The sequence below is a fragment of the Mustela erminea genome, chromosome 9 (genome assembly GCF_009829155.1).
Source record: "Mustela erminea isolate mMusErm1 chromosome 9, mMusErm1.Pri, whole genome shotgun sequence".
NCBI lineage: Eukaryota > Metazoa > Chordata > Mammalia > Carnivora > Mustelidae > Mustela > Mustela erminea.
In genome coordinates, this window is record NC_045622.1 from 381,929 (window position 1) to 503,824 (window position 121,896).

Sequence of the window (121,896 nt, forward strand, 5' to 3'; positions counted from 1 at the left end):
AACTAAATTTTAAACACAGTCCAAAGCTTTATCTTTTTATAACCCCCCTACGTTTTATATTTTCGATGACCTACTTTATGTCTTTTTATCTCATGTTTCCCTTAAATAATTATTGTACTTTTAATTAATTTTACTACTTTTGTCTTTTAACCTTCATGCTGACTTTATAAGTGATTTATCTACTACCATTGTTATATTTTTACCTTTTCCAGTGAGGTTTTTACTTTTCTGTGTTTCCTTATTAATTAGTGCCATTTCTTTTCAGCTTAAAGAAATATCTCTAACATTTCTTATAGGGCTGGTTTAGTGGTGATGAACCCCTTTTACTCTAAATCTGTCCTTCAAGTCTGAGTGATAACTTCGCTCTGTAGAGAATACTCAGTTGAAAGGTGTTGTTTTGTTTGTTTGTTTGTTTGTTTGTTTAGCACCTTCAGTTTATGTCATGCCACTCTCTTCTGGCCTGTCACGTTTCTGCTGGAAGATCTCCTGAGAGTTTGTGGGGTTTCCCTTATATATAACAAATTGTTTTTCCTTGCTGTTTTTAGGATTCTCTCTTTATATTGAACTTATACCATTTTAATTATAATATGTCTTATATGGATTTCTTTGTGTTCATCTTATTTGGAACTCTCTGGGCTTCCTGGGTCTGGTGTCTGATTCCTTCCCCAGGTTGAGGAAGGTTCCAGCCATTATTTCTCAGATATTTTTTCTGGCTCTTTCTATATGTTGTCATCTTCCAGGCTCTCTATAATATGAATGTTGTTCTGCCTGCTCTTGTCCAAAGGTCCCTTACAGTGTCTTCACTGTTATTATTTTTTTTTAATGATTTTATTTATTCATTGGTGAGAGATACAGAGACAGACAGAAGGAGCACAAGCAGGGGGAGAGGCCGAGTGAGAGGGAGAAGCAGACTCCCTGCAGTGCTGGGAGCCCCACATGGGGCTTGATCCCAGGACCTGGAAATCATGACCTGAGCTGAAGGCAGACGCTTAACCATCTGAGCCACCCAGGCACCCCTGTCTTCACCGTTCTTAATCCCTGTTTACTTTTACCGCTCAGTCTGTGTGGATTCCACTGCTCTGTCTTCTGGCTCATTGATTTGTTCAGCTTCATTCAGTCTGCTGTTGAGCCCTTCTGGCATAGTTTTCAGTTCAGTTACAACTTCTGTTTGCTACATGATGTTTATCCATTCTTCTCCCAAGTGTGGTGAACATCTTTATAACCATTACTTTGAACTCTTTATCAGGTAGATTTCTTACTACCATTTCATTTAACTTTTTCTAAGCTATGATCTTGTTCTTTCTTTTGGAACACATTCATCTTTCTCCTCATTTTTCCTAATGCTTTATGTTTGTTTCTATATATTTATATAAGGCAGCAACCTCTCCCAGTGGTGAAGGGGTGGCCTCGTGTAAGAGATGTCCTGTGAGGCCAAGAAGCACAGTCTCCCTGGTCACCAGTGCAAGACACTCAGGAACTATCTTCTGTGTGGCCTGTGTGCACTTACTGTGGTGAGACCATTGCTGTGCACACTCGTGGGCGGGGCTGAAGCTCAGTCTGGCTGCAGGAAGCATCTGAGACTGTTGCCAAGTTTCAGCAGGCTGGGACAGCCTCTGACCCCAGCTGGACACATTCCTGACCATGCACACACTGTGGGCATGACTCTTGGGGACACACCCACTGTGGCTAGCAGCAGGGTAGGGGGAGAATTCCAAAAGGCTGCTCCCTGGTGCTGGAGTTAGTAAGGTCAACTGAGATAGCAAAAATGGCCTTCTGCCATTGTCTCTGTCCCTGGGGAGGGTCCCTACTATTTCCCAACCCTCTGGCAGACATGTAAAGGTTCATAAATGGGTCACTCTTACCTGTTGTCTGTGCGCAGTTCAGATTGGTGTTTGAGTCCTTGCAAAAGCCTTTTAGAGTGAGTTTTCTCTTCCCTACAGTTTTATAGTTTTCTTGAACATAATCCCATTTTCAAAGACCGGTGTTTTGGGGCTCATCTCTACTGTGCAGGATCTAAGGTTTGAGGCACCTGGTACGAAGCTGGAAGCTTGTACTCCTCAGGAAAACATGCCATACCTTTTATATCCCTTCTGATTATGACTCACAGCAACTGGGGTGTCGTTTTCCCCCTAGCAAATTTGTGTTTCTGCCTCTTTCCCTTACTGATGTTGTCCTTTTATCTTTTGTTGTGGAGGCTCCATTCATTGCATTTTCAGATCCCTTTCAGAGGGAGTTATTCCCTATGTAGTTGTAAATTTGTGTCCATGGGAGAAGGTAGTTCAGGATCTTGCTGGGGTTTTATCTTGAACCCAACTCAACCTTCAGATAGTTTTGAAATACTAAAGTAAGCATATACACTTAAAAGTTGATGATGACCAAAAAAAATTTCTGTGTAACTAACCAGCAGAATGAGAGAGAAAAGGACAGAACGCAGAAAATTCCCCAAGTAAAGAGAAGAAAGACTACCAGGTAATAAGTGAGGGGCAAGGACTTGGGAAGACTCACTAAAATCTATGATAAAAAAAGATTCCTTACGGGGCGCCTGGGTGGTTCAGTGGATTAAGCCGCTGCCTTCAGCTCAGGTCATGATCTCAGGGTCCTGGGATCGAGTCCCGCATCGGGCTCTCTGCTCAGCAGGAAGCCTGCTTCTCTCTCTCTCTCTCTCTTTCTGCCTACTTGTGATCTCTCTCTAATAAATAAATAAAACCTTAAAAAAAAAAAGATTCCTTAAATACCCTAAAGGCAGAAGGAAATTACCTAAAGAATCATGGAATGAATACCTGTTGATCATGAAATAATGAGGTATCTGCATTATCTACTTGTGAAAATGATGGAGTTTGAAGTTTACCATGAAGCAGGAAATATGTACCCTTAGAATAAATAAGAAGGAATTATACTTTAAGCAATAAGTCATACTTATCACATTTATCACTTGAATATATATCGTAAGCTAAAAAATATACAATGATTCAAATTAGGTCAGTTGTCAGTATGTGTAAATTCCCTGGGTGTATTATGTATAATATATTAATAGAAAATGAAAGGAATTTAGGATATTTACAAGTAATCTTTGACCATTTAACAGTGTTCTAGGGGATAGCCATTTCCTCAACAAACTCAAACTCATATTTGCTGGGAGACAAAGATTTCATATACTAAAGAATAAAAAATAAAATGCATGATTCTTTCCCTGAAATTGCTACTAGTAAAGTAATAAAGGATGGCAACGCTGTGTATTAAATACTGTGACAGTCTCCTCTGTATTTCTGTGGGAGCACACTCACACGCTGCCGGACGAGAGAGCAACTCCGGGAAGAATAAAGTCTTATTGGATGACCAGGAGTTATCCAGGGTCCTGAGGGGTAAGCATGTTTAACACAAAGGGGACAATATGTGAAAAAGTTTAATGTTGTGAAATACAAGACCAAAATTTTATGTCATTTACACAGGAAAATGTGAAAAACTATCAGGAGATGAAATTATAGAGTTGGTCAGAAACATTTCATAACATAACTCCTTTGCCAAGCTAAAGAAATTAAACCCTATCCTTAGTACTTGGGAGATGCTGTTGAAGGAGGAAAATCAGAGAGTGTCATAATCAGATTTATATTTTAGCTCATCACAGCAAAGGGTTGGAGGGTGAAATGAAAGCAACTGGTGGCAGAGAGAACAAGTTAGAAAGTTGTTTTACTGACCTGGGGAGAACATGAGTGCAGAAGCAGGGTTGTGACTGAGTGGGTAGGGTCTGTAGGAGTCCAAGGTCAGGTATGGGCGGTACATGGAAAGCATTGTCAGAAAGGGAATACTTACAGGTTATATTTTTATATTTTCATATAAGTCTTTCTAAATTACAGTGCACATTTCTGTGATCTTTTATACAGATTATAATAAATATTGTTTGAGTTTTCCTTTATACCCTAGGATGATTATTACAAACATGAAATATTCTTCGTTTTCTTGCTGTTTTTCCCTTGAGCTGTTAAGCTTTATTTAGTTGATAATGGCCTGACAGTAAGTTTGGTGCATTTATCTGTTAAAGATTTTCTCTTACACTATTAGCTGAAATTTCTCTTTTTTAAAGTCTTTAAGATAATTGTAGATTGACAAGCAGTTGTAAAAAATTAATAGAGATCCCATAGTACCCTTTACTCAGTTTCCCCCAGTGAAAGAATCTTGAAAAATTATAGTTCAGTTTCACAACCCGAACCATGCCATCTTCACAGTCAAGATACAGAACACTTGCGTCATCGCCAAGATTCCTGCGCTCCCTTTCATAGTGACACCCACTTCCCTCCCACTCCTACCCCTGGAAATCACTAATCTGTCCTGATTTCTATAGTTTTTTCATTTCGAGGGTGTTATATAAATGCTGTCATACTGTATGTAACCTTTTGGAATTTACTTTTTTCCCTCGGCACAATACTCTGGAATTCATCCAGGTTGTCGAGTGCGTCAGTAGTTCATCTTGTTTTATTGCTGTGTGTTTTCCGTGATACAGATGCATCAAAGTGTGCTTAGCCATTCCTTCATTGAAGGGCATCTGGCTGATTTCCAGTTTGGGTTACTATGAATAAAGCTGCTATAAACATTCATGCATAGGTTTTTGTGTGATTATAAGTTTTTATTTCTTTGGATAAATGACTGGAAGTACAGCTGCTGGATCATATGGTGGTTGCATGTTACTGTGTTAAGAAATTGCCAGACTGGGTTTCACAGTGACTGTGCCCACTAACGCTGTCAGATTGATCCCAGTTTTCCACATCCTCACCAGCATTGATGGTGTTAGTGTTTTTTTTATTTTAGCCACTTTTATGGGTGTGTAGTAATATCTCACTGTATCTTTAATTTTCATTTCCCTTATGGCTAGTGATGTACCATATTTTTTCATGCACATATTTGCTATCTGCTTATCCTCTTTAATGACATTTCTGTTAGTGTCTTTTGTATGTTTTCTAACCGGATTACTTGCTTTTTCACTGTTGAGTGTGAGAGGACTATATACATTCTAGATACTTTGACAGACATCTTCTCTGGAGCTTCTCTTCTCATCTTCTTTACTGGGTCTTTCCTGGAACAACACTGACTATTTTTATAAAGTTTGTTTTATCCATTTTTCTTTTTATACATTGTGCTTTGATGTCAAGTCTAAGAACTCTGTGCTTAACCCTAGATCTAGAACATTTTCTCCTGTTTTTTTCTAAAAGTTTATATTTTTATATTTCACGGTTAAGTCCATGATTCATTGTGAATTAATTTCTGTATAAGTTGCAAGACTTAGGACCCCATCTTCAAAATTCAGTTGAGCATATTCATGTGGGTCTATTTCTGGGTTTTCTTTTCTGTTTATCTATATATTGTTGTGTCCACCAATACTTTAATTTTGATTGTGATTGTGTAGCCATATAATATGTAGTTACAGAATTGTGATTGTACTGCCATATCATGTCTAGTTATGGAATTGTGATTGTGCCGTCGTATCATGTGTAGTTATGGAATTGTGATTGTGCTGCCGTATCGTGTGTAGTTATGGAACTGTATCGTGTGTAGTTACAGAATTGTAATTGTGCCACCATATCGTGTGTAGGTATGGAATTGTGATTGTGTCGCCATCTCAATTGTAGTCATGGAATTATGATTGTAAGGTCAGTCTCCAAATCATATAGACTGATTCCTCCCACTTGATTCTTCTTTAGAATTCTTATAGGTATTCTAATTCCTTTGCCTTTATATGTAATATTTAGCATCCCTTATCTGTATCTGTAAAAGATTTTTATAAATTGCCTTCTACCTTTATATCTACGTGGTGTGTGGAGACCTGACATGTTGTTTGTTGAGTATCCTAATAAATTTACTGAGTTTTTTATTTCAGTTATTGCGTTTTTCAGTTCTAAAATTTTCAGTTGATTCTTCTTTATATTGATTCTTGATATCTTCTACTTTTTGAGACTTTGTATTTTTCCATTTGTGCACATGTTCATAATTTCTCATTGAGCACCATTAGCATGGCTGCTTTACAGTCTTTGTCAGATCATTCTAACATCTCTGTCATCTTGGTGTTGGCATCTATTTTTTCACTCTGTTTGAGATCTTCCTGGTTCTTGGAATAAGTGGTTTTCTGTTGAAAGCAGGGGGTTGTCCTATTGAGGAGTGTGGGGGCGGACACTGTGTCTGTGCTGACAGACGGAGGCGGACACCCGGCTGCGGCAGGGTTCCCCTGACTGCAGCAGTAGTGGGCGCTGCACTGGCCTCTGCTGTGGTTCCCATGGACTCCCCAGTGCGAGTGGCCTTAGGACTGTTCTTGGGGAGCGCTGGGTGCCTCATGGCATCAGGACCCTGCAGGGGACTGGGAGCGAGGGGTGCGAGTCCACCACTCCAGCCAGAGTTCTAGGGGTGCAGGTCGCAGCGGGCAAGTCCCAGCCCTGCACTCACCTGCCGTCTGCAGGCCTGGCTTCTCCTTGTCCCGTCCATGGGCACAAAGAGCAGGCTTCAGCTGCGGCTGGTTTTGGGGGCTGCGCCTGTTGACATGTACCCGCTGCCTGCTTCTTCCACTGATGGGCTATATGAAGTCCTTGGTCAGGCCTCACAGTCCCAAGTTGGTCTGCTTCCTACTTTCCCCCGTTTACAGTCCTTTTCTTTTTTCTTAAATCATGTCTAGGATTTGCATTTGCACTTAGCAGGAAAACTAGCACAAAGTAGTTCTGCTACTCTCTAAGAGACTCTCTAATGATTAAAAGTTATAGCTCAGTCATTAAGCATCTGCTTTCGACTAGAATCATGATCCCAGGGTCTTCGTCTTACCTGAAGCAGAATTTGTTTCTTTTCGATGTCAGTATTTCTCTTTGAGAACTGGCTCCTTAGCCGGATGCCTGGGGAGCTTAGCAGGTTGAGCAGGGACTCTTGGTTTCTGCTCAGGTCCTGACCTGCACTTAGCAAGGAGTCTGCTCCTCCCTCTCCTTCTGCTCCTTGGCCCCTCCCCTGCTCACTGGTACACTCTCTCAAATAAATAAAATCTAAAAAATAAATAAATAAATAAGAAAAGAAGAACCAACTCCTATGCTTTTCCTCTTTTATATTTCTAATACACTGTGACGTAGTAAATAGAGGATCTTCTTAGAACTGAATCTGAAATAAGAATATATGTGAGAACTAATATGTGGAACGTAAGAGATAGTGCGGAGGACCACAGGGGAAGGGAGGGGAAACTGCGTGGGAAGAAATCAGAGAGGGAGACAAACCGTGAGAGACCCTGGACTCCAGGAAACAGACTGGTTGCTGGAGCGGGGGAGAGTCAAGGGCTGGGGTAACCGGGTGACGGGCATGAAGGAGGGCATGTGATGTGGTGAGGCCTGGGTGTTACACACAACTGAGGAATCACAGAACATTGCATCAGAAACTAATGGTGTACTGTATGTTGGCTAGTTGAATTTAAATTTAAAAAGAAGGGGCTCCTGGGAGGCTCAGTGGGTTAAGCGTCTGCTCAGGTCATGGTCACAGCATCCTGGGATTGAGCTCTGCATCCCGCTCTCTGCTCAGCAGGGAGCCTGCTTCCCCCTCTCTCTCTGCCTGCCTCTCTGCCTACTTGTGATCTCTCTCTCTCTCTGTCAAATAAATAAATCTTTAAAAAAAGAAAAAATAAATGTGAATAAGAACCTAAGAGACTCTCTAATGATTAAAAGTTATAGCTCAGTCATTAAGCATCTGCTTTCGACTAGAATCATGATCCCAGGGTCCCGGGGTCGAGCTCTGCATCAGGCTCCTGTTCAGTGGGGAGCCTGCTTCTTCTCTCCCACTCCCTCTGCTTGTGCCTCTCTTGCTGTGTGTCTTTCTGTCAAATAAATAAATAAACATTTTTAAAAAGTTATTAACTTTAGTTAATTGGTATTGGCATGTTATTTTGGCTGACACATAAATCTGTAAAAGAAATGAGGTACTATTGTAGTTTCCTTTGTAGTATGTGCATTACTAGTTCTGTGTGGCAAATTGGAATATAGATGTTTATTGTTTGGGTGTTTTTTCCTCCCGTACTGTATTAAAGGTTGTTTTAAAATTCTCACTTTCTAGTCCAGGAAAAGATAATCAGTTGGAAATACGATTTGCAATATAGGTTTTTGGAATTTCAAATAATTTTAAGTGTTAGCAAGTATAGGATTAACAATCTGTGATACATGTTTCTTTGTCAAGCAGTGAAAAGTGAAAATATATTCTTGGGGTTAATTTTATTTCTTGTAGGCTGTTGGCATTATTATTTATTTAAAATGTTATGCTTTATTCCTGAAAACTACTTTTTCTCTAGTTGTATGTTTTTAATTGGAGTGATAGTCTATTTTTAAAGGTCTTTAATTTCTAATTATCGCAAAATAGTTTTTAAACTTAAATACGATCATATCTTAAAAAAAGATCATATTTCTAGGAATTTGTAAACTACCTAAATCTGAAATATAGTTCCATCTAAGAAAAAAAATTACGTTACAAAAGGCCAGCTTTCCAGTTCTGCCTATGTCTCCTGTGGCCTCAGGAACTCTTAATAGTATACGTCAGTTCTGTTGTTAAAGTTGTTGCCATTGACAGCTATTTCTTCACTTTTCAGCAGTATTTCCAGCAGATGAAAATGATATCCCATAACTGTGAATTCCTGGGAAACCAAAACAAACAATTTGACATGGGCTGTCATTGATGCAGGGGCTCGCTTTGAGCCCAGAGGGCGTACAAGAGGCACAGTTGCATGTGTTAAACACACCCTTCAAAATTTGCTAAGGAACATTATGCATAGTACCCAAGTTTGGAAGACTGTCGAAATGTCCATCAACAGGTGAATATACAAAGAAAATGTGATAGGTTTACACACCAGGTAATGTGACTTCAGCCTTGAGAAAAGAGGGCTATCACCGTGAATGAACTTGAAGGACATTATGCTAAGTGAAATGAGCCAAAGACAGACAAATATCACAGGATCTCACTCACATGTGGAATCCAAAAAAACGTTGAACTCATAGTAGCAGAGTGGAATGGTGGTTACCGGAGGCCGGGAGGAGGGGCTGGGGGAAAGAAGACGTAATGATCACAGGGTACAGACTTTTAGCTATAAGATGAGTAAGTTCTGAAAATCTACAGCGTGATATACCAGCACGATGTACAGTACAGCGTGATGGCTGTAGTTAATAACGTATTCTATGCCCCAAATTTGCAAGTTTTCTCACCACCAAAAAACAAACAAACAAACAAAAAAACAACAACAACAACAACTATGGGAAGAGAAAGATGTTTGTACAACTTCGTTGTGGCAATCATTTCACAATGTATCCACATATAGACATGTTGGACAACTTAAATATGTTGTTTTTATTTTTCAAAAATAAATGAGTTGCAAAGACAGACCATTTTTCTTCTGCGAGAAAGGTTAATTCCAGGGTTAATGGGAAGCAGCAGCATACTCTTCCAGCTCTGAATCCTGAAAGACAAGAAAGCTGTCTGTCTTGTTATTGTCCCCAGGTATTTTGATTCCTGTAGCACTTCCTGTAGTGCCGGGCATATAACAGCATAAAGGGAACTCAGGAACTAGGGAAAAACTCTATTCATCATCTCTACAATTGCTTAATAAAACTTTTTTATTAGGTCCGTCATTGAGTTCCAGAGCAAAAACATCTGCTTCTTGGTCATGTTCCATCCCTGGTTTAATTTTATTCAGTCTAGCACATGCTTTCTTTCCTATGGTCCTAGGAAGTACCGTGTGAAATTATTATTAAGCTCTATATACATTGGAGTTCAGAGAACAATATGAGATAATAGTGATGATAACTTATTATCAAAACCACTCTCTGGTTATAGCAAGGAAAACATCACATGTTAGCTTTAGAGATTCATTATTCCTCATTACCAAACTTTGCTGAACTGGTATTATTTTCATTTTCTCAAAATACTAGTTTCTCTCCTCCTCCCATCACCTACCCCAAACTCAGGACCTCGACATGCTGTTTCTTCTACCTAGAGCATTTTTCCCTACCTACTTCTTTTCATGACTGGCCTTATTCTGAATTTTTAAACTTTTAAAATTGTTTTCAGAAATATTCCGTTTCTCCTTATTTAAAGTGAGTTCCCTTGGCTCTCTGTCTTAGACTAGTGTTTTTCACTTCACAGCACTTTATGACAATCAGTAATTCGTTGTTACTTGGTTTTGTTAGCTTGCTTCATTAGATTATGAATAACTGTACAGACCTTTGCTGTTATATCCCCAGCAGGTAATAGTAAGTCAAAATAATAGATAAGCACTGTTAAAGTGCTCTGATTATATTTGAAGTGGACATATGGTCAAGTGTCCATTCAGCAGTTATTAAACATCTTTGAGGTGCAAGGCTTGGTGTTAGGCACAGAAATTCTAGAATTTAAAATTTTAGTCCCTGTACTCAATAGACTTATAGTCAGATGGAGGAGACAGTTAAAATGAATGACTTCTTTTATGCAGCAATTCTGTGTATTTCCAGATATGTTTGTTTCAAACACTGTGTTTTGTACTGACACAGACATTATCCTTATGATACTTTGAGTCTAATAAGCAATACAGAAAAGTAAACAGATAGTTACAATTGTGCGAGATAAATACTGTGATAAAGGTAAGATTAGGGTCCCATAGGAAGGCAGAGTTGTGTTCTGTATGGATGTTGGGGATAGAGATGCCTTAAAGAGAAGAGACAGGTTATGCAGTCTGTAGTAAAGCCATTAAAACCCAGGAGGAGTCAGAGTCAGTTCTTCTATTTAGTGATTATGTGACCCTGAAAAACCAGCCTTTCTAACTGCTTTTTCTTTCATTCAACTCACCCAACTGTTGTGGCCAAAGCAAGGTAGTAGGCATAAACTCTTTGTAGAGTTCCCGGCCGCAACTGAGCTCTTGTGAGAGATGAGTCCTGTTCTCACTGCGGCCGCACGGCTCACCCTCTGCTGTGAGGATTGGCGCTTGGCCAGCTGCCTTCTTTCTCCCCAACTTTCCATCTAGATCGGTGCCGAGAGTCCTGATTGCATCCCCTGTCCAGAAGATGGAAGTCAGCTATATAAACAGTGACCCATAAATATAGTGTCTTTGGAAAGAGAGCAGACATGGGAAGTGTTCACCCCCTAAAAAAGAAAAGTAGGGCCAAGCAGTTCAAGACATGTGTTTGTATCAGAAATTTACTAGAACTCAAATTGAGGTAAATATGGATGTAAGTAATTTTTAGGTGTATAACGGATTCTTCACTTACAGCTTCTATTTTTGTCTGTAATGAAGAATGTGAGTGGGGCACCTGCGTGGCTCAGTTGGTTGAGTGTCTGCCTGGGGGTCAGGTCATGATCTTGGGGTCCTGAGATCAAGCCCTGTGTCGTGCTCCCTGCTCAACGGAAGTCTGCTTCTCCCTCTCCCTCCGCTGCTCACCCGGCTCATTCATTCTCTCTCTCCCTCTCTCTCTCTTTGTGTCAAACAAATAAAATCTTAAAAAAAAAAAAAAAAAGAATGTGAGTGAAGTAGACGGTGGTATTGTGGAAGGTGTGGTAAGACGGGGAGGGATTGGATAGGTACGAAGGATGAAGCATGAAGGGTCATTACTGCTCCTCATTGTCACTTCTAACCATGGCTCGCTCTTCTTTAAAATCCATCACCTCTTTTGTTTTTTAACATTCTTTTTACTGAAGTGTAGTCGACACACACAATGTTACATGAGTTTTAGGCATGCAACATAATGATTGCCCATCTCCATACCTTGTGTTCACCACAACTCTGGCCGCCATCTGTCCCCATATGACCCTGTCACACTGTCACTGACTCTTCCTATACTGTGCCTTCCCTCCCCTGCCTTACTCATTCCATAACTAGAATGCTGTGCCTCCCCTGCCCTCCGCCCATTTTGCCCATCTGCCCACTCCCTGCCCTTTGGTATCTACCAGTTTTTTCTCTTTATTTAATATGCATATGTTTCTGCTTTGTTTGTTTCTTTTGTCTTTTAGATTCCACATATGGGTGAATTCATGTGGTATTTGTCTTTCTCAGTTGGACTTACTTCACTTATCATAACACCTAGTTCCACATGTTGTCGCCTATGGCAAGCTCATTCCTTTTTATGGTTAATATCCCATGGTGTATGTGCATGCGTGAGTGCATGTGTGTCGATAGACAGACAGACAGAACAAACACATCTTTATCCATTCCTTTATCGATGCAACTGAGGTTGCTTCCATACCGTGGCTATTATAAATAATGCTACAGTAAACATAGGGGTGCATATATCTTTTTGAATTAGTGTTTTATTTTCTTTTTTTAAGGATTTTGTTTATTTATTAGAGAGAGACAGCGGACAGGGACAGAGGGAAATGGAGAAACAGGGACCGGATGTGGGACTCAATCCTAGGACCGTGAGATCATGCCCTGAGCTGAATGCAGATGCTTAATCAATTGAGCCACTCAGGCACCCCACGTATTTTATGTTCTTTAGGTATATATCCAGTAGTGGAATTACTGGATCATAGGATATTTCTATTTTTAACTTTTTGAGGAAACTCCATACCATTTTCCACAGTGGCTGCACCAGCTTGCATTCCCAACAGTGCGTGAGGGTTCCCTTTTCTCCACTTCCTCGCCAATACTTATTTCTTACGGTTTGGATTTTGGCCATTCTGGCAGGTGTGAGGTGATAACTCATTGTGGTTTCGGTTTTCATTTCCCTGATGATGAGTGATGTGGAGCATCTTTTCTGTCCCTGTTGGCCATCTGTGTGTCCTCTATGCAGGTCCTCCAACCATGTTTAATGGGATTGTTTATATTTTTGGTGTTGAGTGGTATAAGTTCTTTATTTATTTTGGATATTTACCCCTTATCAGATATATCATTTTGCAAATATCTTCTCCCATTCAGTAGATTGCCTTTTCATTCTGTCAGTGGTTTCCTTCACTGTGCCAGGGATTTTTACAAAAGGTGGAGTCCCAATAGTTTATTTTTGCTTTTCTTTTTCTTGCCTAAGGAGACATATCTTGAAAAATGTTGCTATGGCTGACATCCTGGAGATTACTCCTTCTGTTTTCTTTTAGGAGTTTGATGGTTTCAAGTCTGACATTTAGGTCTTTAAGCCATTTTGAGTTTATTTTTGTGTGTGATGTAAGAAAGTGGTCCAGTTTCATTCTTTTGCATGTAGCTGTTCAGTTTTCTGCCAGCTCTTTTGTTCTCGGAGAAGTTTCCTGAAGGTTCCCTCCCCTCCAGCAAACTTCTGGGGTTAGTCCACAGGTCTCCTTCCTGTCTGCCCTAGGCCCCTTCCAAACTGCTGCTTGGGCATGCATCTCAGTGGGGTTCTCTGTTCCACTCCCTCCTTCCAGTGGAGACTCCGGTCCCTATTGCCTTCGGGCTCTCCCAGAGCTAAACACACTGGTTTTAAAGTACCGGGAGTTAAGCCCCACTGATTGTAAAATCTCAAGAAGTTAAGCCCCACTGGTTTTCAAGGCCAAATGTTACAGGGATTTGTCTTCCCAGGACAATCCCCACCCTTGTCTGGGTACCTGGTGGGGGGTCTTTTTTCCTCCCTTCTTTGTGGTGCTTGCGGTGTCCCTTCCATTTGTGGTTAATCTCCCTGGGAGTCTGGCTATTGAGCACATCTCCACCCCTGCTGCCCTCTCTGATGGGGCCTCCTCTCTACCATCAACTGTGGAGAGTCTGTTCTGCCCGTCTTGGGGTGGGTTTCTTGGTGGGCTGACTGACTGAGGTGGTTTGTTACCAAGGTGTATCTGTGGGATGAGGTGAGCCTAGGAGATCCTCCCCCTCCGCCCTCTTCCCGGACTCCCACCTCGACTTCTATTCTGAGGCTTGTCCTGGGTGGCCGCAGGACGGCTCAGACTGTCTCTTCTGCTGCATCTGACCACACTCCCCTCCCCCGGCTGCTGCAGCCACACTGGACAAGGCCTGCTTCTGAGCCCTGGAAAAGGACTAGTCTGAATGGAAATGTGTCTTCCTCAACTGGAGATGGTGAGGTCCGTCTGTCATCCCCCAGAACTCCAGGTCTCAAGTCCTTGGAGCCACACCCACAGCTCAGCACTGATCATATGCTCTTGACACTGGTGGGGAGAGGAGATGGCTCTCCACACGGGATCAAGCCTTCGCCTGTGGAAAAATTGGTTCCCACGGCACAAAGGGGAGGCAGTGAGCCCCTCACTCCCCAATCCTTGTTCTCTCTTGGAGACCCCCCTGTATCTTTTGATGGGAGCATTTAGACCATTTACATTTAATTATTGAAAGATATGTACTGATTGCCATTTTGTTCATTGTTTTCTGGTTTTTATAGTTCTCTGTTAGTTTCTTCTTTTGCTTTCTTTCCATGTGATTGATGACTTTCTTTAGTGTTATGCTTGGCTTGCTTTCTCTTTTTTTTTTTTTTTTTTTTTTTTTTTTTTTGGTCTATTACAGGTTTTTGGCTTGTGGTTGCTGTGGGGTTCATATATAACATCCTAAGTATATAGAAGTCTGTATTAAGTTGCTGTCACTTAAGTTCAAACACATTGTAAAAGAACTTTATTTTTACTGCCTTCTCCATGTTTTATGTAAATGTTGTCATATTTTACATCCTTTTTATTTTGAGTTCCCTTAATTTTTTTTTTTAATTTTTTATTTTTTATAAACATGTATTTTTATCCCCGGGGGAGTTCCCTTAATTTTTAAGACATAATAATTTTACCTCTTTTGTCTTTTAACTGTCATACTAGCTTTGTGAGCGATTGCTCTATTACCTTTACTGTATGTTTCCTTTTACTCATTTTTTCTTTTTATAATTTTCTTCTAGTTATGGCCTTCCCCTACCCCCACTCCTGAAAGAAATCCCTTTCACATTTCTTGTAAGGCTGGTTTAGTGGTGATGAACTCCTTTAATTTTTTGGGTGGGGGGCGTCTGGGAAACTCTCTCTCTCATTCAATTCTGAATGATAACCTTGCCAAGTAGAGTATTCTTAGTTCTAAGGTTGTTCCATTTAGCATTTTAAATATATCATGACACCCTCCTCTGGCCTACAAAGTTTCTGTTGAAAAAATCAGATGACAGATTTCAGCTTATCGGGTTTCCCTTGTACCTAACTAGTTTCTTTTATGGTGCTTTTAAAATTTTCTCTTGCTCTTTAATCTTTGACATTTTAATTATTATACATCATGGTGTAGACCTCTGTGGGTTCATCCTGTCTGGAACTCTCTGTACTTCCAGAACCTGGATCTCTGTTTCCTTCCCCAGGTTAGGAAAGTTTTCTGCTATTATTTCTTCAAATAAGCTTTCTACCCCTTTTTCTCTCTCTCTCTCTTCTCCTTATGAGATCCCTATGATACAAATACTTGTTTGCTTGATGTCGTCCAAGAGCTCCTTTAACCTTTTTTTTTTTCTTTTCATTTTGCTGTTCAGCTTGAGTGTTTTGTGTCCATTACCTTGTCTCCCAGATTGCTGATCCATTCTCCTGCATCCTCTAATCTACTGTTGATTCCTTCTAGTGTATTTTTTCATTTCAGTTATTGTATGCTTTCATTCTTGATTGGGTCTCTTTTATATTTTCTGTCTTTTTTAAAAAGTTTTCACGGAGTTCATCCTCTCTCTTCTCCAGTGTGTGAGCATCTTGAAGACCATTACTTTGAATTCTTTATCAGGTTATCTCCATTTCATTTAGTTCTTTTTCTGAGGATTTTGTCTTTTTATTTGAAGCATATTTCTTTGTCTTCATTTTGCTTGACTTTCTGTGTTTGTTTCTATGAATTAGATGGAACATCTAATTTTCCTAAATGTAAAGGAATCATCTTGTGTATCATTCATTGTCCCTTGTGTAGACTGTGCATGCCTGGTGACTTGGCTGGCTGACTAGAGCTATTATGGCTGACATAGGCTGGGGACCCCGGGGCAACCTATGCTGTGGCAACCCTGGTGGAATAGCCAGAGCTAAAATGGGTGTGGGCCAGAGTGGGCAGAGGGTACGCTGGTCCCCAGGATCTTTTAAAACATATGCTATCTAACTATACTGTTCATTACTATCTCTCATTATTACAGTGATCTATAGATCCTCTGTGTCATTGCTTGAAAGTTTTAGCACCTGGCTCTTCTTACCTCCTTACCATCATTCCAGTGATCATTCTTGGTAATTTCAGTATCTTCATAGATCATCCATCCATCACAGTGACCCATCATTTTCTTGAACTTATCCCATTCAGTGACATCTCACCTCATCTACTACCAATTATTCCTCCCCCTCCAAAATTTCAACTTCAGGAATCTCGGTCTGTGATCTGTACCTCCTATCTGTGTCACTTCTGTTAGTAACCGGAGTTTATCAATTCTAAGACCCCATCCCAGTCCATTTCTCTTATCATCTTAACTTTGTTGTCCTTCTCTCTCATATTCTCACTTCTGTTCAAACTGAGCGTCTTCCTCTGTGGTTTGCTGTTGTCATTGCCCTGCATATTTCTTCAGATCCCCTGTAGTTGGTTTCCACCCCTCAGCAACCACTGTTCTAATTTCTATCATCAGAATTCGTTTTGCCAGTTCCTGCACTTTTGTTAATGGTCTCTTTCACTAATATTGAAATTTATTCATGTCATTACATACATCAGTAGTTCATATATTTTTTTATTACTGAGGGGTATTGCGTTGTAAGGATATACCATAATTTGTTTATCCATTCTCCTATTGGTGGACTGTAAGTTGTTCTAATTGGGGGCTATTAATAAAGCTGCTGACTGAAAGATAATTCAAGGTGAAATTGTAAAGACATGAAAGAATCAGTAAGAGATCTTTTTATGGACATATGTTTCATTTCCCCTGAGTAAAGGTAGAATTGCTAGATCCTAGGGCACACGTATGTGTCCCATATATGAACCTGTCAAAAAGCTTTCCGAAAGGACTGACCATTTTACCTACCAGCAGTATACATGTGCATGAGCTCCTGTCGCTTCGTAGCTTTCCCACTGAATCTTTTTAATTTTAGCCGTATAGTAAGTATGTAGTGGCTTTAATTTGCACTTCCCTTATTAGTGCTTTTTATGTGATTTTTGTGACATCTCTATTCAAATGTTTTGTCCATTTTTAATTGGACTGTTTGTCTCATTGCATTGTAAGATTTTTTATGTACTCTGGATAGAGTTCCTTTGTCAGAGACACATATTGCAAGTATCTTCTTCCAATCTGTGGTCTGCCTTTTTATTTTCTTAATGAAATCTTTCAAAAAGCAGTTTTAAGTTTTGATGAAGTATAGTTTGTCAATTTTTTGTTCTGTAGCTAGTGCTTTTTCTGTACTCCCTAAGACATTTTGCCTATCCCAAGATTATGAAGTGTTTTCTTGTTATTCTTCTAGAAAGTTCATACTTTTAGCTTTTGTTTATTGTCTATCTCAGTTATTTCATGTGGTGTTATGTAAGGTTGAGTTTCACTTTTTTAAGTTGAGTTAGTTGTTCCAGCCACATTTGTTTAAAAAAAAAAATCCATTCTACCTTTAGAGGTTTTGTCACCTTTTTTTAAAAATGAGTGTACGTGAGGGTGTATTTCTGTGTTCCATATTATATTCCATTGGTCTGTTTATCTTACACCAATACTGCACTGCCTTGATTACTGTGGCGTTATGTCAGAAATTGTCAACAGTATTGTTGACATTTGGGATAAGATTGTGCTTTGTTAAGGGGGACTTCCTCCTTGTTAAAAGATGGTTAGCAGCATCCTGGCTTCTACCTACTAGATATCACTAGTGCACCCTAGTGGCAGCAATTAAAACATTTCCAGACATTGCCCAATGTTTACTGAGAAGGAAAGGGACAAAATTGCCCCCAGTTGAGAACCACTGTTATATAGTGAAATAATGTAGTGCACACTCTCCTGTTTTGTTTTAATTCAAGATTGTTTTGCCTATTGTAAGTATTTTTGCTTTTCCATACACATAAACCTTCCCAGTTTTGAGTGGGATTGTGATGAACATACAGATCAATTTAGGGAGAATTGGTATAACAGTATTGAGTATTGTAATATATGAAATTCATGAACATAGTGTATTTCTCCCTCTTTCCTCTGTGTATGTGTGTGCAGTTTCTTACAGCTGGTTTTTTTTTCGGTATTATTGGAAAGTTCTTACACGTCTTTTGTTATGTAACTTAGGCATTTCATATGCAGAAATGCAATAGATTTTTCTATGTTGACCTTGTATTCTGAGAACTTGTTAAATCCACTCATTAATTCTAAATTCCTTAGCATATTCCGTTTGTATAATCATGTCATCTGCAAATAAAAGGAATCTAACATCTGCTTTTCCAGTCGATGCCTTTTATGTTTATGTTGGCCTTACGGAACTTTCTAGGACTCTGATGTAATGAGCAGTCAAAGCAATCCGAGTGAGATGTTTTGCCATCTGTCCCTTTGGAGCGAAGTATTAACTATTGTACTGTTAACCACCCTGCTCGCTATGGATTTCGGTAGATGCCCTTTATCAGACAGAGTTTCGTTTCATTCCTAGTTTGCTAGGAATGTTCTTATCGTGAACATGCATCGAATATTATCATATACCTTCCTCCTTTATTTGGTCAGTGTGGTTAATTTCACTGATAAATTTTGCTGTGTCAAGTCACCCTTGCCTTCCAGGGGTAGCTCTCATTTGGTAATGATATGGGAGTTTTTTAATAAACTGATGGATTTTATTTGCTAGTATTTTGTGAATGATTTTTGTGTGTAGTTTGAGAGATGTTGACCTATAAATTCTTTATAATATTTTTGTCAGGTTTGGAAATCAAGGTTATTCAGGCCTTATGAAATATGTTGGGGAAGTGTTTCCTCCACTTTGTATTTGGAAAAAGGTTGTATGATTGTTATTGCTCCTTTAAATGTTTGACAGAGATGGTAATAAAATATCTGAACCTGGAGTTTTCTTTGTAGGAAGCTTACTAATTGTAAATTAATTTTATTAATAAGTACAGAGTTTTTCACATTTTATTTTTGTCAGTTTGGGTAAATTGATTTTTTCAAGAAATTGGTCCATTTTATCTAAGTTGTTAAATTTATTAGCATAAAGTTGTTCATATTATTCTTTTAATGTCTATGATACATATTTGTAGTGATATATCCGGTCTTTTATTCATGATAGTGATAGTTTTTGTTTGCTATTTTTTCTTCATTTTTTTTTCATTCATCATTCTTGGTAGGAGTTTATCAATTTTACTAAAATTTTCATACACAACTTTAGTCTGTGTAGTCTCTATTTTTTAGTTAACTGTTTCATTAGTTTCTTTATAAGTTCTTTTCACTTCAGGATAAATTTGTACATCTTCTAGCTTCTTAAGGTGGAAACTGAAATCATTGATTTTAAACTTCTCCTTTTCCACTGTAGGCACTTAAGGTCATACGTTTCCCTCTGAATAACTGCACTTAATAAATTTGGTATGCAGCATTTTCATTTTTGTGTAGTTTAAAAAGCTTTGCTACTTCCCTTTTGATTTCATTTTTGAACTGTAACTTATTTAGAAACTTTTTTTTTTATTTAAAAGATTTTATTTGTTTGACAGAGAGAGATCACAAGTAGGCAGAGAGGCAGGCAGAGAGAGAGAGGAGGAAGCAGGCTCCCCGCTGAGCAGAGAGCCCGACGCGGGACTCGATCCCAGGACCCTGAGATCATGACCCGAGCCAAAGGCAGCGGCTTAACCCACTGAGCCACCCAGGCGCCCATTTAGAAACTTTTTTTAAAATTTCCAGTTATTGAGGTTTTCTAGATATTATAATTGATTTCTGATGCAAATCTGTTTTGATCAGAGAACATTCTTTTGTAAGATTTAAGTCTTAGGAAATTCATTGACATTTGTTTTATGGCCCAATATAAGATTTCTTATGTTGTACTTAAGAATATGTATTACAATTGTTGGGTGTAAATAGTTGTTCTGTAAATATCAGTAATGTCAAGGTAGTTGATAGTTTTGTTCAAATCTTCTGTATTATGATCCTTTTTATCTGATTGGTGTGTCAGTTACTGAGAGATGTTACGATATGTAACTATAATTGTAGATTCATCAGTTTCTCCCTTGAGTTCTGTGTTTGCTTCATGTATTATGAAAGTCTCTTTCTAGGTGTATACATACTTACGATTTTTATGTCTTCCTGATAAATTGACTTTTCTATCATTATCAAATGTTGTTTTCATCTCTGCTAACAGCCTTTTTCTTAAAGTCTGCTTTGATGTTAATATAGTCCAATGTCTTCTACTGTTCGATCTTTTTGCTTTCAGAAACTACCTGTATTTGTGGAGGTCTTCCTGGGTCTTACTTTATATTCGGTCCAGCAAGAGCTGAATCAGAAACTGAAGAACTGTAAAGGATCAGAGATACTGACCTACATTCAAGCTAATGATACCAAGATTTCCTCTGTGGGTGTCAGGCTGATAGAAAGCAAATCTCCCCATTCAGAGACAAAGACTATATATTGTCATGGAAAAAGCAGCAGCCAAAGCTCTCTTGCATGGTTTCCTAAACTCCAGTCCCCAAAGGGCAGTGCCATGTGGGTCAGACGGTTCCTACAGAGTAGGAACTAGTGCATTACAATATAGGAACCATAAAATATGGAAACTCTGATCTTATATATCCAGAGAGAAAGAAACCTTATCTTTGCTCTGGAATACAAGCACTCTCTGGAGCTAGGAAGGAGAGATCTTTTATGTCTTTACTCCCCAGTTTTCAGGAAGGGAGAGCTCTCTAAGCTTTACTATCCTGGAATGTCTCTTTATACAAACACTTTTTTTTTTAATTTAATTTTATTTTTTCAGTGTTCCAGGATTCATTGTTTATGTACCACACCCAGTGCTCCATGCAATACGTGCCTTCCTTAGCACCCACCGCCAGGCTCACCCAACCTTCCCCCTCCCTCCCCTCCAAAACCCTCAGTGTGTATACAAACACTTTGAACTTGGCTCTGAATGCCTTCATTTGGAGGATCTGGACTGTGTACAAACATGAAATATAGGGGTAGTATTGATTAGGGAAAGAGGATTACCTTGAAACTTATATCTATCTATCTATATACATATATATAGATATATATATTTAAAAAAATAGAAAAGAAAAAGAAAAACAGTTATATGTATGCAAAAAGGTTATTATGGAATATGTTGTATTAAACCTCTAGTTGTAATGGTAAATAGGTTAAAAAAATTAAAAGGACAAGAATAGTGAGGACAAACTAAAATAAAAGTTGTATCTATGAAATACACAGGTTTTAGGGCAATACTGGGAGCTTAATATATTGTTTTCCCTGATATTGGGGTTTTACAGCTTTATGGGGACCCTGTGGTGGTTTCCGCTCCTTCTTTTGGCTGGCTTTGCGGGGAGGGCTGCCTCGTTTTTCAGTCAGTCTTGCTTGGGTTGAGTCCTCCTGCCCCCCTATCAAGGGGCTGGGCTCTGGAATCCGGTTTTTCAGGCTTTTGTTCTCTGGAGGTTTTTGTTCTTCGGTAGCTTTTCGTGGCTTTTCCGACGACGTTGAGTGGAAAGTGAAGTGCACTCAGACCTCCATCTCCGAGAGAAGCCTCAGTCTCCTCCCCTCTGGGTGGTCCAGAACACACAGACTCCCCACTCTGTAAACTCTGCTGAGCCATGCAACCTCCCACAGGCAGTGCACATCCCCAGCCACTATCTCAGGGCTCACCCAAAGTGCCTGCTTGTCTCTGTACCTGCTTGTCTCTGCTATTAAAACTGTGAGCGAGGGGCACCTGGGTGGCTCAGTGGGTTAAGCCGCTGCCTTCGGCTCAGGTCATGATCTCAGGGTCCTGGGATCGAGTCCCGCATCGGGCTCTCTGCTCAGCGGGGAGCCTGCTTCCTCCTCTCTCTGACTGCCTCTCTGTCTACTTGTGGTCTCTATCTGTCAAATTAATTAATTAATTAAAAAAAAGATCGAACAGTAGAAGACATTGGACTATATTAACATCAAAGCAGACTTTAAGAAAAAGGCTGTTAGCAGAGATGAAAACAACATTTGATAATGATAGAATGATAATTAATTAATTAATTACATACATACATACATACATACATCAATCTTTTAAAAAAAAAAAAAAAACTGTGAGCGATATTGGTCCAGGGAACCCGCTTCTGGGACTGCTATGTGGGGTCCACCTCAGGGTTTCACAGGTTGCTGCCCAGAGATCTTGCTGAGTTCCTGCAGCGCCTACAAAGAGCGCACTCAGGCACCGTAGGGAGCCCGGGGAGCACAGAGTACAAAAGGCTGTGGTTCTAGAGAGTGCCCACCAGACTCCCTCATGGTGGTGGTGGGGGGGTGCAACCCAGCCAAGCCCCAGCCTGTGGGGCAAGCTGCGCAACCCTGGGGGCTCCCAGGCCAGGAGCTGGAGGCTCTGCCACCGCACTCTCTCTGGCACAGGTGGTCCCCAGCGGTGGCCATCCTAGAACTGTGGGCTTAGGCCCGTGCCTATGACTGCCGGATTCCACCAGCTGCCCTTTAAGATCTTGTGCTCTTTTTGAGTGCTTTTAACCGGACTCCAGGTTACTGTGGGTCCCAAACCACAGGGCACTTTCGTACTGGGGTGTTAACCTTCCAATGAGTCCCTCCCCGTTCTATTTATCCTCTTTATCAGCCGGAACTCACTCTGCTTTACCTCTCCACTGAGGTCTTCTGTCCCTGTAGAGATCCAGAAGTGTATAATCCTTTATCTCAGGATGATTTCATGGGTGTTCAGAGTGTTCTGGTAGATGACCAGCTCGCTTTAGGGGACCTGTTGAAATAGCCTCCATTACTTCTCTGCCATCCTGCCCCTCCTCCCTGAAGATACTATTTTTATCTTTTATTCCCAGGAGTTTGACTAAAATCTGCTTAGGCCTAATTTGTTGGTTATTATCTAGTAGTTCACTGAGAATCTCTCATCTGTGATTTAACATTTTTTCACCAGATTTGGGATATTTTAGGCCAGAGTCTTCAAATGTTTTCTACCCCACTCGCTCTCTTTTTCCTTAATTTCTGGGACTCCAGTTACACATATTATTAGGTGTACACCTTACACATAATAATGACCACTTATCATTTAGTGACCCACAGGTCACTAAACCTGCTACATGTTCTTTTCTTCATCTTTCTTGTTCTGTTCTCAGTTTAAATAATTTTTGTGAATCTGTCCTCAAGTTTACAGATTTTCTTCTGATATCCCCAATCTGCTGTTCACCTACTAGGCACATTTTCATTTCAGATTTTATCATTTCAATTGCAAAATTTTCATTTGGTTCTTTTTTTTTTTTTTAAGTAATTTTCATTTCTCATCTATGTTTTTTGTCTTTTCAGTACTCAAACTGTAACAAGTCCTCACAATTTACTGTTTTACATTTTCTAATATAAGACCATTGTGAATATCAACTACATTTTATCTCTCATATTCTAGTAATAATGGATAGTGTGTAACAAATTTTTTATTGTTATTCCTTCCTCACTGGAATCTTCTCAGGATCTCGTATCTTTACAATACCTGTGGGATGGTTATTCATTCATTTTGCCAGTTTTGAGATAAACAATGAATAATTTTTGCTTCTTTTTTTGTGTGTCTGATACTCCGCATAAATATTTAATGTCTTAATTTGATGACTCAGGTAAGAGATCTAACGGAACTACTTCAGCTACTGAGATAGAGGAGAGTTTACATAACCATTATTTAACAAATTCCCTTAAGCATTTAGACAGCCCTGGATTTCTCAAGACAACTCACAGGTATATAATTTTTTCTAGACTTAGCTTCATATCAGCTCTCAAAGAAAGCATTTTCCCCGAGGTTGGGGGAGAATCTAAAAGGATCGCTGAGACATCACTGAAATAAATCAGTAATACATACCAGCTAAGATTTCCTTCTTATCTAACTAGATAAATGTAAATTGTTCTTATTACCAGTGAAATGGTACTTTAGAAGACAAATACAAAAATAAAAAGAAACCTGAAACAGACTTCTCTGTTTAAAAAAAAAAAAAAAGATGTGATAAGTGTAAGGAGTTTTGTACAGTTCCTTGCTGCACTCTCAGTGGTGAGACATAAAGATGACAGCTGTCTGCGTCGGTGACGGTAGTTCACTGACACTCTGAAACTGAATTCATGACCTCGTGCTCTCTACTGAGAATACTCTACTATAAAAGTACTAACTTCCTATACGCCCTCTAAATTTTCTTAGTCAGAAAAGCGTATATAGTGAGTGGATTAATAAATCCTTTATAATTAGTATAAATAAATTAAATAATCTTTATTAATAAAGATTTGTCCCCATCCTCACTAAATAAATGTTAACTGGGGAAAATAATAGGTTGAAAGTTATTATTCTGGTCATTTATTGCTGTATAACAACGCGCCCTGCAGTGGAGTGGCTTCCGGCAACATTTCATTACCGTCATGTGTGCAGTGGCTCACTCAGAGGTCTGCTGCTGCCGCCCCAAGATCCCTGCGTAAGCAATATTATCCAAAGGCCTGCTGAGCTGCACACCGGAGATGGCTTCTGGTCATTTGCTCCTGGGCTTGGGTGCCAAGGACAGCTGGAGGATAGGCAGGCCTCTCTTTCCATGCTCCCTCTCCCTTTCGCTAGCGGGGCCTTACCAGCGTGGTGATGTCAAGGTCGCCACATTTCTTACAGGGTCTGGCTTTTTCTAGAGCAAGTATGCCACAGACCAAGTTGGAAGCTGCAAAGTTTCGAAGCTAGCATCACTTCTCTAAAGGTCTGTTGGTGAGCAGAGAGTCATAGGACCAGGCTGATTGGAGCAGACAGGACTGCACGATCTTGGTTCTTTGAAGACTGTCTTGGGGGATGAGCTACCAGCGGAGTGCACTCGCATTGGAGCGCCCTTGACACTGCCGTCTTAGCCTCAAGGGAGAGCATGTGAATTTAGAACACCCCAAGTTCATTCTGTTGGCTTCTGCCAGCGCAGCTTAGCCCCCTCTGCATAAAGGAAACTAGAATACTAGCTAATGCCTCCATTTAGTTGCCTCTGTTTTATCTCCTTTCAAAGACTGCATCAAAACAAATGAATGGTGTGCCATATATTTTATTTTTCTTTTCTCAACTCCCAATTCTCTCTTTATAGTTATTTCCAATTTAGATGTCATAAGATTCGTGTGCAACTTGAACGTCTGCCTTTCTCCTCCCTCAAAGGTTACCTTCATCTAATCTAGTGGCAGTCAAGGGCCGGAGTAGCTTTTTGTCTTACCTCCCACCCTAATTGTTCATATGGTATCATTTCCCCACATCAGCTGACCCTAGCTGTCCCCGGTGTTGTTGAGGCTTGCTAGTTATTGCCCAGAATTTTTGGATTGGTTCCCTTGATAGTCTGCCTGTGTGGCAGCAGAAGTATCAGGGCCTAGCAGGTCCACTGGTTCCAGGATCACCTCCCATAAGGCTGTAGGGGGATATCACACTTTACTGAAAGGGTTGAATGGATGAAGCTTTAGTTTTCGGAGTGGAATAATTCCTTCTTGGGTGGACATGTCTCATGTGTTATATAACATTCAGCATCCCTGGTCCTGGGGAACTGAAATCTGGTAGCCCATCCTAGTTATTGTGATAGCCACAACTCTTCCAGACGCTCCCACGCACTCCTGGTGAAGGGCAAATGTTCCAGATTTAAAACTACTAGATTAGAGTCATTAAAGAAAACTCTATTTAAAAACAGAAAGATTTCATAAAATTGACAACTATATGTTTTCCTATAATCAAAGGGAAAACTATTTACGAAGTTTCATGAATCCCTTTAAAGGCCTTCTTAGTTTTTAACATGGTTTCCTTGTCTCTCCCTATCTCTAAAATCCTTTCCTTCTTCACAAAACCACACTGCTTACCAGCAGAGATTCTAGTCTGTTAATACAGCCACTAACCTCATGTGTCTGCTGAGCACTTAAAATGTGACTAATCCAAACTGAGATGTGAAAATACACTTAGTACAAAAAAGATAAAATACTCTAATAATTTTTATATTGATACATTTTGAAATATTTTTGATACAAGGTAAGTAGAATGTTGAAATTAATTTCTACCAGTTTTTTTAATGTGACTACCAGGAAATTTTAAATTACCTATGTAGCTTACAGGTTTGTGGTTTTTTTTTAAGGTTTTATTTATTTATTTGACAAAGAGAGCACAAGCAAGGGGAGCAGCAGAGGAAGAGGGAGAAGAAGGCTCCCCACTGAGCAGGGACCTGGGGTCATGACATGAGGCAAAGGCAGATGCTTAACTTACTAAGCCACCCAGGCGCCCTTGGCTTATGTGCTGTTTCCAGTGGGCAGTGCTGATAAATTATGTCTCACTGTGGGGCCCAGGGGTTCAGTCTGGTTGGATAAAGGAACTTAAAGCTGCACTTGCACTGTACATTATATAAGGTTGAGGAAGCACAGTCAGTCTGAAAGACCTGGGGGATTCTTATTTTTTACTCTGATAAAACACGCAAAACACAACATTTACCATTTTTAAGTAAGCCACGTAAGTGGTAGTGAGTACCACTGAGTACATTCACATTGCTGTACAGCTGTCACCATCAACTTCCCAAATGAATATACCCGTTAGACACTTAACTCCCCACACCCTTTCACCCAGCCCCTGGCAGCCATCTTACTGCTTTCTGTCTTTGATTTTGACTAGTCTAAGTAATATGATGGTGGAGTAAGAGAATATTTGTCCTTCTGTGATTGGCTTATTTTACTTAGTGGAATGTATTCAGGGTTCATCCATTCCATGTTCCATGGCAGGTTTCATCCATGCCATGTTGTGGCATATGTCAGGGTTTCCTTCCTCTCTCAGTCTGTTGTATGTGTACACCATGTTTTGTTTATGCATCTGTCAAGGGACATTTCAGTTGTTTCCACCTTCTGGCTATTGTGAACACTGCTGTTATGAACATAAGTATACAAACATTTGTTTGAGCCTCTGCTCTCACTTCCTTGGGGTATGTTTCGAGGAGTGGAATTGCCAGATCATACTGTAATTCTCAGTAATTTTTTGAGGACTCACCATACCCTTTTTACAACTGCCTGTTTTGCATTCCCACCAGCTTACAAGGATTCCACTTTATTCACATCCTCATAAGTACTTAAAACATTCTGGGTTTTGTTTTGTTCTGTTTTTAACAGTGGCCATCCTAATGGGCATAAGGTGGTATCTCATTGCAGTTTTGATTTGCATTTTCCTAATGATTAGTGAAGTTGAGCATCTTTTCATGTTCTTGTTGATATTTGTATATCTTCTTTGGAGAAATATGTTCCAGTCCTTTGCCTGTTAAAGCAGATTATTTTTGTTGTCCAAATGTGGGACTTTTTAAATATATTCCTGAATCAGTTGTTTAACAGATATATGATTTGTAAATATGTTTTTCCATTCTCTCAGTTGCCTTTTCACTTTTGATAGTATTCTTTGATGCATAAAACCTTTTAATTTTAGGACGCCTGAGTGGCTCAGTGGGTTAAGCCGCTGCCTTCGGCTCAGGTCATGATCTCAGGGTCCTGGGATCGAGTCCCGCATCGGGCTCTCTGGTCAGCAGGGAGCCTGCTTCCCTCTCTCTCTCTCTCTGCCTGCCTCTCTGTCTACTTGTGATCTCTGTATGTCAAATAAACAAATAAAATCTTTAAAAAAAAAACTTTTAATTTTAATTTTTTTAATTTAATTTTCATTTAATTTCCAAATCCAATGAAGCTTTCTCCCTATGTTTTTCTCTAAGAGTTCATAGTTTTAGCTCTTAGGTTTAGGTCTTTTATCTATTTTGAGTTCATTTTTGCATATGCTGTAAGATAAGGGTCCATTTTCATTCTTTGGCATATGGATATCCAGTTTTCCCACCATCATTTGTTGAAAAAGACCACTTCTTCTTCATTGAATGGTTTTGGCACCCTTGTGAAAAATTATTTTACCACACAAGGGTTTATTTCTAGGCTCTCTAATCTCTTCCACTGATATATCTGTCTTTATGCTGTGGCTGTACTACCTTGATTACCATAAATTTGTTGTAAGTTTTTAAATCAGAATGTTGTGGCTATTTGCGGGTCCCTTGAGATTTCATATAAATTTTAAGGTGAATTTTTTAATTAAGTCTACTAATCCATGAACATAGGATATCTTTCCATTTATGTGTATTTTTTAAAAAATTTCAGCAATGTTTTGTATTTTTGGTGTCCAAGTCTTTTACTTTCTTGGCTAAGTTTATTCCCAAGCATTTTATTCTTTTTTGATGCTACTATAAATGGAATTGCTTTCTTAATTTCCTATCTAGATTATTAATTGTTAGTATATAGAAATGCAACTGATTCTTGTGTGTTGATTTTATATCCTGCAACTTTGCTGAATTTATTTACTAGTCATAACAGTGTTTTTGTGGAATCTTTAAAGTTTTCTGCATATAATATGCCACTTGCGAACAGAGATAATTTTGCCTTTTTTCTCTCCATTTTGGATGCCTTTTATTTACTCCTCTTGCTCTGACTAGGACTTCCAGTATTATGTTGAATCAAGTGCTGAAGGCAGGCTTCCTTGTCTTGACTTGAGGAGGCTCTTGAAGGAGATTATGTGGGAGTGCCTACCTGTGGCACTCCTCCACTATCTCCTACCTGCCACAGGGGTAGGACTGTTTGAAGATTTGCAGCTTTACTTCCCAGAATTGTAGTTCCCTAAATCTCAGTTACTTGGACAATAATAATGCTCAGGCCAGTGAAGGTCTTTGGAAGGATGGTTACTAGTAACCCATGACACTAAAAATCTTGGAGAGTTCTTACCTACCACTCAATCCCATATATTCCAAAGAGCAGAACCACTTGGCAGTTTCTTAACCAGTGAGTCACCAGCCTCCTTCTTCATTTTTCTCATTGTCCAGTAAATAATTACTGAAACACACATACACACGTTTTCCACCAACAAAATTAATTTTTTGAAACAGTTGAATCTAGGGAACATGAACTCAAGTGCCCAGGCAATCAGAAATAAATGAAATAGGAAAGTTAAGAAAAATAGGGACTGATAAAGGCTATGGGCAGGTATTTGTTGTCATGTCTGGATAGGAGTTCAGGGTTGACAAATCTTGCAGATTTTCAAGAGAAGGTGGAGTCAAGATTTTTATGTAAGTTGTATGGATTTCTAGCATAGTTCAGACTTAATATGACAGTCAATTTTAAACTTTTGGTCTAAAAGAAGAAGAAAGATCTATGGTATTATCTTAAATGCCCTATGATTTGCAAGGCTGCTTCTTTCACCAATGAATTTATTTTTCTCATTCCAGAAAGTAGTTTTTAGTAAATCTTTTTAGTAAAGAGTTCTTCCACAACAGGCTTTCAGAGGTGAGAACATGGATGCAGGCCTGCCAGAAATTAGAAATAAGAGCCTTCCCTTAGCTGCAAAAGGTCTGGATAAGGTTCTGGAATTGCTACATATAAAGATACTAAGATTGTTAGTGAAGAGCCCTTTTTTTTTTTTTTTTTTAATTTAAAATGTGTTGTTTCTAAGTAAGTAGACTTTTGAAATATGAAAACAGAACAAATCATAGTTTGAAACTATTTTCTGTGTTCAGATTTTTAAGACTTATTCCCTCATTCAGTTATCTACTTTGTGTTTCACATATAGAGCTTTTGAAGAAAAACGAAAAGAACAAGAAGAAAAAGAACAACAAATCAGAGAACAAATACTTCAACAAAGAAAAGAGAAGTTTGAAGAAGTCACTGAAAAATTCCAGCGTGCTCATATTCCTCTTTCACAACGGAGGAGAGCAGGTATCTGAACTTCTAGAACAATATGAGGATAAAAATGAAAATGAAGGGCTCCTGGGTGGCTCAGTTGGTTAAGCATATGCTTTCAGCTCGGGTCATGATATCAGGGTCCTGGGCTCAAGCCACACATTGGGCTCCCTGCTCGGTGGGGAATCTGCTTCTCCTTCTCCCTCTGTCTGCCTGTTTGTACTCTCTCTGTCAAATTAAAAAAAAAAAAATCTTAAAAAAATGAAAATGTAATCATATTTAACTTGAGTAGACAATAAAATGGTAAATTAAGAAAAAGAAGTATAAATTCAAACTAAAAAGCATACCTCTTGAGCAATAAGACTTTAACCAAATGAAAAATTATAATTTGATTTAGGTTTAATTTGGAGAATATATCGTTGGCTCTATTAGTACATTTTGAAAGTTCACAAGTGTGATTCTACTTCATACCAGCTTACAGTGTTTTGTCTTTTTTAAAACTGATATAGTAAACAGAAAATTTAACGTTTAGGTTTGGCAAATTAGCGCCACATTCATTCTGGCATTTTATTCACATTTTGGTTCAAATTCTTACCTAAGAGACTGACAAAATAAAAATAAATTGTATAGAGTATTATAATCTAACAATCTAAGACCAGGAATCAATTAAGAATTTAAATACGATTGGGACGCCTGGGTGGCTCAGTTGGTTAAGCGGCTGCCTTCGGCTCAGGTCATGATCCCAGCGTCCTGGGATCGAGTCCCACATCAGGCTCCTTGCTTGGCAGGGAGCCTGCTTCTCCCTCTGCCTCTGCCTGCCACTCTGTCTGCCTGTGCTTGCTCTCGCTTCTCTCTCTATGACAAATAAATAAAATAAAAAATCTTTAAAAAAAAAAAAAAGAATTTAAATACGATTATAGTTGATTCTTTGGTACCATATCTGCATTTTTTATACCTTAAATAGTAACACGGAATTAAGTATAAAATGTCAAAGCTTCAAAAAGAAAAGGACAGGGGCACCTGAGTGGCTCAGTTGGTTAGTATCTGATTCTTGATTTCAGCTCAGGTCATGATCTAACAGTCATGAGATTGAGACCCATGTCAGGCTCTGCACACTAAGATTCTCTTCTCTCCGTCTGCCCCTTTCCTAACCCCTCCTTACACACATGTGCTCTCTCTAAGAGAAAGGAAAGAAGGAAGGAAGGAAGGAAAGAGGGACAAGCAGAACCTTTATGTTAAGCAAACGTATGTTGTACTATACTATACTTAGCCCTGGGCTGAGATAGAAAGATAACCATTCTCTACCATTAAAGATCTCACAGCCTATTTTGGAGATGAAAGTAATGTAAACAATATCAATAAATGTATTGAGAATCTCTGTGGTAACAGAATGTGTAAATTTCTGTGTGAACACAGAAGGAAGAACGCTAAACCTATACAGGGACATCAAGGACACCATCCCTGGAAAAATGACTTAATTTGCATCTTGAAGAATGAGCATTTTGCCAAGCAAAGAGAAAAAAAAAATTAAAATCCCCAACAGTGGGCGCCTGGGTGGCTCAGTGGGTTAAAACCTCTGCCTCCGTTTCAGGTCATGATCTCAGAGTCCTGGGATCCAGCTGGGCATGGGGCTCTCTGCTCAGCCAGGAGCCTGCTTCCTCCTCTCTCTCTCTGCCTGCCTCTCTGCCTACTTGTGATCTCTGTCAAATAAATAAATAAAATCTTTAAAAAAAAAAAAAATCCCCAACAGAAGGAAAAACTTGTACAAATAAATTATGTATTTTAATGCATCCTGAAGCACAGGATGGGAGAAGGTGAAGAAGAATGAATGTGAGACTAGAAACTAAGCTCGAACCAATGCTCAAAGCGCTTGGCATATCATGCTAGAAATTTCACTCGTATCCAAAATATAATCCACCTAAAGTTTTTTTTAAAAGCAACCATTACTGGGGCACCTGGGTGGCTCAGTGGGTTCAAGCCTCTACCTTCTGCTCAGGTCAGGATCTCAGGGTCCTGTGATCAGGCCCCACATTGGGCTCTCTGCTCAGCGGGGAGCCTGCTTCCTCCTCTCTCTCTGCCTGCCTGTCTGCCTACTTGTGACCTCTGTCTATCAAATAAATAAATAAAATCTTAAAAAAAAAAAAGGGACCTATTACTGTGTCAGTTAGAGTCCCTACTGTAATTAAAAAGCAATCTGATAACATTAAGTGAGGACGATATGAGACAGCTATAATACCCCTAAAAATAACAATGGCTTAAATATGATATGGGTTTATTTTTCTCTTGTATAATGTGAAGTCCTGAGGTAGGCAGTCACGGCTGGTTTGAGGATATGCGGTGTCACTGGGAGCGCAGATGCCTTCTATCTCTTGGCTCAACTATCCTTAGTTTGTGATTTTCATCTTCACCCTCCTGGTCACATATTTGCTGCTGAAGCTCCAGCATCATACCAATGTTGTAGGCAGGAAGAAGGGAGAATTGTAAAGAACCAAAGGTTGTACCTCTGAGCTCCTTTTAAATTATTTTCCTAACACTGTCTATCTGTCTACTTATGTATAATCAGCAACGCCATGTGCAGGGAAGACTGACAAAACAACAGTGTTGAGTAATTCTGCATCGCTGCCCTGACTGTGAGTGTGCAGTCTGTTGCCAAGGAAGAAAGGGAAGATGGATAGTGGTAGGTGGGAAACTTGAGGGTCTCTACTACAATTAGATCTGTTTATGAGAAAGATAGTTACTGTGGCAACATAGAGGTAAATTGAAGTGAAAACATACTGAAGTAGATAGACTAGCACGAGACTGTTCCAGTACTTATGGCAGGAGGGGGCAAACTGTCCTGCATGTGGAGAAAAGTGGTAGTATATTCAAGAGATAGAATCAGTAGATTTCAGTTACTAGTTGATGGAGAGTGGGGAAAGTCTAGAGGGAGAGCATTGCCCCTAGGACTTAGCAGAGAGTCTCACATATTTTTATACTTTTTTAAGGAATTAATTATTTTGATACATGATGATATTCATCAAGATTATGGATAAAGAAGGAAAATCAGATTAGAGGTGTGAACGATCATTAAGTTTTAAATGCATTGATTTTGAGCCTTCTGTGGCTCATCTAAATGGGGAAATCAAATCAACAGCTAGAAGTATGGGTCTGCGGGGGGACCTAGGGGACTCAGTCGGTGGGGCATCTGCCTTCAGCCCAGGTCATGATTCCAGGGTCCTTGGATCAAATCCCTCATTGGGCTCCTTGCTCAGCAGGGAACCTGCTTCTCCCCATCCCTCTGCCTGCTGCTCCTCCTGCTTGTGCTCGCTCACATTCTCTTTTCTCTCTGTGTCAGGTAAATAAAGTCTTATTTAAAAAAAAAAAAGAGGGCGCCTGGGTGGCTCAGTGGGTTAAGCCGCTGCCTTCAGCTCAGGTCATGATCTCAGGGTCCTGGGATTGGGTCCCGCATCGGGCTCTCTGCTCAGCAGGGAGCCTGCTTCCCTCTCTCTCTCTCTCTCTCTCTGCCTGCCTCTCCATCTACTGTCAAATAAATAAATAAAATCTTTAAAAAAAAAAAAAGAAGAAAAGAAAAGAAATACGGGTCTGAAATTTAAGAAAAAGATGAATAGAGATGTATATTTAAGAGTCACTAGGGCGGCGCCTGGGTGGCCCAGTTGATTAAGCCTTCGGCTCAGGTCATGATCTTGGAGTCCAGGGATCAAGTCCTGTATCAGGCTCTCTGACGGGGAATTTGCTTCTCCCTCTGACCCTCCCCTTTCTAATGTTCTCTCGCTCTCTCTCATTCTCTCTCTCTTTCAAATAAATAAATAAAATCTTTAAAAAAAAAAGAGTCATTAATGAGTGATATATACTTGATAAATGAAGCCATGGGCGAGAGACGCTAAACCACAGGGTATAGACCACAGATTGAGGGTAGAATCTTTTTTTTCCCCCTAAAATAGAGTCTTAACGTACACTACTATTTACTGGAGATAGACAAGAGAAACTAAAAGAGGTTTTGAGAAGTCCTTCTCAAGAATGCACAATGGCAAAATCAAATAAAGAAAATAACGTATAAGAAGGCACGGGAGAAGGTAGTTTGAAGAAAGAGGATGTGGTCAGTTACTGTAAATGCCTGAGAAAATTACTTACCACTTATGGGAATTACTTGCCCCAAAGAGGGCGCCAACTACCAAAAGGTCTGGGTACAAAGAGTCAGGAGTTTTAGCAAAAACAAATGACACACTCACACAGTGGAATAATATACAGTTATTAGAAGAAGTGATGGAGAAACTTTGTGGACTGATGTGGAAAGTTTTCCAGCAGAAGGAGGTTTACTGTGAAGTTACTGAGGCTTGAGTTTCATGAGCCCTCACTGTCACAGCCCCTACACCTCATTTTATATGAGTACTTTTGCATTATTTTTTTCCTTTTTTTTTTTAAGATTTTATTTATTTATTTGACAGAGATCACAAGTAGGCAGAGAGGCAGGCAGAGAAAGAGAAGGAGGACGCAGGCTCCCCAAGGAGCAGAGAGCCTGATGAGGGGCTCGATCCCAGGACCCTGAGATCATGACCTGAGCCGAAGGCAGAGGCTTTAAACCCACTGAGACACCCAGGCACCCCTGCATTATTTTTTCTTAACGAAGTCCCCCAAGTTACATAAGCCGTATGCTCATATAAAACTTGTGTCTATCCCTGATTTTCAGGACATATTGTTAGTCATTAAAAAAGGTCCAGATCACAAGATACAGTATTCTGCCTTCCGGTGAGAAAGGGGGAAATTAGAATATATATTTATATTTGCATAAAGAAACAGTTATAGTGTATGCAAATGATCAAGAACAAGACTTCCAAATGTGTATTACGTATATTTTTTAGCTTCTAATATGGATATATTATGCAAAATACCAAATTAAGATTTTAAGAAAATTCAGTGCAGTGAATGAGGAGCAGAAACAGCTATGAAAGACAACTATTACGTAATTGTCTTATTCGTTTAGTTTACTCCCAAATCCGAAGGTTAACCAAGACAGTTTGGAGGTGTCAGTGGAGAGCTCGAGAGTCAGCTACCCCACCTCCATGCCTTGAGTTTTCTGCGGTACCTGACTGCAGGGAAACCGATCCTCCGCTTAAGCAGATGGCAGGAGAAGCGGCGCCCCTGGCAGACGGCTGTGCTCCCTCTGAGCAGCAGGGTGGGAAGAGCACTGGGCGACATAGGACAAGAAGGGCGCTCTGAGTGCAGTGCACCGCCAAAGGCTTTGGGGAAGCGGGCACTCATGGGAAGCAGGGCTGGTTGGAGGATGTGCTGCATGTATGTAGACAAACGTCCCAGAATCTGTGACCCTCAACTGGGGCCCAGTCTCCTCCGTTGCAAAATGGACATTGAAATAGCATCAGCTTCATGGGCCGTAATGAGGATTAAATTAGTTAATACAGCACGCTTGAAATAATGTCTGTAACAGTAAGCGCTCTGTGAACAGTAGTTGGTGTTTTTGACACTTCCCATTTTCTTCTTAAAAATATTAATAAACTGGGACGCCTGAGTGGCTCAGTTGGTTAAGCAGCTGCCTTCGGCTCGGGTCATGATCCCAGCGTCCTGGGATCGAGTCCCACATCGGGCTCCTTGCTCAGCAGGGAGCCTGCTTCTCCCTCTGCCTCTGCCTGCCATTCTGTCTGCCTGTGCTCGCTCTCTCCCCCCCTCTCTCTCTGATAAATAAATAAAATCTTAAAAAAATATATTAATAAACTTTGGGGCACGTGGGTGGCTCAGTTTGTTGAGTGGCCGGTTCTTGATTTCGGCTCAGGTCATGGCCTCTGGCTCCGACGTCTGCAGGAAGTCTGCTTGAGAGTCTCTCCCTCTCCCTCCCTCCTCCCTCTGCTGGTGCACTCTTGTTCTCTCCCCCCGCCCCAATAAATAAATCTTTAAAGAATAAAAAAGAATATTCGTAAATTTTGTCAGACTCAATCTAGGTCAAATATAGTGGGATTTACGTGCCAGAATGAAAGAGCCTGGACATTTCTCAAAGTCTTTTCCAGTTAAATATTCTCAAAACTGGCGATGTAGCAGTTTCTATGTGGGGAATTAGATACCTAAATTTAAAATATTTACAGTATTTTAAAAGATACTTTCTTTTTACAAAAGCTTTAAAGTACAATTTTATTATTGACCAACCTTATATAAGAAAGAGATCATTGAAAATGAAGTGATTCTGTACTATTTGATTTTTCTCTATTATTCTTTTAGTTTTTCAAAAACGAGTTCCTCTGTTGGAAGAAGCCCTCAAGCAAATTCAAGAATCCAATTTAAAATCAGAAGTAAACCTCCTCCCTTCCTACAGACCAACAATAAATTGGAGGTAAGTAATTTATTATTACAATGTATAATTATTAATATGTAACAATTATACAGCTTACTGCTGAGTTTGTAGGCCTTTTCATCAGTTACTTCTCACCTTTGTTGTAGAGTTTACTATTTTATTTTCATAGATTAATTTGAGGGAGAGGAGAATATAAATTGCCCAAGAATAGGGCAAAATTCTAACTCATCTTTGGTATTATAGTGCTGCCTATATTGAATATTTTTTTATGGAAGCCATCACTAAAACCATTTTAAAATACTGGTGTTCATTATTTATCTTTACTGAGAGGAAAAAATGTGTTGAGCTGTAGTAATATAAGTTTAGATAAAAGGAGTAGTTTATGGTAGAAATGGGTTATTCCTCATGGAAAAATATTTCTTGGATGTCTAGAAAAAGCTAATATCTCCTGGTTCCTCTCCGGAGTAGCTTAAATGAATCATCAAGGAGCAGTAGGATGGATCAAACCAGAGTACCCTGGGCCATTTTATATTTTCCATTTATTTATTATAAATGTTTATTGAAGCTACAACATGCATAGCACTAGATCAGGCATTGTAAAGGGGATGTGGGGAGTATAACCCTGTAAAATGCAATTCCTAGTATACAATCTAGGAAAGAAGCGAAAGTGCTTCAGAAAGTATAGAAGAGTACTGGGGCGCCTGGGTGGCTCAGTGGGTTAAGCCTCTGCCTTCAGTTCAGGTCATGATCTCGGGGTCCTGGGCTCGAGTCTAGATCAGCTTTTCTTTTTTAATATGTCATTCCAGTCTACTGCGAACAAATGTGAATAATGGATTGAAAGGACAAAATAGGAGGCTATTTCAATATATGTCGTTGAAATTACGTGAGCTCAGAGCACTAGAGAAAGAGGTGGGAGAGGTGGGCTTCTGGTCACAGAACACCGCATGGTGGATGGGACACAGAGATGAGGGTGTGTACTGTGATGACAGATCTAGGACAGAGCACCGAGAACAGCCACATTTAAGGAAGCAGAAGACAGAGGCCTCCAGATAGGAGCAGAAGGGTTGATGCAGGACTAGGAGAGGGTTGTATCACGGAAACCGAGGAAGGGTAGGGTTTCTTGGGGAAAAAAAGCAGTTTATAGAGATCAGATCAGATGGTCAGTAACACAGTTGTTATCCTGCCCCGGAACAGGTGGCACATTTAAGAGGGGTGATGGCAGAGGGGTTAATGAAGGAACTGGAAAGCCAGAACAGATTGGAGGAGCCCCCCAAGAACTGGCCACCACAGAATCAGTATTTTTTTTTAAGATTTTATTTATTTATTTGACAGAGAGAGATCACAAGTAGGCAGAGAGGCAGGCAGAGAGAGAGAGGAGGAAGCAGGCTCCCTGCTGAGCAGAGAGCCCAATGCGGGACGCGATCCCAGAACCCCGAGATCATGACCTGAGCCTAAGGCAGCGGCTTAACCCACTGAGCCACCCAGGCACCCCAGAATCAGTATTACCCCACAGACCTGACCTGGAGACCTGTGTACCCAGAGAAGAGGGCTGCCAGACAGACCCTCGTGTCCTCGGTGGAGGAGCCCAGCACAGTGGAAGCTAGAAGACCAATGATCAAAAATGTCTTTCTCCCGTCACCCTGGCTCTTTCTAGTACCTTCCATTGGCCAAACCGAGCCATAAACCAAAAGACAAAGGATCATTTCATCTCTGCCAAGCAGAGACAAGTGGAGAAGCATGGAAAGTGAATCTGGAAAAGAGAGGGTATCCAGTGCAGAGGCAGTGTGTCCCTCTGTTGCAGGAAGCAGTCAGCCTGGGACTGCTGTCAGAGTAGTGCCAGAAGGGGATGAGGACAGAAAAGAGAGTGCCATGGGTGGAAAAGAAACGGAGAGTGAGCAAGTAAAGATAAAAGTTTGTCTATGAAAGGAAAAGAGTGATAGAACAATAGCCTGAAAGGATGACATCAAACTGGTGAGTCCCAGAGCTGAGGCCAGAAAGATAGAGGAGGAAAGCATGTTGAGTGTCTTACATTCCTCTTTTGAGCGTCACCGTGATCGGCACGGTTGACCCTGTGAGTGAGGTGCGCTTCTCCTCTCAGGACAGGTCTGCAGCTACGGTATGATACACATGTAATACGTGTACGGGGTCTGTTACAGAAATATCAGCAAAGTGATCAAGTATGAAGTGTAAAGTTGGGAAGAAGCTTGAAGGACGAGTACCAGGTGTCTAATGAGGGGGCGTAGGTTGGGTTGAGCACCTGCAGGCCCGCAGTGTGGTAGAAGACACGGACCCCGAAGGACGTAGAGCTTGTCCGGAGTGGCAGGATTCTAGGGTATGTTGCTAGTAGGAGGAGATAATCTAGAAATGAAGATTGAGATACAATGTGAAATGTTTTTATGGCTAGCTGGGAAGTTTGAAGTTTGTTCTGTAACTGGTAGAGAAGCAGTGAAGGTTTTTAATCAAGGACTGATTTTTTAAAGACTTATTTATTTGAGAGAGAGAGAGAGAGAGAGCAGGAGAGGAGTGTAGGGGAGGAGCAGAGGGAGAAGGAGAAGCAGATTCTCCACTGAGCAGGGAGTCTGACTCAGGCTCCGTCCCAGGATCCTGGGATCATGATCCGAGCCAAAGGCAGACGCTTCACTGACTGAGCCCCCCAGGATCCCCAATCAGGGACTGATAAAATCCTCTTTGTCATTGTAGAAAGATATTGGTGTGAATGTTGGAAAATGAAAGGATGGAAAGAAACTGAAGGGGACAAGAGAAGATAATGGGATAATCCAAAGGATAGATCATTACTGCTTAAACTGGATTAGTACTATTTTATATAGCAGGAAAATGATAGGTCTGTAAAGGAATAAATATATTATGAGTGGGTAGAAGGAAAGGATGAGAGAAGGAATGATACACCTTTTCACAGCACAGAGAAGTGGTGTAAGAAAGAGGATTTAAGAATGTTGACCAGTGGGGCGCCTGGGTGACTCAGTGGGTTAAGCCTCTGCCTTCGGCTCGGGTCATGGTCTCAGGGTCCTGGGATCGAGCCCCACATCAGGCTCTCTGTTCAGCAGGGAGCCTGCTTCCTCCTCTCTCTGCCTGCCTCTCTGCCTACTTGTGATCTTCGTCTGTCAAATAAATAAATAAAATCTTAAAAAAAAAAAAAAGAAAGAAATAGATTATGGAAGTTAAATGATGGGTTTGGTGTATGATAGGATAAAGAAAATGAAAAAAAAGCAAAAATGATCCAAAGAAGCTGAAATTTTAAGTCTTGATGATTGAGAGAATTTGTTGACTTTAAGAATAAAAAGAAATGAAATGGTACAAGTTGGCAAGATATTGCTAAAATTTCCTTGCAGGTGCATGAATTGAGGGGATACATATCCAGGTACAAATGTATAAAAACAATTGGACCTAAAATGAAGTGAGAGACCCAGACTATGTAAATACAGTTGAAAGTCATGAATTGTTTGTGTTGTTGCTTCATTTTTATACATAGTTATGTCCCCCCAGCCCAACTGTGATATTCTAGGGAACAGTGGCTAAATGGTACACAAGCAGGAACTCCCTGCGGCAGACCACAGAGCAGTCAGTCCTTGCTGTGCCCCTCTCCCCACACGGGACAGCTCAACTACGAGCAACAAGATCCCGGGCGTGGGTGTGTAGCCACCTTCACTAGAAACCCCATGTTCCAAACAGGAACCAGTATTCCTGGTGATGGCTCCATGTGGATAATGTCTAGGTCCACGGGAGAGACATGTCCAATTGTAAGAATTCCCACACTTGGAGAGAAGCAAAGCTGTAGCTTCACATCAGCTCTCTGTGGTTGATGCAGTCCTCTGGGTTACACAGAGTGTAGGTGGATAAGCAAAGAGGAGGGTCCCATAACCCTCACAAATTTCAGCATAATAATTAGAAGTGATTCTTCAGATCGAGTGCACCTTGTAAAAACTCACCAAAATGCATAGTAGTTTTGTTAAGTTAGATGAAAGTTCAGAACTTTACTGGATTTCAATACATTAGCGCTTTTTAAAAATTTTTTATTTGTTTATTTGCGAGAGAGAGAATAAGCAGTGGGACGGGCAGAGGGAGAGGGAGAGAGAAGCAGACTCCCACCTGAGCAGAAAGACCAATGCAGGGCTCGATCCCAGGACTCCAGGATCACAACATGAGCCGAAGACAGGTGCTTCACCAACTGAGCCACCCAGGCACCCCAGCACATTTGCTTTGACACCAAAACTTCACAGAATAAAACTGCAGTTCAGTCAGTATCTTCTTAACAGAATTACCTGGAGTAAGGAGATAAAATAATTATGTAACTTTTGACCTTTTGGAAGTTTTTTTTGTTTTTGTTTTTTTTTACAAGCATATTTAATAGATCATTTATACAGCAAGCGTCCAGTTCGATGTTTGGCTGCTCTCTGGATTTCGGGAGCAAAGCACCAAGTCTTCATGAGATGGTGCCCATGTGGATGAGCTTCCCTTAAGGGCGTGGGGACCAACAGATTGAGTTCCTAATCTTGATGATGCTTGAGATTTGTCCTGCTATGTTAGGTCAAGCAAATCACATTAATTTTCTTTGGAACTTAGTCCCCCAGCACTTAGTATGATTGCACAATATTCACCAGGTGTTTAACGAGGTGCTCTGTTTGGGAAAAAACACCACTTATTCAAAAACACTACTGATGTGCAACACCGGATTATACTGTGTAGCTGTCAAGTCCCTTCGGGTTTTTTTTTTTTTTTTCAATTGTGGGCCATTTTCTGATTCTCATTTTTGGGGTTCTAAAATCTTAGCAAGCATCACCAATACTAAATACCAAGAGTCCATTTAAACTTTTTTTTAAGTTGCAGCGATTATCTGTTATGACAAAATAAAAGTAACAGTCAGGGATGGAGCTCTGAGCGCCCAAAAGGAATCCGCGCCCATCGCCAGTCTGCTTTGTCTCTCGGAGGACCTGCAGCATTTTTCCCCGCCCTCAGTAACCAAGATAAATAAGTTAGAATGTGGCCGTTTTGTCACGCTTATGAGACTACAGTTCTCAATTTGGGGTTAAAGGTTTTGGCTGCTATAAAAATGTCGTTTTAAAATACATTTTGAATTGTAAGAACAAAAGAAATTTTTTGTATTTTTTTTTATTTAATTGGAATAATTTTCAGGTTTCTACATATAGGGTAGTTATAAATTTAAAGCATTAGGCATTTATTGGTGAATAATGTATATATCCCCATTCAAAGAAATACTATAAAAAAGACATTCCAGGGATGCCTGGGTGGCTTAGTTCATTAAGCAGCTGCCTTCTGCTCAGGTCATGATCCCAGGGATCAACCCGTGGGATCGAGTCCCACATCCGGCTCCTGACTTAGCAGGAAGCCTGCTTCTCCCTCCCACTCTGCCTGCTGCTCTCCCTGCCGGTACTCTACCTCTCTGTTAAATGAATAAATAAAATCTTTTTAAAAAAAGAAAGAAAGAAATTCCAGCATATAAAGGACGTGCAAAGAAAGGAGCTCAAGAAAGAACCTGAGCAGGAACAACCAGAAAAGTGGGAAAATAACCAGGAAAGCATGGGGACATGCAAACCAAGGGGATTAAAGCCAGAAAGACAGCAGCGATGCAGAAGTGTCTGTTTTTAGTTAATCTCCAGCAAAAGCAGTACCTCGGGGCAGGGGAAGAAGCCGGGCAGCAGTGGCTGAGGAAGCTGGGGGTGAAGGCCGCTTAGGTCTAGAGTACTCCGTGGGGAAGGCAAGATGACAGACATTGAAAGGGGGAGTTCAGAGTATTAAAAATTCCAAATCATTTCATATAAAAGCATTGTGCATTGTTGTGTACGGGTTTTCCTTGCTCACAGGCTTCTTTTTCTGCGTATCAGTTGTCAGCCTTCGTGTTGTCAGGTATTTTCTTTTCTTTTCTTTTTTCTAAGATTTTATTTATTTATTTGACAGACAGAGATCACAAGTAGGCAGAGAGAGAGGAGGAAGCAGATTCCCCACTGAGCAGGGAGCCCGTTGCGGGGCTCGATCCCAGAACCCTGAGATCATAACCTGAGCCATAGGCAGAGGCTCAACCCACTGAGCCACCCAGGTGCCCCCAGATATTTTCAATTAAAAAAAAAGCTCTATAGTGCTAGGAATGAAGGTATAGACATTTTTCGCTCGACACTGTACATTTCCTTAAAGTCTTAGAAGAGATGAAGTGTCAGAACATCTCTGATTTCCCTGTAGCACCCAAACATACAGTTAGCATTATCCAAATCTATGCTGGGGCCACTGAGTAACATAACATCGTTTTGTTTCCCGAGAGATGACCTCCATTCTAAATTAGAGTACATAGTTTTCACTTACTATTATATGCGCTATTTTGACTATGACAGTCTACACCTATCTGTATGTATACAAACGCACATGAATGTTATCTATTTGGAAAACAATAAATGTATAGAATTTACAGAGAGAACACTATGACTAACTTATTAAAACATTGAATTTCTCTCCACAGATAACTAAGAGTGTTCAGTAACATGTACGAAAATGCTTGTAAATTATAAAATGCTATACAAATATGAAATATTAGAATATTAAGGATCAGGTGTTAGGTTAATAGAAATACATTTTTTATTTATTGAAAATACGATTAAGGTACAATATTGATAAGCTGTTGTCACATTAAAAATCCACTATATGTGGAATATCAACCTAAAATGTGTTAAGGAACAAAGTAATGGCAGGAAACAGGGAGCATCCAAAGCAGTTGATGCTATCAGTACTCATAAACAACTGTTCCAATATGGAAAATACTACTGGCAGATAAACATAATTTAAGATATCAGTAATATGATCATCTAAAGGCAAAAAATTGTATGAAAAACTAGAAGGCATTTAATGCTAAAGCCTCAAGAGCAATCAGAGAATAGATCCATACAAAGACGGAACCTGCCTCAGGAAATAATGAGATATAAGAATGTTAATAAAGAACTAACGTTAAAATCGCAAGTCATCAGCTTCCATCACAACCAAATCCTTATCACGTTTGTGTAATGTACTTCACCCTTCTGACAGATGCAAGGGAGAAGAAGCTGTATTTTCCCCCATATTAAGTTTTTATACTTTGAAATGATGCTGTCAGATATCTATCTCCAATACCCATGTATGTGCGGCGACACAGCTGATCTGAGCCACAGGCAACCCTGAGACATCTGGCCAGAGCTGAGCAGTGACCTATTTGACCTCTGTTTTTCCTTTGTACCAGTAATTTAAACCAGATTTTCTAGCCCACATTCACTACCTATAGGACTACCAGACTTCTAAAAGGTGAAAATACTCTTGAGAGGAGTCTTTTAAAGGGAGCGTGGGTAAGCTGCACACACGGTTCAGCACGTGTGAGAGGACACTGACATGTGAGCGGACACTGGTTGATCAGAAGAACACATGCATGGACCCTCAGGACAAAAATATACTAGAAATCAAAAGCCTAGAGGCAGCCTATAAAGCGTCAACAACAAAAAGAACATCTTAATCAGGCTTTCTCTCTACCTGCCTGTCCAAATGCTTTCCGACCTGTGCAGATCCATTCCTGCCTGTCCGGCCGCCTCCGCACCTTATCCCTACTTAACTGACCAGCTCTCCCCTCCACGGGCCCTGTTGCTATCTCACCATTCCCAGATTCTTCCTAGCTGTCCGACTGTCTCTGCCCCTCACCAGCCCCAAACCTTGCCTGTCTGTCCATCTGTCCCCTCTGCTCTCCCAAAGACCTCTTTGCCGGCCTCGGTGCTGTCCTACCCAGTCAAATATGTTCCTCACCCTCCAGCGCCAGGGACCCCCAGCTTCCCCAGCAGTTTCCCACGTCTACCAGCCCCGGTTCTTTCCGGCCCACCTGACCGTCTACCCCGCCCACCCCGAAGCTCCACAATCACCCCTCATCCTGACTCACAGAGCAAGTTATTTTACCCAACTTTCAGACCCAAACATTTCCCTCCACAGTGTTCTCCTCCAACCGCTCTAATGCCTGCCCTGATTCGTCGTTCCCTTCCAGCTCGACTGGTTGTTTCCCCAACCCCTTGGGAAGCTCTCCCCGTTCTGAAGCCTTCCTGTTTATCCGCTCATCCCCCTCCTCAACCAGTCCCCACCCCTTCTGATCTCGGCCCGTTGCCTGAACATCCCGCCACCTTGGATCCCCTTTGGTCCGTCCAGCGGTCTGTTCCGCGAACCCCCCCAGTGTCAGATCTGCCAAAGGCCTTTGTAGACCATCGTCTCGCCTCGGTTCACGGCCACCCACCTCCCTGCCGCTCCCCAGGCTCTTCCTTGTCTTCATCACTGTCTGCTTCCGCACCTTCTGCGTCCCCTGTGCGGTCCTCTTCCTCCATCCTCTCCTCTTCCTCTCCGGCCTCTCCCGCCTCTCCCGCCTCACCTCCTCCATCTGGCCGCCTGTTTTCTTCTCCTCTGCGTCCAGCTCCCTCTCTGGCCCACCCCGTGGCTTCCTCCTTCCCCCCCACGCTCTACTCTCCCTCTCTTCCCACTTCCCCATCTTTTGTTCCCGGCCATCCCCTCAACCTTCCTCACTGGGGGAAGAAAGTAGAGAAGAGAAGAGAAGCAAGTGGCGTAGAGAAGAAAGAAATAGAGAAGAAAAAGTTGGGAAACGTCAACTTTAAAGGTAAATAAATCGGGTTAATGAGATAGTTTGTAGATCTAGCAATATTTTGTTTGGGAAAGGTGACTGAAGGGACGGACTCTGTGAGAATAGGAAAACCTGAAAGGCCGAGAGAGAAACATACTCTCAGCGTTCAGGAACTTGTGTTAAATACCTTCGTGCTCTCCATGACCTCCCTGCGGTCACATAAAAAGATAGGCTGGAATCCAGTAACCATTGACCTTGACTATTCCAGTTTGTCCAAATAAAGATATATATGTGTATTGGAGATAGGTATATGTTACATGTGGCTCTGTATCCTCCAAGCATTTTATCCTCACTAAAACGGGAGTCCCTGAAGTGAGCTGGGGCTGAGTGCTCCTGGGAATCCCGCTGCCGGAGCAGTGCGGCAGGAGCCGGCTGTCAGGCACCCTTCCTTCCCACCCCCCAAAACTGTGCTGCTCTGCTCTTTGCCTCTCACTCTGTACCTGTGCTGAAGTAGAACTTGCTAGACCTTTCCAGAAGACGCAGAGTTCTAATAGAAGGTGGCGTTGCCCACTGATGTCCAGTGGGTGGCCCTTCAGCACACTACAGGCAGAGCCTGCGCTCAAGATACACCTTGTGTGGCCTGAAAACCAGCTTGTCTCTGTGACACAGCTGAAAACAACTGTGATTATCCTCCTCCGGCAAGGAAGGTCCAGGCTTCCGAACCTAGTAAAGTAGGATGGAAATTCCTGTCTGCCCCAGACAGACAGTTTTCATATTTTCTATCTGCTTGACTCTTCAACCAACTTTATTTAGGTTACGGGAATACCTACCAGCGATAACGTCAGCTCAGAACTAAGGGTAGCGCAGCACATTTTTATCCAGATAGGAATGCTCTTGCAGAACGAAGGAATGACTCTCCGTATCTACAGGAGTTCCTTCTACATCTGGCCCAAACAGTAAGAGAAACAGGACTTCGTAATCGAAGCCATGAATAACTGGGTGTTCTTACATGAAGGTGGGGTGCTTTATTGGCAGTATAACCCCACAACCATTTTTACTCTACTAGTGACTGCCTTAAATTCCCTTTCCAATATCCTTAGATGTGATTATCTGAACACAGACCCCCCCACACACCCATACAACATAAATGTGTCATTTGTATAGATAGGGAGAGGTTAACTTTATTTAAATGTACTAAATATTTTTTATGTATGGTTCACAGAGCTATAAATAATGCCTTGCCTTCATCATTGTCAAAAAATGATCACAAGCATCAGAAACATCTCTTATCCAAAATCAATTGTGGTAAAGAATTGAAGGAAAACAACAGGGCAAACTTGGCTACTAACAAAGATGCGTTCCAGCTTAAACTGGAAGAAACTCAGAAACTCCTAGAAGATCAGCATCTAAGCAGTTTGCAAGTATGAAACTATAAATATGTTAATATTATTTTAGTATCTAGTAATAAATCTGTCCCATCTCTGCAGTGATTTACACTAAAGAAAAGTATGCCATTAACCAAGGATAGGATGTGAATGAATCAGCACAAATTCATCATAGATACTACAGAAATAATTGTTTAGATTTCCCTACCTTTTCGATCCTTTCTCACTCTGCTTTCTCTATTCTTTTTCCATCTCTTATACTTGGAAATATATGCTCTATGAATGTTTTCTGAAGAAACATGAAAGCTATTTAAAACTACAATGTAATATAAGTATCATTGTTAGAGACTGTATGATAAAAAGCATCCTGAAAATTGTAATACTTGTGGACATTAGGTTCTTAATGAAAATATATCACAATTAGCTAGAAATGGCAGTTCTGTTCTATCTCTGTTCATACCTTCACTTGGGTTTTTTTTCCACAAAGTCTGGATTTCACCTGATTTTCCTGAAATGTTCATGTACTTTATTTTTCATGAGTAATTACACACATTTATGAGATTCTTAGTAGGCTGATATCAAGATTAAACTCATAACCTTGGACTGATTGATCCAGTAACTAAATAATAATGAAAAGGCTTTAAAAAAAAGGAAAGCAGGAGGCTGCTTCTGGCTACGATGAAATGCCTTCCTGTCATAAACAACAATAATTCTGAATAAAACATACGAAACGGCTGTTTTTAGACATTAAGCAGTAGACAATATAGGACAGGATCTTGAAAAAAGGAAAACCAATGAGATAAGCCCTATAATCTCATAGGCTTTCTACCCGGACATATCCTTTGGCCAAGCCTCAGAAAAAAATCCACACCCCCTGCAGAGGCACATAAACATTAAATTAAGCCACGCAGCACAGGGAGTGTGATCGGTCAATGGTCTGGTGCAGGGACAGACACAGCCACACTTGGGGTGAGCAGAGCGTGCTGTGTGGGCTTGTCAAGTCCCTGTGTCACACACCCGAAACTCAGGGAACATTGTGTTTCAGCTGATCTCAAGTCTAAAACATTGAAAAATTTGAAAATTTATCTAGAAGGGAAAAGAAAGATCCATAGCACATGAGTAAACAAAGATAAGGCAGACCACATTATGGTTGGGCTAGAATACAGTGAAGTATTTTTGAAGTTCTGAGATCCGAAAACTCCCGGACTAAATTTCTATATCCAGCTGGCAATATCCTTCTGGAACGAAGGCAAAATGGGCATCTTCCGACAAACAGAGCTGACCAGCCCGCACTCCCCAGTACTCTCCCAGCATCCGCACTACAGGAAATGTCCCTGGAGGTTTTTCAGGCAGAAGGAAAATGGTATCAGATGAAAACTCAGATCTGTCATGATAGCAGGTTAGTGGTGGTTAGTGGTGGGTAGGTATGGACTTCCGGCAGATGGTTCTGGATTGTTTGATAAGGTGGGTATGGGTGACTGATCTGTCAAAATCCATCAAACTATACATTTAAAATGGGTGCATTTGGTAGATAAGTCTACCTCAAGGGCGTTGATTTTAAAACTGAAACAAGGCAAACTAAAAGTGTAAACCAGTACAGTTCACATATCAGTAACTTACAAGCAAACATTGAAGCTGATAACGTTTCATTTCTTAGTGATGAGACAAAATGTGGGGGGAAAAGTATAGTGAAATCAGAAGTTGCTAAACTTCTTCTCAGGCGCTTTGGGGTATGAGGCCATCACAGACCTGTAACAACAAAAATCTTACAGCCATGAATATCACACATACATCTAGAAAGACCCTCAGACCCAGAGTTCTACATCTCATTAGATGTCATCTCAAAGGAAGCTCTCGAGGGTTTGCTTGTGACTGTCTGTTAAAGCAGCTCAGCCTCAGAAACAGGTGTGCACCTAGTGTGCTCTATTTTGTTCCGATGAGGCTGAGTGCCCTTCACTTTCAAAAGACACCAAAGCACCGAGGATGTGATAAGTAGGTAGTAGATGCTGGTAATGTCAAACTCTCATTTCAAAACTTATTTCGTGTTAATATGTCAGTAAGCATTAACTATAGAGACTAAAATGTTTTATTCTGGAATTGATTTACTGGGCTTCTTCATTTATTTAATGGGCTAGAAAAATAAGATATTTTTGTTCAATATCAGAATATTTAAATATTCTAAAATTTGTAAAAAAAAAAAAAAAAAAGGACAGTCATTTCCTTTCTTTTGAGTCCATTTAACTCTTTGACAAGATTTACAATCGGAAATCCTCTTGAATATATTTATTTATATGTGATACTAATCAATGCATTCTAGGTATATGTGAGAAATTAGAAATATCTTTAAACACATACCATACTTTGAAGTGATGATGAAATTTTATTAAAGATTGATAAGTTCCATGAAACTTCATTGAAATAGTGATGAGAATGTCTATGAAATTCATAGAAATTATTACTAAGTTTCAAAAAAGGACTCTTTAAAGTCAATAATCATCAATTCTACATCCTAATTAGAATTGCCTGGAGTACTTAAAAATACAAATACATGGATCCCATTCAGGGGATAATAAATCATTAGGACCCAGCGTAGTTATTTCTACAAAGCTCTTCCCGTGATTGTAACCTGCAGTCAGAGTCTAGAACCCCACAGTGTAGGCCACGAGAGTCCCTGCTCTCAGAAGATGTGTCCCTACCAGCGGGAACCTCACACTGGGGTCACAGAGTTTTCAGAAGCCTCATACAAGTCCAGTGAAGCTTTCAGGGAAAAAAAATACCTAAATAGTAAGTAACTATTTTTCACATGGTGTTATAAAACCTTCAAGAAATTCAGTACTCCCAATGGACTAGCAATAGTAAAATTATTTTCTAAGCCATAAACATGGTTAGAATAAAGAGGTAGTTGCTTTAGGCACAGAAACTAGAGCAAACACAATTTATCCTAAGTCTTCATTGGCTCCCTCTTTTTCCCTCTGAGGACTATGCCAGGAATACAGATCATTTAGACACTTATGCTGTTGATAATCATAGTACTTTATTGTTTTATGCCAAGGGCAGTAGGGCTCAGTAAAGTGGTGTATCAACTCATTAATTTTGGTTGTTTAAAAAGTTCTAAGCTAGAGAACAATGTTCTTTTTTTTTTTTCTTCTTTCAGATATTTTGTGATGAAGTTAATCAACTAACAAATTCTGAAACCCTCTCAAGTATAGACAGCCTTGAGGCTGGGGAACATGAAGAAATATACTTAACACTTGAGGAGCTCTGCACATCCAGCCAGAAGAGCTCCATTTCTCCCAAATCAGTCAATCTGCAGGCAGCTAATCTGAGCGGCGGTGGTGAAGACGAACTGTCATTCTCTAAGACTCAGCGTATAAACAACTGGCTCGTAAACGTAAATGACCCAAAGACTGAGACTGTCCCATCTGTCTCAGATACTTTAAGCAAAGCGAATGTGCTGCCTTCTTGTGAATGTCTGAACGGCGAGGACCAAAGTGCGCCTGCGGAGAGGGTGACAGAGCGTGCTGACCATTCAGTAGCCTCGGTGTACAGCCGCCCCGCATCCCGAAGGGATGGAAAATGCACAAAGGTCTCCGAAACGAGCGCTGGGAGAGCGGCCGACTCCTGCTCCGGCACATTCAAAAGGGAGAGACCCTTCGTTACTGAGAGCCCAACGTTTAAATTCAGCAGAGTGGGGACCGCTGCGGACCGTCTCACACGGGAGCCGGCGACGTTTGCAGACCGCGGTGGCGCTTGTGCATTAGCAGCAGAGAGCGCGGCCGCTTCGTGTGTGCCGGTGGCGACCCGCACAGCTCTGCCCTGCGGCGGGCTTGCGGCGAGGCCCTCGCCGGAGAGCAGCCGGCGAAGACCGCTGGGCCCGGCGCAGTGTTCGGACAAGTTGGGAGGCTTGCCGGAGGTCAGAGAGGACACGTTACAGGACGTTCCCCGTGATAAGGCGGACCCGCCCTTGTTTTCAGCCGGCGTCCCGGTTGCCTGGGTCCCTCCCCGCTCTGCCTCGGACAGTGGGACACACGCAAGAGCCCAAACATCAGCCTGGGGGTGTTCGGTCGGGCCGCACAGGACGGGGAAGCACAGCGCGCACGAGAGGGGCGGCGGGGTCTTCCTCAAGAGCATCTTGAAAAAAGAATCTAAGTGCGAGCGCGGCCGTTTTAAGGCGCTGGTGGTCAGCCACAGCGGCAGGTGCGGCGGTCCGAGGGCGGCTCTCCGAGACAGCGCTGAATTAGCGCAAGAGAAAGCTACGGAAACCGCAAAGACGGTTAAAAAACTGAGGTGGTTTGACGAACCTAGAGACCCCGCCGGCCAGGCGCTGAAGAGCAGGACGGAGCCGTGTCCACAGCGGGGTCCGTCTTTCCGCCCTCAGCCGCGCAGGGGAGCTGCGGGCCGGGGGGCAGCGCGGCCACAGGAGGACGGCGTCTCGGAGACGGCCGCTGCCCCCGGAGCACCTGCAGCAGCCCCAGTGCCTCTCACCTGTTTCGTGCCTTCTGGCTGCGACGCGGCCGAACAAGCCTGGCCGACCTCAGGGACGGGGGAACGGCCACTCCCGCGGCCCCGGGGGGGCTCCAAAGCTGAGACGGCGAGGCCGCGCGGTGCCGGGGCCCGCAGGAGAACGAGATCGGCCCCCGCGCAGGGCGCGCTGTCGTGGGCGCTTGGAAGGGACGCCGCGCCCCGGCCGCGCTCGGCGGGCAGAGCCCACGGCCCCTGGGCAGCTCAGGGTGCACCGCCTGTGCCTCCGCCCCCGCCCCGCAGCACGAGCTGCAGAAGCCCATGGGCGTTTGGCTGCCCCGCAACGCCGCATGGAGACCCGCAGCCGGTGACGGCGCCAGGCTGCCTCCGCGCCAGCCCCGTGCTTCCCCCGGAGCGCGGCGGGCTCAGCGCGTGGGGTCGGGAAGGTGGCGGGCCGCTGGCACACATGCCTTCGGGGCCCGGGCCTGCGATGCCTTCACCGCGTGGTTCGCGGCGCCGGACGCGCGCCGAAGCAGCCGGCTCGGGCGGCTCCGGGGCCCGTCCTGCCCGCGGAGACGCCCGCCGCCCGCCGCCCCTCAGGGCCGTCCGGGAGGAGTCCGTTTCCCGACGGAAGGCGCCGAGTGACGCGCGCGGCCGCAGGGAAGCGGATGCTGGTAAGCGCGCGTGTCCATACCGAGCGCGCAGCAGCGGCGCGGTGCTCCCGGCGGACCCCACACGGAACGGGGACCCGGCCGCGCAGAAACAGGCCTCCGCACCGTCTGTCCTTGTCTCTGCCGGGGTCTTTCCTTTTCCAGGAAACACGGGGTCAGCTGCCTCGTTACACGCCAGTGAGCCGCGCGCCGGCCCTCCGGCTCCTGCCCCAAGCCCCGGCCGCGCTTCGCCCAGCCCTTGTGCGCGGGTCTGCCTGCTCGCAGGTGAGGAGCTCCCGGTCCACGCCTGTACCATTAGTCGCTGCCTGACTCCTGCCCAAGCCCTTGTCCTCTGGGGAGTGAACTAGATGCCCCTGAGTTTTCCTGCCAGGAGGAATCACCTGCCTCTTGAAAAACAGATAGGACTTGGGGACAAAACAGAAAAGCAATTCTTTTCCCAAAGCTATGAGTAAATAGGTGATGTGGAGAGGGAGTTAGTTTAAAATTTAATATTCAGAGTCTTCTTTAATTAGACAGGTTTTAAGGACGGGGGCTTTCCTTGTCATTCGTCGCTGTCTGCCCAGGTCCTGGCAGTTGGTAGTCACCCACACTTTTCTTAAATTGAGAGCACGGAAGTCATATTAGCAGATGGGAAACTAAATGCAAAGACTAAAAATTTACAGTACTAGTCTGCAAAAATATTTTTTTTCATTTTTTTAAAATATTTTATTTATTTGACAAAGAAAGACACAGCGAGAAAGGGAACACAAGCGGGGGAGTGGGAGAGGGAGAAGCAGGCTTCCCACCGAGCAGGGAGCCTGATGCAGGACTCTACCCCAGGACCCTGGGATCATGACCTGAGCCCAAGGCAGACACTAAGCGACTGAGCCACCCAGGCACCCCCCCTTTTTTTTCCCGTTTTTCATCACAAGTGCCCTCCTCCCCATCACCTGTTTCACCCATCCCCCACCCACCTCCCCTCTGAGGACCCTCAGTTGTATTCTTTATAGTTAAGAATCTGTTTCTTGGCAAAAACCAAGATTTTTTAAAAATTATTTTTCTCACTAAGGATTTCATCATCTTTTAATCTAGGATTTTACAATGTAACTTTAGTTTTCACACTACATCCCCCCCCAAAAAAAAGAAATAAAGAAAGAAACCATATAGATTGAGAAAAACCCTTGTGTACCTGTATGTATGTCTGTATATACCCCACGTCCCACCAGTTTGTTCTCCGGAGGAGAAGAGTCTGTTTTTTGGTTTGTCACCTTTTTTTGTTTGCTATGATTCTTAAATTCTACATACGAGTGAGATCATATGGTATTTGTCTTCCTCTGACTGACTTATTTTGTTTAGCATTAAACTCTCCAGATCCACCCCGTGGTTGCAAATGGCAAGATTTCATTCTTTATATGGCAGAGTAATATTCGTGTGTGTGTGTGTGTGTGTGTGTGTGTGTGTGTGTATGTGTGTGACATCCTCTTTATCCCTTCATCTATTAGTGGACACTTGGACTGCTTCCATAATTTATTGGATCACATGGTAACTCTGTTTTTAATTTTTGAGGCATCTCCACACCGTTTTACACCGGGGCTGTAGCAGTTTGCACTCCACCCAGCGGTGCACCTGGGCGCCTTTTTCTCCACATCCTCGCTGGCACTTGTCCCTTGTGTTTAGTTTAGTCATTCCATCAGGCGTGAGGTGGGATCTCCTTGTGGTTTTGATTGGCATCTCCCTGACGATGAATGACGATGATCGTCTTTTCATGTGTCTGTTGCCATCTGGATGTCTTCTCTGGAGAAATGTCTCTTCATGTCTCCTGCCCATTTTTTTTTTAATATTTTATTTATTTATTTGACAGAGCTCACAAGTAGGCAGAGAGGCAGCAGAGAGAGGGAGGAGGAAGCAGGCTCCCTGCTGAGCAGAGAGCCCCATGTGGGGCTCGATCCCAGGACCCTCGGATCATGACCTGAGCGGAAGGCAGAGGCTTAACCCACTGAGCCAGCCAGGCGCCCCCTCCTGCCCATTTTTAATTGGGTTATTTGTTTTTTGGGTGTTGAGTTGTATCAGTTCTTTATATACTTCGGATACTAACCCTTTCTTGGAAATGTCATTTGCTCGTATCTTCTATGAGACAATAACTGTTGTTGTTGTCTTTTAGTTTTATTGATTGTTTTCCTTTGCTCCATAGAACCTTTCTATTTTACTGTTGTCGCAATAGTTTATTTTTGCTCTTGTTTCCGCCACCTCAGGAGACATATCTAGAAAAATGTTGCTGCAGCCAGTATCAGAGAAAGTAGTGCCTGTGCTCTCTTCTAGGATTTTTGTGGTTTCAGGTTTCTTATTTAGGTCCTTAGTCCATATCAAGTTTATTTTTGTGTGTAGTGTGAGAAGCTGGTCCAGTTTCATTGTTTTGCATGTGGCTGTCCAGTGTTCCCAGCACCATTTGTTGATGAGACTTTTTTTCTATTGCATATTCTTGTCTATTTTGTTCAATATTCATTGACCGTATAGTTGTGGGTTTACTTCTGGGTTTTCTGTTCTGTTCCAGTGAGCTGGTTTTGTGCCCATACCTCACTGTTTTGATTACTGTGGCTTCCTAGTATATCTTGAAATCTGGGACTGTGATACCTTGAGCTTTACTTTTCTTTTTCAAGATTGCTTTGGCTATTGGGGGTCTTTTGTGGTTCCCTGCACATTTTGGGATTGTTCTAGCTCTGTGAAAAATGCTGTTCTTATTTTGATAGCAATTGCATTAAATCTGTAGATTGCTTTAGGGAGTATGGACATTGTAGTAACATTTGTTCTTCCAGCCCATGAACACAGAATACCTTTCCATTCATTTCTGTCATCTTCAGTTTCTTCTATCAGTGTTTTATAGTTTTCAGAGTACAGGGCTTTCACCTCCTTTGTTAAGTTTATTCCTAGATATTTTATTCTCTTCCGTGCAGTTGTAAGTGTGTTTTCTTCATCTTTCTTTGTGCTACTTCATTATCAGTATGTAGAAATGTAACGGATTTTATATCCTGCAACCTTGGTGAATTCATTTATCAGTTCTAGCAGTTTCTGGGAGGGGGGGGTCTTTAGAGTTTTCTCTATGTAGTATTATGTCACTTGCAAATACTGGAAATTTTACTCCTTTCTTACTGATTTGGATGCCTTTTATTTCTTTTTGTTGTCTAATTGCTGCAGCAAGGACTTCCAGTACTGTGTTGAATGAAAGTGGTGAAAGCAGACACCCTTGTCTTATTTCTGACCCTAGGGGAAAACCTCTATTTTTCCCCACTGAGTATGATGTTAGCTGTGGGTTTTTCATATCAGGCCTTTATTATGTTGAGGTTCAGTCCCTCTAAACCTACTTTGTTGAGGGTTTTTATCTTGCATGGATCTTGTACTTTGTCTGTTGTACTTTTTCTGCATCTATTGAAACAGTTATATGGGTCTTACCCTTTATTAATGTGGTATACACAGTGATTGATTTGTAAATATTGAACCACCTTGCAGCCTAGGAATAAATCCCACTGCATCTCAGTGAATGATTTTTTTAATGTATTATTGGATTCAGTTTGCTTACGTTTTGGAAAGAAAAAAGATAACTGTCTTGACAATGTTTATTTAAAAAAAAGAGAGAGAGAGAGAGAAAATCCATGCAAAACTAAACCCCCAAAAAAGAGTTAGCCGTAGCTTTTAAAAATTTAATATAATTTTAGGCAATAATGAAAGATCTTTGGAAGTACTGCTATAGTCTACATTATTTCTTATATTGTCTGTGTATTTCGGTGGTTATTTAACAAACTGGAGTGACACAGAGCTCTGGAAACTGGGGTCACGTCCAATAAAGGAGCACAGACCTGAGAGATGTGATAGCTGTGTACAAATATTTGAAGGTTTACTGTATGAAAGAAAGAGAAAACAGAAGTACATGAAGGGTAAAACTCACAAGCATATTTTCAGCCCAGTGTACGAGAGGGTTTGCGCTAAGACCACCAACCATGTGAGAGGCTGGGCCTCCCCATGGCTGAGTTGTTTGAGCAGCAGCTGAATGTCTGTGGGTGAGGAAGATGCATCTCCAGGGAAAGGGGGACTTGTCGACTTCCAGGGTCTCTTCCAAAGCTATCATTCTTGGAACATATCCAGAATTTGTCCTGATGTTTATAATTAAGAATACATTTTAAATATGTAATAATTAATGATTAATAGCTTTATTTTGAGTTTCGGTAGAAAAACTATTATGTGTAGAATTTTTACATGAGAAATTTAGCCAAAGATGCCAGTGTAAACTATATATTTATATTTTGCAAATATACCAAAGTTCTCAGCTACTATATTAACTATTAGATAGTATTTAACTGCATGTATATGAATGGAACAATACACAGTTTTAAGCATATACTGTATGTGTTCCCAGAATAAGTAATTTACAATCCACAGAGCTGAAATCTACACAAAGAGCAATAAAGCTCAAAAACAAATAATTATGCTACAAATCAAGAAAGTACAAAAGTGTTGGCAGCTCTTGACTCCAAAAGATTTACAAACAGGCTGAGGGAAGGGAAAAATTCTTGACACAGCAGTCATGTGGCCAAGAAAATGTTCACTTAAAGTATTTTTAAAGCTCTTCAGAAATGGAAAGATAGGGACTTTCCAAGATCTTCTTATGCATAGAAAACAGTGTAGAGACTCTTTGATGCCCAAACGATCTCGCTAGAAACTGTAATATTTAGCATACGTAGCCTAGCATAGTTAGCATCTACCTTACCTACGTGGGTGGGAATAAAATAATGCAGAGCTTCTTAAGCTGTAGGTTGTGTCTCATTTAGTGGATTATGAAATCGACTTCATGAGTGATGATCAGAATTCTTTAAATAAAATACAATTTTAGCATCAGAATGTTCTAAGATAGAAACTAGCAGAGGGCATCATATATTGTAAAGGTGTGCATGTTCCACAGAACTGGCATCCTTCCTGGATCATGGTGCAAAATGGATTTCTTTCTGTGAGACACAGTCAGATCCGAAGGAAAGTTACTGGCAGAGAGGGAAAGAGCTAGAATTTCAGAGTTCAAGATCAGCCACTTGGAGGTAAATTCCAGCTTTTCCCTTTATCGACTCTGTGACTTCAGGAAAGTTACTCTTCCTTCCTCATGCCTAATTTCTTTACCTGTAAAAATAGTGATGATAATAGTGCCTACAACTTTTAAAACAATGCCTGGGCAGTTACAGATGTTGAACTGACCTTAGCTGGAATTACGCCATTATTTCTTACTCTCAAAGGTCAGGTGTTCAGTTACTAGGCAACTTCCAAGAAAGTTGCAGCTGTGTTTTTATATGTATGTGCAGCGGTGGTTTTATATGGATTCTTACAGTGTATGTATATGTATGTGTAAGTATACAGACACATACATATACATACAGATATGCATACTTCCGGTGTCTGCATTTAACTGTATATATGTGTACAGTCAGACATAGAACGTACACCGCTATTAGTAAAACTTTTGAGCACACACATACATACCATTCACATGTACGGATACATAACCTCAGTCAGAAATATTTAAAGAATGAGATAAAAATGAAATATAAACTTTTAAAATAATTAAAATTTTATATTTTTTAAGTAATACATTTTTAAATAATTTTTAAAGTAATTTTATGTATTCTCTAAAATACTTTTTCTCTAATGTATTATTAATAATGCTCTGACTGTTTAGTTTCCAATGTGTTACCAATTATGATGACTTCATTTCATATACCATTATTAGCTAATATCTCAAACTACAACATGCATTTAGGTTAAGTTTATTTTTATAATTTAATAATTTTTCAATTTGTGACTCTAACTTTGTTAGAAATATACTGTCGTTGTCATTATGTGGCAAAGAGTTTATAAAGAGAATAAGAGAGAAGTCAGCTCTTTGTCTTATTCACTGTGTTGTGTTATTTTATCTTTGATCTCTGGTTTTGCAAGAATAAGTTTTTTTGCAGAAAAATACTTGTTTTTATTGTGAGATCATTGACATGACATTGTGTGTAAGTTTAAGGTGCACTATGGATTGATTTGATACGTTTATGTATCACGATATGATTACTGCCGTAGCTAGCTAACACCTCGGTCAGTCACATAATTGTCGTTTCCCCGTTGTGGTGAGGACATGTAAGGGCTGGTCTCTCAGCGACTCCGAAGTGTGTGCTGCGGTGCTGCGGACTGTAAGCGCGGTGCTGCGGACTGTAAGCGCGGTGCATGGGTCGGGGCTCCGGAGCTCGTTCATCTTCTAACTGCAAGTTTGTGCTTGGACCAGCGTCTCGATTCCCACACTCCCTAGCCTCTCTAACCACTCTTCAACAGTTTCTGCTGGTTCAGCTTTTTACATTTCTTGGTTTAAAGTAGGCACCGTGCACAACATGGGGCTTGCACTCGGAACCCTGAGATTCAGAGTTGCGTCTTCTACCACTGAGCCAGTCAGGTGCCCGAAGTTCAGCTTGCTGAGTAGTGATACTGGACAGTGTTTGCCTTTCTGTGCCTTATTTCACTTAACGTAATGCCCTCAAGGTCCCATCCATGTTGTCACAAATGCAGGACCTCCTTCCTTCTCACGGCTGAATAACATTCTCTTTGTATAAACCATGTCTTCTTTAGTCATTCATCCACTGATGGACATTTAGGATGTTCCATATCTTAGCTATTATTAATAACAGAGCAGGAAAATACTTACATACCCCCACAAACCCCCATGTTTGACAGATGATTGAATAATCAATTTAACTTCCCAAAGAAATAGCATTGCTATTAAAACAAGTTAAATCATAAAATATTAACAGTCGAAGAAACTTCTACATCATCTAGTCTAGGGATCTGCAAACTACAGTCTCTGGGCCAAATCCACCTATTTTTATAAATCACCTATTTTTATGCTGAGTGAAATAAGTCAAGCAGAGAGAGTCAATTATCATATGGTTTCACTTATTTGTGGAGCATAACAAATAACATGGAGGACATGGGGAGTTAGAGAGGAGAAGGGAGTTGGAAATTGGAAGGGGAGGTGAACCATGAGAGACTGTGGACTCTGAAAAACAATCTGAGGGGTTTGAAGGGGTTGGGGGTGGGAGGTCGGGGTACCAGGTGGTGGGTATTATGGAGGGCAAGGATTGCATGGAGCACTGAATGTGGTGAAAAAATAATGAATACTGTTATGCTGAAAATAAATAAAAAATAAAATGAAATAAAATGCAAGGAAAAAAATAACCTATTTTTATAAATCAAGTTTTATTCGCACAAAGCCACAATCATTTGTATACATATTGTCAGTTTTCACTCTTTAAGTTTTTGTTCAAATTCCAGTTAGTTAACATACAGTGTAATATTGGTTTCAGGTGTGAAATACATTAATTCAACAGTTGCGTCCAACCCCCAGTGCTCATCACCACTACCTGTGTTGTCCTCCTCCAGCCCCATCCCCCATCTAGCCATCTCCCGGCCTCCTCCCCTCTGGTCACCTGCAGTGTGTTCTCTGTAGTTGAGAGTCTGGTTCTTGATTTGCTTCTCTCTCTCTTAGAATAGGTTTTTGATTAGTCACACAAAAAGCATAGAAAAAATAATAAATATCCGTATGTGCACTACTCACCTTAAATAATAAAATGTTGCACAAACAGTGGAGGCGCCACAAAAGTCTTCTTCAGGCTCTTCCATTTAATGAAGACTCATCCAGACCACGTCCACCCAGCGGGCACGCGTCCACTCACAGTGCAGCAGGCAGGCGAGCGCGGGCGACCGGTAGCAGCACCCTTCTCTCCCGGAGAGCCCCTGCTCTTCTCCGAGAGAGCGTTGCTCACTGGATGCAGCCTACCGCCGTCGACCTTGCGGCCGTGCAAGGCGCCAGGGTCAGGCCCATAGTAGCACAGGGAGGTCGAGATTGAACAGAAAGTGGGACTGTAGTCTGTTCTTCCCCACAGCACGTGTTTGGCCATCCTGGCCCTGCGGCAGCACACGTGGGAGGCCACCGGTGGAGAGTGGGACCCTTCAGAAGCAGAGATTCTGTGTGACTCATTACTGTAACTGTGCCGTGCATGGCACGTATAACGGGAACTCTGGGAGCGTTTTATGACCAAACGAGTGAACGAATGGAGGTTGATTTGTAAGTTCGTGCCTGTAACGTACGTGGTTAATTTTGAGTTTTTGTGGTATTGTTTAAGGCTCTCCTGTTGTAAGAAGAAAGCAAATTGTTGAAGATAAGCAGAGAAGCCTTTTAGAACAGAAAAGAGAAAACCCTGCATCTGCAGGAAAGAAGTGTGGCGAGTGCACAAGTGTAAGTATGGTGTTAGCAATGCTGTCCGTTCAGTAGTGGAAAATCGCCTGGAAACAGAATGTTCTCGAAGGACTGTGATTTTGCTGTGAAGTGTGGACCGCAACTTAAATGTAACTACGGCCAGGGTCAGTAAGAAGCAGCCCAGGGATCTCTACCCTAGGGACTTAGCATACTGCACTTGTTTGCCCTCCTCTCTCTGTGTGATCAGTTACTAACGAAGTCGTTCAACCAACCGTAACAAACCAGCATTATTCTTTTATTTATTATTGATACATGTTATTCGCAACCAAGTTTTTAAGTGTACATGAAAGAAGAAAAACAAAAAAGCAAATGAGAGCCCCGGACAGAGGAGGTTAAGTGTGAATCACGAAGACTAGTTCGTGTGTTAAATGAGCTCCGTGGACCAGAGCTTCCTGCCCAATGCAGCTGAGGTCAGCAAGGCAGGGAGTTCGCTTCTCAGGGGCCCCTGATCGCAATGCTGTTTCAGGTGCTGTTAGGAAGACACACTCCCCCTGAGGCCCTGCTGTGGGCGCCGCGGAGACACCTCTTCACGGTCAGCAGCGGACGAAGCAGGAGCTTCATGTGGCTGTTTGAGACCGAGGCTCAGTCAAAGTCAGACGCTTAGTAGAAGTCATTTTAAAATTAGTGGATGTCATCCTTTGAGAGCTAAGTAAATGTGACCTAAATATGACATTTTCTGGACATGTAACCTCACCCGAGGATTGAATTTAAAATATTAAAACAGGGGCGCCTGGGTGACTCAGTCGGTTGAGTGTCTGCCTTCGGCTGGGGTCGTGATCCTGGGGTCGAGACTGCAGCTCCCTCTCATGTTCCCCGTTTCTGCTCTCTGTCTTGCTCTGTTAAATAAATAAAATCTTTTTTTTTTTAAAGGTAGATGAGAAAGGGAAATACTGATCTTACTTTTTTTAGATTTTATTTATTTATTTGACAGAGAGAGAGAGAGAGGGAACACAGCAGGGGGAGCAACAGGCAGAGGGAGAGGGAGAAGGCTCCCCGCTTAGCAGGGAGCTCAATGCGGGGTTCGATCCCAGGACCCTGGAATCATGACCTGAGCTGAAGGCAGATGCTTAACCTACTGAGCCATCCAGGTGCCCCCAAATAAATAAACTCTTTAAATAAATAAGCTATTAAAACATCTAGATGGATAAGTAAATAGCATTTCACTAGAATTTCTACTCTAAATATTACTTCTGATGTTTGATAGCACTGGAATAGAGTGCCTTAGGAAGAATTTATATCTGACTTATAAGTTCAGGATTCGATTATTTGTATATTGTAGGAACTATTGTTTTATATATAAATAAGATGTTTACTGTGGAGGAAAATCAACCGTGACATGTTCTTTTTTTTATTAATTATTTTTATTAACATATAATGTATTATTTGCTCAGGGGTACAGATCTGTGATTCCTCAGGCTTACACACTTCACAGCACTCACCGTAGCACATGCCCCCCACAACGTCCATCACCCACCACCCTCTCCCTACCTCCCCCCAGCAACCCTCCACTGGTTTCCTGAGATTAAGAGTCTCGCATGGTTTGTCTCCCTCCCAATCCCTCTTGTTTCATTTTTGCCTTCCTTACCCCCCAAATCCCCCACTTTGCCTCTCAAATTCCTCATATCAGATCATATGATAATTGTCTCTCTCTGATTGACTTATTTCGCTCAGCATAATACCCTCTAGTTCCATCCATATCATTGCAAATGGCAAGATTTCATTTCCTGGGATGGCTGCATAGTATTGCATTGTATGTATACATACCACATCTTCTTTATCCATTCATCCATCGATGGACATCTAGGTCCTTTCCAAAGTCTGGCTGTTGTGGACATTGTTGCTATAAACATTCAGGTGCATGTGCCCCTTCACATCATTAGATCTGTACCTTTAGGTTAAATGCCCAGTAGTGCTATTGCTGGGTCGTAGGGCAGCTCTTATTTTCAACTTCTTGAGGAACCTCCATGCTGTTTTCCAGAGTGGCTGCACCAGCTTGCATTCCCACCAACTGTGGAGGAGGTTCCCCTTTCTCCGCATCCTCGCCAGCATCTGTCATTTCCTGACTTGTTAATTTTAGCCATTCTGACTGATGTGAGGTGGGATCTCATTGTGGTTTTGATTTGTATTTCCCTGATGCCGAGTGATGTGGAGCACATTTTCACGTGTCTGTTGGCCAGCTGGATGTCCTCTTTGCAGAAATGTCTGTTCATGAACATGACGTATTCTTAACAGCAAGACAAATAGCATTTAGTTCTGTACAATGTAGTAAAGTAGTTGCATGTGACCATGCTATTCTTTTTTTTTCAGTGTTCCAAGATTCATTGTTTATGCACCACACCAAGTGCTCCATGCAATCCGTGCCCTCCTTAATACCCACCACCAGGTTTTCCCAACCCCCCACTCCTCTCCTAAGACCCCCAGTGTCCACAGTCTCTCATGGTTCGTCTCCCCCTCCGATTTCCCCCAAGTCCCTTCTCCTCTCCATCTCCCAACGTCCTCCATGTTATTCCTTAAGCTCCACAAATAAGTGAAATCATATGATAATTAACTCTCTCTGCTTGACTTATTTCACTCAGCATAATCTCCTCCAGTCCCGTCCATGTTGATACAAAAGTTGGGTATTCGTCCTTTCTGATGGAGGCATGATACTCCATTGTATACATGGACCATATCTTCTTTTTTTTTTTTAAGATTTTATTTATTTATTTGACAGAGAGATCACAAGTAGACAGAGGCAGGCAGAGAGAGAGGCGGAAGCAGGCTCCCCGCTGAGCAGAGAGCCCGGGGAGAGAGCGGGGGCTCGATCCCAGGACCCTGGGATCATGACCTGAGCCGAAGGCAGAGGCTTTAACCCGCTGAGCCACCCAGGCGTCCCGGACCATATCTTCTTTATCCGTTCGTCCATTGATGGGTATCTTGGTTCTTTCCATAGTTTGGTGACTTATGGCCATTGCTGCTATGAACATTGGGGTACAGATGGCACTTCTTTTCACTACATCTGTATCTTTAGGGCAAATACCCAGTAGTGCAACTGCAGGGAGGCTCTATTTTTAATTTCTTAAGGAAATACCATGCTATTCTTTTTTTTAAAGATTTTATTTATTTATTTGACAGACAGAGATCACAAGTAGGCATAGCAGCAGGCAGGGGTGGAGGGAGTGGTGAGAAGCAGGCTCCCTGCTAAGCAGAGAGCCCAATGTGGGGCTCGATCCCAGGACCCCAAGATCGTGACCTGAGCCAACGGCAGAGGCTTAACCCACTGAGCCACCCAGGTGCCCCAGTACCGTGCTATTCTTAATGCTTAATGCTTAATGCACTCACTCACAGACCCACCTCCTGGTGGTCAGTGCCATACTGCCTGAGAAGGCCTTCCTTCAGCCACCGTGTTGTTCACATCAAACGTCTCAGAACCTGTCAAGTGAACAAGGGCTATTTGTGTAAATGGATTTTAAATGCTAAAGCAATATATAGTTGTCATAGCAACAACAAAAAACAGACTAAATTTGAAGTGCTCCAATGAATGCGCTCCCTAAATTCATCTTTACCTTTCTGGGTCTTACTCTGTCCGTGTGTGCCCCTTTGCATGCTGGCGGCCTGCTTTTGAGCCCCTGTGTGTTCTTTCCAGAAGCCCCACGTCCACCTTCCTCTCACACACCTGCCTACATCTTCCACAGCCTCCTTAGCTTCAGAGTAGATCAGTGTCCCTGAAATCAAAATCGAGATTTGAAGTTTAATTTGTTTCAGCTCTCTTGTTCTGTTTTGATATTGGTGTTTTGTTTTTTAACTGAAGAGCTGCTGCAGGAGTGCAGTTACCGTAGCGACGGCCACGTCGCCTTGTAGCAGGAAATCAAAAAAATCAAACTTCCACGGGGAGGGAATCTGAGAGCGATCTGTGAAAGTGGGAGAAGCAAGTCCCACTTTGTGCCAGGACTGTGTCCACGCGGGGGACCTCCAGCCTCCAGGGGAGGCCAGGTGTGCCCGAGTGTGCGAGGACAGGGCTCTCACAGACAGCTGCACCAGTGACTCGGACCGGCTGGCCGAGGACAGGCCAGGGACGGGGTAGCCAGGCCACCAGCCGAGCACAGGTGTGCAGCAGCCCAGCTGGCCACGTCCAGCATTGAGGAGTGTGCCTGCGGCTTGGCCTGCGAGGTTCCCCACTCGCAGCTCTGTGCAAGTCCTTGACACTAGTCCCAGTCAGAGCCTCTGCCCTTACAACGAAACACCAATTCAGTCATAAAGCTTGCGTTAACTGTTGCGGTTCCTTTAAGTAGCACCGTACTTCCCCTCTTCCAAAGACCCAAGATAACAGGGCAACCTGAAACTTTTCCAAAATTGACAGGAAACATTTTCTTAAACATTCAGGTATCCTAGAAAGGCCTTATCCCAGTAATTTTTGATTTCTGCTCCATGAAAAAGGAAATACACAGGTTACATGAGCAGGGATAACTGAAACTATATAGAGCACACATGTTTCTTTTAATAAATGTATATCATGAGTATTTAAATATGGAAACCTATTCTGATGTAATATTACATTTTGTAGAATTTGGAGCAAAGTGCCCAGCCAAGTTCAAGTGAGCCAAAACATACTACAAGGTGTACTTCTGATGTTGAAGAAGGTATGTATGTTTCAGTTTAAAAGTGTTCTCTGAGCTTTATTTATTGTTGAAGAAGGTATGTTTCAGTTTAAAGGTGTTCTCTGAGCTTTATTTATTGTTGAAGAAGGTATGTTTCAGTTTAAAGGTGTTCTCTGAGCTTTGTTCCTAATGATTTCATTTTTTGTTATGTGTGTTTTCCCAAATACACACACACCATGTGACAGGTAAGCCACCATGTGGGTTTCGAGCCCCTTATCCTGCACATGTGGACTGTTGCCAGATGTGTGCGTTCTAAGTGATAATGTATTGAACATCTTTCTACATGAAGCTTTTCCCTGACTTTTCAGTCATTTCCATAAGACAGAGATCCCAGGGATCACAATTACAGTATTTGACATGTCATTGGCACCTGATAACTATTTGTTGAATGAATCTCTGTATTAAATGAATATTGGATCAGAGGAAGTAAGCATTGTTACAGCTCCTTATGCAGATTCAAAAGTATTTTCTGAGAAATAACATTTAAAACTTTTCTGGGATATATGCCAACTTGACATAGAATTATTTCTATGATTTGCTTACAAAGAAATTTTGCATGTATCTTTACTTTTGGTGAATTGCTCCTTCATATGGTTTTCTCTATAGATTTTGGAGTTTTGTTATTTCCTTACTGATTTTTGCAAATTCTTTAAATATTAAGGGTTCTATTATTCATATTAGTTGCAAATGTTTTTATTACTTTATTGTTTGCATTTTATTCTATTTATGTGTTTATATTTAGAAGACTTCCTTTTTATTGTCTCATTCAACAAATGATTGAGAGCTAATTTCCTGCCGACAGCTACATATTGGATATAGAATAATACACAAAACACACAGAAGTCTTGCCTTTCAGAAGCTTCAACTCTATTAGGGAAGACCACCCTTTAAACACGTTCTCTAGTCTTTACTTAGTGATTTCCCCATTACTTTTAAGATCAAAGAACCTTCCCAATACAGAAGTTCAGAAGTGTTTAAAGTTCAGAAGTGTTTCTTTCTCCTCTAGACTGCTCTAATCGTTTCATTCCTTAAGGTCTTTACTTTCCCTTGAATTTGTTTAAATGGATGATGTACAGCAAATTATAAGCAGCAAACTAATTTACTGAGTCATCTTTCCCTTTCCTCAAGACTTGGATTCTTCTCGGGTCATAGGCCAGATTCTCCTGTATTCGTGGGTCTGTTCCTAGGCAGTCCATTCTGTTCAAGCCATCCTCTCATTTTCTAACTTTTCTTCGCTTTCCTTTTATTTTACCCTTTTATTCATAACTTATCTTACTTGTTATTCTAAAGACAATCTACTTCAACTTCTCTTTGAATTACCAGTGGATAACAAAAACACAACACAAACATAATCTAAAGGTGATGTGTTTTTCCTTTAGCTCAGATGACATGCGAGGGGGGTTCACGGCCTCCCTGTGATCATCTTGAATTTCTGTTTTTTTAATCAGGGATGAGAAAATGCTAGCTGCAGATAATCCCAATAAATAAAATGCAAAGTAACAGAAGATTTACTGGGTTTCTATTTGTGAAGTGAATACACACAGACACATGTCAGTTAAGTAAGGATGTGGGAAGATCGCAAAGGCAAAAAGGGATCAAAGAATACTTAATGTAAAGTTTCTGTAGTTTCAGATAGTACTTCTCAGTTTTTGATGGCTGAAAACCTAGTGAAAGCTTCAGTGCCTGAGGATGAAATTCTCGCTGTCATGAACAGCAGGCAGCTACAGAAACCACATCTGGCTGTAAATAAGACCCAGCCACTCAACGTCTGTGCACTCCCGGCCGCAGAACAGAAGCTCCTCCAGTCCCTTAGTCACCTCAATGAGAGGTTCCACTGTGAGTACGGAAGACCACCTTTCCTAAGAAATGTTATATTTTGTACTTAGACCATTTTAATTTAATTTAAAAATTGGAAATAAAAATACACAATGTATCCAGATTATTAGGTACTTAAATCAAATACATAACAGTTAAAAAATATTTTTGAGCAGGGGTGCCTGGGTGGCTCAGTCACTTAAGTCGTGATTTCAGCTCAGACTGTGATCTCAGGGTCCTGAAGTTGAGTGCGCCATCAGGCTCCGCGCTCAGCATGGAGTCGGCTTGAGATCCTGTCTCTCCCCCTCTCCCCACCCTCTCCCTCTCTCTAAAATTTATCTGTACATATATGTGTGTGTGTGTGTGTGTGTGTGTGTGTGTGTGTGTGTGTGTGTGTATTTGGGTATACCCTACTATTTAAGTGTACCATACTCAGGTCATTTATGATGATGTTAATTTCTTTGACAGGCTTGTCTGTCTTCTAGGAATGTATGAATTCTCTTCTATTTCAGCATCGTGACAGGCTAGGTATCTTTACTGACATCCTTCAAAAACAACCATAAATTCCAGATTAAGTATTTTTAAAAATCTTACGTATAACAATAAACTGCTAAGAATATAAGGAATTCCTTTGGGAGGAGAGAGATAATCTTAAGCAGACTGTACACTTAGCATGGAGCCAGCTGTGGGGCTCGATCTCATGACCCTGAGATCATGGCTTGAGTGGAAATCAAGAGTCAGACACTTAACTGACTGAGCCCCCCAGGCGCCTGAATATAAGGAATACTTAAGACTAGGAACTGAATATAGATAAAGCCCAGAAAGCTGAGAATGCTCTATCTAGCTGGTGCCTTGAGATTTCTTTAACCCACACAGTGAAATTGAGCTTTGCTCTTCACGGCTTCACAGAAGAAGGAACAGGTGACAAAACCCAGGGCCTACTCAAGCCGGTGGTCTCACAGGAGATCCACCCCCCGCCCCCACATGAGCCGGGCCTCCCGAAGACCTGGAGCCTGCGGACAGACACGCGCACCAGGACAGGGAGGGCTGGAAGAGGCTCGCACGTCTTGAGTTTCAGGATTGAGCAGACGAGGGAGGAAGACGCACAGGGTTTTCTCACCTCCCTCTGTGTGTCTGTGCAGGATGTAGCACTTTCTCTGTGAGAGTTTGTTAATACCACATTCTTACCAAAGGAAATTCTAAAGACTGCGTTTCAGAAAACCAAGAGTAATCTTAGATGGACAGTTCAAGGGGGGAAATTTGAACCAACATTATATAAAACAAAAATTAATAAAGTAGTGTGTGTTTCAAAGACAATAATGTTAGCCTTAAAATACCTGTTAGAAGTAGTGTGTAAGCTGGGAGAACATAAACGGTGTTAAAGTGTAGTAGGCTGCTGCTGCTTAAGGAATTCGGTACCGTTTAACTTTTTTTATTCAGGTGTAACCAACATACAGCGTTGCATTTGTCGCAGGCGTACAACACAGTGATGCCACACTGTGTGCATAGCTCAGTGCTCATCACTAGAAGTACGTTCCCGTTCCCCTCTCCCTCCGCCCTCCGCCCCTCCCATGACCGTCAGGTGTCTTCCACAGTTCAGTCTTTTTCTTGCTTTGCCTTTTTTTTTTCTTTGCTCATTTGCTTTGTTTCTTAAATTCTACATATGAGTGAAATTGTACACCATTTGTCCTTCTCTCGCTGACTTATTTCACATAGCGTTATACTCTCTGGGTCAGATTAACTTCAGATATTGGTAAAGGAAGTCTGCTTTTGGTAGTTACAAGGGTCACAATGAAAGGACCAGAATAAAGTATACAATTTCCAAACTGGTAAAGAAGAAAAGTGGCATACAAATACACACACACACACACATCTCAAATTGATTCAAAATAAGACAAAAATGGAGAGAAAAATGAACATAGAAGACACAGAAACGGGTACAAATGCGGTGCTATAAAATGCCGAGTACACATGTACTTACAAGGAATGTGTGGATTGTATGTTAAAAGATCTTTTTAAAATCTATGCTTTTATGACACAACCATATTTTGTTTATAAACTATGTATTTAAAACATACAGGTATAGAAGAGCCAAAAATAAAAAGTTGAAAAATATGTACCAAGCAAATTCTAACCAAAAGAACACTTATTTTAATGTATTATTATCAGACGAAATTGACTATGACACAGAAAACATTAGTAGACATAAAAAAGATCATGATGATTGAAGCTTTAATTTAGGAGAAATATATAAAACATTTTCATTTATATGCATTTAGGAACATGCCTCAAAATATATAAAATGTGTTTTGGCCATGGTGGGAGATTCCTTTTTCTGCACTGCTAGTAACTGATGGAACAAACAGACAAAGTAAATCAGTAGATGTGTAGGAATCAACCAGGGTTCCGAACATGATTAAAGGGACACATTCTTTGCAAGTATACATGGATGATCTATTAAAATGAGCCACATATTATATCATAAAACAAGCCTGAAGCATTACAAAGGATTGGAGTTACGCACAGACTCTGGCCACAATGCAATTTAGCTAAAAATGAATAACAAAAAGATAACCATTAAGAAGCAAATTTCTAGGGGTGCCTGGGTGGCTCAGTTGGTTTGGGGCTCAACTCTTGATTTTGTCTTAGGTCATGATCTCAGGATCATAGAATTGAGCCCCACGTCCAGCTCTCTGTTCAGCATAGAATCTGTGTGTCCCTCTCCTCCTCCAACCCGCTTGTGCTCTCTCTCTCAAAATCTTTTTTTTAAAAAAAAGGAACATATTTCTTTTTTTTCTTTTTAAAGATTTTATTTATTTATCTGACAGAGATCACAAGTAGGCTGAGAGGCAGGCAGAGGGGGAGGGGGAAGCAGGCTCCCCGCCAAGCAGAGAGCCCGACTCGGGGCTTGATCCCAGGACCCTGAGATCATGACCCAAGCTGAAGGCAGAGGCTTTAACCCACTGAGCCACCCAGGTGCCATATTTCTAAATAAACTGTGGTTCAGAGAAAATATCATAATGAAAATTACAAAACATTCACTTATTTTAGAAAGAGGACACAACCGTTAGCTCACCTGTGGCAGAATATGGAAGAAAGAAATGCCACGTTCCATGCAAGCTGATATTGGGAATTCTGCTTAAATTTTTAACGAAGTGTTGAAGTATAAATGTGAACTGCTCTGAGAATGGGAGCCACAGACAAGATGAATTCATACCTACTCACAGATTCTTCTTGACCCTCCATGTTTTTCATGAGAGAACTAGAGCGCAGAGGAGGAGACCAGAGAAATGGCTCAGCAGTGCAGGAACAGAGAACAGCCACGGCCATGGGAAGGCCCTGAAGCCGGCTGCAGAACCTTCTACAGAACGGAGGCTGTGGGGTCCTGGGACAGAGGCAGCGAGACTGCTGGGGGGAGGGGAAGGGGGAGGAAAAAAGCTTCTACTCTGTGGGCAGGAGGCAGAACAGGCTGGGCCCAGAGCCTCAGAAATCTCCCACTGTCTGTTGAAGGACGGGGCACAAAAGTCTCTTGCATAAAACTTGTCAGAGATACAGACAGATGTGACAACGATGAGAACAGATAGCTTTCCTGGCAGCTCTAAGAAGGGAATTTCCTTTTGGTTTAAAGAAAAAGAAGAAGAAAGACAAATGGAAAAGAAAAGAAAACCCAGTATTTGTATAAAGATTGTTATAGAATGGTCAAAATATTAGGAATTCCTTTTTTTTTTTAAGATCTTATTTATTTATTTGACAGAGATCACAAGTAGGCAGAGAAGCAGGCAGAGAGAGGAGGAAGCAGGCTCCCCGCTGAGCAGAGCCCCCGATGCAGGGACTCGATCCCAGGACCCTGAGATCGTGACCTGAGCCGAAGGCAGAGGCTTTAACCCACTGAGCCACCCAGGCGTCCCTAGGAATTCCTTTTTATCAACTTAAGTTTTATGTCCTTGTTTTTAACCAAACTACTTCTGTTTCCTACCTAATATAGTGTAAACACCATTTCTGGACACAATAGAAAAGATTCTTAACTCAGTTTTAGTATTTTGTTATACCAGAATTTAATTTCTGATTCTTTAGTGGTTCTTCTTGGTCAATATACATAACTAAATTACTTTTGTGTCATGGCATAATTCTTTCAGATGTACAAGAAGCCATTTGCAAGAATCCATCCATCAGAAATACCTTACAAATAATACCACTTCTGGTAAGCATTTGAAGAAGCTTTTTTTTCCCTCATTTTAGGAAATGTCATGATTTCTTGTGTAAGCAGCGTGTATTGAAATTAATTTTTCTCGAGATTGGCTTTTAGCAAGTTTTCCGCCTCAGTTAACTTTCAATTATGACATGTTTTGTTAGAATCAGAAAATATCTTCTCATTTACAAAGATCAAAATACAAAGTTTTTTTTTACATCTGGAATATTCCATCATTCATGGGAACAGCAACAGGGATCAGTGTACTACTCTCCAGATAATTTTGGTTGTGTAGCCTCGCTGGAAAATTACTAAGAATTCTACCTTGGTAAGGTTTCCACCCTTGCTTCCGTCCCTTTCATGTCTTCAAAGTTCAAAACTAGACATTGCTATTTGGAAGTTTATTTTTTGCCTTAACAACATTTATATGTGTAAATATACACATATAAATGGCAATTTATTGCATCAAGGAATTTTCAGGCTAACAGGGAGAAAGAACCCGTGGAGAGTGTACACTGGTCACTATAATGTGACTTGAGACTATGTGTGGGTGGCACGGCCTCAGGAAATCACAGAAGGAAAAGATCGTAGTGGCCAGAGGTGGCCAGAGTTGACCAGAGACAGGTCTCTGGAAAGGGCATCTGAGACTCCGATGCTTTCTGTAATGTCAGGATCCTCAAGGTAGGTGTTCAGCAAGGAGACGTTAGTTAGGGGATTAACTGGGTGCTTGCTCAGTTCTGAAATCTGGAGGGAAAAGTGAGATTACGCAAGTCTGCTTCCTTCCCTGTTATTTTCTGTCACATAAACAAAGGGATACATTTCTTACCACGTTTTAGATTTTTGCTTATGTCCTAGATACGGCTGTAAGTAATAAGAAAGAGGCTGCCCCTGCCTTCTGACGCTTTTTCTTTCCCTGTGGGCAAATTGTTCTCAGAAGCGGCCTTTCTGCTGCCCTGAGTGGTACACACAGCGCCTGTGCATCTGTCACTTCGACCCCTGACAGTTGTGGACACGGTTGCTCTTCACATGCCAGCTGGCGTTTTGCTCAATTTCTCACCTCTGTCGATTCAGCCACTTCAGTAATTCTTGCAGCGACAATTTTTGTGTGTCTGAATGTGTGACAGTTTTGTTGTTCATAGCATAAGTGGTGGTCACCTCACCTGAGCCAGAGTACGCCCGCGGTGAGGGAGATCACTTCTCTCCACGGCCGCTCAACCTGCAGACAGTGTGTGACCCCAGACAGCTGGCGGCCGGCTGTAGACACTGCCGAGTGAGGAGAGGGAGGTCTCGGAGTCCCCAGAGCATCCGCGGGTGCGCCGGTGCTCCGCGGTGTTGCACAGAAGCCTCCGCTCGTGCCTGGAGGGCTCCTAGTGTAGACAAGCGACCGCTGACAGGCTGGACTCGTTTCTCTCCGATCTCTCACACCCGCTAGGACGGTTGGTAACCCTGAGCTTCTTTCAGTCCCTTCATCTCCAGACGTGTCCCTCTTCTTACTTCGTCATCCCTGACCTAGGTCGGAGACCTTCCATTTTTTCAGGAGAAATGGTCTATAATCACAGACGTTAACTGCTTGTTTGAACAGCTGCCGTGAAAAGCATCCACCCCTCCCCCATCAGAATTACTTCACTTGCGTGTTCTGCAGGGGGATCGCAACATTTATTTGCCCTTTTTCTACTATTTTTAATTTTTACTTTTCAATTGGATTCACCGATTGTTGACATTTTGTCATACTTGCGTATCCGACAGATGGAAGGACGGGTGGATGGATGGATGGAAGGGTAGAAGAAATGGAAGAGGACAGGACGGGAGAGAGACTCACACACACACACACACACACACACACACACCCCTCCGTGAGCTGTCCGGAAGTCAGGTACAGACATGACGCTATTTCCCCACCAACCCTTAAGCATCCGTGTTCTCCTAAGAACAGACGCTCCGGCATGACCACAGCAGCACCTCCCACGGGGCGGAACACTGACACACACTCAGACTCAGATTCTCCAGCCAGAAGAGAAAGTGTCTTCTGTGGCTGCTTTACTCCTCCGGTGCTGGACGCAGCCCGGGTTAGAGGCCGCGGTGGATGTCTGCTGTGCTCCCTCTCCGCCTTCCCTGCGCACGGACGCCTCTCCAGAGGCTGAGCCCGGGGCCTCGCTGGCTGTCCCATGACGCGGAGGCTCCCGATGGTTTTCTCAGTACATACGGCTTCACGTTTATGGTGGACGCAGAGTTTCAAAGTTTGTGTTCTCAGAGCTATTTTTATCACCTGCTTGATTCTACCTCTATCTTGGCTTCAGGTGTTCTATTTAGCTGCTTTTAATTTATTTTGAGTCCAGAAGACAGATGTTCAAGCGTTTGGAGTTATGTGTGAAGCATGCATAGTATGTGCTTCGTGCCTCCCCCAGGAATAAAGTGAACGGGCTTAGCTAGTCTTTGGTCTTTTGTTTTCATCACGATAAGTGTAGTCTTTAGTCCCAATCCCCTGGCCTCTGGAAAGCTTTCAAAATGTGTTCCTGTCTCTCCGTCACAATTTCAAATAAGTAAAATTATTTAATATGTATGTTCTAGAAAGGCACTATGTAATCACGTTCCAATACTTTGTGTGCATGACGCAAGAGACCACCAAAGCTACTCATTTTTACCAGGACACTAGTGCCATAGCCCAGTTCTCCCCATATAATGGCAGAAATATCAGTTCAGGAATATTTGTTGGTTTGGAGATGTTGCAGGTAAGGTTTTTATTAATGTTTCTTATTTTATTTTACATTTCCACTCCAATGTTTTCATACCCCTATGAACTTAAAAGAATTTCTTTTCAAATGATAATGTATGTCATATGTGTCCAGCTTTATAATTTACAAGCATTATATAGTTAACTCAGGAACTGAATTACTCAACAGAGCAACACTAATTATGTGAGAAATCTACCAGATGCCCCAATATAGAAAACTCAAATGTTGTTGGTTAAAGATTTGAGAATTTATGTTTAATTCTCAAAGATCATACATCTCTCTGGAAAGTGCACAACCTGGGCAAAGTTTACAACTTAATGTACATTAATGCACATTAATTAATACTCTTTGGTGGCAAGAGGACCTTATTGTTGCCAGATGGTTTCACACACACGCTCTTGTGTAATCTTCTAAGTGAGGGACATCAAGTAATTCTCTCGAGTCTGAGAAATGTTCAGGGGCAGAGCCAGGATGGGCCCTTTCCCCTGTTCCCCCCCAAATCTCTTCTCCCTTTTGTAATTCTTACTCCAGGTGATGCCACCATCGTCCTCCAGATTTCCCAGTGTGTGTCTCATCCAGGCTTTGCATGGTCCCCCATCCCAGACAGTAGACCGCCCTAAGGGCACTAAGTGAGCCTCGGCTGCACCCAGGACTCTTCCCTCCTGCGGCGCGTGTCTTAGTCCCTCTTCGGGGTTCCCGGCGTTAGCCCCGCAGCATCCTGGGGTGTTCTCTGAGCTGCCGCTGCCTCTCCTAGAGCAGAAGACTGCCCCTTCTGACCGCTTACACGGCAGATGATGACAAGGGCAGCTCCTAAGCACACTTCCACTGACAGAAAGAGTGGAGATTATGAGTTCTTGCAGTGAGGATGCTGCCTTCCACCGCTGGGACTCATGGGAGCCTTACAGGGACTGAAGTACCCTTCCGTGTCAGGCCGCAGTCTGTGAGCTGTGAAGAGAGGCCCGCGGAAAAGCCCGTAAGTGCTGGCATGCAGTGACCCCGTGCTCTTGTGTTGCAGAACAGCCGGCCGAGAGGCAGCCTGTCCCCGGGGGTCGGATCCAGGCTGCAGAGGAAGTACTGACGGACCGCAGCGGCGAGCATGACTGTTCTCGCGGCCATTGACAATGGCCTGTAAATAGAGCATAGATTTTCGCATTTGTTAAGGATTTAAATACTACAACCATAAGATAAAGGTAAATCATCACATGAGTAATGGAGATAAATTGACTAGTTTACATTTATGCTACAAGGTTATTATGTATTTTATTGATAATACGTTTTTAGTGAAGGGAAATGCTTCATTGTTTTTAGTGAGCCTGCTACTGAAAACACATTCATTATATTTGAAAATAAAACAGGGTATTTTGTTATTCAAATTATGTATTAGCTATAGTTGTGAAGCTTTGTTTTTCTGAAATTCCTAATAAATTCTATTAAATTTTGGTACAGTGGTGTAAAAAGTTCATGATTAATAATACCCCATATAAACAGTAAAGCCATCTAAGACTTGGAAGGATCTCTGTACTTGGGGGTATTACCAAAGGGTGTTACTTACGAAAACCAAAAGAAACTCCTTGTATAATCATGAAACTCCTTCTATGATTTTAGAAGTTTTTTTGTGGAATTATGATAATCTCATATATCTTTTTACTTCCCCTCACCCATTTCTACTTCAGGCTCTCATCTAGACAGTCCGCGAAAGCTGACAGATGGCATTTCTAAGTGTGGTAGACTGGCAGAGTAAAATCTGTCGTATCAATCCCATCTTAGGGGCGCCCAGGGGGCTCAGTCGGCTGAATGGCTGACTCTTGGTCTCAGCTCAAGTCTTGATCTCAGGGTCATGAGTTCATGCCCCGCATTGGGCTCCTGTTTTAAAAGTTTTCAGCTCTCCCTTTGGCTGCTAGAGGGACCGTGCGTATAAGGCTCTCTGTATCCTGAGTCCTCCCTGTTTGCACTAATGCCCAGACCCCTTGCAGGCCCCCAGCCTGCTGTCCCATGCCTCTCTGCCCAACTGCACACTGTCCCCGTAGCTCGGAATGCCTTCGTCAGCCTCCACTGCCTGAACCACGTTTACTCGTTCTTTTAAATTCTACTCAGGTCAAACGTCCTCTAATGTTTCCTAATAATTCTCTGCCACCTTTGTATAAATTATGTCCTTTGCATTCTGAACCACAATTATTTCTGTGTATGTATCCCTCTTCTAGATAAAGTGCTCCTAGCAGCTAACGGTTGTCACTGGTGTCTGTCCCATGAGGAAGTAAAGTGGGGGACACAGCGGCAGACCAAAATAACGAAGGAAAGGAAAATATTCAACTGTGCGATTTATCAAGACCCAACTATGTGCTAGGTGCTGCTCCGTGTATTAGGGAGACAGTAAAAACAAAAGTAATTATTTTCTTCTATCATGGACTTACATTTTAGTCGGGAATACAGATTTCCAACATAAGCAGCCGCCACCGGAAGGTTAGAAGGCACGGTGAACGGAAAGCTGAGCGTGGGCGGGGCGGAGTACCAGGGTAGACGTGAGCCCGCTGGGGTGGACAGAGACGGTGTCTGACGACTGAAGGGAGGGGAGCCAGCCCTGGCAGCCGCAGGGGAACAGAGCGGCCAGAGGGCAGGAAAGTAGGCTGTTCTCTTAGTGAGGACTGGGGAGCTGGCGGGGGTGTTGGGAGGAAAAGAAAGCGAACAGAGGATTGGAACAGGGCTTCCTGTCACCCGTGGCTGGTGGCAAAATGCATTTCCTACTCTGAGAGGTCCAGGGTGGGACCGAGACCATACCAGGGCTGCTGCTCCCTGGACCCATGTGGAACCACAAAGGTCTGGAACATAACCTTGGCCGCATATTGAAATCACATGAGGAACTTTAAAAAAATCTTGACGTCTGGGTTACCCCGGGGGGCGATTTGAGCATTGAGATTTTTTAAAGCTCCCCAGACAAATTATAATGAGAAGCCAAGGGTAAGAAACATGGTCTAGAAGCAATAATGCAAACAAGTAATGGGGTCGGGGATCGAATCCAGTCTGGGCGCCCTCTCCGGCCGGCAGACTTGGGGACGACCCAAGGGCAGCGACCATGCTGCGGACAGTGTCTTTCTGGACCCGCCTCGCCCCCCATCCACTGCAGAGGTGGCCATACATGTGACTGACCGGTACTGGTGGCCAGGAGAGCAGGAAGAGCTCCGTGGGGCTCCGCCAGGAGCGATTCTGGCTTCCCTCCTCACCAGCAACAGATGCAGGCTCTTCCCATTCCCTGCTTCCTGGTTTTGGAGTTCAGGACTGATCCCGCGGGGGTGTTGCTGCACTCTCAGAGTCTGCCCTGAGTACCGAAAAGCCCACAGAGGAGGGGACAGACTGACACAGGGCACCCAGCTTCTTCGCTCCACAGCATCTTCTAGCCACAGCCCACTGACCTCAGCAGCTCCCCCCACTGCCCGGCCACCGCAGGCATCGGCTGATACCCATGGGAACTTCGTTACCCAAGCCCCCTCCTCCTCACTGATGCAGGCTCTGCAGTCTGCACCTCTGTTGTCCCCTCGCAGACCCTCCTTCTCCAGCTCCTCCCATAGGGATAAGATGTCATTCTTGTATCCCCTAGTCCCACGATTCTTAACAGCGGCTGTGTTGTCCTGACTGATACAGTCTGATGGAGGAGACACACGTGGGAGATGAATGCGATTCTGAATTTCGGAAAAAAAGCTTCTGAGTTAGCAAAATGGATATCGCTCTAGAGAATGAAAAGGAGAGAAGAGCCTCCCAGGTCTAGATGAGACAGAACCAGGAGACAGGGAGGAAGCAGGGTGCGAAACACCGTCCTGGTAAGTGCCCCAATTATCTAGAAAGGAATTTCAAATAAGGAACTTGAAATACAGATGCTAAAAAATTAGGACTTATAACTACGCTCTCACATCTGAATTTTTAATGGAATTACAAAATGGGCATTTCCAAAATGGGAATTTTACCTTTTTGAGTAGAATGGTACTGAGGAAAGTGACACGAGGATTGAGGCCGGTGGTTCGGGGAGAACTCAGGCAGGCCTCACCAAATTGGGTCATTTTCTGACATGCCAGCCCAGTGTGTAGCTGCAAGGTTTGGGCAGCTGTGTGTCCGCTGCTGCTTCACATTTCCAGGAGGAGAGCGGGGACAGGACTAGCAGCCACAGGGACTAAGTGACTTCTCTGCTCTCTCTCTAGGACTGGACGCACCTGTTTGCCAGCACCGTTCCCAGGAAAGCAAGCGAGCCACCGGACTGCTCCTGAAGTGGTGTCCCAACCTGGGTTTGGAGAGCAGTGAGGTCCGGGCAGGGCTCCGGGGAGAGCCAGCTCTGCGCTCAGGTGCAGGAGACCTGGCGCTGCTCCCTGGGGTAGAGCACACCCTCGTCCCTCCCGGAGCCCCAGTGCCGGGAGCAGCTGCAGTGATAGAAGTAGACGTGAACTAGAATTGTCTGTTGATGAAACCTCTTGCAGTAACTTGTGAGGGCATTTTATAAAAAAATGGTATTTGGGGTTTTTTTAATTATCCATTTTGGTATAATATATAGTCCCAAAGTTACCACAGCCCCCCAAAGGGCCCTTGGTGGCAGCATCAGAGCCAAGGTTAGCTCTCTGTGTGGCAGAGGGAGGCCCTCCTGTGACCCTGGGATCACACTGTCTTCCAAATCGAACGGTTGGCACTTTGGGACTACAAAAAAAAATTTTTTTTTTACATTAGAAGGTAATGAATCAAAGTTAGAAATTGCAAGATTTAAGGGAGACAATTCTTGTGGCCTTTTAATGACCCTGCTCACTTCTGGTTTGCAGAGCCTGGCCTGGGAGGTGAGGGACCACACCCTGCCACATAGGGCACGTGCTGTTACTTCAGCCCAACCGACAGCCCAAGAGCCACGTGTTCGTCACGGTTGACAGAGGAGCGCAGAGGCTCAGAGATGAGCCCGCCCCCCGCCAGCCCGCCCCCCAGGGTCATGTAGCCGGTCAGTTGCGGCATCGTGGTGCACACCCAGGTCCGTCTGGCTGCAGCCCCCGTGTTCTTTCTGCCATGCTTTCTGGGGGAAGTGGGAACTACGGGACCAGTTAGGGAGAAGGGAAAAGGAAATGAAAAAAGGACGACAACAGGAAACATTTTGTACTTTCCTATTTGGGGAGGAGAAGCATAGGACTTAGGAAAAGTTAAAGCTAAGAGAAAAGTTAAAAATTCAGGTTTTAAAAAACAGAAAGCTGCACACCTCTACTAGTAAATATTCGGGGCATTAATTTACGCATCAAGGTAAAGTTTTGTGAATTGGGATATTATTTATAAAATGACATTCCAGTGGGCGAAGCAGGCCCAAGGGCTATGCCATGATTTCTGTGGAGCCTTCCAAGCACCTTGGATTACAACTCAGCTTTTTTTTTTTTTTAAAGCAAGGATTTGTACTTAGGTGTTACCATCGCTATACTCGGCATCAGACCACGTGCCAAGCCCACACCACAGCTGATAGTCCCTCTTACCTTTTATCTGTGTCCCCGAGAATGTCTCTATAAGCAAAGCTTTATTTAAAATAGTTGAACTCTGGTCGAGTCTGAGCAAACACACCTCTCTGGTGAGCTTAAAAAGCAGGACAAGTCTATTTTTCTAGTACTTGTACATTAGGACACCATCGTTTCGTAAACCTGTGGGGTGACCCAAATCCCGGCTCAGCACTGGCCATAACACCTCCAGAGAGGGGCACTGGGACCTTAGCGGAGCCGGGAGGGGCCACTGACAATGACAAAGGTACGCAGAAATTGTTGGGAATTAAAGCGGAAGAGAATATCTATAGAAGCGAAAACTAGTGACAATGTGATTCACATATAGACAAGGAAGAAAAATGCCTTGTCCACGCTGACTTATACATATTAGGAAAAAGGGACCTCTTTCCAATTGAGATGGTAAGTTTTCTCAAATTTGCAGGGAGATGAATTTCCTCTCAGTGGTGCACGCGGTGTAGGCCTGGTCGAGGCCGGGAGCCTTGCGTGTCCACTGCCCCAGCAGCCTGCGCCCCGCGTCTCCTGCCGGTTCTGCCCTTTCCAGAAAGGGGCACTGCTAGGACTAAGCCACCAGCATGAACATGAGCATGGGGACGGGTCCAAACACACAGACCTTGTGCACACAGGGGCCTCCTCACTCTGCGCCCTGAGAGGACCGGGCACTCAGCCCTAGTTCCCTAATGAAGAGAACCCGGGTTGTGGGGGAAGTGACTGATTCCAGGACTGTGCAGAGAGAATACAACATGGGCTTGGAGTAAGGATGCACTAAATGAAATCAATAGAAGCAGGACATTTCAAATGTCCCATCTGTCTGCAGGGATAATCCAGATCCCAGCAGAAACAAAATCAGGTGTGATATCAGATTACAGGCCAAAGAATAAACCAGAAAGAAGTCCATACTGGTACAAATAAATGATCCCATAAGTAGAAGGGGAGGAAGGAATGACTTCTTTACACAAGGGACCCAGTACATATGGAAGGGATGAGGACACGGAAGAATCACTGTTGGCCACACAGTTGTTGCAAACAAGACCCGCAAGCGGATGTCAAAATTATCTTGGAGGACAAACAGGACATCTACATCACCTCAAAGTATGTCCCCCAAAATATTTAATGACAAGGAGAAAAAGTCCTTTTACGCTAAGGGGACCTGGCAGATCTCACCCGTAAGTAAACAGTCTAGGTCATGATTACCATAAGAAAACATTTTGAAATCCTACTGTGACCCCTGATATCATGCGGTGAAGTGGGTATGACTTCACTTCAGTAGGGGGAAAAGCATCACACAAACTCAAGGGATATTCCACAGAATGCCCCACCGGTACCTTCTAGAAGCGTCAAGGCCATGAAAGAAAAGGAATAAGACCAGAACTGTTGCGGATGAGGAGAGACGAGAGGACGTCCAGTACAATGTGACAGAGTAATGACAGAACTGCTGCTTTCTTTACTTAGTTAATAGTCTTCCAAAAATGTTTGTGTCCGAGTTTTGGTTGTATGAGATGTTAACAGCATGGAAAGCTGGGACAGAAATACAGCCTCTGCAGATGATGATGAGGCTTCCGCAGTTCGCAGATCACTTCGGAAGAAACAGTGACCGGGCGCCTGTGTGGCTCAGTCCATAGAGTGTCCAACTCTAGATTTTGGCTCAGGTCATGATCTCAGGATCATGGGCTGGAGCCCCAAGCCAGGCTTTGCACTAGGTGTGGAGTCTGCTTATGATTCTTTCTTTCTCCTTCTCCCCTGTCTCTCTCTTAAAAAAAAAAAAAAAAGTTTTTAAAAACTTTCGAAATATTTAAAATCTTTTGTTGTACTGGATGTCCCAGTTTTGGGTTTAGAACAAATACCTCTATAATTCTATAAAACCTTAAAACATATACTTCATAATTTCTTAATGTATTAAGCACTTATGTACATATATGCCAGTTTAAAATGCATTATATAGAATTAACCATTGAGGTCATCTATTTGAAAGCCAAATTCCAAGTCAAGGTGAGGGATATTGCAGAAAAGCGACAGGTGGGGCACCTGGGTGGGTCAGTGGGTTAAACCTCTGCCTTCTGCTCAGGTCATGATCTCGGGGTCCTGAGATCAAGCTCCACATCGGGCTCTCTACTCTGCAGGGAGCCTGCTTCCTCCTCTCTCTCTGCCTGCCTCTCTGCCTACTTGTGACCTCTCTCTGTGTCAAATAAAATTTTAAAAAAAGAAAAAAAGAAAAACGACAGGTGCTTCCAGATGAGGCCCGATGGGCCAGTGCATCTTCTGGGGCAGCAGAGGTGAGTGCCGGGGACGGGAGGCCCTGGGAAGGGAACCTCAGGGCTCCTGGAGGCCCCTGGGCTGTAGCCTTCTGCACAGGGGGCTTCTCTTCCCCTCCACAGGGTTCCTGTGGTCACTAGCGCTCATTGGCTTCTGGCATATGTCTCATCAAAAAGTAAACACAACCCGTTTCGCAGGAGAAAATCCATTGTGCACTGATCGACTGAAAGGAAAGCCTACATGCCAGGAAAAATGACTATGTCTTGCAATGAAGACGCCTCCCCTGGAATGAGAGCTAGTGGTTTCTGGAAGCTTCTGTCAAAGGTTGTGCAGTGCTGCACATGAGCAGGATCTCCTCTCCTCCCGGCAACCCAGTGAGCCCGGAACCAAGTTGTGGGCACACTCTGCACGGAAGAGCTGAGTCATGTGCCCAAGGTCAAGGAGACAGGAAAGGACATCTCTGGGAGTGAACCAAGGTCTGTTTGACCTTAGTGCTCACTTACCCCTTGTCATGGGCAGCTGGCCTCGTGGCAGAGCAGAAGTCTCTAGATGGTTTTGGGGCTTATCTACAAGATCATAAACTTTTACAAGAAAGTGCATATGCCATTTGTATGGAGAACTGTTTAATTAACCACATGAGTGGGTAGGGCAGGTTGAAACTTGAGTTAGCTTCATAGACCCCAGGTGGAATGTTCTAGACAACCTGTGTCCTTCGTGCTAATGGTGTCACGCTGCTTACCTGCTAACTGGATTCCAAACTCCTTGAACTCTTGGGTGAGTTCAGGAAGAAAGGAAGAACATGGATGAGCTGGTCTAGGCCTGCGTTTCCCAAGCTTTCCCAGAGGAAAGATCTGGAGACCTTCTCCGAAGGTTACCCTTGGAAATCCCCTCGCCTTTTCCTGTGTGGCAGGCCATGACTGCCCCTTGCCCCGGCCGCTCCCAGCAGTCTGTGTGGGGTTTGCTCTGGGGGCCGGGCGGCTGTTTTCCTGCGGCCCCTGCGAAGCCCAGGGTGTCCGTGAGCGCAGAGACCGCGTCGGAAGGGATCGCACTCCAGCACCTTCCCCGAATGCACATGTGCTCAGGTAGGACACGTGCCCTTTGAGGCCCTGTCCGTGGGACAGGCCACAGCTGGAGGAAGAAAATGGAGCTTGGCCTCCTAGGGACTCGCTGTAAAGGGACTGGCTGTGGACTCTGCTCTGCTGGGAGAATCAGGAGATTCTGCTGCTCTACGGGCAGAGGGGAGAGGACGCGAGGCCTGAGGGAGCGCAGTGGGACTGCCGCTGGGGCCGCGCGTGGCCGGAACCGCCGGGGTGACTTCCTGCACTGTCTCAGCTCGCGACTCAGTCATCCTGGGCCACCCAGCAGGCCCTTAAATAACGGGAAGTCCACAGTCAGAGAATCGGTTTAACTGTAATTTCCTATCTGCCATAATCCGCTGTAAAGCTAGGTCGTTACTATTGAACCCTTGGCTCTGCGATTTCTGTAAAACCGGTGTGACGCGCCGCCCTCTAGTGGCTCCAAATCAATGGCCTTCGCCCCACTCTCCGAGCCAGGAGCTCCTACTCTAAAAACGCGGGTTTAGTGCTGGGAAGTGTGTAAACCTGGTGATTCACAGACCTGTACCCTGGGGATAAAAATGCATTATATGTTTATTAAAAAAACAAAACGCGGGTTTGTGTTTTTGAAACTCCGCTAGCCGACCTGTAGTACGTCGCTGCTTTCAGACGGAGTGTGCAGCAGCACAGCAGCCGCGTGTGACGCCCAGTGCTCGTCACTTCACGCGGCTCCTTCCGCCCGTCAGCCGGTGACCCCAGCCCTCACCCCCTCCCTTCTGTGACCCTCAGTTTGGTTCCCGGAGTCCAGAGTCTCTCACGGTTTGTCTCCCTCCCTGATTTCTCCCCCTTCACTCTTCCCTCCTTCCCCTGCGGTCTCTGCTCTATTCCTTCCGTTCCAGCTGTGAGTGGCACCGTAGCATGCTTGTTCTCTGCCTGACTGGCTGACTTCACTCCGCAGGATCCCGTCCAGTCCCATCCACGTTGCTGCAGAAGCTGGGTGTTCGTCCTTTCTGATGGCCGAGGAATAGTCCCTTGTGTATATGAACCACATCTTCTTTACCCGTTCGTCTGTCGCAGAGCATTTCGGCTCCTTCCAGTGTGGCAGTTGTGGCCATTGCTGCTATCAACACTGGGGTGTGTGTGCCCCTTCTTTTCCCTCCCATCTGTATCTTTGGGGTAAATGCCCAGTAGTGCAATTGCTGGGTCGGAGGGTAGCTCTATGTTCAACTTTTTGAGGAACCTCCATGCTGTTTTCCAGAGTGGCTGCACCAGCTTGCATTCCCACCAACAGTGTAGGTGGCTCCCCACTCTCTGCATCCTCCCCAGCATCTGTCATTTCCTGACTTGTTAATTTTAGCCATTCTGACTGGTGTGAGGTGATATCTCATTGTGGTTTTGATTAGTATTTCCCTGATGCCGAGTGATATGGAGCACTTTTTCATGTGTCTGTTGGCCATTTGTATTATCTCATTTGGAGAAGTGTCTGTTCATGTCTTCTGGCCATTTTTTGATGTGATTATTGTGTTGAGTGTGAGGAGTTCTTCATAGATCTTGGATATCAGCCCTTTGTCTGTAGTGTCACTTGCAAATATCTTCTCCCATTCTGCGGGTTGCCTCTTTGTTTTGTTGACTGTCTCCTTTGCTGTGCAGAAGCTTTTTATCTTGATGAAGTGTTTTTTTTTCCCTTTGTTTTGAACTTTTAGTAGTTCATTTTTGCCTTTGTTTCCTTTGCCTTTGGTGACATGTCTAGGAAGAAGTTGCTGCATCTGAGCTCAAAGGCGTTTCTGCCTGTGTTCTCCTTTAGGATTTTGATGAATTCCTGTCTCACATTTCATCCATTTTGAGTCTTTGTTTGTGTGTGGTGTGAGGAAATGGTCCAGTTTCATTCTTCTGCATGTGGCCTGTCCAGTTTTCTCAACACCATTTAATGAAGAGTCTGTCTTTTCCATTGGACATACTTTCCTGCTTTGTCAAAGATTTGTTGACCATAGAGCTAAGGGTCTATTTCTGGGATCCCTATTCTGTTCCATTGATCTATGTGTCTGTTTTTGTGCCAGTACCATACTGTCTTGATCATCACAGCTTTGTAATAGAGCTTGAAGTCAGCCCCCCAGTTTTGGTTTTCTTTTTCAACATTACCTTGTATTCAGGATGTCTTCTGGTTCCATAAAAATTTTAGGATTGTTTGTTCCAACTTCATGAAAAATGTTGATGGCATTTTGATAAGGATTGCAATGAAAGTATAGATTGCTCTAGGTCGGACATTTTAACAATATTCTTCCCATCCATGAGCATGGAATGATTTTCCATCTCTTTGCCCCCATCTGCCCCCACTCATGTTCTCTGTCTCTCTCTCAAATAAACAAAATCAATGAAATCTCGCAATTTGCAAAGACATAGACAGAGCTAGAGGGTATTATGCTAAGCAAAATAAGTCAGAGAAAGATATGCATGTGTGGAACTTAAGGGAAAGAAACAAAGAAAAAAGAGGGATAAACAAAAAGCCAAACTCTTCCCTCTAGAGAACAAACTGATGGTTACCAGCGGGGAGGGGACCTGGGATGGGGGACCTGGGGGGTGGGGGAGAAAGGCACCTGTCTTGATGTGCAGCGGGCGGAGAAGGGAAGTGTTGAATCACTGTATTGTACACCAGAACTAATACTGTATGGTATGTTAACTTACTGGAATTAAAATTTAAAAACTTTAAAAAAAATTTAAAAACTTAAAAAAAAAAAAAAAACAATGCTTGTTGTTTTCTTGTCTTGGCTTTTGTAGGTAAAGCTACTGTGAATGTGCGGTGCAGGTTTGTCCGAGGTGGTCGTTCTGTCTACTTCAGATGAGTTCCCGGACGTGGAATTGGCAGATCCTCATGGTAGTTTGTTTTTAATTTGGGGGGAATTGAATGTTAACTAAACTTACTGTGGCCTTCTTTTTATAATACATAGATACATGACATCATTATGTCATACACCTAAAACAATACAATGTTATATTCTACTTATATCTCAATTTTTTTAAATGCTAATTACAGCCAATAAGGTAGCTTCCCTTACTAATCGCCTGCCACCCAGTTTGAAAATCAGTGGCCTCTGAAAACATTTTTTTTATTTGAATGTATCATTATAGAGTATGGTTCATGATATCATTCATTCTGAAAGTAGAGATGATCTAACTTTTTCTCAAACAGTAAGTTTGCAAATACAAATAAAATTCCCTGTACCCTATGACTGATAATTATGCCAAGTAAATATACTTCCTAATTTAAACGCATTTCACATGTATAATGTTACACAAGTCTCTCCTACAAACCTCTCTACTTTTAGTCTTCAGAGTTTAAGACTGAATTTCATCATGTAAAGATAACAAGATACTACAATATGTAGTAAACCTTATGGTTATAATAGGAAAATTTAACAAAACACTCTACATGACAATAAGGACATTGTTAAATTGCGTACATTCATATATGCTTTTATACAATCATACATTATATAATCATTAAAATCACATTTTTAAAGAATACTTAACGGGGACACCTGGGGGCTCAGTGGGTAAAGCGTCTGCCTTCAGCTCAGGTCCTGATTCCACGGTCCTGCCACAGAGCATTGGCAGTAATGGTAGTAGGATTTCAGGGGATTTTTACTTTATCCTAACAAATTTTTATATGTTTTCACACTGTGTATTTCATGCATTTATTATCATTTTTATCAGGTAAGGTCCAACCTGTAAAAGTGTCTGAGATTGTCCCCTTTGGTCAAAGTGTACAGGAGAGGAGAGCGGGCCCCGCCAGGCCTGGGGCTGCAGGTTTCCCGTGAGGCCGAAGCCCAGCCCGCAGAGCAGAAGCCCCACGAGGAGCTTGAGTCCACACGCCACAGGGGCACCTTCTGAGGCATTTCCACCACTATTTTTGAAAGGGCTCCTATACCTCCAGAATGGAAGATGAGTGACCAACGCGTACCCCTGCTTTCCTTCCTCCTGTGACTCAACCCAAGCTCTCAGCAGAGGAGGCGCCGTGGGAGAGCAGACTGGGTCAGTCAAGGGTGGCCTCATGACTGCTGTCGCTCTTAGGTCCAAAATTCGGGTTATGACTGCAAAGTATTTATGAAACACCTCAAATGGTTCTAAGTCTCCGTCTGTGGTATTTTACCCTCATCGTATTGCTTATGTGGTCATTGTCCTAATGTCTTTCTCTTGAGATTACTATAATGTCCAGATATATATATATTTTTTTTTTAATATTTTATTTGTTTATTTGACAGCTAGAAAGAGAGCACAAGTAAGCAGAGTGGCAGGGAGATGGGGAGAGAGAGAAGCAGGCTCTCTGCTGAGAGCCTGATGCGGGGCTCGATCCCAGGACCCTGGAATCATGACCCGAGCCGAAGGCAGCCGCTTAACAAACTGAGCCACCCGGGCGCCCCCAGATATATATATTTTTTAAGATTTCATTTATTTGACAGAGAGAAATCACAAGTAGGCAGAGAGGCAGACAGAGAGAGGGGGAAGCAGGCTCCCTGCTGAGCAGTGAGCCCAATGCGGGGCTCGATCCCAGGACCCTGAGATCATGACCTGAGCCGAAGGCAGAGGCTTAACCCACTAAGCCACCCAGGCGCCCCATACTGTCCAAATAGTAAGAGAAGTTTGTGCAGTAAACTCTCTGAGAGCTTGCCATCAGTGCAGCTGACACATGGTGTCGCACCTGCGCCAGGTGTGTGTGCGGTGCTCTGAGCCCCCGCTTGTCCCCACACAACGCAGGGACGCCACTGCCTATAACTTGCAGAGAATTCGAAAGCACAAAGGAACTTGACACATCATCTCTTCCAGACTCCTCATGGAGTCATGGAGACGACCCAAGCACCTCCCAAATGACCATGGTTAAAACACTGATGTCGGGCGCCTGGGTGGCTCAGTGGGTTAAGCCGCTGCCTTCGGCTCAGGTCATGATCTCAGGGTCCTGGGATCGAGTCCCGCATCGGGCTCTCTGCCCAGCAGGGAGCCTGTTTCCTCCTCTCTCTCTCTGCCTGCCTCTCTGCCTACTTGTGATCTCTGTCAAATAAATAAATAAAATCTTTAAAAAAAAAAAAAAAAACACTGATGTCTATGATTCCAATGTTCATGAGAATTAAACAGTATTTTGCCTCTTTGCTTTCTAAATTGCATCATAGAAAGAGAAGAAAAAAATAATTACAGAAAAGTGAAAGCTGTATTTATTGGAAATCAACTCAAAGCTACGTGACTGATGTGTGCATTCATGCAACAGATCGTCCTGAACACCTCTTAAGTCATCACTGTGCCTGGGGCTTCAGACCAGCAGAGACCCCGTCCAGTCCAGCTGTCGGTACATGTAGAGCCTTTGAGCTCTTAAGGGCTCATCCACAAGCAGTTGCAGCAGAGTATGGTCAGCGGTACAGCAGGAGTAACCCAGATGGTAAGGTGGTCGCAGCTCTAACCGAGGCTGGGCGGGGTGGGGGGGGGGGGGTCGGTAGGCAGGCTCCCTGGAGCCCGGGGCTGCAGCAGCGAGACCTCATGGATGGGTCACACCAGCCAAGGCAAGGAAGGAGAAAGGGGGATCTCAGGCCACACCTGCTCGACTTTGCCCCACAAATCCCCCAGTCAGACCACAGAGCAGGTTTCCAGGCAAGGAAAGCAATGGAACATTCACTTTTTACCTCTGCTCCGTCCTGAACCCAACTTCAGTGACAACTAAAGGATGCGAAGGATCGGGTCTCCAGACAGACAGGAGAGAAGACCAAGTCTGTGAAGGCTGGAGAGCGGGTGGTCAGGGGCTCACTGACCCAGGTGACCGAGGCAGGCCGCAGGAGAAGCCTAGAAGCACGCTGGTCTGGCTTGCACAACCACAGAGAAGCTCGGGTTTAAAGGACAATAGGGAACCCTGGAAACGGTGGGCCTGGGGTTGGTCAGTAAAGTGAGGTCAGAACAGGATTAGCTGAAAATCTATTTAAGAAGCAAGTAGACCCCAGATCCTCGTCCCCCGCCGTACAGCTGGGTGGCCGCTTCTTTTACCAAAGCAGAAACATTTAACAAAACTAAGAATAAAAGAACCTTTTTTTAACCTGTTAAAGCGCACTCAGTGATCACTGTGCACCTAACAGAAGCCCCTTCAGGACAGGGCAGGGGAGCTCGTGGGCCATCTGGCTGGAGCGTCAGCAGCTGAGAGAACCCTGCGCTCAGGCCCAGGCCCCCTCACACATGGGGTCACGCTCAGTCCCTTAGGGCAGCCTCACCCCTTGTCTGGTCGACATGGAGGTAAAAGACGGGCCCCTTTCACCCCGGCAGCTCGGTCAGTGAAGTGTCTGCCCTCGGCTCAGGTCGTGATCTCAGGGTCCTGGGATCGAGTCCCACAGTGGGGTTCTCTGCTCAGCGGGGAGCCTGCTTCCCCCCCCATCTGCCTGCCGCTCCCCCCCCCCGCTCCTGTTCTTGCTTGCTCTCTCTCTCAAGTAAATAAATACAGTCTTCAACAACAACAACAAAAAGACAGACCCCTTTGCTTCAAGACAGGACAAGTCTGAAAAGCATGACCATACACAGGCAAGAAAGAGAAAATGTCCGTTTTTTAAATAAAAGATATCAAAGGGGTGCCTGGGTGGCTCAGTCCATGAAGCTCTTGATCCCGGCCCAGGTCTTGATCATGGGGTCATGAGTTCAAGCCCCGCACTGGTCCACAAACAAACAAACAATACCAGTTACATCAATGACAAAAAATTTAAGTACCGATGATGAGTCTTTTGAAAGATATGCAAGCCTTTTCTGGAAAAAAAATATTTTATATATATTTATATATACACATGTGTATCCACATACACATGTCTACATACACATAACGTGCTGAAAGACCTCTGAACAAAGGGTCTTGCAGAGCAGGCACTCTGTAAGACATGCGGCATCCCTGGGCGGGAACACTCCGCCTCATAAAGAGGTCACTTCTTCTTATTGACCTTAATTATTCGAAGCGATTCCAACGAAAACATTAGCAGGCTCTTTGTGGGGTTTGACAAGCAGCTCCAAAAATGTACATGAAGAAAGAAATCTAGGAAACAAGGCTGCTCTGGGGGCCAGGAGCCTGCTGCCCACTGCCCTCCGCTGTAGGAGCCGGACTGACCCCCAGCCCTCGGCACTCTGCTCTATCAGCCGCCCAGCCCATGCCTGCCCTGCACGGGTCCAGCACACGCCATTGTTCCCACAGTGCGCCGCCCGCTGAAGAGACGCGCCTCCGATGGGCCACTTGGAGGCCCTTCCATCCCACTGTCCTTCCCTCACGGCCAGCCTTGCCTTGTGGGCTGATAGGCCCCTCGGCTTCTCACTCCATATTTTGTTCACAGGCATTTCCCTAATAGAATCTTTGCTCACGGAACCCTGACTTGTCTGGCTCTAAGAGGACCCAGTGCCAAGGCAGGATGAAATCCCCAGGGTGCTGATAAGGACTGCAGCTGAGCACCAGGCCTCGGAAGCGCTGGTCAGGACCAGTGTGGAAGGGACGGCTGTGAGAAGATGAAAGGGAGAGGAAACCACTGCGCTCGAGCGCTCTTCCCTTGTACTCTGGCTGAGTAAGAGCTAGCAAGAATGAAAGATGGATGACTTTTTAATAACCAAGATAAGTTGGGCAAGACAAAAACATATTCATAGTATACTACATGACAACAGCAAAAATATTTACCTAGTCATAAGACTGCAATTATTAAATATTAACATAAAAATTATACTATATTGGTGAGTATTTTGTAGGCTGAAAGGAGGGGAAATGCAGGAGAAGCGTGGGGAGTGGGATGAGAAATGTCAAGGAGGAGTTTAACATACACACGACAGAACAGTCAAGAAAAGAAAGGAGGACAGTAGAGGCACTTTGGAAATACAGGATTAAATACAGAAGCTGAAGGAATTAAAAGTGTGTCTACTGAGAGGGAGTGGAGATTGGTGCCACTGACTATCTCATGATAATACTTGTAAATTTTTACCTGTAACTTTGGTACAGTTTAAATGAAAAATAATTCTTAAACATGAGATTGCAAAATATGACAAACATATGTGGCAATCATAATTTGACAAATCAACCAAAAGCAAACACTACCATGTAAATAAAGAGGTGATTCATAAGAGAACTAAAAATGTGAATAAGAATATAAAGACATTTCATTTCAGAATTAGTTAAATGAAAGTTAAAATAGAAAAAGCAACGAAAGTGCTTCTAGATCTATCTCCCGGAGAATCCAAACATGTCCACACAAAAACCCGTACCCAAACGTTATCAGCGCTTTCCGTAATAGCATTCTCCGGCAACTGAAGAATGGATGAATAAAAGGTGGTACATGCACATAACGGAATATTATTCAGCAACAGAGAAGAATGATGTTCTGACATGTGACAGAGTAGAAGAACCTCGAACACCCACCTCGTGCCGAGGGAAAGAAGCCAGTCATGCAATGCCCCGTATTGTATGATTCCACTTGTATGAAATGTCCACAGGAGCAGAGGAGAGCTTAGTGCCAGCTAGAATGAGTTGCCAGAGGCTGGTGGAGGGAAAAATACGGAGTTGCTGCTAGTGGGTGTGGAGTTATTTTACGCAGTTCTGAAAATATTCTAAAATTAGATAGTGGGGATGACTGCACAATTCTTTTTTTTTAAAGATTTTATTAGAGAGAGAGCACAACTTGGGGGAGGGGTAGAGAGAGAGGGAGAAGCAGGCTTCCCGCTGAGCAGGGATTCCCGAGGGGACTCAGTCCCAGGACTCCTGGCAGATGCTCAACTGACTGAGCCACTCAGGCGTCCCTGATTGCACAATTCTGTGACTGTATTAAAAACCACGCAATTGTATACTTTATATTATGGTATGTGAACTACATCTCAATAAAACTTGTCAAAAATAAAACCACACACAAAAAAACCATTTAAAATATTTTTTAAAATGAGAACGGTAGAGCAGAAGAAAATAGTAAGATTAAGAGAAAGAAATACAGGGGCTCCTGGGTGGCTCAGTGGGTTAAAGCCTCTGCCTTCAGCTCAAGTCATGATCCCAGGGTCCTGGGATCGAGCCCCACATCGGGCTCTCTGCTCAGCGGGGAGCCTGCTTCTCCCTCTCTCTCTGCCTGCTTGTGACCTCTGTCTGTCAAATGAATAAATAAAATCTTAAGAGAAATATAAGAAAACCAAAAACCACAACTGTGTTTCATGGTTGAATGTACAAGTGACACATCACAGAGATCCTCACTCATGGTGTCACAGACTGAAGTTCGTCTTGAACTTGGACACAGGAAGTATGAGTCACATTCCTTTCTTGTTTAAAGATTTTTAAGTAATCTCTACACCAAATATGCGGCTCGAATCCATAACCCAAGATCAAGAGTCACAAGCGCTCCTAACTGAGCCACCAGATGCCCTGAGTCATATTTCTCTCAATGTGGTGTTTAACATACCAGTACCCTCCACCCCCCCCCAACACACAGAGGAAAGTTCAAATAGCTGAAGATAACATTTTTAAGGTCTAGGGATTAGAATAAAGACCTGCCATGGAATCTATTGTATCAACATAGAGAAGTAGAATTGTTTTCTCTTTAGTTTGAGGGAGGAAAAAAAAAAAGAAGAAATGGGATTTTAAAAAAACAACTATTGGGCCGCCCGGGTGGCTCAGTCATTTGAGTGTCTTACTCTTGATTCCAGCTCAGATCAGAATCTCGCAGTCCTGAGATCGAGCCCCACATTGGACTCCGTGCTCACCGGGAGGCTGCTGGAGACTCTCTCTCCCTCTCCCTCCTGCTCACTCCCTTTCTCTCTCTCTCAAATAAATAAACTTTAAAAAAAAAAAAAACTATTAAAGCTATAGGCTTAACACGCCCATACTGTGCTTCTAGGAGAATCCAGGTGATGTACCTCAGTGCAAAATATCCGTGTACTTATTTAGGTTTCTTTCCAAATTTGCACTACTACCCCAAGCGAGTATGGTTTTCAAATGGCATTTTACAAAATGGATCTGGAGGCAAAAATACCGTCAAAGGCCCAGAGAGGCTATCCGAGCATTACAAGACGAGGCTTGGAAGGTGTGTGTGGCCAGGAAGCCAAGGGGACCTTTCATCCAAACGAATCATGAGTCATGAAGCCGCCTGTTAAATGGGGGAAATGAAATCAGCCTGTTACATAAAACTCTCTCCTCACCCTCCAGTTTATTCCATGACAAGCTTGAAATGACATGGGGTTTAACTGGCAGGGTTTGCTTTTAATCGTTGGAGATTTGTAAGTCAGATGGAAACAACAGGAAATCCCTCCCCTGAAAGCCCTGCCGAGCCCCTTACACACATGCACTCGCTCACACCGGCTCCGAAAGAGCTCCCGGCGCTTCAGTTCTCGGCTTTGATAACTCAAGAACAGCAGATGAAACACACTTTTTAAAAGTTTTTAAAGAACAAAACAAGAACCACAGGAAGGGGCAGGGTGTTCTGCTCCTCTCTCTGGCCGTTTGGAAGGTGGGGTGGGCACCGCACCCAGCCGGTCGGTCGGCCTCGAGCCCGCCGCACTGGCAGCGGTTAGAAATGCTGGCCCCTCGTTCAAGTTTGCATCTTGCGAAATAACCTCACTGTAGTCTTGTTTGGCTGTACTCCTTTGAGGACTTCCCACTTTCAAGAAGAGCGATCATTTTCATGTCCCACAATCTCCAAAATACATGTAGTTTTAAGGCAAAATTCAAACTTCCCGTTAGTGAAATATTTTGATACATCTTTTTTAGGATTAAAGCAGTCAGTATAAGTTAACGTCTGTGACTTGACGACAAATTCAAGTACCCAGAGCTTCTGTGAGGACCCTTGCCCCAAGCCTTCATCAGTGAGGGTACTTGGGTAATCCTCCAGAAGCAAACAGTGACGTGCCGTCTGGGCAGCTTTTGAACAAATTGCAGTAATGACAATTTCTTGACCTTCACAAGTGATACCAATTGACACTATGATAATGTAATGATAATTTATCGAGCACTTGCCGCATGCCGGGCATGCGCACACAGCATGAGAACCTCACTTGGTGCTCTCAAGGCCTTACCGTGCAGGTGCAGAGACCCTCCCTTTAGCCCCCGGGAACAGGGACCGCCAGGAAGTTAGAGCTGCCCAAAGGCACACAGGGTAAGTAAAGCTGGAACCGCAGGCCCGGACACGTGGCCCCAAAACTTACACTCTGAACCGCTAGCAATTCCACCTCTTAGAACTCCGAGCGAATTTCTTCCAGCCCATATCGTGACTGTGACCAGTCCCTAAAGGCCTAGAAATGTGCCCAGACCACAGACTAGACACATCCGGAGCTGGACTGTAAGGATACAGAGGAGCTGGCCACTAAACGAGTATTTTAACTCTCTTTTTAGCAATGGTCATTTCTTCGGGGGGAGAGAAAGGATTTCAAACATTGTAAAGTCAAAGACTCGTTTTTGCAAGTGTGACTGTGCTTCGATTTCCCAAATGGGGAAGAGTGGCGCCCCTTCCACAAAAGCAGGAAAGGCAAAGCCATACTCGCCTTCCTCCCCAACAGACCCCAGACTCGTCCCAAGATTTCAGGGGTCCATGGAGGACAGCCTGGGAATCACTGAGGTCGACAGATTGCCATAGACCTGACAGATCTTGTTCTCTGAAAATCACTGAACAAAATGTCTAATGTTCTTGTCTACAAAGGAGGTAACTAGAACCCATACACTACGGGTAAGCAACAATATGTCTTCCTGTCTCTGCCTGACGGCTCTGCGCGCGGTCCTGCTGCGCCCAGCAGCTTTTATCGGTAGCTCAAGTCCTCGACAACGTGCCCAGGACACTAACGGGGGCCAGCGGCAGAGCCTGGCCAGACATAGTCCAAGAGCGTGTGAACAGCAGGCAGCTTAGGAACACATGTGTCAAAACGCGGAATATTGTCCATAGAAATCTTTTTGGAAGAACTCCAAGGACTCAAAACTTCGTCTTAATATAAGAAACCCCAAAGCTCACCTAGCACGGACTTAATTTTCCAGTAGTATGAATTCCCGCCCTGCTCCCCAGGCTGCAGAAACGGATGGCTCCCCAGACCACAAGGTCGTGATGCCAAAATTAGAACAGGAAACTAAATTTCAAGAAGGCAGAGTGAACTACAAATTAAATAATCTGAAAACATACTAAAACCTGTGTAAGGAGCCAAGATTGCAAAACCTGGGGGACAGGTGTTAACTGGTCCAGGGGTCCCAAAGAGAGGTCTGGGTCAAATGCTGTTCTTGGTTTCACTTACATACACGGCCAACGTGCGGAGCCTGGGCTGACAGGCAAGCATAAAGGTCCAGGGTGGGGATAGACACAAGTCCCTCCAAGGCAGGACAGAATCAGCATTTTCCTGGTTAACCCAGTGAGTGGGAAGTGAATGGGGCTCACATGACCTCTTTCAGCTTCTAAGCACCCTTGCGCATATACCAAATCCTTGAGCTGAGTTGGCATCGAAGGCAATCTTCGTGCTTGTCCACTTGGCATGTGATGTGCGGCAGAGGGCAGGGTCACCGGCCCCCTTGACTCCAGGAGGCAGTGGCACTGGGGCAGGCTGCCAGGAAAGACCGGCTGTTGCAGCCTCTGCTGGTTTCTGGGAAAGCGTCGTGAATGCGCTGGAAGAAGGCTCAGCAGTACTAACTCCCCTAACAGAATGAAGTGACAGCCCATGGAAAATGTCTAGAACGATGCGCGGTGAAACGGGACATGTTCAAAAATACTGGGCGTTATGGCTGACCTTTGGACAACTCTGATTTGAACTGTGTGGGTCCGCTCATACGTGATAGTTCTCAATAAATAGCGTACGGTAAGTGCTCTGAATTTATTTCTCTTCCTTTTGCTCTTCTTAGTAACGTTTTCTCTAGCTGACTTTCCTGTAAGACTAAGGATTCACAGAGCAGACACTGTGCTCAGTGACCACGTCACGGGTAGGGCCCCTGGGTAACAGTGCGCTCTTAGTAGTGGCGTGCATTTTGGGCACAGGCTGTTGGCGCCCCTAAGCCTCCCTCTGTTCAAAGGCCGGCTGCGTTTTATTACTACGGTATCACCACCGTGGTCATCACATCATCCCAGGGTTATTATCCTGCCACCTGCCGATCCTCCAGGTACTGGTCAGCTCCCAGGTGGTCGAGCGAGATCATGGCACCATGAAGTGGGAGTGTTTCAGCCCAAATCTGGAATAAGGGCAAAGCTAGGTCTAGAAAGCATATGAATGCCATCTTATTTTTTTTAAAGATTTTATTCATTTGAGAGAGAGAGAGAGCGAGCATGAGCGGGGGGAGGGGCAGAGGGAGAAGCGGGCTCCCGCCGAGCAGGGAGCCGGACTCCGCGCTCAATCCCAGGACCCTGAGATCATGACCTGAGCCGAAGGACATGTAACTGACTGAGCCACCCAGGTGCCCCGCATATGTGGAATTTAAGAAACAAAACAAACGAGCAAAGGGAGAAGAGATAGCAAGGCAAACCAAGAAACAGACTGAACTACAGAGAACACGCTGCTGGTGACAGACGGAAGGGCGCGGGGGATGCAGGAGGGCACCTGTGCTGAGTGATATATGGACGTGAAACTAACATTACACTGTATGTTAATTAATCAGAATTTAAATAAAAACTTTAAAGAGAATTTGTAGTATTTCCGAAAATGGATATAAAAGGTAAGAGATTGGAACAGAAGGACCAACTGAAGATCCACTTAAGGAGTGTTCACAGCGCCAAAGCCCCTCTTTACCAAGCACGGTGGTAAAGCACGGTGGGCACTTGCCATGTTTATTCTCACCCGGAGAAGCCTGATGCTTTACTCTCTAGAGACGTCTCTGAGGGCAGGATGCCAAGGATGCCAACCCTAATCCTAACCCTAACCTCAACCCTGACCCTAAAACCTCACGTACCACTAACCCCTCACGTAACCAGTAACCCCTAACCCTAACCTTAAATTTACCCTCTGGAGAGGTCTCTGTAGTGCAGGCCAAAAGACCTCTACCCTCACCCTGCTCTAACTCTAACCCTAACCCATGCTCTGGTCCTAATCGGAACCCTAATCCTGGGGGAAACAACAGATTTGGGACCTATGTACAACAGAATATTACTCAGTCATAAAAACAGAAGGAGGGGCGCCTGCGTGGCTCAGTGGGTTAAGCCTCTGCCTTTGGCTCAGGTCATGAACTCAGGGTCCTGGGATCGAGCCCCACATCGGGCTCTCTGCTCAGCAGAAAGCCTGCTTCCGCCTGCCTCCCACTTCCTGCCTCTCTGCCTACTTGTGATCTCTCTCTCTCTGTCAAATAAATAAATAAAATCTTAAAAAAAATAAAAATAAAAAATAAAAACAGAAGGAAACTTACAAAAATATATGTAGAGCTAGGTCAACTGGGTAGCCATATGGGGGAAAAAATGAGCTTTAAAAAATATTTTGAGATGGATCATAGACATAAATGTGAAACTATTGCCATAATTCTGTGTAGGCAAAAAAAAATTGTACGAAAAGAAGAATTATTTGTACTTTATTAAAATTTGAATTTGTGAGTATCAAAGTGATAAGCTGTAGACAAAAGTGAAAATATTTGAGGAGTGCCTGGCTGGTTCGGTTGGTGGAACACGCCACTCTCGATCTTGAGGTCATGCAAGCCCCACACTGGGCTTAGAGCTTGCTTAAAAAAAAATATTTGCAACGCATCTAGTTGGCATTGGACTTACATCCAGATGAAACATTTTCTAAAGATAAATTTTAAAAATATGGACAATGCTTCATGGACAAAACACTTAAATAAGTATATCATTAAAGAAAATATTCAAATGGCCAATATGTCTATTTAAAAAATTGCTCGACAAGAACTATCAAGGAAACCCAAATTCAAAATCACAACGAGAAACAGAACCTCAGCAAAGAGCCTAAAATTTTTAAAAACTAATGCTATGTGTTAGCAAGAATGTAGAACAACTGGAAATTTGATGTCAGCTGGTTGGAGTGTAAATTCATCTCCTTTAGAAAATGTTTTAGCAGCATACAGTACAGCGAGACCTACTTAGACCCTATGACCAAGCTCTTCCAATGTTGTATATATTTCCAAAAGGAATAAGGGTGAGTTCATTGAAAAAAAAAAAAAAAAAAAAACAGGCCCCAAAATGTTCATATCTGCTTTCAAAATAGTTTCACACTGTAAACCCAAAAGTGTCATCGGTGGGCCTCCCCATTTAATGGGCAGTAATCAGTAACAGAAAATAACGCACATCTTCAACTTACAGTAGGAGTCCATCTCAACAAGCCCATTATAAACTGGAAATGTCAGAAGTCAGAAACGCATTTGCTGCATGTGGCCTACTGAACATCACAGCTCAGGGCCTTGCCGTCTACGCCGAGCGGCCGAGCATCTCGCACAGACACACACTGTCCGGACAGCGACAGGGCGGAGCAGCAGGACGCGCGGACACTGGCGGTGAGCTTAGGGGCCCTTCGCCCTCATGATCGCGTGGCTGACGGAGCTGATGGGACGGCACTAGCCCAGGAAAGACCGACACTGAGAATTCCACCTGCCGAGTTCCTACTGAATCAGTACTGCCTTCACACCCTCACAACGTCGAGAAACGGTTCAGTCGAACCATCGTGTCCAGACACCGCTGTTAGACGAACAACAAAACCTACGGAGAGAAAAGTTAATTTTCAGTAGAAACTACTAGGTATGTGTTTCAGGCGCCTGTGGCTCAGCTGGTAAAGTCTCACGGTTCTGAGTTCAAGCTGTAGGCTGGGTTTAACGATTACTTAAAAATAAAATTTTTTTAAAAAAATAAACAAGATAAATAAGCGTGTACTTTTATCAACCAGCACTCCCTACTGCAGTGTATATGGAAAAGTCTTTTAGCCTTCAGATGTAAATCGAAAAGAACAAAAGCCAAATGGTAAAAGAGAATAGTTTTCCAACTAGTCATACAGACTTATGTCTTCCAAAGTAACCCTAATTAACTCAAAACCATGTCTTCAGAAATGTCTGAGTCATGCAGCTGAACCAGAAAACTGGGATCGCAGGCTTCGGGTTAGGAAATCAACCTATGCTGAGTAATTCTGATTAGGAGTCCATTTCAGCAAGAAGGCACCTGCACCCCTCTCTCCCAGGGCCGCTGCGCCCGGAGCAGGAGCAAGAGCTTGAGCGCAGGGGTGCAGGATGCCCCGGGAAAGGGGGAGCGGAGGTCTAACCTTCTCCGCCTGGCCCCGCCCCCGCGGCGAGCCCGGCCTCCTCCGCGTAGCCCCGCCCCCGCCGTCAGCAGTACCTCTTCCGTGTGGCCCCGCCCCCCCGGCGTCGCGCCAGCAGGGAGGCTCGGCTCCTCAGCCTGGCCCCACCTCCATCTCCCCCCCGCCCCCGCCCGCACCACGTTCCCGGCCTCCTCCGTGCGGCCCCGCCCCCACCGCGAACCTGGCCCCCTGCGCCGGAGGAGTCCCGTGGCCCCGCCCCCACTCCCCCACTCCTCCACCCCCTCCCTCCCCCAGCACTCCCCGCCGCGAGCTCGACATCCCCGCCCAGAGGATCCGCGTGGCCCCGCCCCCTGCCGCACGAGGCGACGCCTGGCCTCCGCGTCTCCTTGGAAACGGGCCTCACTTCCGCTAGCGAGGGGGGCGATGGCTGCCGGGGAGCCGGGGGACTTGGGCGGCTACTACTTCAGATTCCTGCCTCAGAAAACCTTCCAGTGTCTGAGCACCCCGGAGACCACCAGCCGGCTCCGCCAGTGGTGAGAGGCCGAGGGCAGGGCTTGGCGAGCCCCTGTGCCCGGCGGCGGGGTCCGAACCGCGCGCAGCGCCGTCTCCGCGGGGATGGGGGGCAGCGGGGCGTGCCGGGAGCGCGCCTCGCCCACGGCCCCGCGCTGACCTGTCTCCTCGCCCCGCCCTGACCCTCCTCCACCCCGACACCCCTCCGCTCCCGCTCGGGGTCCGGCCGCGCGCTGGCCCTGGCCTGTTCCCGCCCCCTCCCGCTCCGCGCCCGCGCTGGCCCCTCCCCCAGGCTGATCCCGCCCCTTCCCGCTCCCGCCCTTCCCTTCGCACCGCCACACGCGGATCCCGCCCCTCTCGCTCCGCGCTGACCCCTCCCATCCCTCAGCTCCGGCTCCCGCCCGGCCGCGTGCTGGCCCCCCGCATCCTCCCGCCTCCTCCAGCTCCGCGCCCACGCTGACCTGCCCCAAGCCCTTGCTGGCCCCTCCCCCAGGCCGACCCCGCCCCACGCGGGTAGTCCCCGCCCCTATGACCACGCCCCTACCTGGCCCCTCCCACCGCCCTGCCCGCGCTGACCGCCCCCTCTCCCGCAGGTCCATGCTGGGCAGAGTGGCGGCGCAGGCGTTCGGCTTCGACCAGACGTTCCAGGCGTACCGCAAGGATGACTTCGTCATGGTTGGTGTGAGGGTAGGGGGCCTTGGGCGGCCTGGCCCCGGCTGGACACGGGGGAGCTCCCCGCGGGGGTACTCCCCGCCCCCCAGGCAGGCCGGCAGAGGCGACCGCGTGGGGAAGGGAGCTGCCCGACCGCAGGAGTTCGGGGGCCGTCGTTAGACCCGCAGGCACACGGGACAGGGTGCTCCGTCCGCGCTGCACTGGGGGCTGCGGGGGCTGCGGTGCGCGGTGGGGGGGCTGCGGGTGCGCGCACAGCGGGGCACCGACAGCAGGTAGTCTCCCTCGCGCGTGCGCGTGGGGAGGAGGGGGGCGCCTGCGATCCACCTTGGCGGGGTGAGGGCCGCAGAGCGAGCAGGGGTGCTTGTCCGGCAGGTGCGGGATCCAGGTGTCCGTGGGGGCGGTCCTCCTCCCACCTGCGGCAGGGGCTGCTGCTCCCTGCGGTCCCTCCAGGTGTCCGGGCCCCTCTGCTCTTTGCGCAGGATTGGTCACGGGGCGGAAGGACCACCCTGCCCAGTGTAATCTCTTTCCAAATAAGGGCAGTCTCGTGGGTTCCTGGGTGGCTCAATGGGTTAAGCCTCTACCTTTGGCTCAGGTCATGATCTCAGGGTCCTGGGATCAAGGCCCACATCAGGCTCCCTGCTCGGCGTGCACTCTCTCTCTGCCTGCCTTTCTGCCTACTTGTGATATGTCTGTCAAATAAATGAATTTTTTTAAAAAATCTTAAAAAAAAAAAAAAAGTACAGCCTTGTTCTGAGGCTCCAGCGAGGACAGAGATGGGGGTTGGGGACGGGTGCTTCTCAACCCTTGATACAGGGTAAGGTGGTCAAACGTCTTTCCCTTTCCTGAAGATACTATTTTAACAGTAAGATAACACAATTTTGTTGTGACCACGTGACATTTCTCAGGTTATCATCGTTAGGTTTTTCATTCATACCAGCACTGGCTTTCACATTGATAGATTTTTAAAATCAGGACTGTAATTCACTGAGTTCAAGTGCTACAGAAATTTCCTTATGAATCATCTATTCAATAAACGTTTGTCGAATGCTTAACTAGTTCCCTGCCGGAGGATGTTGAGAAGACAGAGACCTGGTCCCAACTCCAATTTTGTGAAAAATTCTCTGCAACACAGTAAAATACTTGCTACAGTGGAGGATACAAGGTGCCTTCCACACAGAAGCATCACCTAATGGAGGGGCATTGGCGTCAGGAAAAACTTCATGGAGGAAGGCATAAAATAAATTAGAGTTGTTCAACAGACACAGAATTCTTCAACAGATTCAAAATTTATCCATAAAGTACAACAGATTTTCATAATACCAGGCTATTTTTTTCTAAATTTCAAAATCTTCACATTTATTTATAAATATCCCCATATTTCAGTTCAAAGAAATGTACCTAGAGAAACATTATTTTTACTCACATCACTGAATTGGCGGCGGGGGAGCATAGTAGCTCAGACTGTGTGGCCTGGGACGGAATCCGCCCTGAAGCCCATGAACCCTCGGGCCTCCTTGCTGGCCAGGAAGGCCTTTCCAAGGAGCTCAGAGGGATCTAGCAGTATGTCCCATAGTCCTGTGTTTCTGAACATTTTCTAAGATAGACACCTTTGTTTTCTGAGAGTTCCTAAAACTGTATAAGCTTAGGGCCAGAGGAAGCCCAGATCCTCCCCTGATTTGGCCTCTGGCTGGCTGTTCAGATCCCACCACTGCCACAGCCTAGCTCTGTGACACCAGGCACGTCCCTTCACCACCGGATCTTCCGTTTGCTGTTCTGAAAAATGATCCCAGTGCTTGGCACATAAATACTTTTGAGTATGAAAATAATGCTGAGTATCTGATGGTTTATAAAGATTAAAGGAGATTGGGGCACCTGGCTGGGTCAGGCAGTAGGACGCACTTGATATCAGGGTTGTGAGTTCAAGTCCCATGCTGGGTGTAGAGAGGACTTAAAAAATCAAATCTGAAAAAAAAAAAAAGAAAAAAGATTAAAGGAAGTAATATATTCAGCAAAATGCTTGGCTCATAATAAGTAATAATATTTGTTTACTACCTTACAAAGTGTTTTTACTTTTTTTTTTTTTTTAAGCTTTTATTTGAGAGAGAGGGTGAGTGCATAAGCACAGCAGAGGGGAGGGGCAAAAGGAGAGGCAGAGGCAGACTCCCCGCTGAACAGGGAGCCCACAGCACTGGACTCCATCCCAGGACCATATCGCAGGACCACAGGATCGTGACCTGAGCCGAAGGCAGACATCTAACCAATAGAGCCCCCCAGGTGCCCCACAAAGTGTTTCACTAGCAGAAGTGACTCATGGGTGCCAGATTGAGTTTCAGCGCTTCTTAGACATTTGTCACTAATCTTTACAACAGTCTAGTAAATTTGGGGTTTTGACCCCCATTTTTCAGCTTAGAAAACGGAGGCTCAAAATGGTTGAATAATCGGTGCAGGAATGCCTGGCAAGTGGTAAGACCCAGGGGCCTCGCGACACAAGCTTCCGTGTCATTTCTACTACAGACGCTCGTAACTGAACAAAGGGTATCGCTTAAACCTAGAGTTTCAGATTTAAAGTGTTCCCTTTCAACTTTAAAAACAAATTTATGGGGGCGCCTGGGTGCCTCAGTGGGTGAAGCCTCTGCCTTCGGCTCGGGTCACAATCTCAGGGTCCTGGGATCGAGGCCTGCATCAGGGCTCTCCGCTCAGCAGGGAGCCTGCTTCCCCCTCCCCCTCTGCCTGCCTCTCTGCCTACTTATGATCTCTGTCAAATAAATGAATAGAATCTTTAAAAAAACAAATTTAGGTTCCCAAAGTTCATTTGTGAGAGAGTAAAGAGCTGGAAGGAAGGAAGGAACCATTCCCTCCACTAGCATTTCCGTGGTCTCTGGATATATACGGAGGAAAAAGACCCCATGCAAGAGAGGGAAGCGGTCCAGGCTGGCGCTGAGAGCGAGAAGGCAGGTGGCCCGTGGCCCGTGGCCCAGGCCAGGATGCAGACTCCCTGGTGGCACAAAAGAGAAGGCCATCTTGGTTTTGGTTTGGTTTGGTTTGGTTTCCACGGAGGCACTCAGAGGAGGGTTTACAAAAGACAAGCTCCTCGAGTTGGGCCCTGAAAGACAGGTAGGAGTTTGTTAGATGGACGATGTGGGGGATAACAGGAGATGGGCAGGAGGGCACGCTAGATGACCTATGCGGCGCAGAGGGGCATGGCTTTATCTGGCTGACACGGGGTTGCCTCGAGGTTTTCCGGAAGCCGGTCACACTCACAATCCTGCTGGCACCTAGGCAGAGCTGTGGAGGGTAGCTTGTTAGGACAGAGTCTGGCAGCAGTGAGGCCAGCCTGGCAACTTCTCCCGCATACAGTAGAGCATGACAGCAGCACGCGGATGGCCAGGAGAGAGGCTTCGGAGGAAGACAGTATTCAAGGACTCAGGATATTGAGGATAAGGTGGGGGAGGGGCGGTTGCAGAGGATGAACACGTTTCTGATTGAGCTGACTGGGGTGGTAGATGATGCCATTAAAGCCGCAGAAAATGCAAAAGAATAAACAAACTGAGTTCAGTTTCAGGCATTCTTATCTTGAAATGCACGGAAGCGGCAATACCCTGGATTGTTGAATCCAAGATCCTGCTTTGAGTCTCGAGAGCGAGGTCCAGGCTCGGTATATGGTGTGGTGTTCTCCCCGTGGGATGAAGGGTGGGGAGGGGCTCTTCCACATAAAGCAGGGAAGCAAGTCTAACAGCTTTCTCAAGGTCTGCTCACACTTAATGGCCTTGTGCCACAGGGGCTAGGAGGGCAGGCTTCGAGCTGAGCGCAGTGCTGTCCCAAATAAAACTGGATTCCTTAAGGACGAAGAGAATGGATGTTGGCTGAGAAGCCAGCAATCTGCGGGACAGATAACAGAGTCAAGATTCTACTTCCATCTCGTATGGGTGGCATATGATAGATGTACATTGAAAAATCTATGTTATATAAAAGAATCTATTAATTTAGAAATCCTTTTCCCACTGTCACATCTTACGAAACGAGTTTATTCTAATCTCTACATGCACTTGGCCGTCAGTGTCTTTATTACCAGTGTGACTTGTTTGGGCATCATCTACTGTTTTTCCAGAGCACAGCAGCTTCCCTGAAGTTGAGGTAGTCCCATCTAATGCCTCCCTGGAAATTCTGTAACAAACCGAAGATGTCATTTACATATTATTAGGGCAGGGCTTTTTGGTGTTTTTTTGTTTTATTCTTTAAGTGCATAATTAGCCCCAACAACATAACAGCTATCATGTTGTTTTATTTGAGGGGCCTTTAGATAAAGACTCACCTGCCTTGCTTTGGGTCATTTCACTACAGCTCCCTTAGACTGCTTCCATTACAATAGCCTGTAAAATTCAGTTTTAAGTTGATACTAAAAAGATGGAGTTGATATTCTTTCCCCCAGGAATAATTACTAAATCTGAATTAAATTTCCCTTTTACTGATTTTTCCAGAAGACGTCTAAAAAACATTCAAAACAGTATTAATTGAGCTTAATTCCAGGTTATGTTTCTTTTCAAAATGTATATTACACAAATTAAGTTAATTGCACAAATGCTCTTTAGCTTGTAAGGTTTTATAAAGTTATAAGACATCTTGCTTTTTTTTTGCTGAGAAGTAGTTTTGGGGAAAAGTTATTTTTTTGTAAGTGGCCATATATGATACCTGTGAAGTGTTTACCTTTATCCCTCCACCGCTGCAAGGTCACCGTTGAAAGAGGAATTTCTGCCTTGTGCGATGTCGGCGTTCACACTGATGTCATTCATCTTCACGCTGCACACTTGGTCCTCGTCACTGTTCCCTTTCTCGTTAAATAACATTCATTCTGCCTGGAAATGACATTCATGAAAAAACTGCCAGGTCATCTGTGGTTCCTCCTCCTCTCTTTGCCCCGCCCTCCTGTACAGTCACTGAGTCCACTCCCTTCTCCACCTCCCTACCGCCTTCTGTCCTCTTGACTCACGGAGCATCAGACCTTCGTGGGTCTCAGCAGTACCTTCCCTCTGCACTGTTGTCCTCGTAGCCCTTCGGGTCATTCTCCACACTGCTGCCAGAATGAGCTGTGAAAAACAGGACAAGTCAAGCTGTCCTTGCTTAAATCTCTGTAGTGTCTTCCTGCTGCATTAAATCAAAATACTCACCCATTTAAATCTGCATTTAAAGATTGAAATCTACATTAAGATTGAAATTTGTGACTAGACCTACAAGGTCAATGGTTTAAAAACCAGGAAACAAAGACTCCTGAAAGTTGAGCATTCAGGTGTCCTGACTTGGTTCCAGCATGACACTAAAAAGACTCTTCCTTAAAGGGGAGAAATTAGCAAGTTTAAAGTCTGTGAGAAAGGAAGGGACATCCCATTCCAGGAAAGTAGAGAGGCTCAGTGTGACCCGGAGTCAGAAGCAGGGATGGTCTGATGAGGTTAGAAGGTCAAAGCTTCTGTGTGTCCCTTGGGTAGAATTCAGTTGCTGATGACTTTTAGATTTAGCTGTAGTGGGGGGCGGGGGAGGAGTGGCGATTCCTAAATTACCTGGGAAACAAAATTGAAGATTGAAGAAATACACATAACCTCCTGCTTTTCACTGGAAATTGTTAGTTTCTATTTATTAAGTCCCAGAGATACCCGTACTTGGACATACAGTGGTGTCCATACTTGAAGGTACAACCTGAAGTGAACAAAACTTCATTTCTTTATAAAAGATTTATTAGACATTTTACCCATTTAAAATTGTCCTCCCCAATTTGACTTAAATGAGATTTTATTATAGTTATTTTAGAAGTTAATTCTTGCTACTGTTCATAATAAATGATCTAACTGGCTTCCCTCAAATTTGTCTTTCAGGCTTTCTTCAAAGACCCAGATGTTATACCCAATTTGAAATTACTTTCAGATTCTTCTGGACAGTGGATCACATTAGGTAAATAAAAGTTACTGTCATCTTTTCAGATGACTGTTTTATTATTGTGACACAGTTTTGCTCATTTTTGCATTTGCTCAGTTTTGCATTTCATTATCTGCATCCACACTGCAAGTAATGACCGGCTGGTTTGCTCACATCAGGGTCTCCAGGGAGCCCTTGCTTCTGTCCTGGCCCAACACACAAGTCTCATTCTCTCTTGCAGTCGCTGGGGAAGTAGTTCTTGCGCCTTCTGTGGACTCTGAGAGATGCAGGGAACGGTAAGGGGAACTCTGGAAACTGGCCACCATGGACAGACCAGTGCAGTAGTTCACCAGCAAGAGGACAAGGGCATCACGGAAGATTCTACTGATGTGAGGGTGCCACCACCCCGTCTTTGGGGACCGAGGAAGCAGCTGCCACGAAGCATTCCTAAAGTAATACATACAGCCACAGAAGAGAGTCTTAAGTTCTCACAAAGAGAACTTTATATACGTAAGAATTTCATAGTACCTTGAAACATAGCTAGAGATCTTTAAAGAAAATCACCCAGGGGTGCCTGGGTGGCTGAGTCGGTTGAACGTCCAACTCTAGATTTGGGCTCAGGTCACAATCTCCGGGTCCAGGGATCGAGCCCTGCGTCATCGTCATCATCAGATTACCCAAACACTTAGTAACATTCAAATCTCTTAAATAGCTCTCAGGCCAAGGAATTAACCAGAGTTAATAGAAAAGGCTATTCTAAAAACAAAAACATGAACAGTATATTTCAAATTTTAGATTGAGGTATTTTAACAATAGAACAAATTGTTCTCCTTTTAGGAGGAAAGTCTGGTTAGTAATGTCACTCTGCTCAAGAAAAACGTAAGTGGATTTTAAATGAGGTGGGTTGTTTTGGTAAATTCGTATATTGCGTGTTCATGGAATTCTAGTATTACACAAAAATTACTTACAGTATTAGTCAAGAAAAAGATGACCAATAGTTCATGATGTTAGAATTCGTGGGTCACATTTTACTGCTTTTGGCTAAAGACCACTGCAAAATTTATAAAGGAAAAAGCTGGTACAGTGTGGTCTTAAGAGTATTACACAGTTAAACTGTCCGAGCAGATGTACCCACCAGTTCAGAATCTTCAGAAGGGAATCATCAGAGGCACATGTCACAGTGCTTATAAAACATGTTTGGCGTAACTTCAGTCAATTCCTTTATAAAATAAGCTTCGTTTAAAAAAAAGTCAACCTTCCCCTGTGTTGGTAGACCCTTCACAGAGCAGTGAGACAGTGCCGACTTTGGTCCTGGGGTTTAGCAAAGGCCCTGCGACAGAGCGCTTCTGAAATTCCACATGCGCACGGCAGAACCAATTAGAGGGCCTCCGGCAAGTGGCCGGGGACGCAGCGTTCCGAGTCCGAGGCAGAAGTCTCCAGGCGTTTGCAAGGGACCGTCTGGACCTTCTGCCAGCTTCTCTTTGTCTGAATTGTTGACCGTCTTCCCTCTTTTTCCTCTGCGGGCCTTTAGAAGCAAAATAAACACCTTTTCAACATGAGACAGCAGACATTCTAGCGGGCGAACCGCCTTGGAGAGTGTCCCTGCCGGCTCTGGTGCCTGGCCTGCCGCTGCTGGGGCCGCTGTGTCCCCTCCGCCAGCGGCCATGGCCACGGCCCTCTGCTCATGGACACACTGAGCCCTTTGCTGGCTGACACACAATGGATGCGTCCTCTGTGCTCGGTGAAGGGCATTGCAGACTTCCCTCCTTTAATTCCCAAAACAAGTCCGAGAGGCGTTATTGTTATTATAAATCCCTGTTTCACAAACAAAGGGTCAGATTTGGGAGCTCAGTCATTGGCACCGTCTTAAGGCTGGCTGGGCTCAGCAGAGCTGAGAGTCAGATCCAGGTCCCAGACTTCCAGACCCTGACCTCTGCGCTCTCCTGCCTCTGCCATTTCAGGTTTGAGACAAGCACTGTCAAAAAAGCAAAAAATAAATAGGAAACCCCCTGTGTATGTTAATGCTGGTATCAAGGGGGAAAAATATGTTCTTCACTTTGTGTGTGAGCCTAGCAGTGCAGTACGGATCTTGCAAACACTGCAGACGGAAGTTTACTGTATTCCTGCGTGACCGATAGCATGTGCTATGGACTGAATTACGTCCCCTCCAAATTCTTGTGTTAAGCTCTAACCCCCAGTGTTACAGTATTTGGAGATGAGGCCTTTGGAAGATGATTATTTGAAAGTGTGCAGTGGTGATCAGTTGGGCGGCTTCGAATGCCTCCCAGCCCAGATCTATGATGGGAAGCTTGATCCCAGTGAGGTGTCGAGCAGGAATGAAGACCTCGTATCAGAAACGGGAAAGACAGCCCATGGAATGGCAGAGACCTTGGCTGGATGATGATGTAGTGTTTTGCAGAAGGTAGAACTTGGAAGTGATAAAATTGTGTGTTTAGCTGAGAGCTCTAAACCAGGTGGTGTGGGAGCTGCCTGGTTCTTCCTGGATGTTTATAATAAAGCAAGAAAGGAAAAAGATGGGTTGAAGAAGGAATTGTTAAGGAGTAACCAGAGCTTGAAGATTTGGAATATCCTCAGCCTTTTCATAGTGTTAAAAAAGAGAGCAAGAGAGAGGGATTCGTCTGGAGAGAACAGAGGCCCCTGGACAACTGTGTGACGCGGAGAGAGTGCACGTAACTGGGGCTCACCCAACCCCTCCAGCAGAAGCCTGGGATCGGGCTGGGGTGGTGCCCGCAAAGACGCTGCCAGTGTGAGGGACGGGACAGACCATAGATCCTACGGGACCAGACCAGGGAGCGACTTGGCTGCAGACACGGCTGTTCTTCAGGAGCATAGAAGGGCTGAAACACAGCTCAGGTCCTCAGGGCCAGCCCCAGTGTCAGGAACACGCGGAGGGGGACACCTCAGAGGCTGAGCCACCGTCCCCAGCAGGTCGGGAGGGCAGAGCATTGAACCAAAGGGGAGTATTCTTGGGGCTTAAAAACGTCAGGAAATTTCCCTTGCCAGATTTCGGGCTTGCTTGGGACCATCACCCCCTTTTTTTCTGCTTCTCTTCTTTGGAATGGACGTGTCTATTCCTTGTCTCCGCATCGTATTTTGGAAGCATGTAACTTGTCTGGTTTCGCAGGTTCCTAGCTGCAGAGGAATTTTGCTCTGGGATGACCGACCGTCCAGTCTCGCCCATATCTGATTGTGGGGATCTGTAGGGGAGACTTTGGACTCTGGACTTTAGGCTTGGTGCTAGGGTAAGGTGAGACTTTGGGGGCTGTTAGGATAAGTGTGTTTTGCATGTGAGAAACACATGAGTTGGGGGGGGTGGGGGAGAGGCAGAGTGCTGTGGACTGAATTGTATCCCTTCAAAATTCAGTTGATGAAGCTCAGACCCCACCCAAAGCCCCCATCTCAAAATACTGTTGCGCTCGGGGGTTAGGACTACAATATGTTTTTGGAGGGATATAATTCAGTCCATAGCAAATGCTGTTTCTATGCTTCTGATCAAGTGGTTTGAATTTAATGACATTTCTCGCCGTCCAAGCCCTCCTGCCACTTGCCCCATCAGAGCTAGGGCATGTTTATGAACATGGCCTGTTGCCCAATGTCATCCTCTCCTCCGCTGGCCACCAGCCCGTCTCTGAAGACTGGATCCACGCGCTCCTGCTCAGACACAGTTCCTGTCTCCAGACACCCATCGTGCCTCCCATAAGCCCGGCTCAGGACCGGAGCGAGGCAGCAGGTCCTGGCCGGACTCCGGGGGGACAGCCGAGGAGGAAGTGGGTTACTCGCCAGTGCTACTCTTCTCAAGCTCAGGCTCCTCCTTGCGACAGAGATGAAGCACGTGAGTCAGGGAAAGGACGGACGGAGGGCTCCCCCACCAGGGTATGCTGTTCTAGGGAGCACCTGCAAAGAACACCACCACCCCTTTACAGCTGAGGGAGTGTGCACTCGCACATGAAAGACAGAAATTGGGGCGCCCAGGTGGCTGAGTGGGTTAAAGCCTCTGCCTTCAGCTCGGGTCAAGATCCCAAGGTCCTGGGATGGAGCCCCGCATCAGGCCCTCTGCTCAGCAGGGGGCTGGCTTCCCTTCCTGCCTCTCTGCTGCGATCTCTGTCTGTCAAATAAATAAATAAAATCTTCAAAAAAAAAAAATTGAGTGATTCACTGAGACGATAATTAAAATATTAATTTTAATCTCTGTGTCTTTCTGTAATTTAGAAGAACCTCTAGTAATGGAAAATCCGTTCCTAAAGGACACATTCAGGAAATCGGCTTGGGGTGGGGAAGGTGTGGAGTGAGGAGAGCTACAGCTGCAAGAGGAAAACAACACCACCCTGTGGTTGCAGGTTCCTCCTGTTCCAGCCTTGCGGTGACTCCGTCAGGACCTGGTCTGAAGCTTACCTTGATTGGGAAAAGCTACTTTTCATAATACACGCTGTAAATGAGGTCACAAGGGAGAAATTTTTAAATGAAGAGAAAAAATTTCCAGACCTCCTCGGGACTTTAGAAACACCCATTACTTTAATTAAAGTTTTTGTAATGTGAATTATAAGGCATTGAACATAATGCAAATGCAAAATCATTTCACAAAGTGGTTCCTATGCTTTTATAGGTACTTTTGACATATGGGTTAAAAGTGATGTAAGAACACCTACTCAAAACATGTATCTCATGTTCAAGTGTTTTCTAATTTACACATCCTACATGTAGACCTGAAATATTGAAATTTTGTTACAGACTTTTAATGATTAATCAAAATGAACAAACTGCAAAATTAGAACTTAATAAAATCCTAAACTTTTAAATATATCAGGATATATGTCATATTTGGCTACTTAGAATTTCTGCATGGTGGTACTTATTTTGGGAATAATTGCAAATACTAAACTAATTTTTATATCTCTATAAAATAATATTTTTCAGGAACTGAAGTGAAAAAAATTGAAGCTATAAATGTTCCTTGTACACAGCTTTCCATGTCATTTTTTAACCGGTTGTATAATGAAAATATTGTACGAGACAATGGACATATTGTTAAATGTTTGGATTCTTTTTGTGATCCCTTTCCTGTTTCTGATGAGTTACGAAAAGTAAGTATAGATTTTTAAAATTTCACTAATGGAATTTTATTTCAGGAAATGCTTAATGTCAGAAACTTTTGCCTGCCTGAAATACATAATCTCTTAACAATAATGATCAGTAAGTCATTCTTGGGACTTTTCTATCGACTTAATTATTTGTATATTTCAGTTTCAACCAGACGCTACTGACCTTTATGTGTACAGGCCAGAGATGCTGCTGGACACCATACAGGGTGCAGGACGGCCCCCACGGTGACTTCTCAGACCCGACATGTCAGTGGTGCTCAGGTTGAGAGATCCCCCTGCTCAATATGGGGCTCCTAACCTATCACGTGAATGTATAAAAACATCCCTGTAGTACAAATCCTTTGATCCCACTGGTGAGATCAAAAAGCCATTTGATTAACTCATTTCTGTTTTAGTGAGAGGTATACTGAACTTGAATTAGAAGACCTAGATTATTTACCTAATTCCTGAGTTATTATTCATCAGATAGTAGTAACATTAGGCAAATCAGTCAATATCTAGAGCAGGAAGATCTTATCTGCACCACACAGTGATTAAAATGCCCAGGCAGGGGAGATAGGGCTTCTGGGTGGTGCAGTGGATTAGTCTGACTCTTGGTGCCGCTCAGGTGGTGGTCCCAGGGCTGCGAGATCCAGTCCCATGTCACGCCTCATGCTCATTGCAGTCTCAAGATTCTCCCTCTGCCTCTCCCCCCCAACAATGAATAAGTCTTTTTAAAAAATACCCATTTGGAGCACCTGGCTGGCTCAGTGAGAAGAGCCTGTGACTCTTGATCTCAAGCTCATGAGTTTGAGCCCCACGTTGGGCATACAGAGTACTTAAATTTTTTTTTTTTTTAAAGATTTTATTTATTTATTTGACAGAGAGAGAGGAGGAAGCAGGCTCCCTGCTGAGCAGAGAGCCGGATGCGGGCCTCGATCCCAGGACCCTGAGATCATGACCTGAGCCGAAGGCAGCGGCTTAACCCACTGAGCCACCCAGGCGCCCGAGAGAGCATTTAAATGCACTTTTTTTTAAAGTGAAATGTTAAGATGAAACGTATTATTGTCATCATTGTTTTAATTTGAAGAAAGACTACAAAGTGGTTAAAAATTGGGGCTTCTTTTTTTTTTTTTTTTAAGATTTTGTTTATTTGACAGAGATCAGAAGTAGGCAGAGAGGCAGGCAAAGAGAGGGTGGGGAAGCAGGCTCCCCGCTGAGCAGGGAGCCCCATGCAGGGCTGGATCCCAGGACCCTGAGATCATGACCTGAGCGGCAGGCAGAGGCTCAACACACTGAGCCACCCAGGCCCCCAGGGATTTTTTGGGTTTTTGTTTGTTTGTTTGTTTAATAAACCAGCCTCTGCTGTTGGTTTCTCCTCTTCCTACCACGGCCTGGGATGTGCCTCTTGGTGGGGTCGCATGTCTGGTCTGGCTCTGCTTCCTTGGGGCCCCACGGGTGTCTGCTCCTGGGGCTCTGCCAGAGCACGCCCCCCGCTCTGGGGAGCCTCGAGGCCACGGCCTCTCCCGGCACCGGGCATCTGTCTTCGGCCTCTCTGGGAGCAGCGCCGTACGCAGGCCGCGCCAGACTCCGCTCTCCTGCGTGACACCTCTCTCTGCGGCTGCCCAGTTCCTTGCTGCTCAGCGGCCACGGGGGAGGGTGTGACCCGGCTGCGCCCTGGCTGATGAACCCGAACGCAGGCCTCCAGCTTAGGTTGAGCCTGACAGCCACAGCGCCGTGTCCCCTCGCCGAACAACCACGTGCTTCCCCGCGGGGCGTTGGGGGGGCACAGCACCGCCCACCTACCCTCTGAGGCCCCTGCAGCTGCCGGCTGTGCGCATGGGGAGGGGGAGAGCAGCCAGCACGGGCACTGCTGTCCCCTGGGTCCCCAGAGTCCTCACGCTCCTGTATCTTCATATTGCACGGCCCCATTGGTTCAGTGAGGAGAGCGCTCCCTAAGGAGTGTGTGGCTTTGTCATTCCTGAGAGCTCTGTCACTCGGATTAAGCCAGATGTTTGGGTAGCTGAGAGCGGGGGTGCCCGGGAGCCCACGGGGGGACCTGTCTTCTCGCAGTGGAGATGGGCTTCCACAAACTCATGGTAAGTCACCTGTTCATGGACAGCACCACGGTCTTGATTGTTTTTTTAAACGCCTCTTGCCTGGCGGCCTTGTGATGCGTATTCATCAGAGACCCGGCTGTAGACGATTCGATGGAAGAAACGTATGGTGTGTTGCCCACTCATCCCTCGTTTGTAGCTGCCAGGTCAACAAACGAGTCAGTTGTGTCACACCCCGCGGTACAAGGACATCACCCCCATCTCACCCAGTCCCACTGTTTGCTGAAGGAGCTGGCCGGGTCTCCCGAGAGCAGGAGTGGGTGTAGACTGGTGGTTGCAGGAAGCAGAAGCGTGAGCGGGCTGGGGAGGCCAGGCACACGCTCCAGGGGGATTAGGATGCCACCACTGGGGTGGCCTCCAGGTTGAAGTGAAGGCTGTTGGCCTTACAGAACGGAGAGGCTTGTCCGCTTACTTAGGGCTCCCTGACTGCCCAGAAGTTTGCTGGCATGTCCACGCTAGCAGCACAATAGCACAGGGACTAGGGACAGAAATGAGTACGAAGGTGCAGAGGGAAGAACGCTTAGATCTCGTTTTACTCCTTCCACTGAGCCTCAGGACAACCGGGGAGACGGAGGGAGGGCGGGAGCCGGTCTCCCAGGTCACTCCTTTCGGTGGTTCTGATCACTGCTTAAAATAGGCCTAAGATTATCTGTAATGAGTAAATTGGGACTTCTGAAAACCAGACTTAGAACCTCAGATCATGTTTCGTGAAGATGAATTTTATCATCATCTGTAGGTGCTGCTCGTGGAAGACTCTGAGAAGTATGGCATATTCAGCCAACCCGACAGAGAGGAGTTTCTGTTCTGTCTTTTCAAACATCTCTGCCTGGGCGGAGCCCTTTGCCAGTATGAGGACGTGCTTCCCCCGTATCTGCAGACCACCAAGCTTCTCTACAAAGATCTTGTGAGGTAACGTGGCCAGAGCGCAGCGGACACATCGTGGGTGGCGGGCTCGCCTGCGTCTGCTGGGGTCCCATTAGCTCCCGACTGTGTGAGCACAGCGCCCCGGGGCCCTCCCACGCCCACCCACCTGTCCCTGCATCCCTGGCAGACCGGCCACCACACGGCGCCTGCCCCCGGGCCTGTGCGGGGCTCCCTCGGCAGCTGCCGGGCTGATGCTCACTGGTTACCGTGGTTCCCAGGAGGGGGAAGGATTCCCGTCTGGCCACAGTGTCAGTCCAAATCCCAGTCCATTTGAGGTATCCTGCTGGGGAGCTTTTTTCTTTTTGAAGATCAGACTGGGGTAAAAACTTTATAAATCATTTGCTTTTACTTTCATTGGGTTGGGTTTTCAGTGATGCAGACCCTGCTTCACCTTCACAGGCTAAAGCAATAGGAACAGTGAACGCAAAGTGTCCCGGGTTTAGTTACGAAATTGTATTTTCCTAGGAAATCAGCAAAATTAGCTTCTCATCAGACTCTTGACGGTTGCTTATAATCACCCCGGTTCTCACTTGACCTCCGCGTGCCTGATGACTGCGGGGCAAACTGCATGATTTCGTTGTCTTGCTTTGTGGTTTTGATACGATTTTAAAAGCAGAAAATTTTTTTCTTTAATTTATCTCTGATTTTTGTGAAAAAGTGACTGTATTCATACATAAAGATGACGAAAAAAGCTGTTTGAAACAGAATTCAGAAAAACATACATACTTCCATCCAGAATATTCTGTCCTTATCATTTGCAGCTCATGAAAACGTCCAAGCTGGCTTCTGGCACCGCCTTGTAGCGTGCCTTGTGCTGCACACGCGCACACACGCCCGCACGCACCCTGCTGCCTCCGCAGCGAGCTCGGCTCCACTGGCCAAACGAACTGAGGAATTCCTCACCGCCCTGTGCCGTGGTGGAGGGGATTCTGCTGGGCGTGTTTGAAATAGAAGTAACTGCAGACCAATGGCCTTGAGAAAGCAACATTTTCCCCAGCATCCACTTCCCTGGATTCTCACCCATGACTCACTCCTATGCTCCTTGGTGCTAAGAACACATAAGGCTCTGGGGGGGACAGCACTTGTCAAATTAGGAGTCGAAACACAGAGCATCTTACGGAAAGAAGAGGAATCGGATCCACAGAATCATTTTAGCAGGCAACGGGCAGGTGTTAATTTTGTGCACGGAGCCAGGCTCCAGAGAGACACGAGGAGCATCAGACAGTCCTTGGCCTTAAGGAGATTATTAGAAACTAACATATCATAAAGGAATTGTTTAAAATATTTTATAGGTAAAATGTTATGAGATCAAGTGTTCAGTTTTGTGTAGGCAGATCTTTGAAGCTCTTGATACTGCAATAAATGCCCCAGAAGTGCGAAAGGGGAGACTGTCAGAGGGGCTGTGAGCAGCTGGGGAGTCTGGACGGGATGGAGCCCCCGAGGCTGGTGCAGAGAAGGACAACCTGTCCCCATCCTGGCTTCCCGGGCATCATGTCCCGAGTCACATTTACAGCATTGCTCTTACTAAAGAACCAATAACTATTTCTCTTGATCCGAGTTTAAACATGCTTACGAGTTTTGTTGCTGAATGAGGAGGAGATGTGGAATTGTCTTCCCAAAGCAACTTTGGTAGAAAGTTTAGATTAGAATAAATATTGGCTGAAGATGGTGGAGGTGCCAACGCCAGGCAGCTGGGTGGACTAGGCGGTCACAGTCCCTTCAGAGCTCTGCGAGTTTGCTTACCCCTCACACCGCCTGTGGCCTTTCTCACTTGCGTTGTGCTGACTCGGGTCAGGTGGCTTGTCATTTAGTTAAGGGCATGGGTCACTACCGGTCTTACTGAGGGACATGGCAACTCCAGGTGCTGTCGGTAATTTCAGAATCCTGAGCCACATGCACAAACAGGTTGTTTGTACCAAAGACAGACTCATTTTCTCCTGCTCCTTCCCTTGACTTTTGGGGGTTTTCACATTTTTTAGAGACTGTCTGCTGTCTTTCTAACTGTAGGCACAGTAGTGGCTGTACCTCATCTCCCCTGTCCCGGCAGAGAAACGCCACCACCAGTTCCCTCCGGAAAAGCCCGTCCAGCCACACGTCTGTAGCGCCGCAGGTGCACCACAGGGCTGGGCGCTAGCGGTCTCTGGCTCACATGGGAGGCTCGAAACATTCTCAAGATAGTTTTTCCCTTCTCCGTTATTACATGGCCTATAAAATAACACTTGTTAAATGTCCTGGGAAATGCCTTCTCTTCAAGGATTATGGTTCTTCTAAATAGTAGGGTGGCACCTAAGAACCATTTCGTTAGAGAGCGGATGACCAGTTGTTTCCTTCCATTTCCAAAAGGTCGACGCAGAAGGACTTGCGTGGTTACTAGTGCTGCTTTTCCCTGTTCGGCTTCCAGTATTAAGTACATGCTCTAGTCAGAGCTTTCGGAGAGGCTTTCTAAACTGTCGATCTGCCCCAGAGCGGACATGGCAGGGTTTGAACTGAGGGGCTTGGACGGTGGTTTCCGACAGTGACGACGCGGAGGAGTTCTTGTTCCCCCAACTGAGCGGCTCCAAGCCGGGTCTGCAACATGTGCGGTCAGCATGGGATCCGGCCTCGGAAATGAGCGTCACTGATTTTAAGAAACTGCACATTATTTTATTTCTAAACCATTAGTATAAACACACTTTTAAACAGAACTCTAGGGAAATAATGTTCTCCAACCCTTGAAAGCTTGCTGGCCTCGGGGGAGGGGCTGAGGCCCACAGCGAGGGAGGGGCTGCTGCGGGCCTTGGGATGGGGGGTGCCTGGAGCTCGGGTGGGTGTCGCCCCTTCCTCTTCTAGTTGGCGGGGCGATATCGGCAGGTGATGCCCTACTTGAGCTGTAAAAAAATAAATTATTTTAGTTCTACTTTAAAGTAAGAGTAATACAGTATCAGAGGTAATAAAATAGAATAATACCGTTTATTTCTGTTAAGAACCAACTTCTACACTTGATCTTAGCCAAAAGGCCGAGAAGCGATAGAACCAACTTCTAATAATGTTCAAATCGTAGATTCCTTTTTGTAAGTAACAGTTATGGTGTGTGTTGGTATGTTTGAGTGATTGTTAAATACTAAATTTTCTTCTAAGTTTATTTGATAAGCATGAACTTTTCTAAGGGATTGTTCGGGGCTTTTTGGGTAATAGTTTTAAACTGAGCTGATTTACATACAGTAAAGTGGACTAACCCTAGTGTACCTACAGCGTAGTGAATTTTTATATGTCTCTGCCCCTATAACCACCTGCAGGTCAAGACTTAAAATCAGTTATGACCGTAGCTGTGTTGTGTTTTGATTCAAGTGTTATGTAGCTGTGTGCACTGTCAGTGTTTTGTACGTACTGGTTACAGCCATCCCTGTGTAAGCACAGAATCCAGAGTGTAATCTTCGGTTTTTAAGCAGTCTGTGTTAAGCATTTGAGAAATAAAAGAAAATGATGTTGGGGCGCTGGGGCGGCTCAGTCTCTGGAGCATAGAACTGTCCATCTCAACTCAAGTGTCCGGATCAGTCACGAGTTGAAGCCCTGTGTCGGGCTCTGCGCTGGGCATGGAGCCTGATTTAAAAAAGAGAGGGACTTCAATCCATGTCATAGAGACACAAGGAAATCCATTCCACGATTCCTGGGTTTAAATTGGAATGGAATGTTTTCAAGATAAAAACTGCCTAAGAACTCTGAACCCAGAAATGAGTGGAGTCTGGCCACCAGTAGGGGCACAAGCTGACACACACTCACATGCACACTCAGGCTCCACACCGTGCCCCTTCCTTCTCCTCACCTCTCCCTCCCCGTTACTCTTCATGTGTAGGGAAGGAGAAGCCGTACTTGGCCTCTAAAGTGAAAAAGACAGATGTCTTCTGTTAAGTGTCACCTACACGTGACCCACGTGAGGCCATGTGTCAGCGAGTGCAGGGAAAAGAGTGCATGCCGTGTCACCTGACTGTGCTTCCAGAAATTAATGCCTTAAATACCTTGCTTAACTTCTCCGGTTCTGTCGTCTATAAACTTGGTAGAATAGAGCCAACCCAGCCCCCCAAGCTGCGTGACCTTCCCACGAAGTCCAGCACGTAAGGGCGTTTGGCAGATTGTGAAGTGTCACAAAGATCATGCGTCTGAGTCTCTCTCTGCGGCTCATCCCCTGTGTCCCAGCGCGGCCCCCACCACGCATGCCACTGGCGGTCTTTCCTGGGGAGACTGAGAGAAAACGACTGTCACGTGATGGTGCATAATCCGTATCTAACAGTGTCTACATCCCGCTCAGTTCTCAGGGAATCCTCACGGGAACGGTGGCTTGCCCACGCCACATGGGAGAACAGTGATGTCCAGGGGCTGATGCCACCCAGTGTGCAACAGTCACTCGGGGGCCGAACTGCCACGTGCACCGAGGTGGTTAGACCCAGAGTGCACCTGCCCCGTGTAGCTGTCTACACTCCAATCCCGCTGCTACCAGCTCCTCGTTTTCCAGAAACTGTCTCTGGCCTGGGAGACCTTTCGTCATCAGAGCGCAACGCCTACAACCGTCCAGGTCCATTTGCTGCCATTCGGCTGGGTGACCTTGCCGCGTCCTTGGATGAAGCCGCAGACGCCGTCTGTTTCAAACCCGTCTGCGTGGACATTATCTGTTTGTTATATATGAATAAGAGCACCCGAGTACTAATGCAGACCAGTATTTTAAGTGTCTCGTGCCAGTGCTTGCTGTTTTTAAAATGTACCCTTTTCCCCCTATTTTAGTGTTCGGAAGAATCCTCAGACCAAGAAAATACAAATTACTTCTTCCGTCTTTAAAGTCACAGCATATGTAAGTGTGGAGCGGGGACTCGCAGGCGATCGGTTTAGTGCTTGTTATTCAAAGGGCTGTTTCAGCTGCCAAGAGCACAGCCCCTTCAAGGTTACCCTGGGAGAGAAGACGAGGGTCGTTAGTGCTTTGTTAAAAGTGAAGGTTGATGAGGTACGCTTTCTGCGGAGAGTCACCCGGACTTCTCCCCTCCTTTCTGTTGTCTGCGGCTGATAACTGCCCTCCCGCGTTCACCACCCGTGTCTGCGAGTGGGACGGAGTCGAACACCATTCTCTAGGCACCAAGCCGCAGTGCAGATGGCAAGCAAGTAAGAAGGCCCTAAATGCTTGAAGTCTAGGGCCCTGCAAAGATTATTTGCATCTTTGAAGAAGTTTCTAAGTTCCGTTCCTTTATTCAATCACTTAACAAATATTACAGACCATCTATTGGGTATCAGCTACCATGTTGGGCTAGGGCACTTTTTGTTGATAAACAAGAGAAATGTAATTGCTTCCCTCATAGTAGGGAAGGACCATATTCTGAAGGAAAGCAAAGATAGAAGAACATTGCAAAATAGAAATTTTTGCAATAGTGACACTTTAAAATCACTCTTACAAAAGATAAGATTTCCTTTTGGGCTATAAAATCCTTAAGGTCAAGAATTATGTGTGTGGTACAGTAAGTATGTACAGTAAACTGTTCTGTCAACAGATATTTAAAAATAGCAATTCTTTAAAAAGATTTTATTTATTTATTTGACAGAGATCACAAGTAGGCAGAGAGGCAGGCAGAGAAAGAGGAGGAAGCAGGCTCTCTGTGGAGCAGAGAGCCCGACGCGGGGCTCAATCCCAGGACCCTGGGATCATGGCCTGAGCCGAAGGCAGAGGCTTTAACCCACTGAGCCACCCAGGCACCCCAAAATAGCAGTTTTTTAAAAAAGATTTTATTTATTTATTTGACAGAGAGTACAAGCATGGGAGCAGCAGGGAGAGGGTAAAGCAGGCTCCCCACTGAGCAGGGAGCCTGATGCGGGGCATGATCCCAGGACCTCGGGATCATGACCCAAACAGAAGGCAGATGCTTAACAGACCGAGCTGCCCAGGCGCCCCTAAAATAGCAATTATTTAATAAATTACTGTCAAAGATTTGATATATGTTTCATGACATTTTAACAGAAAATATAGAATGGTCAAATATGTTGACTATTACTTAAATGTCATAACAGACTAAGTCATCTATAATATAGCTTTATCTCTTTCAGGACTCTGCTGGCATGTGCTACCCTTCGACCAAGAGTCATGAGCAGACCTTCTCTTACTTTATTGTGGATCCGATCAAGCGTCATGTTCATGTTTTATACCACTCTTACGGTGTGGGGGACATGTCCTAGCACTGTTCTTTCAGAGTCTCTATTTTGATACTGTTTTATATACCAATTTTTAATTTTAATGCCCATTTATAGGTAAACATTTACTTTGCAAGTTGATTCCAGTAAAATACAGAAAACCTGCTTGGAGCAGAGGGAACGAATACCAAGGTACCTTCCTGTATGTGTATCTGGAGCTGTAACGTAAGGACTGAATTCTGTCCCGAACACAGTCGACACTAGTACAGTCGTGGAATTTTTACAGCAAGTTAAAAAAACTAAAAATCTAGTTCATATTTGTTGTGTTAAGATTCATGTAAGGTCTCAATTTTCCATGTGTTTTGTTTTAGAAGCCAGTTAGTTGTAGGTTGAAATTGTGGCGGGAAACCTGAGATCGCTCTATTGATCATTAATATGAACGGTTCGCTTTTTAAATCTGAGTTCATTTCCTTACACTTCTTTATTGCATAGAGATTTACATCTCTAGGGCTGTGAAGTGCCTCACAATTCCTTTCGTCATTTGTCCCACTTAAGATCCTCAATAAAAAAGTAATGTTGTGAAAGTCATCGCCAACTCTGCCGCCACATAACAAAGCTGCATCCGGCCGCCCCCACCCCTCCCGCATGGCTGGGAGAGGAGCTGCCCGCGCGGGGAGAGGCGTCCTGATGGTATCAGGTTGCAGACGGGTGGAGAGCAGGTTCCTCACGTTGCATTCTCCTGGGCGCTCTTAGGTCCGTAGGAGGAACATGTGAACGGAAAGAACGACGAGCGGCGTCCGGCCGCCTCATCCTTGGAGCAGGCTCTCAGTCTCGGGGCCACAGGTTCGAGCCCCACGTTGCGGGTAGAGAATCCTTAAAAATAGAATCTTGAAAGAGAGAGGGAGTGAGGGAGGAAGAGAGATGTGACTGGCGCGCATCCGAGGTGATGAAGAGCGGGCCAGCCGTGCTGAGGCTCTGGGGAAGGCACATCTGGAACCTGTCCCTGTGTTGCGAGGAATGGGTCGGCAACCTGGGGTTCGTCCCTGTGGATTGATCTGGAAAGCTGTTGGCAGTTGGGGTAGGGCGCTCAGGGCAGCTTGTCTCACTTCCCATGCAGTGCTTGGCACATTAAGTGTTGGTTGGGGGTGCCTGGGTGGCTCAGTGGGTTAAAGCCTCTGCCTTCGGCTCAGGTCATGATCCGAGGGTCCTGGGATCGAGCCCCACATCGGGTTGTCCGCTCCGCGGATAGCCTGCTTCCTCCTCTCTCTCTTTCTACCTGCCTCTCTGCCTACTTGTGATCTCTGTCTGTCAAATAAATAAATAAATAAAATCTTTAAAAAAAAAAAGAAAGTGTTGGTTGAACGAGTGTTTTCCAGACACGCTCCTAATATCTGTAGGTATTTTTAAACCATATGAGAAATAAAGTGAAGAACTAAACACGCCAGCCCCGCTGCGTCCCGCGCAGACCCTGCACCTGGGGGCCCTCTCCTAGGCGCACAGTTGGCCGATCAGTGCGGGGCGAGGCAGCGTCCCGCTTCCTCTGGGGAACCCGCAGTCTCGGCTGGCGGGGCCGGGTTGTGCAAGCCTGACTTGCCTCATCTGTAAAATGGGGACAGAAATGATTTCCTTCATAGGTCCCTGTGAGAATCACGTACGTTAGTCATCTCGCTGGGCTCAGGATGGCGCCAAGCCCCGTGACCTCTCTGTGCGTTTGGGCTCTTTTCACTCGTGAGGGAAGAAATACGAAAAATCGGGAGCGAAACTGCCTGCATACAAAGGTAAGAAACTGTTTTCCTTAAGGTCAGAGTTGCTTTTTCACAGGTTCTGTCATTACGGGTTTGAGACGAGTGGGTACAGGAGGTCAGAAGTGGGCAGGGGGCGAGTCCCCTGCTCTAGCTCCTGGGGATGCAGAGGACGTGCTTGTGTATCCGAGAACCTCTGTGGCAGCACTTTGCACACACAGATTGATTTGCCCGCCTCACCTGTTTGTATTGTTTAAAAGGGGTCATGAAAACAGGACTTGGTTGTCTGTAGCTCACGCCGAGCCCCCCAGGCGCCCTGTGCCTGGTACGGTGCCTCATGCTCAATGCACACTCAGTGTCTGTTCTCCGGGGGACAAGGAGAAGGTGGCTGTGGAGGGGTGACTGCAGGTTTGGGGAGGGCGGAGGGGTGGGGGTGGAAGTTCCCAGAGCATCCTCACACTCAGGCCATCCCACACACTGTTCTGACACTGACAGAGCCACACTAGGTGGGACTAGACCCCCAGCCTGGCCGCAACTAGACCCCCAGCCCAGGACGGGACAGCAGCAGCCCCGGAACCCACTGTCACCAGGTGGAAAAGGAAGCTGGGGGCCTGGCGACAACAGAGCGGTTTCCTGAGACTGAAGAGCATTCTCCGGAAATTCCGGACGTTACTCAAGGGGAAAAGGCCCACCGGAGTATAATCTGGACTAGTCTAAGGTGTCTTAGGCTGAAGACCAGAGAACTTGGGACGCTGGGGTCCCGTGAGCAAAGACCATGCAGAGGTATGAATCACAGGTGGTTTGGGGGCTGGCAGGGGCTGAGAAGGCCGGGGCAGGAATGGACTGTGTGTAATGACCCAGAGGAGGCAGCTTGACCCGGTCACTGGGGGCTGTGAGGACAAAACTAAGAGATGGCGATGCAGAGCCGTCGTTAAAGACTTCTGAGCAGGGCAGTAGCATCACGAAAACGCAATTCTGGAAAGATGAGTCTGGTAGTGACAAATTGGGGAGAAGAAAGTCCGAAGTCCAGAGATCAGAGAGAGGATGGTCATAGTTGTC

At 44.4% G+C, this 121,896-nt stretch overlaps 2 protein-coding genes, 2 long non-coding RNA genes and 1 pseudogene across 21 annotated transcripts; 3 read left to right on the top strand and 2 right to left on the bottom strand.

Annotated features, from left to right (window-relative positions):
• Positions 1–20,237: 20,237 nt before the first annotated feature.
• On the top strand, positions 20,238–90,213 carry CEP126 (centrosomal protein 126). Of its 12 annotated transcripts, none has more exons than XR_004289227.1 (15): positions 20,246–20,358; positions 29,551–29,696; positions 35,886–35,997; positions 45,783–45,981; positions 49,100–51,080; positions 59,249–59,361; positions 63,926–64,001; positions 65,646–65,855; positions 69,971–70,035; positions 73,771–76,567; positions 76,943–77,245; positions 77,549–77,748; positions 84,337–84,433; positions 86,724–86,986; positions 88,899–90,213. XR_004289227.1 is itself a non-coding variant. In XM_032358696.1 (10 exons), exons 1-10 carry the CDS (start codon positions 20,339–20,341, stop codon positions 73,831–73,833), a joined length of 2,985 nt encoding a protein of 994 aa, XP_032214587.1. In that variant the 5' UTR covers positions 20,246–20,338; the 3' UTR covers positions 73,834–76,934. The 12 variants fall into 12 exon arrangements, 4 of the variants coding, with proteins under 4 accessions (XP_032214589.1, XP_032214591.1, XP_032214590.1 ...); XR_004289226.1 differs by having other exon boundaries at positions 76,943–77,221; XR_004289228.1 differs by having other exon boundaries at positions 76,943–77,083.
• Positions 90,214–91,319: 1,106 nt separating this feature from the next.
• LOC116599144 lies at positions 91,320–97,313 on the top strand. The gene is made up of 2 exons (XR_004289255.1): positions 91,320–94,350; positions 96,783–97,313. It is a non-coding gene; the product is annotated as an uncharacterized LOC116599144 (long non-coding RNA).
• A 715-nt stretch (positions 97,314–98,028) lies between these two features.
• CFAP300 (cilia and flagella associated protein 300) lies at positions 98,029–119,683 on the top strand. Of its 7 annotated transcripts, none has more exons than XM_032358831.1 (9): positions 98,033–98,258; positions 98,829–98,922; positions 104,772–104,846; positions 108,442–108,664; positions 109,170–109,211; positions 109,747–109,913; positions 112,764–112,936; positions 117,707–117,773; positions 119,012–119,683. In XM_032358831.1, exons 1-9 carry the CDS (start codon positions 98,149–98,151, stop codon positions 119,138–119,140), a joined length of 1,080 nt encoding a protein of 359 aa, XP_032214722.1. In that variant the 5' UTR covers positions 98,033–98,148; the 3' UTR covers positions 119,141–119,683. The 7 variants fall into 7 exon arrangements, with proteins under 7 accessions (XP_032214724.1, XP_032214722.1, XP_032214725.1 ...); XM_032358832.1 differs by having other exon boundaries at positions 98,035–98,258; positions 98,829–98,910; XM_032358833.1 differs by lacking the exons at positions 117,707–117,773; positions 119,012–119,683 and adding an exon at positions 113,713–114,002 and having other exon boundaries at positions 98,029–98,258.
• On the bottom strand, positions 102,378–103,763 carry LOC116599143. The gene is made up of 3 exons (XR_004289254.1): positions 103,612–103,763; positions 102,977–103,071; positions 102,378–102,786 (listed from the first exon to the last, which is right to left on the bottom strand). It is a non-coding gene; the product is annotated as an uncharacterized LOC116599143 (long non-coding RNA).
• Positions 115,756–115,959, bottom strand: LOC116600506 (annotated as a pseudogene).
• Positions 119,684–121,896: the final 2,213 nt, after the last annotated feature.

Excerpts from the sequence above, each read along its gene's own strand:
- CFAP300 (XM_032358831.1), top strand. The coding sequence starts at position 98,149 with ATGGCTGCCGGGGAGCCGGGGGACTTGGGCGGCTACTACTTCAGATTC. Across the intron at positions 98,923-104,771 it reads TCGTCATGGTTGGTGTGAGG|GCTTTCTTCAAAGACCCAGA; the intron begins GTAGGGGGCCTT and ends TTTGTCTTTCAG. Across the intron at positions 117,774-119,011 it reads TCTTTAAAGTCACAGCATAT|GACTCTGCTGGCATGTGCTA; the intron begins GTAAGTGTGGAG and ends TATCTCTTTCAG.
- CEP126 (XM_032358696.1), top strand. The coding sequence starts at position 20,339 with ATGATACCAAGATTTCCTCT. Across the intron at positions 20,359-29,550 it reads ATGATACCAAGATTTCCTCT|AGCTTTTGAAGAAAAACGAA; the intron begins GTGGGTGTCAGG and ends TTTCACATATAG. Across the intron at positions 35,998-45,782 it reads AGACCAACAATAAATTGGAG|AGCTATAAATAATGCCTTGC; the intron begins GTAAGTAATTTA and ends TATGGTTCACAG.